This window comes from Oncorhynchus kisutch, linkage group LG13 (genome assembly GCF_002021735.2).
Source record: "Oncorhynchus kisutch isolate 150728-3 linkage group LG13, Okis_V2, whole genome shotgun sequence".
NCBI classification, from domain to species: Eukaryota; Metazoa; Chordata; class Actinopteri; order Salmoniformes; family Salmonidae; genus Oncorhynchus; species Oncorhynchus kisutch.
Genome location: NC_034186.2, coordinates 42,518,875 through 42,638,373, shown reverse-complemented (window position 1 = coordinate 42,638,373; position 119,499 = coordinate 42,518,875). Strand labels below are relative to the sequence as shown.

The window sequence follows — 119,499 nt, the reverse complement described above, 5'->3', positions numbered from 1 at the left end:
TGACAACGGGTGCTGTAGATGTCCTGGTGACGTAGATGCGCCCCTGGTGATGCATTGAGCTGACCGCACCACCCTCTGTTGTGAGAAGTTTGTGAGACTTCCGTCAGCCTCCTGAGGTTGAAGAGGCTTTTTTGCATCTTCACCACGGTGTCGATGTGGAGGGACCATTTCAGGTCTTCAGTGATGTGCACGCAGAGGAACTTGAAGCTTTTGTGTAGGTCGCGATTATGAGAATACATCTACAGTGCCTTCAGAAAGTATTTACACCTTTTGACTTTTTCCACATTTTGTTGTGTTACAAAGTGGGATTACAATTTATTTTATTGTCATTTTTGTCAGCGATCTACATAAAATACTCTGGAATGTGGAAGAAAAATTCCAACATTTGTAAAAAAAAAAATATATATATATATATATATTGATATTGATATTGATATTGATATCTTGACTAGATTAGTATAACCCCATGAGTATGCATTAAGGTGTCCTCTAGAATACACATTTCAAACACGAATGTAGACAATGTATGCATTTCTATAGCTTTGAAAATATTTTTTACAATCGTGAGGGAGGGCCAAGATGGAGGCATGGTGGCTTCAACACAGCGCCCCCTATTAGGCACCTAGTGTATGTATAAATCATTAGTCAATACATGTTATAATCACCTTTGGCAGCGATTACAGCTGCCTAAGAGCTTTCCACACCTGAATTGGGCAACATATGATATTCTAAATTCTTCAAGCTCTGTCAAATTGGTTGTTGATCATTGCAAGACAACCATTTTCAGGTCTTGCCATAGACTTTCAAGTAGATTTAAGTAAAAATGTAACTCGGACACTGTCTTCTTGGTAAGAAACTCCAGTGTAGATTTGGCCTTGTGTTAAAGGTTGTCTGCTGAAAGGTAATTCCTCTCCCAGCGTCTGGTAGAAAGCAGACTAAACCTGCTTTTCCTCCAGGATTTTGCCTGTGCTTAGCTCCGTTCCATCTATTTTTTTATCCTGAAAAACTGCCCAGTCCTTAACAATTACAAGCATACCCATAACATAATGCAGCCACCACTATGCTTGAAAATATGGAGAGTGGTATTCAGTAATGTGTTATGTTGGATTTGCCCCAAACAACACACTTTGTGTTCAGGACAAAAAGTTAATTGCTTTGCCACATTTTTTAAAATATTGCTTTAGTGCTTTGTTGCAAACCGGATGCATGTTTTCTGTACAGGCTTGCTTCTTTTCACTCTGTCAATTAGGTTAGTATTGTAGAGTAACTACAATGTTGTTGATCGATCGTCCATTTTCTCCTATCACAACCATTAAACTCTGTCATTATTTTAATGTCACCATTGACCTCATGGTGAAATCCCTGCACGGTTTCCTTCCTCTCCAGCATCTGAGTTAGGAAGGACACCTGTGTCTTTGTAATGACTGGGTGTATTGATATACCATCCATAGTGTATTTAATAACTTCACCATGCTCAAAGGGATATTGTGTTTGACCAGATACAATACTATTTTACAGTAAATAAATTGACAACAGACTTTCAGCACGCTTATAGGGAAGGATATTCAACAAGCACATCACTTACACAAATGACTGATGATTGACTGAGAGAAATTGATGATAAAAAGATTGTGGGGGCTGTTTTGTTAGACTTCAGACATTATCGATCATAGTCTGCTGCTGGAAAAATGTACAGGGCCAGTCAAAAGTTCTACTCATTGCAGGGTTTTTCTGTATTTTTACTATTTTCTTCATTGTAGAATAATAATGAATACATCAAAACTATGAAATAACACATATGGAATCATGTAGTAACCAAAAAACTGTTAGGAAAAAAAGTATATATATATATATATAGTTGTTGTTTAGACTCTTCAAAGTAGCCACCCTTTGCCTTGATGACAGTTTTGCACACTCTTGGCATTCTCTCAACCAGCCTCATGAGGTAGTCACCTGGAATGCATTTCAATTAACAGGTGTGCCTTGTTAAAAGTTCATTTGTGGAATTTCTTTCCTTATTAATGTGTTTGAGCCAATCAGTTCTGTCGTGACAAGGTAGGGGTGGTATACAGAAGATAGCCTTATTTGGTAAAAGACCAAGTCCATATTATGTCAAGAACAGCTCAAATAAACAAAGAGAAATGACAGCACATCATTACTTTAAAACATGAAGGTCAGTCAATACGGAACATTAAGAACTTTGAAAGTTTCTTCAAGTGTAGTCACAAAAACCATCAAGTGCTGTAATGAAACTGGCTCTCATGAGGACCGCCACAGGAAAGGAAGACCCAGAGTTACCTCTGCTGCAGAAGATAAGTTCATTAGAGTTTCCAGCCTCAGAAATTGCAGCCCAAATAAATGCTTCACAGAGTTCAAGTAACAGACACATCTCAACATCAACTGTTCAGAGGAGACTGAGAATCAGACCTTCATGCTCTAATTGCTGCAAAGACACCACTACTAAAAGACACCAATAATAACAAGAGACTTGCTTGGGCCAAGAAACAAGAGCAATGGACATTAGACTGGTGGAAATCTGTCCTTTGTTCTGATGAGTCCAAATTTGAAATGTTTGATTCCAACATCTGTGTCTTTGTGAGATGCAGAGTAGTTGAACAGATGATCTCCGGTAGTGTGGTTCCCACTCTGAAGCATGAGTTATGATGGTGTGGGGGTGATTTGCTGGTGACAGTCACTGATTTATTTAGAATTCAAGGCACACTTTATCAACATGGCTACCACAGCATTCTGCAACGCTATTTTATTTTTTTTTTACCTTTATTTAACCAGGCAAGTCAGTTAAGAACAAATTCTTATTTTCAATGACGGCCTAGGAACAGTGGGTTAACTGCCTGTTCAGGGGCAGAACGGCAGATTTGTACCTTGTCAGCTCGGGAGTTTGAACTTGCAACCTTCCGGTTACTAGTCCAACGCTCTAACCACTAGGCTACCCTGCTGCCCATCCCATCTCCAGGCTGTGTAAGGGCTATTTGACAAAGAAGAAGAGTGATGGAGTGCTGCATCAGATGACCTGGCTTCCACAATCACCTGACCTCAACCCAATTGAGATGGTTTGGGATGAGTTGTACCGCAGAGTGAAGGAAAAGCAGCCAACAAGTGCTCAGCATATGTGGGAACTTCTTCAAGACTGTTGGAAAAGCATTCCAGGTGAAGCTGGTTTAGAGAATGCCAAGAGTGTGCAAAGCTGTCATCAAGACAAAGGGTGGCTACTTTGAAGAATCAAAAATCTAAAATATATTTTAATTTGTTTAACACTTTTTTATGTACTACATGATTTCCATATGTGTTATTTCATAGTGATTATGTCTTCACTATTATTCTTACAGTATAGAGAATAGTACAAATAAAGAAAAACTCTTGAATGAGTAGGTGTGTCCAAACTTTTGACTGGTACTGTAAGTGTTATGGATTTACACCCTTGCTATATTGTGGATAATGAGTTACCTGTCTAACAGATCACAGAGGGTGTTCTTTAATGGAAGGCTTTCCAACATAATCCAGTGTCCTGACTGTCCTGTGAGGATGACAATGGGTCAGATCAGCACGGCAATAGCTGACAAAAATTTGACCTTCTCTCACCCGCAGAGGGGAGGAGGGAACTGGTGTGAGGGTTTAGACACCGCCACACCCGGTCATAAACTAAGCGGGAGAGGACTCTCTCTACCCTCCAATATTGGCTAAAGGAATGTCCCTTTGTCTTCAGAGACCTTTGCCCATCCAAAACTCTAAAGTCCAAAAAGTGGATAATGGAACAATAATTCTAACATAAAGAATGTGGAGAACGATCAGTGGGGAAATGTAGAAAACTAATGTAATTGTTTTTCATTTTGTGATGTCATTAAAAACTATGGATGAAATACTATAACTTGGAAAGGATGTCCCCTTTATCTGTCAATTTTCCATCCAATACGTTGAGCATATGTGACCACCACCTCACCCACCCATTTCTTTAAATGTTGATCCAACCGTTCTGTACTAACCTGCCAGCTACTTCCAGACATCTAAGAAAGAGAACAGCTGACTGAACATTACTCGCCCTATCGTTCTATCTGTAGTTTCGCGTTCAGAACGCACACTGGACGCTCTGGCCAATAAGTAGGGTTGTTCCGAAAGCTCTGACCTCACAACTACAGTCAAGCACACAAGCGAACTGGCTAGCTACTTCCAGGCAAATAATGAGAGAACCCCCCACTCTGACCATTTTACTCACCCTAGCAGAGCTGGTTAGGCTTTTTTCATGTTATCCAGAGTGTTGGTGACTGTAACTTTGCTGCTGGCAACAATTGAATTACGCTTTGTTTCCGACGTTTACTGACACCAGACATATTCAATGGGTGTTGAGCGTTAAAAAATGCATCAGTTATTCTGGGCTCTGGCACACTAAAACAAAAGTATTCTGTTAAGAAATTAAGCCAGATAGCTACAGTGGGGCAAAAAAAGTATTTAGTCAGCCACCAATTGTGCAAGTTCTCCCACTTAAAAAGATGAGAGAGGCCTGTAATTTTCATCATAGGTACACTTCAACTATGACAGACAAAATGAGAAAAAAAATCCAGAAAATCACATTGTAGGATTTTTTATGAATTTATTTGCAAATTATGGTGGAAAATAAGTATTCTATCTCCCGCATAGCAACTCCACTCCCACTTGTCTCCAATTCCACATCCCAACCCTCAGCATATCTGTTTAACGTACAATTTCAATCTATCTAATCGAATAGAATCCACAGATTGCGAGTTGAAGATAAATAATTTTACTAAGAGTATTAGTATATTAGAAACTGACTGACCCGGTCTCTCCAGATCTCCTAACAGTGCTACTTCTAGGATACATTTGAGATCAATGCTATGCATTTTCAGCCATTCCTGAACCTGAGACCAGAAACAGGCTACCTGAGGACAATACCAAAATAAATGGCCTATTGATTCTGTATCCTCACAACAAAATCTGCAAAGCTTCAGCGATTTCATGCCCCAAATATTCAACATTTTGTGGGTGGCAAGAATTCTATATAATAATTTATCTGAAAAGCACGAAGTCTTGAATCTTGCGTTGTTTTATATATCAACTCATACACCCTGTAACATGGAATCGGTACATCAAAAATCTCTACAATATCATTTAAGAACAAAATATACAGTTTAAAACATCTTTCCCATAAATACAGATTTTTATCAACCAGCACATTTGAGTTTAGCCATAATATTTGTTGAAATATTTGTTCTATCTTTTCAGGGGGATGAAATTGAAATTGTAGCCAGCTCTACAATGCTTGTAAGAAAAAGTGAGATACTTTGAAAAAAGTATAATTTTCAATTAATTCGAAAATGAGACATGGCAATCTGCGCAAAGGCAAAAAGGCATTTTTAAATAATGGATGAGCTTGTCTTAGTAATCTACTTGAGAACCATTTAGGGTTCAAATAAAACCTTTGAATAAGTGAAGCTTTTAGAGAGAGGTTTAGTGATTTTATATTTAATAATCTCAACCCACCCAATTTTATTTTGTCTGGTTTAGCATCCCAGATCAAATATTTTTTGCTCATATGATTTGAAAAATGAATCATCAGCAGTAGGCAGCTCCATAAATAAGTGAGTAACCTGAGATATGACTAAGGAGTTAATCAGGGCAATTTTTCCATAAATAGACAGGTACCTCTGGTTGCAGGATCGTGTCTATTTTTTAGTTTTCTATTGAAATTCATTGTGGAGAAATTATTTATATATTTTGTGATATGAATACTAAGTATGTCTACTTCACCATCAGCCCATTTTATAGGTAAACTGCAGGGTAATGTAAAAGTTGTATTTTTTCAATACTAATATTGTACACTTATCGTAATTAGGTTTAAGTCGAGTGAGTACAGAAAAGTTATCTAGATCTTCAATGAGACATTGCAGTGATCTAGCTTGCGGAATTAATATAAAACTTGAGCAGTTCAGCATACATGGACACCTTTGTTTTTAAGCCTTGGATTTCTAATCCTCTAACGTTTTTATTGGATCTGATTCTAATAGCTAGCATTTCGATGGCCATAACGAATAGATATGGTGACAGCGGACACCTTTGTTTATCTCCTCTTGACAATTCAAAACTCTCTGAGAGGTGGCTGTTATTTACTATTTTACACCTGGGGTTTATATACATTATTTTTACCCATTTTATAAGAGAATTACTGCAATTGAAAAAGTCCAGGCATTTATAGATCAAATAAAGTCTTACTTTATCAAATGCCTTTTCAAAATCCACTATAAATACCAGGCCTGGATTCTTAGACGTTTCATGATGTTCTATTATTTCTAGTAGTTGTCATATATTATCTCCAATGTATCGTCCATGTAAAAAACCTGTCTGATCAGGATGAACAATACCTGGGAAAACACTTTTAATTCTGAGTGCTATGCATTTTGCTAGTATTTTTGCATTACACATTGAAGTGTAAGGGGCCTCCAGTTTTTTAGATAGACTGGGTCTTTATATTTGCCATCTGGGTCTTGTTTTAATGATCGAGTAATCAGACCTTCCTGCTGAGTACCTGACAGACTACTAAAAAAAGAAACGTCCTCTCACTGTCAACTGCATTTATTTTCAAACTTTACATGTGTAAATATTTGTATGAACATAACAAGATTAAACAACTGAGACATAAACTGAACAAGTTCCACAGACATGTGACTAACAGAAATTTAATAATGTGTCCTTGAACAAAGGGGGGGGGGGGGTCAAAATCAAAAGTAACAGTCAGTATCCAACAGGTCCCAGACGGTGCTCAATGGGAGCCATGGCAGAATGCTGACATTCCTGTCTTGCAGGAAATCACGCACAGAACGAGCAGTATGGCTGGTGGCATTGTCATGCTGGAGGGACATGTTAGGATGGGCCTGCAGGAAGGGTACCACATGAGGGAGGAGGATATCTTCCCTGTAACCCACAGCGTTGAGATTGCCTGCAATGACAACAAGCTCAGTCCGACACACTGCCCCAGACCATGACGGACCCTCCACCTCCAAATCGATCCTGCTACAGAGTTCAGGCCTCAGTGTAATGCTCATTCCTTTGATGATAAATGCGAATCCGACCATCACCCCTGGTGAGACAAAACCGTGACTCGTCAGTGAAGAGCACTTTTTGCCAGTCCTGTCTGGTCCAGTGACGGTGGGTTTGTGCCCATAGGCGACGTTGTTGCCGGTGATGTCTGGTGAGGACCTGCCTTACTACAACAGGCCTACAAGCCCTCAGTCCAGGCTTTCACAGCCTATTGCGGACAGTCTGAGCACTGATGGAGGGATTGTGCGTTCCTGGTGTAACCCGGGCAGTTTGTTGTTGCTATCCTGTACCTGTCCCGCAGGTGTGATTTTCGGATGTACCGATCCTGTGCAGGTGTTATTACATGTGGTCTGCCACTGCGAGGATGATCAACTGTCCATCCTGTCTCCCCGTAGCGCTGTTTTAGGCCTCACAGTACGGACATTGCAATTTATTGCCCTGATCACATCTGCAGTCCTCATGCCTCCTTGCAGCATGCCTAAGGCACGTTCACGCAGATGAGCAGGGATCCTGGGCATCTTTCTTTTGGTGTTTTTCAGAGTCAGTAGGAAGGCCTCTTTAGTGTCCTAAGTTTTCATAACTGTGACCTTAATTGCCTACCGTCTGTAAGCTGTTAGTGTCTTAACGACCGTTCCACAGGTGCATGTTCATTAATTGTTTATGGTTCATTGAACAAGCATAGGAAACAGTGTTTTAACCCTTTAGGATGAAGATCTGTGAAGTTATTTGGATTTTTTCGAATTACCTTTGAAAGACAGGGTCCTGAAAAAGGGATGTTTCTTTTTATTCTTTGTTTATTTCTATAGGAGTAGTTAAAACAATCTAACAATGGAGCTTTTAGTATATCAAAAAGGCTTGATATACCTCTACCGGTATGCCATCAAGCTCTGGGGGTTTTCCAGACTGATAGGATTTAATAACCTCAAACAGTTCTTCCACTGTAATTTGGCCTTCGCTCTGATCTTTCTGTACATTTGTTTATTTTACATTTTTTATATTATTTGGAATTAATTCCTTACCGTAATCTTTATTCAGTGAGACATCTGCCTAAAATAAACAGCTTCCTCTTTTAAAATATCATTTGGCGAATCATAGCTGACTCCATCTTCAGTAATCAGTTTCTGCAAATTATCTTTGTTAGCGTTCCTGTATTGAAGTTTCAGGAAGAATTTTGTGCGTTTTTCTCCATATTCCATCCAGTTTGCTTTATTTTTAGAATAGATTACATTAGATCGTTCTTCAATAAGTTCCTCAAGTTCTTTTTGTATTTCCTCTAACTTATTTTGTATCTCTGTAGTATAATTTTTATTGCTATCTACCTGTACTATTAGTTCATGGATTTCCCTTGTTCATCTTTTCTCTTGACCCAGAAACGGCTTTTTTATTATTGATGACTATTGAATTGAACGACCTCTGAAGGTACATTTAAAGGTATCCCAAACAATAAGGGGATTTGCTGAACCTATATTATGCTGGAAAAATTCAGTTCTAAGAGATTTTGTCTTAGTTAAAAATAAGTTGCCCTCCAGTAAACTTTGATCAAATGTCAGACAAAAGTCTGAATTTAGGACCTGCTTGGGTCCTGTGTCGGATCTCAGAAGTTGGGGTCTGTTGAAACCAGTGAAGACCCCCTACCCCTCGGGGACAGACCAGATTTCTTCAGATTGCTGCTGTGCCTTCTTCGCCATGGTGTCTGTGTGGTTTGACCATTTCAGCTCCTCAGAGAGGAACTTGAAGTTTTTGGACCATCTCCACGGCGGCCCCGTTGATGAGGATGGGGGCGTGCCCAACCCAAAGGATGGGGGCGTGCCCTCCTGAAGTCCACCATCGGCTCATTTGTTTTTCTGACGTTGAGGGAAAGGTTGTTTACCTGGCACCACACCCTCAGAGTGCCTACCTCCTTCCTGTAGGCCGTCTCGTCGTCGTTGGTAATCAGGCCTACTAATGTTGTGTCATCAGCGAAATTGATGGCGTAGTCGTGGGTATACAAAGAGTACAGGAGGGGACTGAGTACGCCGTGTTGAGAATCAGTGTTGAGGATGTAATGTTGTCTACCTTCACCACCTGGGTGGCGGCCCGTCAGGAAGTCCAGTGCCCAGTTGCATAGGGAGGTGTACAGACCCAGGGTTCGAGCTTAGTGATGAGCTTGGAGGGCACTATGGTGTTGAAGGCCGAGCTGTAGGCGATGAACAGCATTCTCACATATGCATTCCTTTTGTCCAGGTGGGTGAGGGCAGTGTGTAGTGCAATTGTGTCGTCCATGGATCTTTCAGGGCGGTATGTGAATTGGAGAGGGGAGGGAGGGAGGAGTTGACTAGCCTCTCGGAGCACTTCATGATGACGGAAGTGAGCGCTACAGGTCAGTTACTTTCCATTTCTTGGGCCCGAGGATGATAGTGGACATCTTGAAGCAGTTCGGGATAGCAGCCTGAGCTAGACAGTGATTGAAAATGTCCAAAAACACAACAGCCAGCTGGTCTGCACATGCTCTGAGGGCGCGGCTAGGGATACCGTTTGGGCGGCCAGCCTTGCGAGTGTTAACACATTTGAATGACTTACACACGTCCTCCGTGGAGACCGTAAGCCCTCTTGGTCCTCAGGGCCTCTCCTCGGCCGCTCAGAGTCGTCGATGTGCTCGACGCGAGAGAAAAAGGTGTTTAGCTCCTCCAGTAGGTGCGGCGATGGTGTCCGTGATATGGCTGGCTTTATTTTTGTGATCCGTGATCGTTAGGATCCCCTGCAACATACGCCTCATGTCCGAGCCGTTAAATTGCGCCTCCACTTAGTTCCTATAATGTATTTTGCCATCTTGATCGATCTGTGTAGGCCGTATTTGTACTGTTTAACCATACTATTGTCCCCGGTCACCTTTCCATGGTTATAAGCAGCATCTCGCTCCTTCAGTTGAATGTGGCACGACAACCAGGGGTAGAAGGGTAGATGGTAGATGGTAGATGGTCACACAAGGTTCACTGCAAATAAAAGGTGTGTGTGTGTGTGTGTGTGTGTGTGTGTGTGTGTGTGTGTGTGTGCGTGCGTGCGTGCGTGCGTGCGTGCGTGCGTGCGTGCGTGCGTGCGTGCGTGCGTGCGTGCGTGCGTGCGTGCGTGCGCGCGTGTGGTGATGGTGGGGGGTTGTGTCTATTTACTGTACATGTCTGTGAGTGTGGGGGAAGTGTCGCCACGGATGTCCTAAACGCTGCATCCATCAGTGTCTCTGTGTGTTCTTCAAGAAGCGTGTTATCATCCTAATCACCTCAATTTTGTTTAAATGTTGTCAGCAGAACCCCGAGGTTCACAGGGGAATGTTGTGTCAATGATATGAAGTCAAATCTGTCACTGTTTACTCCTAAGATACAACCGATACACACCTCCCCAACATGAAGCTGAAGAAACGATCACTGGTAAACAATGATACAGTATTATTGTCAAGCTCAGTTCAGTTTTTGAACATGTATTTTGCGATTGTGGGAGGGATTTGATGTGTTATGTCAAGTGCAAAGAGAAACACTTGTGGCCAATACATTTTCTACAACTGTTTATCCGACTCATTACACAGATTGTAAAAATGCCCCTTTAAACAACAAATTGCTAGACAATGTCACACGTCACCCTAAAACCCCAAAGCCTCCACTCAGTGATAAATGGTAGATTATGGACTATCAGTGTTTGTCAAGTGAATATTGTCTTAACACACAAACCTAACTATTCCTAGTGTCAAACTCATCAAGGAGTCAAGTGGTGACCGGTGGTGTGACAAACTGGGAGACAAAGGGGGCCATCTGAAAGGACCCTCCCCCAGATGAGGACCCCTACCCTGGGAACTCTAGTGGGGGTCGGGTGTGAAGGTAGAAGGAGTGGAGGATGGGTGAGATCAACACATTCCTTAGGGAATAGCTTTGGCAACCCCTTGAAGCCCTGTGTGTGACAAACACTCATGCAAGCACAGACATGCAAGTGTACACACACACACACAAGCATGCACGCACACAAACATGAATGCATGCACAGACACACGGACACGCACACACACTGTCACACATCACCTCCCCAAATGTATGGACACTCCTCCCCCTTGTCCTTTCAAGACCTTGAATGGACCCCAACCCCCACACACTACTCTGTTACACACAAACACATGCTAAAGTACACACAACCACACACACACACCAGCCCCCCAGGGCACAGGGGCCAACCTCCTGCCAGCAGGCTGTCTCTATTGTTCAAACGCAGCCACATTAGCAGGGAATGTTAACATACACAAACACAGCATAATAGGGTCTTGCATTTCCATGACAGCTAATATTAGCTTCTCCGTGATAGAATCCTTCCTAAACACATTTTCATCTTTAATCAATATTAAGCTAAAAGGATTTACACAAAATCACTTGGCTAATGACGTTCAAAGCCACAAATGTCCCAGTAAGTGCTATGGGTTTGAAGTGAACGAACATGAAGTCACGCAGTGTGTCTATGCACAAAGTGTGTTTGTTTGTGTCCACTGCATAGCGGCATGGTTCGGTCTGCATTTTCATAACGCCATAAACAGCATGTAATCCCAGTGTGTGTGAGCGAATATTCCCCTGCACAGCTGTTCCTCTACATACTAATGGAGGGAATGATCTGTGACATGGATCACATTAGCATGTCTGACTGCCAGGTACCAACACAGCCTGTCGTTACACATCCCCTGTGAGTGTATGTGGGAGGGGGGTGTGTGTCAGATATGCATGAGTATGTTTGTCAGTGTGTGTCATTAGTGTGTGTTTTAGTCATTAGTGTGTGTGTTTTTTTCTGTGTTTCCGTGTCTGTGGGTTGTGGGGCGCATGTGTGTGTATGTGTGTGTTGTGAGCATGGCGCCGTTGCCTGTGTCTCCATGTTTGTCACAGTGTGGAACACAGATGATGGCACTTCCCCCCGAAAGACTAACTAACTCCACGCCTGTCAAAATACACTCCTTACACATCCATCTCCCCACAGAACCCTCAGTCAGACACACACACCACCCCCCCCCCCCCCCCCCCCCGCTCAGACATACTCCCCTGAGGGCGACGGGACTGAGAGCCAGGAGGGTCATAGTTCCACACCTGAGGTACACACACTCACAGACACAAACACCCCCTGCCTCAAGCCACTGTTTATGTAAACACAATGGCTAAACTCTGGGAATTTCAATTGGCCTTGTGTCTGTGAATGTCTGTCAATCTCTATGTTATAATACCGCTGATCACACACATACACACACACACACACACACACACACACACACACACACACACACACACACACACACACACACACACACACACACACACACACACACACATACACACACATATACACACACACACATACACACACACGAGGTAACAGCGGCTCAGTGGTGAGGACGGCTGCATCCCCGCACCAGATCCAGTGTGGGCTGTAGGATATTTATAGCACAAAAGGAGAGGAGCAGACAGTGCCCTGAGAGAGAAACACAGAGAGAGAGAGAGAAATGGAGAGAGAAGAGAGTAACAGAGAGTGTTATGAGACAGAGAGACAGGGGGAGAGAGACAGGGAGGGGGAGAGAGACAGGGAGGGGGAGAGAAACAGGGAGGGGGAGAGAAACAGGGAGGGGGAGAGAAACAGAGAGAGAGACAGAGATGGGGAGAGAGAGACAGGGAGGAGGGGGAGAAACAGGGAGAGGGAGAGAAACAGAGAGAGAGACAGGGAGGGGGAGAGAAACAGATAGAGAGAGAGGGAGGAGGGGGAGAAACAGGGAGGGGGAGAGAAACAGAGAGAGAGACAGGGAGGGGGAGAGAAACAGAGAGAGAGACAGAGATAGAGAGACAGCGATGGAGAGAGAGAGAGACAGGGAGGAGGGGGAGGGAGGGGGAGAGAAACAGAGAGAGACAGAGATGGGGAGAGAGAGAGTAGGCGATGATGAATCATCCTCCTAGAACAGGAGAGGGAAGGAGGGAGCGCACGTCTACAGACGCCTCCCCTCTTTTCATCCCTCTCTCCTCTCATCCACCCACTCCCCTACGTCCACGCATCACCTCTTCAGAGGAGGAGAGAAAAAACAAGGGTTGACTAAAGCCTGTGCGTCATGTCTATAAAAAGATGCTGATGTAACATTATAATTTAATCATTTAGCAGATGTTCTTCTACAGAGAGAGACACACTCACCACAGTTATGTTAACAAAAGCACAACACCCATGTGAAGTCTCGAGAACAATATTACGATACCTTATGCAACCCTAAATTCAACATTACTAGGTCTGACATATTAAACCCTTACGCAACCGTAATACAACCGTATTGTCCAGGGGATGAATAGAATTGGATTTCCTGCTAAACCCCATTGACTGCTGATGGAAACCCATGATATTAGCATCAGTCAGCATGCAAACCCCACACCTCCGCTCACCTACACCACTAAACCAATAAAGAGGATGTGCGCCCTGAACACATGACACTGACCCCATTTAGCCATGTTTGTTTAGGAAACATATGAGCTCCTTGCTGCACTGTTGCGTCAAACAACCGAGGCTAAACACTCCCAATGGTATTTCTGTGCGACTAAACACAGAATTTCACATCACACTGTTTAAATGATTTACAGTTGAAGTCGGAAGTTTACATACACTTAGGTTGGAGTAATTAAAACTAGTTTTTCAACCACTCCACAAATTTCTTGTCAACAAACTATAGTTTTGGCAAGTCAGCTAGGACATTTCAACAATTGTTTACTGACAGATTATTTTATTTATAATTCACTGTATCACAATTCCAGAGGGTCAGAAGTTTACATACACTAAGTTGACTGTACCTTTAAACAGCTTGGAAAATTCCAGAAAATTATGTCATGGCTTTAGAAGCTTCTGATAGGCGAATTGAAATCATTTGAGTCAATTGGAGGTGTGCGGCTGGCTGGTGCGGCTGGGTTGGATGGGCATTGTGTCAAGAAGCAGTGCGGCTTGGTTGGTTTGTGTTTCGGAGGATGCATGGCTCTCAACCTTCGCCTCTCCCAAGTCCGTACGGGAGTTGCAGCGATGAGACAAGACTGTAACTACTACCAATTGGGGAGAAAAAAGGGGTAAATAATACACTGCTCAAAAAAATAAAGGGAACACTTAAACAACACAATTTAACTCCAAGTCAATCACACTTCTGTGAAATCAAACTGTCCACTTAGGAAGCAACACTGATTGACAATAAATTTCACATGCTGTTGTGCAAATGGAATAGACAACAGGTGGAAATTATAGGCAATTAGCAAGACACCCCCAATAACGGCGTGGTTCTGCAGGTGGTGACCACAGACCACTTCTCAGTTCCTATGCTTCCTGGCTGATGTTTTGGTCACTTTTGAATGCTGGCGGTGCTTTCTCTCTAGTGGTAGCATGAGACGGAGTCTACAACCCACACAAGTGGCTCAGGTAGTGCAGCTCATCCAGGATGGCACATCAATGCGAGCTGTGGCAAGAAGGTTTGCTGTGTCTGTCAGCGTAGTGTCCAGAGCATGGAAGCGCTACCAGGAGACAGGCCAGTACATCAGGAGATGTGGAGGAGGCCGTAGGAGGGCAACAACCCAGCAGCAGGACCGCTACCTCCGCCTTTGTGCAAGGAGGAGCAGGAGGAGCACTGCCAGAGCCCTGCAAAATGACCTCCAGCAGGACAAAAATGTGCATGTGTCTGCTCAAACGGTCAGAAACAGACTCCATGAGGGTGGTATGAGGGCCCAACATCCACAGGTGGGGGTTGTGCTTACAGCCCAACACTGTGCAGGACGTTTGGCATTTGCCAGGGAATACCTGCAACATCCTCCAGCATGACCGGTTTGGTGGTCGGTCAGTCATGGTGTGGGGTGGCATTTCTTTGGGGGGCCGCACAGCCCTCCATGTGCTCGCCAGAGGTAGCCTGACTGCCATTAGGTACCGAGATGAGATCCTCAGACCCCTTGTGAGACCATATGCTGGTGTGGTTGGCCCTGGGTTCCTCCTAATGGAAGACAATGCTAGACCTCATGTGGCTGGAGTGTGTCAGCAGTTCCTGCAAGAGGAAGGCATTGATGCTATGGACTGGCCCGCCAGTTTCCCAGACCTGAATCCAATTGAGCACATCTGGGACATCATGTCTCGCTCCATCCACCAACGCCACCTTGCACCACAGACTGTCCAGGAGTTGGCGGATGCTTTAGTCCAGATCTGGGAGGAGATCCCTCAGGAGACCATCCGCCACCTCATCAGGAGCATGCCCAGGCGTTGTAGGGAGGTCATACAGGCACGTGGAGGCCACACACACTACTGAGCCTCATTTTGACTTGTTTTAAGGATATTACATCAAAGTTGGATCAGCCTGTAGTGTGGTTTTCCACTTTCATTTTGAGTGTGACTCCAAATCCAGAGCTCCATGGGTTGATAAATTTGATTTCCATTGATAATTTTAGTGTGATTTTGTTGCCAGCACATTCAACTATGTAAAGAAAAAAGTATTTAATAAGAATATTTCATTCATTCAGATCTAGGATGTGTTATTTTAGTGTTCCCTTTATTTTTTTGAGCAGTGTATATATAATAATAATGTGATGATCCTATCTGCCCTAAGACAGGGAATTTTTACTAGGATTAAATGTCAGGAATTGTGAAAAACTGAGTGTAAATGTATTTGGCTAAGGTGTATGTAATCTTCCGACTTCATTAACTAATGTGCCAATAATGAGTGCCTCCTACCATAACGTGCTTGTAAGGGGTGCGTAATCGGTGGCAGGGAAGTTAGATGCAGGACAGCAGAACTTGGTAATACCCGGAGCAGTTTAATAGCAAAACCCACGGCATAAAGGGCCAGTAGGAGGCACTCTTTCCTCTGGTCTAAAAAAAATATCCCAATGCCCCAGGGCAGTGATTGTGTAGGGTGCCGTCTTTCGGATGGGACGTTAAACGGGTGTCCTGACTCTCTGAGGTCATTAAAGATCCCATGGCACTTATTGTAAGAGTAGGGGTGTTAACCCCGGTGTCCTGGCTAAATTCCCAATCTGGCCCTCAAACCATCACGGTCACCTAATAATCCCCAGTTTACAATCGGCTCATTCATCCCCCTCCTCTCCCCTGTAACTATTCCCCAGGTTTTTGCTGCAAATGAGAATGTGTTCTCAGTCAACTTACCTGGTAAAATAACGGATAAACAAATAAATAAAAATAACAAGAAGAATTGGGTACAAAAACCCGTTGCGCACCAAACAACACCTGCACAAGCACTTACAATAAACAATCCTACACAAAGACATGGGGGGAACAGAGGGTTAAATACACAACAAATGATTGAGGGAATTGAAAACAGGTGTGAGGAAAAACTAGACAAAACAAATGGAAAATGAAAAGTGGATCGAGCGCCGCCCGAACAAGGAGAGGACCCGACTTTGGCGGAAGTCGTGACAGTGCTCCACCACTGTGATTATAGTCAACTGCCCACGCATTAAGCATGTATTAAGTTCTGTGGTGTGAAGTACAGAGAGACAGAGGAAAATTAGAGATTGATGTGGTGGTGAAGTGAGCCCCTCAGCCCTCATTTTTAGTCAGCTTTGCGAGTGTATAATTATGTTCACTCCGGGCCCTGAAACTCTCCATAATTCAATTCGCGACGATTGTACATCCGCTAAGAAAAGTCTGCAAAAACATTTAAACAACATCAACCTAGAAGTCAACATACAAGTGTAAGTAAAAACGAATGCAAATAAGTTAGACATTTTGCTACTACGTAAAAAGTAAATATGTTTTTGTTTGGTTAACTTTTGAAAATTGTATAAACAAAACATTTTCCTTCTTCAGAAGTTCCAGCTAGGCAGTTAGTTGGCTAATTAATTTGCTATCTATTATACAGTAGGCATATATTTATAATTATATAGTTAATAATAATTGACTGTAGCGCATTTAAAGCACAGATGAACGAGTGACTAATTTCCGGCCAAGGGTGGTCCATTTAAAAATCATCCATTCCTCCCTCGCCCCTTGCCCTGCAAGTGTATACTTGTCAGACGTCATGATACGTCATCAGAAGTGTCCACTTAATTTGAGGACTGAGGGGATAGGGTGTGCCTTTTAAGTGTTTGGACCGCACATTAGTCTACACCTGTTGTTTAAGAATCATGTGACAAATAACATTTGATTTGCCAGTTCTGCCTAAACAAACCCATAACACAAAGTGTCCCATAGATGACACAGGAGATAGCTGGTTCTGAAGCAGGGTGGGGACACGCTAAAGCTTACTGTATGCTTCCCAGTCAAAACAGTTTTCGCATATATTTTGACAAATAAAAGTTTTTGTTCGTTTTGGTGTTCGGCAGGATTTTTTCGGCTGTTTGAGCACACACCGTCTTTTATTGAGACTTGTCGAAGTTGGGTAGCTGAAGTCTACGCACCTTTATCAGTGTTTGGTCGACAGTAGGGATTCTTCAACAAAGTGTTTGTTGTCATTCAACAACAGATGGCTAGTTTTCATGCACATTTTTTCACTTGAGAAATGCTGCACCAAATATCTTAGTTCGATGTAAAAGTCTGCGACTAAGAGCTCTGCAAAAATGCGAAAATGAATGACAGGTATCTTGATTTATCAGATTGATTCTGACTATTTTGAGGAAGTGTTACCATATGTTGTTGCTACGTGGTCTCAAGATGGACAAACAGTAATATTGCAATTTTTTTAAATAGTTTTTCAAGCTAATGTCTTTTTAAGGGAGCATGCGAGGCACACATTTTTGCTTCTACTAGCTAAGTTCTGCTAGGAGCAAACTGAACCTAGTATAAGGATTCCTTTATGCCGGCGGTCTGTCCTCGTGGCCTGAGTCATGTCACCTTAGTTTGTGTGACAAGACAGTTTAATCATTAGTGTTCCTTATGCATCATAACAGACCAGCCAGCTAAGCCTGTTTGATACCGAAACACACACATACACTTAGACAAAACACACAAACACAAATGTCAATGGATTGTGTCAACATCCTTGGCATTTCCTTGTTCAACAACTCTGTGACAGGTTTTCCCCCTCCAGCTATGTGATAATCATTGTCACCTTTGGTATTGTTCCACAAAGTAAGCAGTTTAAATATCTTCATTCATACCAATCATAAAAAGTAATGACAAGCCGTAACAGTGTCATGATATATTAAAGCAAAACATGCATTAGAGTTAAGGGTTTGATTCCTGCATTGGCCACTTACAAGATACTGATTATTTATGACGATATTAAAGACATTATTACTATTTTTTATTATATAATTATTTCATACGTTATGACTGTTTTGTTATAAATTGTCTATTCATGCCAGCACGAAGTGAGCCGACGCAGCTGCGATTCTCCTGGGTCAGACACAGTCGCATTAGAATCCCCTTGCTAATGCTGCAACTGTCTCCTTGACCCTGCCATGCTGTGTCAAAAGCTCCCTCACTGTGTTTATCATAACAACCATGCTGATATGGGATCAGAGACAGTGCTGCATGTGCAGTTCTCTCTGTTTGTGCATTCAATGGTCCAGACAGGAGTATCTCTTCAGAATAAGGGTCAACGTACAGTACATGGCAATAAATAGTACTACTACTATCATGACGCTGGCCTGATGGGGGGAGGTTTATGATCCCCATGAATACCTTTCCCCTTTTCTCTCTCCCTATTCTACAGAGTGACTCTTGGAAAGTCCTTTGTTAACATAGAGAGAGTCTTATAACATCAAAAGGGTGGGGAAAGGAACTATATTTCGGTAATCCAACCAGCTGAAAATATGCATTGGTACTTAAAGAATATGATGCCAGATCAGTTGTCATCTGAGACATTATTACCAATGACAGGATGACATAAACTGTATCTTGGAAAGTGTACACATTATAGTTATCAGATTCACATGGAATTGTTGTGCAATTTAAATGTTTAAATATGAAACTATTTGTGAAAAGATGAAATGTAATTTAGCTTCTTAATGAGAGAACGGTTTGTCATAGAGTAAACTATGCTCAACTCAGTGGCCCTGCCCATGTGAGCAGACAGTGGTTGTAAATTATGAAACACGGCCCTCTCTCCCAATCCTAAATAAGCCCTGTCACGAAAATGTAACTTTCTGTTCCCAGGGCGTGAGGACTTACCATCCCCACGTTGAAAGGACAAAGAACACCTACAGAACTAAGCCAACCTCAGCAAGAACCTAACGAAATTGGCATCGAATTTCAATGTGAAGGTGACGACCTACACACCGGAAGGATGAATTTCGACTATACCAGCCAGAATATAGCATGAGCTTAAAGTATGGCAACTTGGTATGAACTTTGAACTCTTATTCACCAAAGAAGTGATACCTCCTTGGCCGTCGCGTTAGTGCAGCAACTGTAGACGTGGGCTACCTGTCTACCACACGACCATGGTACTACCAAGTATCCATCCTACCACCAGACATTCTTCAAATGTTAACTCGGCCTCCCATCTATGACCAACCGATCGAAGCGCAGCTCAGAGTAAATATTTACTGAATTTTCCCTTTTCAAATGGGCAGTAATTTAGAATGCATAAGATACTGTATTTACGATAGAGTAGCTTCGTATGGCCCGATAGACATAGCTTCTCCCGTTGTTCCTCAGTCATCCCGCTCTTTCATTCAAAACCCCACCCCCTTTCTTTGTGTAACCAGCTGTCATATCTGTTCCGTCCGCTAGGGACGTTTTCCTGTATGACATAATTTATCAATGTATGATACATTCTGTGCATATGTAATTCTGTGTGATTATTTAGGTATTTAGTAAATAAATAATTAAACCAAATGTTGTATTGCTGATTCAACTTGTTAGCCAGGGTTCGTGAAGATAGAATTTACCATTTTCAGATGTGACTAAACAAGTGACGATGAAATATTGACTGCTATTGATGTAAAAGATTATTAGGTTTTTAAGAGTTTATTCGGAAGACAACAGCTCTATAAACATTCTTTCATGGTGCCCCGACTTTCTAGTTAATTACATTCACCTGATTAGCTTAATCAGGTAATATGAATTACAGAGAAATTATTTTATAGAATAGCATGTCATATCACTTAATCCGGCATAGCCAAAGACACAACGCTACATAGTACTCCTAGCCATTACATGACCGAGCAATCTGAGCCAGCTCAGAAACATTCAGGGATTAAAGGTGCTTTATAAATAACATTTCCCCCGGTTACCGTCATCGTCAAGTGAACAACCCACATCTACATGAGTAATAGCCAGGGAGGAGTCCCATAACATTCTCTCATTCTCGTCATTGTTATGTAACTTCAACGTTGGCCAATATAGGACAGCATGTCCTAGATCTTCATGTCTGACCTACAACTGAGTGAAGGAGGGGGAGAGAGGACAAGAGAGAGACGGAGGAGGAGAGCGGGAGAGGCCTGCCAGGGTGAAGGGGGCCGATATGTTGTGGATGATGAATGGGGAGCAGTGTCCTCAGGAAACAGGGGATTACACACACACACACACACACACACACACACACACACACACACACACACACACACACACACACACACACACACACACACACACACACACACACACACACCAGGCTATCACAGCATGGGAATGGGAGAAATGAATTGCCTTGTTTTGCACCTCTCGTAACAGTTCAACATAGTTAACATACTCTATAACACAATGGTTTGATGTCACTTCTAAATCAATGAGGTGATGTTTGGCAAATGCATCTGCCAAGGATTGCTGGTGAAGTCAACGTACCTTGGCTTTGCTAGCAGCAACATAAACCACATTCATTCACAAAGCGAAGAATTTCTGCCTGGACTAAGATTCAAGTACAATTCCTAAGAAATGGTATAGTACAGTATACTGAGATCAGTTATGCTTATGGATCCTGGAGTGTACAGTCTGGATTTGTTTTATTAATGAACTGAGACTCCCTCTATTCAAACACACACAGACAAACCCCAAAATAACACAGACATACACTCTTCGACAATTCTCCAGATAATTGCTTGGCTCTAAGCTTCTGATGCTTACATGCACACATAAACATAGACTAAATGACCTGGACAAATTCAAGATGACATCTACACCGAAGGAGGAGTGGCCATGCATGTACACTGCTGGAGGTGCTATAATCACGCACACACACACTAAAACAACACAGATAAACACTCCTCCAGCTCGTTCACGTCTGCACTGACTTACACGGATGCTCCAACCCGCTGGCATGATGCATAAACAACAGAATGCACACATGCATCCAGTGCATCCCCCCCCCCCCCCCCCCCCCCGCAGTCTGCCCAGATTCACTGAAGTCATGCTGAGATGGCATCTGTCACCCTACACACGCACAAATACACCCCATCCCCCTTTGTTCTCCCTCATGCTAAGATCCACCTTTTATTATTCACAGTGTGTCCTCTTCTCACAAGATATCCAATTTGCTTATGTCTGCCTGTCTATCCAGAGTTAGTATGTCATCTACAGTACACATAATTTTTCACAGCTCATATTTGATGATTGGTGGTATCTAATCAAAAATATTGATGATTTATTCCCATATAACGTTAATGTGAAAACATTTGTTATGTTACGTACTGAATCAGTTCTTTTGTATTCCCTGGTCTTAATGGTAGTGTAGCACAATATTACACTCTCCCAACATAGCCATGAACCCAGAAAACCCAGGCATTTGTATGTGGGAAGTGAGGTCTCAGGAAAGCAATGTCACGGTGCAATGCTATACGAACCACGACGAGCTAATATCCGAGGGCAACACTACATTGTAAAGGGGTTGCCGTGAATTTGAAAGTAGCTTACAGGCAACTCGTGGCAAGTAAAATGCTGTAGTTCTACTGTAAAATACAGTTGAAGTCAGAAGTTTACATACACAGCCAAATACATTTAAACTCAGTTTTTCACAATTCCTGACATTTAATCCAAGTAAAAATGCCCTGTTTTAGGTCACTTAGGATGACCACTTTATTTTAACAATGTGAAATGTCAGAATTATAGAATTATTTATTTGAGCTTTTATTTCTTTCATCACATTCCCAGTGGGTCAGAAGTTTACATACACTCAATTAGTATTTTGTAGCATTTCCTTTAAATTGTTTAACTTGGGTCAAACGTCACGGGTAGCCTTCCACATAAGTTGGGTGAATTTTGGCTCATTCGTCCTGACAGAGCTGGTGTAACTGAGTCAGGTTTGTAGGCCTCCTTGCTCGCACACAGTTTTTCAGTTCTGCCCACAAATGTTGTATGGGATTGAGGTCAGGGCTTTGTGATGGCCACTCCAATACCTTTACTTTGTTGTCCTTAAGCCATTTTGCCACAAATTTGGAAGTATGCTTGGGGTCATTGTCCATTTGGAAGACCCATTTGCAACCAAGCTGTAACTTCCTCACTGATGTCTTCAGATTTTGCTTCAATTTATCCACATAATTTTCCTTCCTCATGAAGCCATCTATTTTGTGAAGTGCACCAGTCACTCCTGCAGCAAAGCAACCCCACAACATGATGCTGCCACCCCTGTGCTTCACGGCTGGGATTGTGTTCTTCGGCTTGCAAGCCTCCCCCTTTTTCCTCCAAACATAACGATGGTCATTATGGCCAAACAGTTATATTTTTGTTTCATCAGACCAGAGGATATTTCTCCAAAAACTACGATCTTTGTCCCCATGTGCAGTTGCAAACCGTAGTCTGGCTTTTTGGTGGCGGTTTGGGAGCAGCGGCTTCTTCCTTGCTGAGTGGCCTTTCAGGTTATGTTGATATAGGACTTGTTTAACTGTGAATATAGATACCTTTGTACCTGTTTCCTTCAGCATATTCACAAGGTCCTTTGCTGTTGTTCTGGGATTGATTGGCACTTTTCGCACCAAAGTACGTTCATCTCTAGGAGACAGAACGCGTCTCCTTCCTGAGTGGTATGACGGCTGCGTACTATTGTTTGTACAGATGAACGTGGTACCTTCAGGCGTTTGGAAATTGCTCCCAAGGACGAACCAGACTTGTGGAGGTCTACAATCCTTTTTCTGAGGACTTGGCTGATTTCTTTTGATTTTCCCATGATGTCAAGCATAGAGGCACTGAGTTCGAAGACAGGCCTTGAAATACATCCACAGGTACACCTCCAATTGACTCAAATGATGTCAGTTAGCCTATCAGAACCTTCTAAAGCCATGACATAATTTTCTGTAATTTTCCAAGCTGTTTAATTGCACAGTCAACTTAGCGTACGTAAACTTCTCACCCACTGGAATTGTGATACAGTGAATTATAAGTGAAATAATCTGTCTGCCATGCATGAAGTAGATGTCCTAACCAACTTGCCAAAACTATAGTTTGTTAACAAGACATTTGTGGAGTGACTACAGGGAAAAACAGACCAAAGGGACATTTTATTTTATTTTCATCCAACCTTTATTTAACTAGGCAAGTCCGTTAAGAAAAATGTTTTGTTAAGAACAAAGCCTGCCCCAGCAATACTCTAACCCAGACGACGCTGGGCCATTTGTGCACCGCCCTATGGGACTCCCAATCACAGACTGTTATAATACAGCCTGGAATAGAACCAGGGTCTATAGTGATGCCTCTAGAACTGAGATGCAGTGCCTTAGACCGCTACGCCACTCGGGAGCCAACTTGGCTAAGTACTCAACCCATTTAAGGTTAAGACTTGCTGCCACTCCAATCAGGTGAAATAGGGGCACTTATATTTGTCCCCTATACATTTGAAATTGATAGGGCACGATAACCACATACGAGTTAAATAGGTACAGCGTTCTCACTCATGGATGCAACAAATATAGCCTCTTACAAGAAACGCCTCAAAATATGTTAATTGAGCCAGAAACAGCATGCACCCACAAGTGATCAAAAGATTTTGCGCTCCAAAGATAAGGTACAGTACCGTATTTTGTGGGGTGGATTTCAACACACAACCGAGTATTTTAGATATTGATAATAGCCAAAATGACCATATAAATGACAGTTTTCCGTTATAGTGTAGTAATCAGTTGATTGGTCTGTTTTGGATCAGAGAGTTGCATCTCTGATGTAAGCCTTCCTATCTGGGCTCACTTGGTGGTCTGAGATCCCATCACTATGAGCAGCTTTCGGATTTAGCTCCTGCTTGGATTACTCCTCCTTCCTTGTCCCTCCCCCATTCCCTCTCTCTCCCTCTCTCTCTCTCTCTCTCGCTCTCTCTCTCTAGCTCTCTCTGTCTGAGTATTTTTCTTCCCTGCAAAATCCTATAGTCTCCTTAAGCATCTGTTAGCTTGGCATCTTGAGCGGGAGAGAGGCAGAGATTGGAGCACACACACAAACACACCGTGCCATTCCTTATGAGGTCACTGGGGCAGGATGTGTGTGTTTGTGACTGACACGCTGTCTCAACGCAGTCTAGAACAGTGCACTGACCCGGTGGCCCTTCCAAGCTCTGTGGGAATCAGAACAAGATACAGTGCCTTCAGAAACTATTCACAATCCTTGTCTTTTTTTTCTTTTTTTGTGTGTGTTTACAGCCGGAATTTAAAATGCAGATTTTTTTGTGTCACTGGCCTACACACAATACCCGATAATGCAGTGTTTCAATGCAGTGTTTCCCAAACTCGGTCCTGGAGACCCCAAGTGGTGCACGTTTTGGTTTTTGCCCTAGCACTACACAGCTGATTCAAATAATCAAATTAGTTGATTATTTGAATCAGCTATGTAGTGCTAGGGCAACAAAAAAAACATGCACCCCTTGGGGTCCCCAGGACCGAGTTTGGAAAACGCTGCCATAATGTCAAAGTAGAATTATGTTTTTCAACATTTTTACTAATGAATTAAAAATGAAAAGCTGAAATGTATTTTGTCAAGAAGTATTCAACCCCTTTGTTATAGCAAGCCTAAATAAGTTCAGGAGTAAAAATTTGCTTAATTAAAAAGTCACATATGTTGCAGTAATAGTGTTTTACATTATTTTGGAATGACTGTAAGGTACCTCAGTCGAGCAGTGGATTTCAAACACAGATTCAACCACAAAGACCAGGGATGTTTTCCAATGCCTTGCAAAGAAGGGAACCTATTGGTAGATTGGGTAAAAATAAAGCAGACATTGAATATCCCTTTGATCATGGTGACGTTATTAATTACACTTTGGATTGTGTTGTCGGAGAGGAAGGAAAACGCTCAGGGATTTCACCATTAGGCCAATGGTGACTTTAAATCAGTTACCGAGTTTAATGGTTGTGATAGGAAAAAACTGAGGAGGGATCAACAATATTGCAGTTACTCCACAATACTAACCTAATTGACAGAGTGAAAAGGAAGCCTGTACAGAATAAAACATATTCCAAAACATGCATCCTGTTGGCAACAAGGCAATAAAGTAATAATGTAAAACCTTTTGCAAAGCAATTAACTTTTACTTCTGAATACAAAGTGTTTTGTTCGAGGCAAATCCAATACCACACATTACTGAGAACCACTCTCCATATTTTCAAGCATAGTGGTGGCTGCATCATGTTATGGATATGCTTGTCGTCAGCAAGGACTAGGGAGATTTTCAGGATAAAAAAAATGGAATGTAGCTAAGCACAGGCAAAATCCTAGAGGAAAACCTGGTTCAGTCTGCTTTCCACCAGACACTCTGACATTAATTCAACTTTCAGCAGGACAATAACCTAAAACACAAGGCCAAATATACACTGGAGTTGCTTACCAAGAAGACAATGAATGATCCTGAATGGCTGAGTTTAAGTTTTGACTTAAATCTGCTTAAAAATCCATGGCAAGTCCTGAAAATGGTTTTCTAGCAATGATCAACAACCAATTTGACAGCTCTTGAAGAATTTTGAAAAAAAGAAATGGCCAAATATTGTAAAATCCAGGTATGTAAGGCTCTTAGAGACTTACCCAGAAAGACTCACAGCTGTAATTGCTGCCAAATATTATTCTAACATGTATTGGCTCAGGGGTGTGTGTGAATACTTATGTAAATGAGATATTTTCAATACATTTCCAAAAATTGTATTTGTCAATATGGGGTATTGTGGGTAGATGGGTGAGAGAAAAAAATCTATTTAATAAATAATACATTTTGAATTCAGGCAGCAAAATATGGAATAATTCAATGGATATGAATACTTTCTGAAACTAAGGACTCAGACACAATGGTTCAAACACACAAACACGCACACACGCACTCACACACACACACACACACACACACACACACACACACACACACACACACACACGCACACACACACACACATACACACACACACACACACACACACACGTGAACAAGTAAATAAGGCAGTTATATACCTTCTAGGAAAGGAGTGGAAGAGAGAGGGTGGAAAAGCTTGCACATACTGTATATACACACACATACACACACTCACACCCGTGTATAGAGCTCACGTATCACAGTGTGGTGTTCATGACAGTTTGGACACGACGGTTAACAGGGTGGTGCAGTTTAGAGTTACTTGTTGTCAACGTCTCCAGCAGGTGCCCCTTGAGATAAGTGCGTGTGCATATGTGGTTCGTTTATCCTTGTGGGGTCCTAAAATTCCCCAAAGTCCCCACAAGGATAGTAAAACAAGGAAAAGGCTTGTAGGATTCTGGTTGGGGTTAGAATTAGGGTTAGGGGTTAGTGGTTAGGTTTAAGAATTAGGTTTAGGTTTAGGGTTAGGATTACATGTTAAGGTTAGGTTTAGGGTTAAGGTTAGGGAGTTAGGGAAAATAGGATTTTGAATGGAAATACATTTTAGGTCACCATGAGGGTAGACTAAGTGTGTGTATATGTGTGTGTGTGTGTGTGCGTGCATGCGTGCATGCGTGCGTGTGTTTATATTTAACTGTAGGAGCCAGCAGTCGAGAAATGCTGCTTCATAGTTCTTTAACCTTGACAATAGATTATCGACATACATCATACTGAATGAATGTCATGACTATCCCTCTCTCTCTCTCTCTCTCTCTCTCATCTAATCTGTTTTGACAAATACCACAGTAGATAGGGACAACAATAGCAGTAGTTCACTAGAGCAAATAGTTAGAGATTTGGAGGTACAGATAGTACTGTATCTTAGGAAGTGTTGTTGTAAATTATTTAACAGCTGTATTCCAGTCATATTCACTAATCTCCATATGGCATTGATAGGCAACTAGATTCAGCTGCGGGACGATTTTTTACGGACGGATGGTCGGGGGTCCAGAACATATTGATAATAATTTGTACACTGCAAATAGACCACAACTAAGCCCAGATAGAGGTTGTATTTTTTTTAAATAACAATAATTTCATACCTTAATTACATATGTCTCTTTTATTATTTGTGGGAGTTGTTAAGAACAGATTTTCAACATTTGTTTTTTGTTGTAGCTGATTTCCTGATGATTTGAGTTTTTTTATAACAAATCTTTGGAAGGGGCTAAAGAGATCGCATGCGGGATGGTTTTGGCCCAAGGGTTGCATATTACACATACACAAGTGCATGCAAGCAAACACACTGGACCAGAGGCATAGGACCAGAGGCATAGGACCAGAGGCATAGGACCAGAGGCATAGGACCAGAGGCATAGGACCAGAGGCATAGGACCAGAGGCATAGGACCAGAGGCATAGGACCAGAGGCATAGGACCAGAGGCATAGGACCAGAGGCAGGGCAGGACAAGCATTACCTCACTGTTGCTAAGTGCCATAGCACTGTTTTGGTTTTGTGTTTTGGCAAAGAGAGACAAAGCTCGAGGATCTCAAGCTGAGAAACAATGTGGGCTGCTCTAGCAAACTGGACGTTCACTTAATGTTAGATATTGAGCTAATATGTATATGTCAACATTATTTGGGAAAAACAAATCATTTTTAACCACAGATGGAGAGTGTGTGTTTGCAATTGGAAGATGAATGAAAGGAATATAACTGTAACAGTAGAATATTCTACTGTATATGTTAGGGATGTCAAACTCCATGTGATTTGTGTAGACAGAAAAACACTTCTGAATGTGTGAGAGATCGAGAGGTACGCAAAGCATTTGAAAGGGACCGACTGTGTTTGTTGTCAGGGCAGCTGCTGCCGTTCGTTACTAGGCCACGCCGTACTCCCTCCCTCCCGCTCGCGGCTTGTTATGTCTCCTTAGCAACACTCCGGCTCTTAAACACTTCATTGACCACGTTAGAAACAGCCGGGCCAACCTTGACTCCTTCCCCCTCTGTTTTAACACAGCGGACTGGATCCTCTCGCGGGAAACCGGTCGCTATTGTTCCTCGTTAGCAACGATGGTAGCAAGACACGAGACAGTAACACTGTGTCCCATTTGACCCCTGTTGGCAGCTTGTGTCTTGGGTAGCAGTACTACCCAAATAAAAACACTACATGTACTTTAGTTGTGGGAATAGGGGTCTAGTTGTGGGAATAGGTGTCTGCCCTTTTTTTTTACCAGAATGACCCTCACTCTCTGGCCTCTGCCTCTCAAAATTATATTTAGAATTGATTTATTTCCTATATAAAGAAAACCATATTTAGGGTTAAAAATCAATCCGGGGGATTGGAGTTTCACAGAGAGGGATTTCCCCAGTCTTAGACAGTCCTCTACAGCCACATCAAACACAAGAGGTTTAACCAAGTAATTACTAAATACCAATTAAGGAGCTTTTCTCCGAAAACATCCAAAGCCAGTTCCAACATAGTATAGCCACAGGGGAAACATTCTCATCTCATCTTTTAACCACCCAAGTCTTGTAATATGTGTGTGTGTGTGTGTGTGTGTGTGTGTGTGTGTGTGTGTGTGTGTGTGTGTGTGTGTGTGCGTGCGTGCGTGCGTGCGTGCGTGCGTGCGTGCGTGTGCGTGTGTGTGTGTGTGTGTGTGTGTGTGTGTGTGTGTGTGTGTGTGTGTGTCTGTCTGTCTGTCTGAGTGTTTACATTGCTGCACTTGCATTAGCTAAATGTATTCATACACAAGGTTGTTCTCAGTTTTTTTTCAGTGGTCAAGTTAATTAGGGAGCAAATTGTGTGTAAATGAGTCAGAACAAAGACAAACAGTTGTCGTTTCTATTTGAGGGACAAACCCTGTAAACCCAGTCTGAGAATGCAGAGAGCCGTGTCTGTCTGGCCTGCCAGTTTTTGCTATGTGGACATATATGCTTAACCTGATTACACACATATCCATACACCCCCCCCCCCCCCCCCCAAAGAAAAAAAAGAAAATGTGAAACAGGTGCATCTCCTTGTCTTTCATTTGTAACCATCTGTCATGTCCTCCATTTTATTATTTCCCTCTCTTTCCCCTCTCTCTTCCTTTCCCTCTCTGAACAAGTCCGAGCTTGTGGAGAGAGCGGGGCCAGACACAAACTGGAGGAGTTTCTCTTTAACAGGAAACTTGAGACCACTGTAGACAGAGAACAGAACATGCAGCCAATACACTGCACTTAGGGCTGGCCATGAATGAGTGTGTCTCATAAGGGTTTAGACACATTTAGACTGTGTGTGTGTGTGTGTGTGTGTTCGTTCATGAGGAACTCTTTGTCTTTCCTTTTATGCACCATATTGGTGTTTCCAGCATACATTTCTGTGTGAATAAATAGTGTATGTATTTACATATAAACAACACTCACATATTTGGTTGTATCTATTCGTGAGATGGTTCTATCTTGTTAGAAGCTATCAGATTTCACCCTGCCGCCAGCCAGCCAACCAACACCCCCTCCCCCTACTCCTCTCTCTTTCCCTCTTCCTCCCTCTCAGGAAGCCCAACCCTGGAATTGATCCCACACTGGCATTTTTCCCAGGATACCCCTCCCCCGATCCCCTTTTTACCCCACCCCCACTCTGACACCCCCCTTCCACTGCCCTCCCCCACCCCACCCTGTCCTCCTGTCCTCCACCAGTTCCCAAGATAAACAAAGACCTCAGTTTGTCTGGGCTCCAACGGGGGTCACATAACCATGAATGGAGGGGCCAAATTGAGGGGGCTCCTTCTCTCTTTTTATAAGAAAAGGAGGAATGGCAGAGTTGTTTTTGTGATGGCCCAAAGGGGGTTGGACATGGTTGTATTGTATACCTGCAAACTTTAGCTTTAAGTTGTGTCTGTTTACTATTTGGCTGTTAATGCCAAGTAAAACATGTAAAAAATAATCGAATCTCTATTTTATTTGTTTCAGCATTTTAAGGATATGTGGTGCTAAGTATGAAATGTCAATTACCTTCCGAGATTGTGTCGGTAAGAAATGTGAGATGATAGACACATTCAGTAGGCTGTCACAGATCTATCCGAATGAACCAGGAGATAAGGGCATGATTGTATGTGGTGTAACTGGTTTATCGCTGGTATTTCAATAACTCGACAGCTTGTGGGAGAGCATTCTCAGAATAGGGCTTTGACAATTCCAGCGCACAGTGCTGATTCAATTGAACAAGGAGCTTTGAAAATGAGAGGGATTTCTCCTTCTCTCTGTGTGTGTGTGTGTGTGTGTGTGTGTGTGTGTGTGTGTGTGTGTGTGTGTGTGTGTGTGTGTGTGTGTGTGTGTGTGTGTGTGTGTGTGTGTGTGTGTGTGTGTGTGTGTGTGTGTGTGTGTGTGTGTGTGTGTGTGTGTGTGTGTGTGAGAGAGAGATCTAGTAGTCAACCCCTCAGGCTAAGTAGTCACATGCTTTCATTCTCAAGGGTGTTTGTTAGAACAAGCTGCACAAGTGTCAGCTGAACTTTTTGTCTGTCAAACAAAGTTAAAGCAGAAAACATAGTGAACGAGTAAAGAGATTTGCAAATATTCATCAAAGCTGAAATAGTCAGATGGATAGCTTGATAAATAGATTATTGGCCTATTGTGTTTTGGCTTCATTAAGAAGATACAGTGGGGCAAAAAAGTATTTAGTCAGCCACCAATTGTGCAAGATCTCCCACTTAAAAAGATGAGAGAGGCCTGTAATTTTCATCATAGGTACACTTCAACTATGACAGACAAAATGAGAAAGAAAATCCAGAAAATCACATTGTAGGATTTTTTATGAATTTATTTGCAAATTATGGTGGAAAATAAATATTTGGTCAATAACAAAAGTTTATCCTTTGTTGGCAATGACAGAGGTCAAACGTTTTCTGTAAGTCTTCACAAGGTTTTCACACACTGTTGCTGGTATTTTGGCCCATTCCTCCATGCAGATCTCCTCTAGAGCAGTGATGTTTTGGGGCTGTTGCTGGGCAACACGGACTTTCAACTCCCTCCAAAGATTTTCTATGGGGTTGAGATCTGGAGACTAGCTAGGCCACTCCAGGACCTTGAAATGCTTCTTACGAAGCCACTCCTTCGTTGCCCGGGCGGTGTGTTTGGGATCATTGTCATGCTGAAAGACCCAGCCACGTTTCATCTTCAATGCCCTTGCTGATGGAAGGAGGTTTTCACTCAAAATCTCACGATACATGGCCCCATTCATTCTTTCCTTTACACGGATCAGTCGTCCTGGTCCCTTTGCAGAAAAACAGCCCCAAAGCATGATGTTTCCACCCCCATGCTTCACAGTAGGTATGGTGTTCTTTGGATGCAACTCAGCATTCTTTGTCCTCCAAACACGACGAGTTGAGTTTTTACCAAAAAGTTATATTTTGGTTTCATCTGACCATATGACATTCTCCCAATCTTCTTCTGGATCATCCAAATGCTCTCTAGCAAACTTCAGACGGGCCTGGACATGTACTGGCTTAAGCAGGGGGACACGTCTGGCACTGCAGGATTTGAGTCCCTGGCGGCATAGTGTGTTACTGATGGTAGGCTTTGTTACTTTGGTCCCAGCTTTCTGTAGGTCATTCACTGGGATTTTTGCTCACCGTTCTTGTGATCATTTTGACCCCACGGGTGGGATCTTGTGTGGAGCCCCAGATCGAGGGAGATTATCAGTGGTCTTGTATGTCTTAAATTTCCTAATAATTGCACCCATAGTTGATTTCTTCAAACCAAGCTGCTTACCTATTGCAGATTCAGTCTTCCCAGCCTGGTGCAGGTCTACAATTTTGTTTCTGGTGTCCTTTGACAGCTCTTTGGTCTTGGCCATAGTAGAGTTTGGAGTGTGACTGTTTGAGGTTGTGGACAGGTGACTTTTATACTGATAACAAGTTCAAACAGGTGCCATTAATACAGGTAACGAGTGGAGGACAGAGGAGCCTCTTAAAGAAGAAGTTACAGGTCTGTGAGAGCCAGAAATATTGCTTGTTTGTAGGTGACCAAATACTTATTTTCCACCATAATTTGCAAATAAATTCATTAAAAATCCTACAATGTAATTTTCTGGATTTATTTTCTCGTTTTGTCTGTCATAGTTGAAGTGTACCTATGATGAAAATTACAGGCCTCTCTCATCTTTTTAAGTGGGAGAACTTGCACAATTGGTGGCTGACTAAATACTTTTTTGCCCCACTGTATATTCATCTTGTTGAGAGAATCTAGACGAGAGTTTGTTGGCTTTCCTCACTTCTTGGTGACAAAGGGGTTATTGTAGCATAACTTGTCTGGACATGTTTCAGGAGTGGTGATTGAGCTGTTTGGCTGCTGCTCTGGAGAGCTTTCAGATGAACTAGAGAGAAGTAGGCCACAGAGGGACAGTGACCTCTAACCTTACATGTCAGGGGTCAAAACACCTTGGTCAAAACCCATCTATCTTCTTATGGCATGGCTTATCTACAGGTAAGTGTGAACATCAAGGAAACATGGGTAAATGAGGGATACAAAATACATAGAAGCAGGCGCTTACACACAGGTGTGGTTCCTGAATTAATTAAGCAATTGACATCCCATCATTCTTAGGGTTATGTATGAAAAAGCCTAGTTGCCCATTATTTTGATTACCCTGGCTAGAGGGGGTCTCAAAGGAGCGAAGGTGGTTTGAAGTGTGTGTGTTTGTCTCAGCCACTAGATCTCAACCCTAATGAACACTTACGGGAGATTCAGGAGCGGTGCCTGAGACAGTGTTTTTCACCACCATGAACAAAACACCAAATTATGGAACTTTTCGTGGAAGAATGGTGTCACATCCCTCCAATAGAGTTCCAGACACTCATATAAGATATGCCAAGGCACACTGAAGCTGTTCTGTCGGCTTGTGGTGCTCCAACACCCTATTAAGACACTATGTTGGTGTTTCCTTTATGTTGGCAGTTACCTGTATGTTGTAGCCTGTAAATATTTGGTTACTTTGCAGTCAATATCGAAAGTGAAGTTAAAATACTTTGTTTGTTCAGTTACAGTATGTGTATATTTCTAGTACAAAGCCTTTGTAAAAGGAGGTATTAGAGTACCATATATTTTCATAAATAATATGTTGGCTATTCTCATTGTAAGAATGTAGAGGGTACACTTTGTGCAGTCCTTTTTCACTGGCCCTCACAGACTAAAAGCTTGGTCACAGAGCCTGCGTGTTGGCATTGGGCCAACTGTGGCTTCAGCTTAGTATCTCAACGAGTACATTTAATCAAACCAATATTTCCCTTAAATTCCTCATGTTTAGCCTATACATTCCATTCTCTCTTTCTTTCTCACACCCACACACAGTGGCTCAGCAGGAAATGGTTTCGCAACTCACTTCTCTCCTCTCTCCTCTCTCTCTCTCGCTCTGTCTTTTTTTCCGGAAATCTGGAATTCTGGAAGAGGGGCCAACAGTTTCGGAGGGTGATGGGATGGACAGCTGCATGCGTTTAGCTCGGAAGGAGCCAGGCATCTACAGGGCCTTCAGAAAGTATTCACATCCCTTGATTTATTTCTGCATTTTGTTGTGTTACAGCCTGAATTGAACATTTATTAAATGTAGATTTTTGTTGTTTGTCACTGACCGACACACAATACCCCATGATGTCAATGTGGAATTATGTTTTTCAACATTTTTACAAATTAATTCAAAATGAAAAGCTGAAACGTCTTGAGTCAATGAGTATTCAACCCTTTTGTTATGGCGAGCCAAAAATAAGTTCAGGAGTACAAATGTGCTTAACAAGTCACATAATAAGTTGCATGGATTCCCTCTGTGTGCAATAATAGTGATAACGTGATTTTTGAATGACTACCTCATCTCTGTACCCCACACATACAATTATCTGTAAGGGCCCTCAGTCAAGCACTGAATTTCAAACATAGATTCAACCACAAAGACCAGGGAGGTTTTCCATTGCAGCGCAAAGAAAGGTACCTATTTGTAGATAGAAGCAAAAAAACAAAAAGCCATTGAATATCCCTTTGAGCATGGTGAAGTTATTAATGAACCTTTGGATGGTGTATCAATACACCCAGTCACTACAAAGATACAGCTGTCCTCCCTTACTCAGTTGCCAGAGAGGAAGGAAACTGGGCAGTGATTTCGCCATGAGGCCAATGGAGACTTTAAAACAGTTACAGAGTTTAATGGCTGTGATAGGAGAAAACTGAGGAGGGATGAACAACATTGTAGTTACTCCACAATACTAATCTAAATGACAGAGTGAAAAGAAGGAAGCATGTACAGAATAAAACATATTCCAAAACATGCATCCTGTTGGCAACAAAGCACTAAAGTAATACTGCAACAAATGTGGCAAAGCAATACATTTTTTGTCCTGAATATAAAGTGTAGGAGATTAATTCACCTTTCAGCAGGACAATAATGTAAAACACAAAAGGCCTAAATAATACACTGGACTTGCTTCCCAAGAAGTCAGTCCTGAGTGGCCCGAGTCACAGTTTTGACTTAAATCTACTTGAAAATCTATGGCAAGACCTGAAAATGGTTGTTTAGCAATGATCAACAACCAACTCGAGCTTGAAGAATTTAGAAAATAATAATGGGAAAATGTTGCACTATCTAGGTGTGGAAAGCTCTTAGAGACGTACCCAGAAAGACGAACAGCTGAAATTGCTGCCAAAGGTGCTTCTACAAAGTACTGCCTCAGGGGTGTGAATACTTATGTAAATTAGATATTTCTGTATTTCATTTTCAATAAATGTACACACATTTCTGAAAGCATGTTTTCACCAAACAATATATTTTTATCAATTTTGATATCAGGCTGTAACACAACCAAATGTGGAATAAGTCAAGGGGTATGAATACTTTCTGAAGGCACTGTACTCTCATGTGTGCAGCCTTCCGTCTGTCCCAATACTGGGAGTGGAGAGAGGATGGGCGCTTAGTAATTGCATCACATGCAGATTAGTCATGCAACATAAAACATGATCAGACAATAAAACCATTCCCACACCTGTAGAGATCCTTTAAACCCAGTCACTCTCCCCGTCCCTCTCTCTGTCTCTCTCATGCATGCAAGCATGCATACACTTGCACTACTTTTCATGAGAATAACGGTGATACGTATAATACCTAACCCTGTCCATAAATTCCTACCATCTTATTAAGCAAATATAACCAAGCCAATGTATGCCTTTAGAAAAAGGACCACACATTATAAAACAAGCTCCCCTCCAGTGTTCTTCAAACCTAGCCATTGGGATCTACAGGGTGGGCAAGGTTTCGTTCCAACCCTGCAATAAGACCCGATTCAACTGATCAAGGGCATGATGATAAGTTGAGTCCGGTGGGGTACAGTAGCAACTGGCTCTAATCAAATCCTGTACATCCTGTGCATCCCGAGGAACCAGGATTCAAGTACACTGCTCTCCTCCTCCATTTTCTCTCTCAGTTTGTGTTCTGCTGGTGAGAGCGCTTGTCCTGGGACCGTCGTGACCCACATTCTATGTGTCAGCCTGCCTAGCCGGGATCCAGCCGGCTTTAGCCGCGCCTTCTGCTGCATCTCCAGGGAGCGCCGGCTATTAATACCCAGCTGTGACCGTGTGAAGACATGTGGCCATGCAGGACACAGCAGGCTAAATCCCATTTAAGCCCACGCTGCATTGCCTGCATAGCCGCATTGGACCAATTTGGTGTTGGAAATATGTTCGGATGGTGCAAAGACATCCAAGGAATTACATTAGGGTTGTATACACTGAGTATACTTAACATTAGGAACGCCTTCCTAACATTGAGTTGCACTAACAGCCTCAATTTGTAGGTCATGGACTCTACGAGTCGAAAGCGTTCTGTCAAGTTGGCGGGATGTCCTTTGGGAGGTGGACCATTCTTTATACACACGGAATACTGTTGTGAGTGAAAAACCCAGCAGCGTTGCAGTTTTTGGCATGAACCGGTGCGCCTGGCACTTACTACCATACCCCGTTCAAAGGCACTTAAATCTTTTGTCTTGCCTATTCGCCCTCTGAAAGGCACATGACACAATCCATATCTCAATTGTCTCAAGACTTAAACATCCTTCTTTTAACCTGTCTACTCCCCTTCGTCTACACTGACAGAAGTGGATTTAACAAGTGACATCAATAACGGATCATAGCTTTCACCTGGATTCACCTGTTCAGTCTATGTCATGGAAAGAGCAGGTGTCCTTAATGTTTTGTATACATAGCATATGTATGTAGTATCAATTGCACGCCTACACCCTGTTTTTTTAAAATGTAGTACCATTTAGTAACAGTACTAATTGAGATGTTACATGGATATAAGGATTTTCTCCTTTAATACCCACAATGTTGCACATTTTTAGACGGAGTCTATGTTTACTTCCCCAAGTGTACAGTACTATAGTGGGCCTATGGAAACCGTTTTCCTGTAGATTGGTTTCTTGACTTGGGCTTCCCTATGAAAAGAATGAGGTTGTTACCTCACTGACAGACGTGTAAATATGTGTTAAGGTTGAACAAGCAATGGTATGGTTTAGATAGTTCAAGTTGGTGGAGAATGGTTCAGGTGACACTAGAATTACCAAATGTATAATTAGCCCGTAAGTCCATTAGGTTAAAAGCACCAGGTTATTGGAGCACAGCTCGTAGTTTACCCATTAGCCGACATGTTGCAACAGTACAAACCAGGGTTAGCTTCAACATAGCAGAGGCTAGAGTAGAAACCTGAGGCTGCATGGTGGACATGCCTGTAAGCACAATGAAAATGGTTGAGAGTAGGAAGAAGAAACTGGTTCAAGGCCTGACAAGTTTCCCGACAATCTGGAATGGTGAATGGGCTAGAAATAATTCCTGTAAACATTTCCTTATCTTGATAAATAGGTTGTCTTTCCTCGTTGAGCAATAAAAAAAGTGGTGGATGTTGCAAAATGATTGGACCAGAGAAACATGCTGGTTGTCACTGGCATGGCGTCTTCTGTACACAGCCACATGACGCAAAGCAACAGCTGCTCTATCAAGGTCACACAAAAAAAGTACTGGTCTTTAGAAACATTAGGCCAAGATTAGCATTTAGCGATAACACTAGAATTGATGTAAGAATAGGCACAATGGAACAAGCCTGAATTGACTGAGGATTAGTAGGGGCGACAAGTTGCAACATATTGTATTTACTTGAAGAAAAAAATATCCCTTTAACGGAGAACATAAGATGTGATGATTAGAACTACTGAGTGTCATACCATACACCTATATTTTAATTTAGCATTGCATTTATGCTGTGAAGTTAGCTACTGTGCAAATGGTGTCCTACCTACCACATCTGCCAACCACCACTACCAGGTGACACCGTCGCAGCACTTAGTGCATTATGTACAAACCAACCCAATGAAAAAAAAGGAGAGCAAAGAAAAGTGAATTGTTAAACAAAATGTTTTAATACGTGACCATCACGCAATCATAATCCATGGCAGATACCAAAATACATAGATTCAGAATAGGACATGGGAAAACAGTATTTACAGGCACAATATTACAAATGTACAAGTCTTTATAAAACAAAGACGTTAGAAAACAGTGACTGACAGATAGACGTCAGATGACGTCAGCATTGAGCGGTCACATTCAGTCCTGTAATATTACCCTTGTTAAGGATACATTTTTATAAATGATACTCAGCTTTTGGAAAACTGTAGCTGACTTGTGTCGGAGCAGGTTACAGCGTTAACTGTCATAAGCCACTGGTTACATTAGTATTACTCGTCTAAATGCCACCTTGCTCACATCCTTTCAACATAAATTCCATGTAAATAGCTACAACAGTAGGCCTACTTTCATTGTGATCTTTTGGGGAATTCCAATTTACTACTGTCTTCCACGTTCCACCACGTGGGGTTAGAACTGCAAAGGTCGATGAAACCTCCCGTTCTATCCCTATTAAAATCCCCCCAAGTAGGATATCAATATCAGTTTCAAAGTTTAAAAAGCAACAATTGCAGTACTCCAAGGGTTGAGGTTTTTGAGCATTTGATCACAACAGATTTGCCCAGAGTCACTGTCCTCTGCCTCGGAGTCAGACTGCTCTCCCTCTTTGTTACTCAGGAGTCCAGAAAAACTGGAACCGAATATTGTTATCAAACTCGATACATTGCTAGTGTCCATTTCTTCAGTTTCCCCTTTATTCTCGTCGTTTGTAGAAGGTAGAGATGTGGAAGTTAGTTTCGTTCTTTTCGTTGGTGAGTCTGTGAGTTCAGAGTCATCGGCAGTCCGTTTCCTGTTAGTGTAAGCCTGGGGAGCTTTGGGCTCGTACGAATGTTTCTCCGCTGATTCACTGTTGTCCGTCTGGCAGTCTGTCGGCGTCTCAGTTTCCTCTTTTGGGTCACTCGGAGAGTGAGCACTGATACAGTTGGATGAGATGGCAGTAACAACACTGGCGACCTCACAGGTCTGAGTAGCCTCCGGACTCTCTTCCGGGTTTTTGATGTCGCTACATCCTGAATCCGAAACTCCATTTTCAGCGCTGTCTTGCTCACCACTCGCTTGAGTTTCTACGTGGAGTCCCGCCGGGGATTCAACCACATCTCTGGTCTCCTGCTTGTCCACCGCCACTTCGCTTTGCTCGTCCGATTCAGACAGGCTCTCTGTCGAACCGGGGACCAATTTGCCTTGTTTTGAAGCCATGTACTCCCCCTCACACCACTCTCTTGCTTGCTGGGCGCTCAGGCATATGCCGCCGTAGTAGTCACTCAGGTATACTTGCCGGGCACTCCGTAGAACGAGGGAGACCAGTAGATTTTTGTGTAGTTTGATACCACCACGTTGCACTCGGGAATTATAAATCTTCCCAAGTGAAATACTCATAATCCGATGCGCCTCAACTTTAAACTCCATGATTAAAAACTATTAGCTTGGTAAGCAAAAGCACCCACGGTCTTAATTGTGCTTCAGTCCACGTCGAAACAACTGGTTAGAAAGGTAATCCTAAAATCCCGGGTGTAAATGTAGGCTATTCGAGTTTGTTTGTCCAGCTAACGACTGCACGCGATTCGCTTACAAATCGCACTGAATTCAACAGTGACGTAAATGTATATATATATATTTTTTTTAGAAACTGGCATTTGATGAATGCAAGATGTGTTTCATCGTTCTCCTGAGCAGAATCAAATTGGTGCATGGGTGAAGATATTAAAGGCTTTCATTAAATTCTTACACCTTTCGCTTCAATCAACAGCTGAGCATTAAGAGGAATGGGGCTGTATCTATTTTTAACACAGCTTTATACCCTAACGTAACAACCAGGCCAGCCAATGAAAATACGTGTCGTCTTTACAATCACTACGAATACTGCCCCGCCAAATCCATATGGACCAATGGGCGTGCGCTAAAAAGATAAATCAGATTTAAATACAAACCTGAGAGCGTGTTTTAAAGGGATAAACGCATTTTTAAGCAGTTGGGAATAGCCTTGTAAAAATATATATAAAAGTGCACATAATAAAGTATAACACCCAAGACATAGGCTATAGCTTGTTATATTGTAGGTTCTAATGGGATTTCACATTATGAATGAGCTTATTTGATCATTTTAGATTTTGAAAAAATACATTTTATCAATTTATTTGTGCTATTTTACATTAGTCCAAAATGTTTCTGATAATCGTACTTTTAATATCAGAAATGTGTTTAGATTTCCCCTTACTGTTATCTCCCGAACCAAAATGTTAGTCTAGTCTTTTCGGTAGAATAACACTAATACAGCTCTTTTCTGCTGCCATGCTGTGTCCCCTTTTAGAGTACGGTATATTTTCTATTTGATTGCTGTCTTCCTGAGCTGATGTAATGCCTTGACTGTAAAGTATAACACCCAAGACATAGGCTATAGCTTATTATATTGTAGGTTCTAATGTGATTTCACATTATGAATGAGCTTATTTGATTATTTTAGATTTTTTTTTAATCAATTTTATCCATTCATTTGTGCTATTTTACATTAGTCCAAAATGTTTCTGATAATCGTACTTTTAATATCAGAAATGTGTTTAGATTTCCCCTTACTGTTATCTACCGAACCAAAATGTTAGTCTAGTCTTTTCGGTAGAACAACACTAATACATAAATACAGCTCTTTTCTGCTGCCATGCTGTGTCCCCTTTTAGAGTACGGTATATTTTCTATTTGATTGCTGACTTCCTGAGCTGATGTAATGCCTTGACTGTTTTCAGCCAGGTCACATGATGCTTTTGTGCTGTGTCCTGGCAAAGGCAAATTCTAGTGAATGAACAGTTAGGAGGGGGAGGGGTAGTGGTGTTTCGTTTCAGGAGACTGTTATGCTGCATTCATAACCAAGTGGGAAGGTGCTATTACCATATACGACTGAGAATAATCCACTTGAACGCCCCTACAACTGGTGGGAAATTCGTCTATCATCTCTGAGCTCCAACTTCTCCCACGTGCAAACCCTTGGAAAATACCTCAATACTACCTTTTTCGGCAACAACAAAACATTATTTATAACAATAAATATATATATATATATATATATATTTTAAGACTAATTTGTTTACAAGCGTGATTAGGTGTACTTTTAGTTAGATCGACGCAGCCATTAGCCAATCAACATTTCTCAACAAGTTAAAAGCACATGAATGCATCCAACTGAAATTTACAACTTCAGAATGGGTAATTACCTTCTTCCCACTTGGCTATGAACGCAGCATTAGGTATGCATTAGTTATGTGGGGGGAGGGTGTGTTGAAATGTACTCTAATCTTAATGGAAAATAAGTGTCTCTTGAGCCTATAGCTCAGTATAAAATGTGGTGATTTGTCAAATCATTGTCTGGACATGTGTGGGTCATAATTTGCATGATTTTTGTGATTTAAAAAAAACATGCCTATAACACTTACCCCAATTGTTGGTAACAAGATAAACCGTTTTTGGGTCCATATATCACATATTTAAATACCCTATTATAGGCATATGGTATTATGCTCATAGGGTTCAATTCAATCCAAAAATATATTGATAATATCGTAGAAACCCAATCCAATTCTTAACCTGAAGGTAGTCCTTGGATTACACTAAAATCCAACCCATGTATGCGATAAAAAAGGGATGTGACCTGGCTGACCATCAAACGCTCGCAGGTTGAATAATTATCTAATTGATTGAGGATTGTTTATTTGCATTGATGCTTTTTAATTTATCACAAATATTGAACATAAAGGACCCTGTTAAGACCGTGTAGATCGGCTACTGCAGTGGGCAAATTGACTGATCCATAAATTATAATGAGTAGTGATTAGGATGCAAGGTCAATAATGGCACCGGAGGAGATGGCTGCCATTGTACAGGTGTTACGCCCCTGAAAAATAAATAATCACGAGAGTGATACGGTGTTGTATTCTCAATTTAACGTTTTAGTTGAATGAGAAAAAGACCGCGATTTTCCCCAGGAATATGGGTGGAGACCAGAGCAATCGATCTCCGGCTCATAGATTAAGAGCATTTCGTAGATCACAGATTAACACTTTTAGGCACGACAAAATCAAGTAATCAATATAACATTTACACATTACTCTCACAATTCGTACCCTTTGACAGATTTGAACTTTAACACAATTATATGAATGTTATCAATCTTTATCAACTGATACTGAATGCATCTTTTTAACCTTAGATGTTTTAAGATCCTCACATACTATGAACTTACTAATACTTTTTAATGTATAACAGGCTATGACTATTTCCTTTAACCTGTCACACAGGCTCCTAACCAATAGTGTTATTTTGTGTGGTTTTTCTGCATTATTTGTGACTTATTTTGTACATAATGCTTCTGCCACTGTCTCTTATGACCGAAAAGAGCTTCTGGATATCAGAACAGCGATTACTCACCTCGAACTGGACGAAAACATTTTCTTTAATGAGTTAGTCGCAAAGGATTTACTCCAGATACCCGACAAGGCACAAATCGCCATCATTCGCGTGAAGAGAAGATGCAGATACAGGGGACACAGGTCCGGGTTCCTTGTAAGAACTTGTTGGCAAGGTAAGAATAACCCGTCTCTGCCATCCGTCCTATTGGCCAATGTGCAATCATTGGAGAATAAACTGGATGAGTTTCGTTCAAGACCATACTAACAACGGGACATTAAAAACTGTAATATCTTATGTTTCACCGAGTCGTGGCTGAACATGACATTTACTCATGTTGTTGACTTTCTGCATATAAGTCATAATGCTGAGTCTACCTTCAAACTGTGGAGTAATGACTAGGAATAATTTAAAGGAGAGAGCTGAGTGAGGCAAAAAATATATATAAATATTTTGTCATAAAACAATTTTAAAAATGACAGACGTGACTGAGGCGAGGGAGACGAATTAATTAATAAAGTATTTGGCAATGGAAAACATATACAAAATAAAACACAATTCAATAAAAACAAAATATAATTAGCATGATTCAGTGTTTTCACATGTAAAGGTGATTGCTTTTGATAAAAACGCTTTATCTGTCTTCCAAAAGAAAATTCGAAAACGTATTTTATGGAAAAGCGATGTATGTTTCTGTATGATGCACTATACTGCACTGTTGACAACATGTGAACGTGGCGCAGATTTCGTCAAATCGACTTTCAAAGTGTATTGCATTATGGGGATAAAAGTTGTCCGATTTGCGCCTACATGTCGACTGCATGAACTTTACAACAACCATGTGATTAAAGGTCATGAAGTTTCAACTGCAATTTTCTGTAGTTGTTCCTCACCAACTGCAACCTGCGGCCATCGCATGCATTGTGGAAAAATGAAGCAATATTGCCACAACTCAAATGTACAAATTAATGTAATATGAGTCTCTCTCTCGCCAATTGCTAGTACACACATATTGTATATTTACAGTTTGTGGGTGTGTGATATGGGGTTTGGATAAACAAAATATTTCGACATTTCAAACTATGGAAACACTGCCATGTTGCACTGAGTCTTGCTGTTGGAAAACCACATCAGTGTCTGACTTTCGGCTGTAGCTGATGCAACTCCCCCGACTTCACTCCTCCACTTTCGTCTGCAGTTGGTTGGTTGCTTTGCTTTATTTAGCCTTACCACTAAAGCCATAGCTAGGATTGTTCGATTTGAGAATGGCGCTCCTCCCTCGCCGCTTTTACCCGTCACGGGCCATAGACCGGTGCACCATGGCTCAGGTTAATAGAACTCCCTCACTTGCAGTCGGATTGCCCGCATGTAAACATGGCTTTAACGCCTATGTAAACAGAGCACAGGGCTCCTCGTTTTGGACAGTCAACAAGTCAGGCATGTCTCTCGAAGGTGTATAGGAGTTTTAGACATTAGTAGTGCAGTAAATTATTTAGCAATATGTCTATGGAAGATCCGTTCTTCGTCGTCAAAGGGTAAGTAGCCAAGGCTTCACCAGATAACGTCAGCTTGTTACTAGTATCAAGTTTGCCATCAAGTCTGGCTTTAGCAAGGATGGCTAACGTTAGCTTGGAACAAAGGGGAATTGTTGTAGTTAGCTTTCTCGCTAGCAAGTTTAGCTATCTGTTTAGTCAGTTAGCAAATTACGTTCGTGTTTCACAACCCAGCTGTCACAATGGCGAGAGGCATGGATAGCAATTTGCATTTTTGTGGCGCTTGTTGTTTATTATCATGTTTAACTTGCCCGACTCACTGAGGTAACGTTAACGTTAGCTAGTTAACGTTACCATGTTAGATGATTAATATAAGATCGACAGCTATGGCAAATATTATAATTTACTTAAAAAAAATATATATATATGGGTTGATGTAAAAGTGCATGTGTGGTTATATTAATATGCCTTTGTGACTAACGTTATGTCAACTTCAATGTCTTGCCAGCTACTGCTTAGCTATCCCGCCTTGATCATGAATCTCAGTTCCAATACATTACACATACAGTAGCCAAATTAGCTAACTTAAGTCATTGGACGAAAACGTTTAGTTCTGAAAGTCCTGTATTTTGTTAAGAGCCATGACGCGTGGTCTTAACATTAAAACAGATCGATTGCGCTACAGGTTTGGAAGCATAAGGACCTTATCTTTCATATCGGTGATAATAAAATAAAACGGTTAAATTGATACACACCTTCCTAAGGTTAGTGTTTCCCACATGGCCATATCGCCAAGTGTTTACGGAAAACAGACGGAAGACATATTACTACCTGTGCTAAATAGCTATCTGCGTCTCCTGTGTGTAAACGGAACACCTGTGTGTAAACGGGAGATGGACGCCACTAACGTTGTCAATGAAAAATACTGTCGGCTGCAACTGTGTTAAAACAGTGTATAGTAACTGTATATTTTGCATTTGTTACATTAAAGTAAAGGCCTTTATATTTCTAGAACCTTACCGCAATTCTGAATAGGCCGTCATTGTAAATAAGAATTTGTTCTTAAATAAAGGTTAAATAAAAAATAAAGATGGGTGTATTTGGCTATTTTGTCTGCCCAAGCAAATTTGCTTCTAAACAGACCATGTCAGGTCCTTGGACTATAAGGAATAACGTTAGGCTCCTTTAGTCCAATATTGGGCTACCTCTTAGTATTGCATTTCTATGTGCTTTAGGTAGCTCAATACTGTAGATGTACTTTTTATTATAGACTTTTTCTATTCAACAAATCTCCAGTGAGGTCCAGAAGGCGGTGAACACTGCTCAAGAGCTGTACCATAGATGGAGCGAGCTGCTGCTGGATCCCAGTGGTGCTTCCAAGGAGGAGGTGGATTGGACCACCAATGAGTTGAGAAACAGTCTGCGGTCCATCGACTGGGACCTGGAAGATCTCGATGAGACCATCAATATCCTTTCAACATAAAATAACTCTTAGTTTAACTTGCATATATACTGGTTTATCAAAACATGTGAACCGTGCTTCATCTGTGAATAGAATACAGTACTTTAAAGAGTACAGCATGCTGCAAGTGAAGTAGTTTAATCTTCATAGAGAGTAAAACGATTTGATTATTTATCATGTCTTTGTTGAATAGGCTATTCCTTAATAGTAAATGCAAGTATTGTTGAATCGAACCCTAAGAAGTTCAATCTGGACACAGTGGAGCTGTCTAAACGGAAAGGCTTCATCACAAGCACCAGACAAACTGTTAAGGTGAGTCAGGCCTAAGGCACACAGGCCCGGAAGGAATCTAGTTTAACTTGCAGTAGCCATCACACATATATAGTTTGAAGCAGCAGTAACCCTATCAAAAAGAATAGGGTTCCTGAACCTTCAGTGCTAGGACCCCTAATAATTAGAGATCAGCCAATCTGGATATGATGGCTGGTGCATGCCTTTATTATTACATCCTGTTATTGAACATACTGTGTTTAATCTCAATGCTGTGTTCCATTTCAGGAAATGAAAGACCACATGTCCAGTCCGACAGCCTTAGCCATGTCCGACAAGAAAAACAGACAGGTGTGTAGCTCTATGTAACTATTGGGCTAAGATCTTACTGAAGCTATATATTTGTTTTACTGTTTGTTACTCTGCATGTAATGATGCAGTATGACGGAATGCACTTCTCAAACGTGTAGCACGTTTTAGATCAGCAGGTTGCGTACTGCTTTATCTGATCATTGACACTGCAAACAGCCTCCGTTAGCGTTTGTCAGAGAATAAGTGCAATTGGTATTGGCAGGATCCTCCTCACCATTTCAGTTGAGTGACCATGTCCACATACTTCAGCAGATCTCCTATGTAATCATTGCTGTGCCACTTCTCCCTCAGGCTCTGTTAGGGGACAGTGGGTCTCAAGGCCCAATCTGGCAACCGGGACTCGACAAATACACCCGCCTGGACCAAGAGCTACAGACGGCCAACTCCCAGTTCATCGAGGAGCAGCAAACCCAGCAGCAGGTATAGCTAATAAAAATGTTAAATGCCTATGTACACACCCCTGTTGATTGCTGTACTAGGTGCCGTATTTTACATTATTTTGAGAAGGAATAATTGTATTTATATTTTTACAGTTGTATCAGTTGCAACATACTTTGTGAAATGAATAATGTGACATAAGTCAGCGACGTTGATGTGTGTGTGTGTCAGCTCATGGCAGAGCAGCAGGATGACCAGCTGGAGCTGGTGTCTGGGTCCATCGGGGTGCTGAAGAACATGTCTGAGAGGATTGGCATGGAGTTGGACGAACAGACAGTGTATGTAAATATCCACTGATACACAACCACAGCAACATTAATCAATGACATGAGTATTACAGTTTCAGGTCTACACAGATCATCAGGTGCCATATGTATCAAGCGTCTCAGACTAGGAGTGCTGATTTAGGCTCAGTTTAGACTTGTGGATGATAATGAATAAGATTATATGGACAGGGGTACCTGATCCTAGATCAGCATTCCTACTCTGAGACACTTTGTCAATACGGGTTTATATCTTTCCTGGTATCTACAAAGCACCATGTCTTCTCTCTTGTAGTATGCTGGATGACTTCTCCCATGAGATGGAAAGTACCCACTCCAGACTGGACAACGTCATGAAGAAGCTGGCCAAGGTCTCCAACATGACCACTGGTAAGTAACGCAGCGTAGCCTAGTGGTTAGAGCGTTGGACTAGTAACCGGAAGGTTGCGAGTTCAAACCCCCGAGCTGACAAGGTACAAATCTGTCGTTCTCCCCCTGAACAGGCAGTTAACCCATTGTTCCCAGGCCGTCATTGAAAATAGGAATATGTTCTTAACTGACTTGCCTGGTTAAATAAAGGTAAAATAAAAAAAATAGCCTCTTTATTCACCGCCTTTCTACCTTGGTTACACTTCAAAATTCAGGAACCATCTCCACTAATGCAAGTTATCAAAGTCTGCAACTTTTGGAGATGTGAGTTACAGAGGTTACTTAAGTGTAGTATTGTTGTGGATGTCTTTTGATGTTCCCTAATATGCCAGGCCACTTATGTATGGGTGGTCATTAAAGATGATATATGCTTGAATTGAGAGAGAAGGCCCAGTCATTAGCTTCCTGTTTAAGGGAATGTCTGTGCAAGACAACTTGGAGTCAGCCAGGATCAGCAGCTGAAGAGGAAGGATAGGACCCCACCCCACCCACCTCCAAAAAATGGTGGCACCTCTTTATAAGGAAACCCTTTCAGGAAGCTTCCAACAGGAAGAACTCAGGAGACAAGGAGTCAAATGAAATCGGGTCATTTTTTTAAATGTCAGGATATCCAGTCTGTACTTTTCCCTGGCCCCTAGACTCCGGTCCTCAAGTACCCCCAACAGCACACATTCATGTTGTGGCCCCGGACAAAAACACCTGATTCAACTTGTCAAGGGCTTGATGATTAGTTGACAAGTAGAATTAGGTGTGCTTGTCCGGGCCACAACAAAAATATGTACTGTTGGGGGTCCTCGAGGGCATGGAGTTGGGAAACACTGCCCTAGACAATGTAATACATTTTTTATTTAACCTTTAACTAGGCAAGTCGGTTAAGAACAAATTCTTATTTACAATGACAGCCTAGGAACAGTGGGTTAACTGCCTTGTTCAAGGGCAGAACCACAGATTTTTCCCTTGTTAGCTCAGGGATTTGATCTAGCAACCTTTCGGTTACTGGCCCAACGCACTAACCACTAGGCTACCTTCCGCCCCACTAGCGCTACCTGTGCTTAGGGCTTTATATTTGTACTTTATTGTATTATTTTTTTCCTGCTGCTTTTTGCTAGTTTTCTTTGCAATCTTCAAGTTGCAACTTTGAAGTTGAATATTTCAGGTCGAAAGACATGGTATTCTCCATAGAACATGAATTCCTAGTAGTTGGACCTCTCATGTCTGAACATGTCTGAAAGCAAGAAAAAGGTCAATTGCTCCTCTCATTGTTTGATACAGTTCACCCGCATTCTTTTCTGCTCGCTCTGTTTTTCTCTCTTTCTCTTGCAGACCGGCGACAGTGGTGTGCTATTGGTATTCTACTGGCCATTCTGTTTGTGGTCGTCATTCTCTTCTTCATCCTGTGATGACCAGACCGTCCACCACGACACACTCCCACTGACCCCCCCCACCCCCCCCACCCCTGTCTCCGTTTGACCATAGGGATGGACTTTACATGGTGTTGGGGAAACATCCAAGGTTTCCATTGACATAGGGAGATGGCTACCTAACTCCGACCCCCTTTTTACTTCATACGCTGTATATACAGTGATGCTTCTGTGGCTGCTGCAGTTTCCTCTCAAGCAACGTTCTCAATCGTCGTTTCAGATACCTGCATTCAACTTAAACCTCCCTTGGCGTGAAAGATTTAGTTTCTGTGCATGCGCAATTTTAGGTAGGATGTGAATACTAATCCTGAAAATGTTTTACAGAAACCTGTTTGAGGTAAACCAGGGTAGTTCAAACTCCTTGTGGCATTTTAGTGTTAATATTCCGAATATTATGTATGAAGAAGACTAATCATTAGTGTATTTAGAGGGCCTTGTCTGTCGTTTCTCACTGAAAACCCCTACGGCTACCATGGTCATAGTTTTTAAAAATATATTTTGTTTTGTCGTGCACTGACTGTGTAACAGGTTTATACAAGTATATTAAACTTTATATATATATAATCGTAGTTGGTCATAGTTAAAACAAAACACTGACGTAACAAGGAAAATGATATATATTGCTAAGCGGGTAGACGTATCACTAACCACACTAAAATGGATGAACTTAATGTTATTGTTTTTAATTCATTTATGTTCTTTTATTTTGTACTTAATGTATTTTTGGTATTTGCTTATACACTATCAACAGGTGTTTAACACCCGCCTGTGAAATCAAGTCACTTCCTGCAATACAGAATGGAAAGGAGCAAAACCATATACTTTTGTATCTTGAACCGGGCTCAAGCTTGATTTTAATGTCTCAATGTGAGCACTCTAATTTTGTGCGAAAAAGTTTTCCTCAAGATGTCCTTTGCGTGCATGTCTTCATATGTCTGGTGTCTTTCAGCCAGTGTTTCAGCCCTTCTAAAGACTTCATAACATGCTTATAATCAGTATATGATACGCCCCCAGGCACTTCATAAATACGTGGTACAATTCAATTGGCAAGCTAGTGTCAACAGACATTAAGTTGTTTATCTAAGCTACTAAGCATCATGCATTTGTTTTTGAATGTGTTATGCAGTTTTTACAAGACCCTTATACCAAAGCGTTAAGTGTTCAAATGAAATGCTAATTGAGAAGCCTGACCTGTTTTCCCCCTGCCAGGAATTAGTGTTAAGGTTTATCAGTGTTACAGGAACATGATGTTGGAATAAGGGGAAGGGACTGACTGAGTCACACCTGGGCTATATTCATTAGGGCACACCGTAGCAAAACATTTAGCACAAAAAAAAGTGTTTCTTATTGGAGATGTTCAAGGTAGTCCCTGTTTAAGTCAGTTTTCTGTTTGTTGCGTAATGAATATGGCCCTGGTAGTTGCTGTGCTCTGCATAGCTAGTGCCTTAGGCTGATACTGTATGTATGTTATGCTGGGTCTAGAATGGTTCATTTTGGTCTCGCTTCCCAGTTCCTGCCCCCTACCTTGAAATTACATTTCAAAACGGTAACCAGAGTTCCAGGATGAGTCATATGTCAAGGGTTGACTGAATATGCAGGCATGTTTTTTTTCTTCTGTTTTCAGTGTGTTCCTATACAGTTCAAGGAGAATGATACTGTTGTGTTAGCCTGGTTACCAGTCTGTTTAGCTAATGTTCCACTCCTTGTACTCTGTGTCATATCGCAAAGATGTATGTTTAGCATGACAGGAGTGGAAAAATGGCCAAACAGACTGGTGTTATGTTAATTATTGTAGAAACCTGGTTACAGACTTTGATTCAATAGGTCTCCACTCGTTTGAGGACTTAATGTGAACATAATACATTAATTCACTATTTTAGGGTGAATGTCATATCAATCCACAGACCCTGAAGTCTTTATGGGAAATCAAGACAGTAAAACCATACATAAGAGGAATAAGGGTATTGTGATTGTACTACTGTATGAAATATAATGGACACTAGTGATCAAGGTTTTCTCTATGGCATTCTAATTCTGATCGTTTTTCACGAATCGGTCAGATTATTTTTGGAAAAGGATCTAATGTGAGTGGTCAAAGACCAATTGGTAGAGCAAAACATCTTAACTGGACTGCCTGTGTAAACGCAACCTGTGAGTCTCAAAAGTTCAGAAAACACTCCTTTCAAAGGTCTTATAAAGTTAGAAAAATATATTGTATGTGTATGGTTTGTCTTTTATGAGTTAACACTACATGTTCACTGTACGAGAAATACAGTATTTCATTAGAGTGTGTCATTAGAGGTAGAAAACATTTTAACAATTTGTTTTTCAGTTTACTTAAATGTTTTCATTTTTTCACTTATCGGAAGTATTTTGTCTGGTAGGAAGAGTTTGACTTGGAGTTTACAATATTTGCATTTATTTCAGATTATGGACAATTTGAAGCATGATGGTGACCTAGACCATTATGTACCATCTCCAAATCAATTGTTTGTGTCACAAAAACAAAGTGTGTGTAAACTTTGCGAATCCTTTTGCAATGCTGTATTACGATACAAAGTACCTTTAGCATTAAATACTGTACTTATTGCGCAACCAAGTCACTGGTGACAGTGATGGGTGACAGGTGGACAAGTTGTTTGTGGAGAATGGGTACAGTCCATGGCATTGTAAGTCATGGTGTGTTTTTGTTTGTGTGAAACTGTGTTCATGCTCCTGGAGTGTGTGAAAATACTTTTTACCCTTGAACTGTTCCCCTTGACCTCCATGTCATCATGGCTGAGCATATGTAGCTGAAGAGTCCTGAAAATAAAAGGATGCTGCAAAGATTCACTCTGTTTCAGCTCATTCCAATAAAATGTGATCAATTTGCTTGATTTGACTTTTTTTTAAGGGTATATAGGCCTAGCTCAAGATAGAAATTGGTACTAGTCATAAATCTAGAATCAGAATAACCTTACCTGATCTTAACCATTTAGCAGGATAATAAATGATCTGACCTTGTTCCTACTCAGGAATGTGATTCTTCCTGATGAATCAAATCCTGATTTCTAGATATACGATGGTGTCCCGATCACAACCCTTCTACTCCAAGTGGCTCCATATTTTCATGGGATATCTTGGTTGAATAGGAGGTATGTTACGGTTCTAAGAGGAAAATGAGAGCTGGCGTTAATGTCAGTGGGGCCAGCTGTCGGCCGGCAGTGGCAGTTTGAGACGTTGTCTATTGATTCAGACAGCCAACAGAGAGCTTCTCGTTGAACACCACTGAGCAGTGGTTGAACTCAGGTCAAATGACAGATGGCCCTTTCCTCTCATGTTTCCCCTCCCTCCCTGTTTTTCCTTTGTCCGGAGAGGAAATGATTAGTCATCTACACCTGGGTACCCTACACAAACACAGCCCTCAACCCTGAATACAACACTCAGTATCTTTTGGAAAGACAATGGTTTTCATAAAGCCAGACAAGTATAATATAACGCTGACGCCATGTTTTTCCTCCTGACATTGTGATGTTTACACCCCCATGTACCACTAAGGGCAGGAGCTTCATAGGATCCAGGAAGGGATCGAGACTGCTATGAGGGGATGTTTAGAAGTCACTAATATGATGTGCAAATCTCAATATAAAAAGAGGGAAATTGCTGAATGTGTGTGTGTCAATGTGTTTACTCGATAGCTACCTACACAAATAGCTAGCTAGAACAAAGTGTTAATAAGATATTCAGTGTGTGCATTCATATGTGCCTGGCTATGTGAACATGTGTTGTGTTTGTACAGTAGGAGACAGAGGTGTGGACCAGAGTCACAAATTTGATGACTTGATAGAAAATAAAACAACTTGAGATTTGCCTTGGACTTGGAGCCTCAAGACTCGATTTAGACTTGAGACTGATGACTTCAATTATCTGGCCAGATATTGTAACATTTTGCCACTGGACAACAGATTAGCTAGTAAAACACACTCTCGGCCTTTGATTGGACCAGCAAACTGTCAATCAAAACTGGTCAGTTTACCTACAGTAGTGCAGTGAGAAAGTTTTGGGTGGATCATGAGTGTCAAACTGAATGGGAAAAAAATACATTTAAAAAAACTCTTCTTAATTAGCGAAAAAAAAAGTTATGCATATTTTAATTGGCTAGATATAGCCTACCATCTGTATTTTATATTTAGACTTTTGTTTATTCGATCAGGTTACTGACATAGGCCTATTGTCATCAGCATTGGCGCGCAAAGGCGTGCGCACGTGTCCAGATTCGTGATCAAAAAGCACTTGTTTAATTTTCTCCTGTTTTGCCTGGCAAAAACAGAGTAGCATACCTACGTTAATATTATCAATATAACATTCAGTGTGGCACTCTGCTACGGACTCATCTTGTCTCGGCGTTCTACGGACAATTCCTTCGACCTCACGGCTTGGTTTTTGCTCTGCACTACAGCGTCCACTGTGGGACCTTATATAGACAGGTGTATGCCTTTCCAAATCATGTCCAATCAATTGAATTTACCACAGGTGGACTCCAATCAAGTTGTCGAAACATCACGGATGCACCTGAGCTCAATTTCGAGTCTGAATAATTAGGTAAATAAGGTATTTCTATTATTTATTTATTTTTTAAATGGGCAAAAAATGTCCAAAAACCTATTTTTCTTTTTCATCATGGGGAATGGTGTGTAGATTGATTAAGGAAAAAAAAGATGTAATCTATTTTAAAATAAGACTAACGTAACAAAATGTGGAAAAGGTCAAAGGGTCTGAATACTTTCTGAATGCACTGTATGCAAAAATAGTTTGGTGATCAAGAATAAGAAACTGTTTATTTTGCATGCTCACCAGCAATGGGGCATCACGCAACAATTACTAGCATAGGCTTACTGGTCTTTTGGAAGTTGATAATGGAGTTATGAAGCTTGCATTTGGAATTTGTTGTCAAAATAAATGATTACATAATCAACATGTGTTGATTATGAAAGGGTCTGTCTGGTAGTCTGGTAGTCTTAATAAATATACACATTTCAGATTTTGGGACCTTGAGACTATAAGGCTCTATCTGCACTAAGCATAGTTCTGAGATATAGAACATCAGTTTTCACATCCCAGATCTCAGAACTGTTTTGTATTGAATTGTTTGTTCATAACCCATTAAGGTCCTCAGCTTAAAGGTACCTGTGCTTCCAATCTTGAGACATTTGTAAATTAGTTTTTTAAGAGGGTGCAATTGCAGATAGAACCGTATGGCTCTGAAATGTCAATCTAGGTTCAGTCATAGGGTTTTATTTGGCTCTTCTCAATTAGACATGTTCAGTTTTTAAGAAGACTGTAGCTATTTGAATACATACATGATAGAATAACACTATTTTACCAAAATAGAGTCAAATACATTAAGAAATGGATGATGGTCATTATGGTCATGTCATCACTGAACAACGATGTGACATCATTTACTTTAAGATTTCTGACAGTGTTTTTTGTTGTTGCTTGCCTGCCATTATTGCTGGCTAGACTAGCCTAGACCATACTTAGAGGGAGATGGCAAAGACGTGTTCTGATTGGGCCGTCTGTATTTGTTCAGGCTTGTGATTGGATTACAGATAGAACCTTATAGTGCCAAGTTCAAATGGGTTTATGCAGATAGAGCTTTATAGTTGTTAAATTTTTTTACTTCAAATGTACTTTTTCAAAAATAGTACTTTACAGACATATGAAGAACCATCTAAAGATACATGTGACTAACTCATTTTTGACTAAAATGTCAGATAGAACCTTCTAGTCCCAAGGTCTCGATTTGTAGTTGAACAAGTCATTTTATGTATAGATATTTTTATTTTTTTTGACTTGACTTGCTCTAAGAATGCACGACTTGGACTTGACTCAAGACTAGACCCGTTCTACTTTGGAGTCGACTTGAACCTTGTGACTTGAGACTCGAACATTGTTACTTGAGACTCGAACATTGTTACTTGAGACTCGAACATTGTGACTTGAGACTTGAACCTTGTGACTTGAGAAGGAGCACACAGGTAGGGGGTGTCCAAAAGACTGGAGGGGGTTGGCGTACTTGGTGGAGCGCAGGTGCATGGTGCAGGATCCCTGCTCCTCTGTCTTGTTCCCCAAAAGATGGAGATAGGGGCCAGCTGAGCACACGCTCCCATAGAGAGGAGAAGGAGGAGGAGTTTCACCCAGCCCCTCTAGACAGCTGGTGTCAGTAGCTTTGCAAAGCAGGCTGGGGGCTCGGACATTGTGAATATTGACATACAAGAGAGAGGCAGTTGAGTTGTTTCCTTTGCTGAATTCTAAATGGACAAATACAATAAGTCAGCATTCTATTTACAATGTATATACAGAAGTATGTGGACACCCTTTCAAATGAGTGGATTCGGCTATTTCAGCCACACCCGTTGCTGATAGATGTATAATTTAGAGCACACAGCCATGCAATCTCCATAGACAAACACTGGCAGTAGAGTGGCTTTACTGAAGAGCTCAGCTACTTTCAACGTGGCACCGTCATAGGATAACACCTTTCCAACAAGTTAGTTAATCAAATTTCTGCCCTGAAATCTCTGGAGTAATGAATCACACTTCACCATCTGGCAGTCCAACGGATGCCAGAAGAACGCTACCTGCCCAAATGCATAGTGCCAACTGTACAGTTTGGTGGAGGAGGACTAATGATCTTGGGCTGTTTTTCATGGTTTGGACTAGGCCCCTTAGTTCCAGTGAAGGGAAATCTTAACACAATAGCATACAACATTCTAGACAATTCTGTGTTTCCAACTTTGTGGCAACAGTTTAGGGAAGGCCCTTTTCTGTTTCAGTATGACAATGCCCGCGTGCACAAAGCAAGGTCCATACAGAAATGGTTTGTCGAGATCGGTGTGGAAGAACTTGAGTGGCCTGCACAGAGCCCTGACCTCAACCCCATCGAACAACTTTGGGATGAATTGGAACGCTGACTGCGAGCCGCGCCTAATCATCCAAAATCAGTACTTTACATCACGAATGCTCTTGTGGCTGAATGGAATCAAGTCCCCGCAGCAATGTCCCATCATCTAGTGGAAAGCTGTCCCAGAAGAGTGGAGGCTGTTAGAGAAGCAAATTATTTTGGAACAAGATGTGTGACAAGCAGGTGTCCACATACTTTAGGTCATATATTGTATATATATATATATTCTATCTACTTGACGGTTAGAGGTCTGACAGGGTGTGAGTGGTGGTGGTGATATACTAACTCCATGTTATCAGAGGGATTTTAGGGGCAAGGTATTGACCACTCTAACACCTTTCTTCAGACCACATGAAGCCCTGGCTACTGTACACACCTGTCTCCTCTTCCTCCATTCATCCCTCTTTCACCTCTCTTTCTAAAAGGCAGAGGCCACTGACTCAAGCGGTGAAAGATGACCCCATTGCGAAACCTATAACGGTCGTGTGATCTAAACAGTCATGAGCTTTGTAGATGCTGTGAAGATGCTCCGAGTGGCACAGCGGTCCAAGGCACTGCATCTCAGCACAAGAGGTGTCACTACAGACACCCTGGTTCAAATCCAGGCTGTTGCACAGCCGGCCGTGATTGGAAGGCCCATAGGTCAGTGCACAATTGGGCCAGCGTCGTCCGGGTTTGGATGGTGTAGGCCGTCATTGTAAATGAGAATTTGTTCTTAACTGACTTGCCTAGTTATTAAATAAAGGTTTTTAAAAAATGCTGCTTGTTCTTGAACTGAAGCTGATGTCATTTACATCGAGGAGGACACTTCATGTCAGACCATGCTGATATATCAAATTGTGTGTAATTTGAATAGGGCAATATTAAATGAGAAGTGATTGTATGTTCTGATTCAAGGCATGAAAGAACGCGGGTAGTTCACATTCTTTTATTTGAACCATAGATATAAATAAATAAGAAAATACATATATTGAATGACAGTGAAAAGTCTCTGTTCTGTGCACACTTTAATACTGATGAAGGATGTGGAATGACTCCTCAAATGTCGATGCTTTCCTATCGTCACGGTCACACGCGTGTAATGACCTCTAGTACCACGTGTTTGCTGTTGAAAGGTCCAAATAATTTACTACACATTTTCCCGAATGGGTCTGTCTGCATTCTCATCTTCAACTTCTCGGATCTACTTTCTCATCGTTTTACAACCCAATGGTTTGACAATGTCTTTCTTTAGACAATCAACCAAATACTTTGGCAGTTATTGCTTTGTGTACAATGCATTCTTGTAATGAAATTAACAAACAAAAAACTATCAGCAGCATTGGAAAGGTCTTTGTCCATGACGGACAAATCCTAAATTCAGAACCCTGACTGACAACATCAGGGTGTCTGAAAACCAACCAGGAATGACCATAAGAGTTGGCAAGACGGTATGAACAGATCTGGGACCAGGCTCCTGATAAAAGTGGATGCTTTTCAGTCACAACCGTGACCTTCTGATTGATAGAACTTAAATCCTATTTGGGTACTGCGCATTTATATGGTAAAATGTAAACAAATATTGATTCTACTTTGTTTGGCAAACGCACACAAGCAGAGAGGAAAGTGGATGATCCTTCGGTACAATCAAGACAGCATGGATAGTGTTGTTGATCCACTAGGACCGAGGAAGACAAACAAAATGTACGTTTGAGGCCATGCGTGTTGGGTTTTGAAACGCTGTCATTTTCAAGTTCGTTATTACTGAGACAATTGACCAAATGTAGATCGTTGTGACACCTTATTCTCATCCCTTCTTTGGAGTAAATCGTACCTTTTTAGCCTGCGTGCCTGACTTTTTCTGCATTCAACAACACAAACATGGTCAAAGACAAGCTGGGTAAAGCACAACTAGACTGGCACCCGGGCTAGTTCCTTGTAGCTATTGCAGTAAACAGGACACACCATTGGAAGAGACTATAGAGAAATGTGACTTATTCTTGACTAGACCTCCTTACTCAAGACATCGACTCCTTCATTTCTTGTCAGACTTCGTCTACTCTGTGCTATCCAGAGTGCTTCATCTCCATAGTGCTTCAGTTCATATCCAAGACGTACGTTTATTATTAGTCCAAGACTGAAAAATTCAAGTCTTCTTTTTCAGTTAGGATTATGTCCCATAGTTCCATTCACTCCACAAGGCTGGCTAGGCAAAAATAGCATCTTGGACTCGAAGAGACTGCAAACTGCTAGGTTTGTTTAAATGGTATCACTTTTGAGATGCTTCTTGTCATCTCTGTTGCTAACCCACACAAATCCAGATCTGGTTTCTGACTAAACCAATAAAAACATGATTTAATTGCATAAAGATGCATGGAACAAATACTGTAGGAGATTGTTATGAGGTATTTAACAGAGGATCTCCTACCAGACTGTATTATTGATGTGTGAGCTGCTGAAACCTTTGTGCATTACCTGTAATGATAAAATAAAAAAAATGTTGTACTGCTGTGTTTAAAAAAAAAAGGTACGGTAAGGACCACCTGACACCAAAGAACTCGAGGGGAAAAAAAACACAACAGGACATGAGGAAACATAACAGGACATGAGACAGCTACTGCTCTTATAGCAACTCCATGTGACCCATATAGGAGAGCAAATCGTGTCAAACATCTTGATGTGTCTTCAGAAGAATAATGCTCTATTTAGAGAGAAGACATTATTACTGCTGTCAAAGCAAGCAGGCATAGAAATAGCCACAGTCATAAAGCCGATCACACACACTGTCCCTCTGTCATACCCCGAACACCCCAGGTTTCCATGGGGTTTGTGGTTTCTGTGGCGTCGATGGTTGCCATGGCGTCTGTGGTTGCCATGACATTGCCGGTTTCCATGGTGTCTCCACTGTAACCGGCGGTCCTCAGGTTGCCTAGCGAGGAGGGGGGAGTCTCCTGTGTCGGAGCACGCGGATAGAGGCTATGTTGTCCTGGGTCATTAGGCAAGTCACCAAGTCCAGACTGAGACCAGCCACCTTCTCACCGTTCACCTCCAGCAGCTCGTCTCCCACTCCCAACAGCCCCGCATACAGCTTCTCTGTGCTGCTGTCGCCCATCTCCTCCACGTACACACCTACAAGACAGACAGGATAAAGTACAGGAGCGTGTTGCTGGTAAGGCCACACACATTTTCACACCTTATTTATAACACACGGACAGGCAATAGTGATACCACAGGAGAGGAGTATCACTACCAACACATACACCTTACTAGTTACACTGGTAGGATCATAGGGGAGGAGCACACACACACACACACCCACACACACACACACACGGCTAATATAAAATACAACCTTAGGACACAGGAGAGGAAAACATGACCTAACACACACACAAAGGAATACAACACTAAAAACACACATTCAACTGCAGGACAGGAGGGAAGTAAGAAGATGAACAACACCTCGAGCACACAGAAGGGGGACATTCTAATAAACAGCACATGATTACAGAACACGACATTAGAAAAGACAACCAAAACAGGGCAAATCCTAGCCTGGTACCAAACGGTTTCTGTTCATGGCCTAGCCTGGTCCAGAACAATGGCGAGACAATGACCATAGGACTTGGTAACAGCACAAACAGATCTGAGGTCAGGCCAGGCAGAGCCAAGCTCTCCTGTCCTTATGTACCCGAGTCTGGTCGTCCTTTGCCCCGGGAGATGAGGAAGCCGAATGGGCCGTCGGGGGGTCTGCTAAGCTCCAGCAGAAGGGTCCCATCAGGGAAGGCTTGGGCCACCCTCCCCACAGAGCGCACCCCGCTAGGGCAGCCCACATCCTCCACACTCAGAGCCCTCTGAAATCCCCTACTGGAAAGACAGGACAGCAGAGTTACAGTGACACATATGGGGCACCATTTGTAGCATGCAATAAATATTCATTCATGACCACCATATCCAAACATTGCGGTCTTTGACACAGGCTCAGATGTCACCATGCAGAGTTTGGAGAATGGACATTGCAATCTACGCTCCCAGGTGGTGTCCTGAATAATAGGTCGACCCTTAGATCTTCATTAAGATTTATTTGACCTAATACCACCTCTGAAATACCACTGGATGTGCCCATGTAATCTTGTTGTATAGATTAATCCCGCTCAGTATGGCCATTAGGTTTTCAAACACAAGGTATACTGATGCATTTCCACATTATGTCATCCTATAGAAAATGCTATTTTATTTCAGTAATAAGCAATGAAGGTCAATGGAGAGACAAAGAAAAGTGTGCTGCCTCGTGCCATTTCCCGTTTTATAATGTACATAATGAAGTCATTGCATGGGGGGGGGGGGGGGGGGGGGGTGGTCTGCTCCCTACATTAAGGTCTTTATGGCAGAAGCCCCTCCCCAGCCCACTTCCCAGAGAGCCACGTAGCCACGGTCCGTATATAGCAAGGCTGTCATGTCCCTAGCCGATCAGGTTTCTGACTGCCTCTCGAGGACGGCTATCGAAGCGCGAGGCTGAGGCTGGAATGTCCTCGTCTCTGGTCTCTCGGATCAGCTACCGGTGCACTCACGTAGACATACACATGCACGCACAGGCAGTGTCAACAACATCACCCGAACAGTCCGTGTTCAATTTCACCCCTACTCCCACCTTTCCAAGTCCATAATGATGTGATGTTTCGATAGTCTACTGGGTTCCATGTCTTTTTTGTTGTTGTTGGCAGCACCACCACATTCACTCTATTTTTAGCTCTCCACTCCGGACACCCCCCCAGACCCAGTAAATGGAAACTATTCGGTTACACAACACATACGGCAGCCGTCCATGCATACCAGAGATATGAGATCAACGGAGACTTGAGCACATGCCAGCATTGTAATCTCCTATCAGGAAGGATCGACGTTGACTTCATTCATAATATTAAATCAGTGTGCAAGTTTTAAACCGTGACAGATAGTTGGATGTTAGATGACCTTACATTACTGTAACAGTTGCCTATGTGTATGTTGCTGATGCCATAGCTCTAATGTTGTGTGTGTGCATGTCTGTTTATGTTGTACCTGAGAGCAGGGCTGCTGGGTTGGTCTCCAGGTGTGTACGCACTGGAGCGATCTTTCTTCTTTGACGACTGTAAATTCTGGACTGATGACGATTTCCTCAGCTGCATAAAGGGTGACCCCTGGTGGTGAGAAATTAACATGACAGTAACCCTGTCAGCTTTCACAATATTGGTGCATTTAGATTTCTTCATAAAGCATAATGTTACCAAATATACTCTTTATAGCATAGTTGTGTGAAATCATGTATATTTATACTTCTATGACACACTTTTCTATTCATCATGTTCCAGTCAACTAAACTCTCAATATTCTTATAGATTAAGCAGAGTTTGACAAACAAAGTGGCACTCTAACTACAAGCACGGTTCAAATCCATAGAATTCCCTATAATTCAAAAGATACGTTTGACATGACAAAGGAAGGTATTCTGTCACCATGCGTAGGGATTGGAGCGAAGGTGCTTTCCTCAGCTGGCTGGGGTCTGGGCCCTTGGGGGTGCCGAGGCTGGGACCGGGGTTGGAGGTGGGGCCAGGAGAGGCCGAGGGGAGGCCACGGGGCTGGAAGCTAAGCTGCTCCATGCTACTGGAGCGCCCTTTACCCAGCTTCCCCACTCCATTTAGGCCGATGGCGGAGAAGAAACGACGCAGAGAGAGCTTGGATCTGCCCTCCCGCTGCTCTGTCTCTGCCCTTACCCTCCTGTGAAAAGAAAGAGATGAGCAACGCCACAAAAAAAAAAAAAAGGCAGAGGCTGTGGATCTGAATGCAACAAACCCTGTTCCGGCCCCATCCCTTCCCCTGGAACCATCTTCCCCAGAGCTAAAGGTCCAGATCACATTCTGCACATGTTTCTTTCCCTCTACAGACATATTTTACAGACATGTGGTCACCCTGACTGTCAATCGTGAAAGTAAATTCAGTTCAAGTTTTACCGGTGAAACATCCATGCAGCATCTGCATGTTAACCGTTCTCAATCCGTTTCATGGGAATAGATTTATTTACAGAGTAACCCACAATATCAAAGTGAAGAAGAAAAAGTGTCTGAAAATGAACTACAATTAAAACAGTAAAATACCCTAAGTGAACACCCTGAGTTAATACTCGGTGGAACCACCTTTTGCTTGAATTACAGCCATGAGTCTCTTTGAATACTTCTCTACGAACTTTGCACACCTAGACTGTGCAACATTTGCCCATTCTTCAAGCTCAGTCAAATTGCTTGGTGACCGCTCATGGACTGCACTCTTCAAGTCATTCCACAGATTCTCGATGGGATTTAGGTCGGGGCTCTGACTAGGCCACTCAAAGACATTAACCTTCTTGTCTTTCAGTCACTGTACAGTTGCTTTGGCGGTTTGCTTTGGGCCGTTGTCATGTTGAAACGTGAACCATCTTCCCGTTTTCAACTTCCTGGCGGAGGGCTGCAGGTTCTCCTCAAGAATCAGTCAGTATTTTGCACTGTCCATTTTCCCTTCTATCCTGATAAGTGCTCCAGTCCCTGCTGCAGAGAAACCCCCCCACAACAGAATGCTGCCACTGCCGGGCTTTACTGTGTGCATGATGTCCCCCATGCCACCCTTCCATAGAAGCCAGATTTGTGGACCGCTTGTGATATTGTAGTCGCACACATTGACCAGTCTTTGCCATAAAGGCTTGAAGCTCCTTCAAAGTCATCATTGGCTTCTTGGTAGCCTCTCTGATCAGTCTCTCCCATTCCCGATCATCCAGCTTGGAGGGACGGCCTGATCTATGCAGGGTCTGGGTGGTGCCATACGACTTAACCACTTCTTAATAATGGTATTAACTGTGCGCCGAGGGATAGACAAAGCCTTTGAAATCTTTTTATATCCATCCTCTGCATTGGTGCCTTTCCACATCTTTCCATAGTGGACTATTTGCTTTGAATTGCAGTACTAAATAGTGGAGTCCTTGATGAACGACTGCTTTTATTCTGAACCAATCAAAGTCACGACAATTGATCACAGGTGGAAGCCAATTAGCTTGATTTGTGAACTGGAAGGTGGTTGGTTATATCTCAGAAGGTTTGCAATTCTAAGGCAGGGTGTTCACTTATCCAAATACGGTATTTGACTGTTTTACTTGTAATTCATTTTCAGAGCTTTAAAAAAAAATAATAATAATAATCTCACTAGGATATTGTGGTTTACTCTGTGTAAATAAAGCCGGAATGGTCTAATTCCATGCGTTTTCATTTCAGGCTGTAAAGAAACAAAAAGGTGAACGTTTTGAAAGGGGGCGGTGACTTTCTATACCCACTGTAGATCTTCTAAGTGATGTAGTGTTGTTTTGAATTATGTACAGTGAGTGAATTTTAGAGCAGAGGGTGTTAACAAACTGTAGCCTACCAGTGTTTTGTTGAAAAAATGTGACCATTTGCCCAATCATCCTAAAATCTCATAAGAAATGAGGCGGTGTTTGCCTTACCTTATACCATGCTATTATATTCGGTTCTGTTATGTAGAATACTATCATTATGTGATCTTGCAGACATTGGAATGAGCACCATTCTCCATTCATCACCAAAATACTGTAGCCTGTTCTCTGGGCAGCCGAACGAGTAGAGCAGAGACTGTGCGTAAAGTAGAGAATCTCAGAACATGCGCAGAACCTTCAGCCCTTTAGCTATTGGCAAGAGGGTTCCAGAAAATTCACACCCGTAGTCAGTTCGTAAAAACAAAAGAAAGGTGCAACCTGGACATCATCAAAGCACTCTGGTTAGGTCAAAGCTTGGTTCATTTCCGTGATACTTTTCCATTATAAATACTTAATTTAATTTGATTGGAAAAACCTTTTAGAAATTCTGTCCGAATCAAATCATTCAGGATAATGGAAAGAACTCATTCTTAACGCCTCTGACACAGGAGCCATTTATGAGCAATGTGTATCCATTCACTTACTACTATTTGGTCAGAGGAGGTCAGTGTTGAGTTTTAAAAAAAAGCTTCAACTGAGGAAGTGCTCTATTTATGTCTGCACCACCACTCTAAAACCACCTTGTTTGACCTAGTTTCTATAAAAACAGTATGTGGAAGACTAATAATGGCTATGGGCTAAGGCAGGCAGGCAGGCTGGCTGGCAAGCAGACAGGCTGACAGGCAGGCAGGCAGGCAGGCAGGCTGGCTGGCTGGCAGGCTGGCAGGCAGGCAGAGCTCCAATTAGATGATAGCTTGGTAAAATGGTAAAATGGAACATAATCTGGGGAATCTAAAACTAGCTTTCTTTAACATCTCTCTTGGAAAGGTATTAGGGAGAGGGACAGATGTTCATTTTGGGTCAAACCTTCACCTAGGGCAGGTGTGGGCAACTCTTAAGAGTGTGCTTTGTTCCAGCCTAACACGTCTACAGTAACTCAACGAATCAAGGTACTGTGATGAGCAGGCCTGAAGTGCTTTCATGCCAAATTCTGCCATATACAAACAGTGATATTAGTGACTCAGCTATGAGTTCTAGCCCAGCTCCGACCTCTCGATTTAACCTTGATCTGAAAGAACTTAAGATGGGAGAAATAATGCTCAAAAGAATTCCACCAAGCCTACCAGAGGGCAAGGCAATCCTTTACGATCTACATGAAGAACCTAATCATACAGGCTTCGGGTCAGTTTAGAACTAAGCATAAGAGTGTGGTGGAGAGAGGTACCAATACTCACTGAGTTGGACTGGGGCTGTCCTCCCTTTGATGCTCTGCTCTCATTGGTCCCCTGACCCGTACATCACCCCCAGAGCGGTACGGGGGCGGGGTAATGATGCTGGTTCCTTCAGGACAGAGCTCTTCCATCCCTGGATGATGCTGCTCCACTTCTAGAGCAGCATCAGAGAGAGTGAGAGACTTCAATATTAGGAAGGTGTTCCTAATGCTTGGCATAGTCAGTGTACATTTCTAGTTTTTCCACTCTGTCATTTGCTTAGAGTCAGCGAAAGCTGACAGTCAGGGAGCATCAGAAATTCCAAAAGCGATGGATAGAGCACTATATAATTGACATCGAGAAAATATAATGAATTTCAAGTGCAGCCCTCCAGACCTCAAGGAAGACCGAATGCGGCCTGCGGACCAAAATGAGTTTGACACTCCTGAGTTAGAGCCTTGTTAGGACTGAGACATTTGCATGTGATATGATACATTTTTGTAGAATGTTGTTTGTGAAACATGAATTTCTAGCTACATATATTTTTTTGTGGGGGGAATGTTGAGTATTTCTCATGCAATAGAGACAGAGAGAGAATTAGAGACAGGAGGGGAGGAAGCGTCAGAGAGATACAGAGAAAGACAGAGAGACAAAGAGAGAGACATAGACAGAGACAGGGAGAGTGAGAGAGACAGAGGCCACAGTGGGAACAATCAGATGCTTCACATATCCAATCATCCAGCCTGTGGAAACGGAGCGAACAGGCCTCGGTGGGATTACAGGGCTGGGGCTAGGGGATGTGTGTATGTGCTGACTGCAAAATCCCTGCTGGGACCTGGGTGCAGTACACACAAACACACACACACACACACACACACACACACACACACACACACACACACACACACACACACACACACACACACAGACAGACACAAACACACACACACACGTATGGATGCACGCTGACACATCACTGACACAAGCAGCATGGACTTAATTACCCATGAGGCCGTGCATTTACCAATGGCCACTAGGGAACTAGAGTAAGACTGAAAACATATTCAATTATAGATTATTTTTAAAATGTAATTTTCCTCTGAGATGCCCGTACCTTATACTGTTTAGACTATTTGAGTCAATGGTGACTGTGATCAGAGTCTGTGTCAGTAGTCAGGTACAGTTCAGGTCTAATCTTTATTTTTAAAGGAATACTTTGAGATTTTGGCACAGAGGCCCTTTATATACCTCCCCAGAGTCAGATGAACTCGTGGATACAATTTAATTTATCCCATTTTTATCCCTTTAACAACTGTTCTTAAAGGTTGTCTGACGGTAGTGAATAAATCCACTGCATTGGAATTCGCCTCCTTTGCTCTCAACAAGACATTTAACATCACCGCCCATTGATATGTAGATCATGCAGTCACCTTTGACCTCTGCCATTCGGATGAGCTGTGAATATTAGCAACCCATGTCGTTCTCACCAATCCGCTGTCCCACACACTGAGGTGCAGTATAGAAAGGTACAGTATATTAGGGCTCCCGAGTGGCACAGTGGTCTAAGGCACTGCATCTCAATGCTACAGGCGTCACTACAGACCCTGGTTCGATTCCAGGCTGCATCACAACCTGCCGTGATTTGAAGTCCCATAGGGCGGGGGACAATTGGCCCAGCGTCGTCCAGGTTTGGCCGAGGTAGGCCGTCATTGTAAATAAGAATTTGTTCTTTAACTGACTTTTCTAGTTAAATTACGGTAAAAGAAAAAAGATATGAACTATGCCTGTATGACTCAGTTGGTTGAGCATGGCGCTTGCCCCGCCAGAGTTGTTGGTTCGATTCCCGGCACCATCATCATTCAGGCATGACTGTAAATCGCTTTAGACAAAAGCATCTGCTAAATGCAATAGATATTATTATTTATCATTTAACTAGAGACAGCATCCAAGATGGACGCCCGTTGTTTTCAACGTAATCTACTCAAGTTTGCATACGCTGTTTCGTGGTTGTTGCCATCTTTCTATATCCGGTTTTACTACGCCTGCACTCTAGCACTCACACACCGGAGAGACAGCAGTATCGCGCGAGGCCACCCGGGAGGAGAGCTCTCTACTTTATAGTGTGTGTGTGTGTGTTTGTACATTGCAATGGACGTGTTTAACTATACTTGTGGGGACTTCAAGTAAACCAAAAATGTTGACCAACTGGGGACATTTTGTTATAGTCTCCACAAGGATAAACGTTATTTCTAGGGGATTTAGGGTGAAGGGTAGAATTAGTGTTAGGTGTGTCTGTGTGCGTGTGTATTTGAAGCTGACCTGGTGACGCAGGGTCCCCCATCTTCTCTACTGCTGTCCTAGCTGGCGATGGGGAGGTCTTCAGCAGGGAGGCAGGCCTGATACAGGGCATCATTGTGTCGGTGCTTGAAGTCAGCCCCAAAGAGGAACCATACTCCACGAAGTTCGCGCCGACAGAGTGCTTGTTCTGAGGGCTAGGTGCTGCCCCTCTCCCTTGGTCCCCCAAGGAGTTCTGGGGCAAAAGGCGGTACTGTGGTGAAGGCACGTGTTTGACCACTCGCTGGCCATTGGGTCGGCTCTTGGGTCCCGATTTCAGAGCTGATTTGATGGGCGTTGGGGAAGGGGGAAAGGGGGTGCCCTTGAGGCACGGGGGACTGTTTGTGGGTTCATCTGGGAGCGCAGGGGAGTGAGTGGGAAAACCCACCACCTTTGACTCTGGTTGCTCAATGGGGTACGGGTTGGGTGGCACCACCACAATACCATTGGTTGAGCTCATCGGTGCCAAGCTGTGATTGGGCCTGGGTGCTGGTGGCGTTGGTGTCATCGTGATGGGTGCTCCTTGCCCATTGATGCCCAAAAGCTCACCTCTCCTACTCCTCCTCTTCACCTTCATTGTCGACACTCGAACACTCCCACCACCTCCACCACCACCACTGCTGCTGTCCGTCTCTCCCGCCGAGCCGAGGCCCATCCCTTCGCTATCTGCCACATCGCCAGGGGTTACCTTCCCAATGTATGTCTCCTTGATCAGCTCGGTACGAACTGTCCGGCTGGGCTCGCTGGGAGCCACCCAGCAAGGCATCAGCACCTTCTCCTCCCCCTCTCTGTTCACCGGATAGTTCTGCCCTATTGGGGGTGAAGGGTTCTGATGGAGGTTCAGGTTCAGGGGTGAAAGGTTCGGATGGAGGCCTGGGTTCAGGACCCCTCCTTCAAGGAACGTCCCGCACGAGTTGCACTGCCTGTTAAGCGCCTCCTCTTGTGCCACCACAGATTTGAAATGGCTGCCACTGTTTAATTGGCCTTCCTGTGCCCTGTGGGCCTTCTTGTGCCCTCGCTCGATCACTGTTACAGTTCCTGGATCAGTGTCCCTCCGCCCATTGACATAGGAAGAGAGATTGGGCTTGGATATAAGAAGACCCTGGGCCCTCTCACCCGCCCTCCTTCTCTGGCGGAGCCTCTCCAAGTAGCGCACCTCCGCGTCTTTCTCCGACTCGTCCTCGAAGCGGACCCGCGTCGGTGATTGGCCGGAACGTCGGCGGGGGCCACAGGCCGAGTCGCTGCTGGAGGAGTCACTGAGGTTTCCCGAGAACGAGGTAACTGCAGGAACCGTCGCCGACGACACCGACTGGCTGTCCTTCCCCGCCAGCAGAGCCCGGTGCAAGGAAGCTCCAGCCGTCGACAGCTGCTCCCTGTGGATGGATGCACACACACACACATCCAGAAGGACACACAAACACACACTGGCACCACTGTGGTAAGGTAACACACAAACACAAACCCTAACCCGAAAAAAACTGAAACCCCATGAAGAAGCATTCAGCATTTTTCCTCCTAACACAGAGGATTGGTTGGATGCCTGTGGGATTCTTATCTATGTTCTGGCCCCTGTCTGTCCCAGCTGCTACATTCCCAACTCTCGCTAAGGGGAAGGTCATCCCCAGTATGGACGTCCTCTCTGTCTGTATCCAATCACATAGCCTCTGTTACCACAATAATGGACAGCTATCTTGAGTCGTATCCAAGAGATAGTGTATTTATTTACGCTATTGTTCATATACAACTTCATCTATAAACGTAAATGAGAAATGCATTTGGAAAAATGACCATGGAAATAAAGTGATTGACAGTTGTGAGCCCACACTGTTGGATGGTGGGGAACAAGATACTGCATGGCTGGCTAAGATTCCTCTGGGGAGCTGATGGGAGTATTGTACTGTGCTTTCCTTGTATGGACTCCTCACACACTGGGTATCTACCCCTGGGATTGTAGGAGGGTAACAGCTGGAAGTTGTGTAGCGAAGCATTAGAGGGAATCAGTCTTACCAAGCGTCAAATCACAACTAGGAAGCTCCCTCCAAACCAGAGATATTTCCAAATTAAATCAGACCCAACACAGAAACACCAAATGAATTGTTCTTATCCAATGAATAAACAAGACAACTTATGGCACCGCAATCACTTCAATCCAAATCACTTCCAATTGGAAGGATTTTGATAATAGTTGGCTGTCATTGAAGGGGGGGGGGGACGGGACGGGGGACAGGGGGGGGGGGCATTATTACATCATTTCTGTCATATCACCTAGTGGTTGGTCGGTATCCAAAAAGTCCCCTCCAATCATTGTAATCTGGAGCGAATGTTGATGCTGTCTGGTGATTGACAGCTGTATGAGGGAACATCCTGCCTTGGTCAGAGTGAATGTGCTGAGGTAATCAGTAATCACTGCTCTCGGACCATGATATTAGGATTGAGATTGGGGAGGTGTATAATTCCAGCTGGATTGCGTAATGCGTGTTGTGAAAATAGACGTATGAGAGAGAGAGAGAGAGAGAGAGAGAGAGAGAGAGAGAGAGAGAGAGAGAGAGAGAGAGAGAGAGAGAGAGAGAGAGAGAGAGAGAGAGAGAGAGAGAGAGAGAGAGAGAGAGAGAGAGAGAGAGAGAGAGAGAGAGAGAGAGAGAGAGAGAGAGAGAGAGAGAGAGAGAGAGAGAGAGAGAGAGAGAGAGAGAGAGAGAGAGAGAAGAGAGAGAGAGAGAGAGAGAGAGAGAGAGAGAGAGAGAGAGAGAGAGAGAGGATAGAAGAGAGGATAGAAGAGAGGAGAGAGAGAGAACCTGACATAGCAACCTAGATAACCCAATGCCCTAAACCAATTCCCCAATAGGTGGCCCGTGGGCCAAATTCTGCTCGTGGTTAAATTTATGTGCACCCCCTCATTTTCCATTTAGAATTGATTTATATCATTTGCTTTGTTGGACATAAGACTGTAAAATCACCAGCAAATCAGCTGTAAGTGATTTTAATTTAGGAAATCTGTTACCAATCTGTTCCCACGCATAAATAGATGTACTCAAGGCTTGAAATTATTCTGTTTTTGTCAAATACTATATATATGTTTGGGCTTCTTGCAGTCAATTTGCAGTGTACAAATGATTTATAACTACAGTACCAGTCAAAAGTTTGGACACGCCATCTCATTCAAGGGATTTCTTTGTTTTTTACTATTTTCTACATTGTATAATAATAGTGAGGATATCAAAACGATCAAATAACACATATGGAATCATGTATTATTCTAAAATGTAGAAAATAGTCAAAATAAAGAGGTGTGTCCAAACTTTTGACTGGTACTGTATGTTCCGGCTCCCCGACCATCTGCTTAACAACAACAACAACAACAACAACAACAAATCAGCTCCCAGCTGAATCCGCCAGCGCCTGCCCTAAACCATTATTATACACTTAATTAAAAAGCCTTGAAATTAGAGCAATATAAAAGTGTCTATTTACATATTGACGTTTATTACTATTTGAACTGTATCACCACCATAATTACTACTATAGTTTTCCAAAAACTACTATTTGAGGTATAGGCCAATGCTTTACGTTAGCTAATGACATACACATTCTCTATAGCTACTTATTCTAGAAGTATTTACCCAGCTGTACATGGAAACGGCAACTACATATCGTATAGGTATTGTGTAGTTACTAGTTAGATAAATGTAAATATTACATACATAGTACTACATAATGTAGCATCTATGTAACTAAAGTGTGACCCATAATAGATGTGTGACATATCGGCATTTAAAAATGAATAGAGGCCACTGCAAATAGAACATGCTACATTTAAAGCAGTAAATCCAATATGTGTCATATCACTACCACCTGTCGCAGCTTGCTACGCTGAACACGGTCAGTAGACAGACCGCGAGCGAGCCGCAGCACACTTTAACCGGCCAAACACAAGACAGCTGCCCCGGTTGCTCCGGCACAAAAGCCCACAGAGATTCACAGGCCCTGCTGGGCCCCACCGAACAGAAGGGAAGAAAAGGAGAGAGAAAATAACAAAAAAAAACGCTTTCTTCTTTGGCCTCGTTTTGGTTGGCTATGATGCTACAGGTGTCTGCTACAGCTAAGCTCTGCTGGTAAACAGACACGCACACACACCGACGACCCTCAAACCCACACACATAAACACACCCACTTGCGGAGCAGCAGACTTACGGGTTGTCCCTCTGGACGGGTAGGATGGTGTGGTCGGCCTTGAGTGGGAAGGAACGGGCCTTCATACGGGCTCTCTCCAGGAGCCGCTTGGCCTGCTCATGGCGCGGACTCAGCGGCAGGTCCTCGCTGGACACAAAGGCCCTGTCGGGCCGCACACACACACACACACACACACACAGGCAGGTTAGGGGGAGGAGGAGAGATGGTAGAGAGGCACACGTCAGCGCCTGTGCGGGAGAGACGCTCATAGAGAAGGGGATTAGGCCGAGCAGGCAGTCACTACTAATTAGGCTGACGAGGGGTGTGTGTGAATCAATGAGCTTTTGTGTGTGTGTGTGTGTGTGTGTGTATGTGCGTGAGAGAGTGTTTCTTTTCATAAGCTATTATCTTGTTTGCCTTTGCTTGTGTTTATGTGTGTATATTTGTGAATGCGGGAACGAGGGACTGTGAAACATTTTCCCAACCACCAAAATCACAATTACCCACAGTGCTCAGAGCTTTAACCACACAGCTGCCCATTCAATTTCAACACGACACCTGCTTAACAGGCACTCAATGGGAAAACAAATGAGTGCGTTTCAAATACTAGGTGCCTCACCGGAAAGCCTTTCTCCTGTGTTGAGTCTGTGACTGGGTACAGAGAAGAGAGATATGATCATAATCCTCTTTGGTGAGGAGGGTGGAGCTTTTAGTAACAGCTGTTATAAACACTGTGTCCCTGTCACTAATTGCAGCTTGGGGCTCTAACGCGGAGAGATACAAGAGCAAAGCGGTAGAGTCATTGGTGTTTGCTGGTGTCGTGAAAGCATCTGCGGTATCTTCTAGATGTATTAGAGCGGCAGTATTTAGGTTGGTGGTTTGGGTACCCAAATGGCATTTGTTTGTGATACATTCATATTTAAGCTATAGTGTAGAGGCGTAGCTGGTAAACCCAGATCCAGCTTTACTCTAACACAATAATCAGGTGTTTTAAAGCAGGGCTGGAGCAAACGGCTGCATACCCAGTAGCTCTCCAGGAGGTTCTACTATACCTTTGGCTGTGCTCGCTGTCTTGGAGGGAGATTCCTGAATCCCAGTCACTGTCATTCAGCGCAATGGAACCTATAGGGACATAAATAGACACTGTAACCAGGCAGACATAAGTATAATTTCCCTCCAGTATTGAAATGGCGTTGATTTCCTTATTTCTCTGGAAACTACAATAAAAAGTCATTAGCAAGAACCGTATTAAGTTGAACTATTTGTTTACTTTCCCTTTGTTTATATAAAGCATGATTCATTTAGCATTGTGGATGTTTGAGGCCATGAGAGTGAGGGACAGAGCAACCCACAGGCGGAAGACAACTTCTGTTTGTGAGACAGTTGCAATTAGACAGGCATTACATTCATTAAACATCTGGCCAGCAGTCAGAAATAGCCTATTACCTCCCTACCCTCTTTTTCCTCTCAAGATTTTCTCTCTACTTTCCGCTGTCATTTTGTTTTTAACGTCCTCACATTATGTTGACGTTTTTTTCCCCAACTCGTCACACACCTTGACCATGAGCTATGTGTTGAATGTGAACTGAGTGTTGGGGAAATGTACTCTACTCTAATAGAACAGGTCCTTCTCGGGTAAACCCCTTTACATCATTGAGGATTTAAGGGGTCTACACGCTGTGATTTTACTACGGTTATCACCCTAACCCCGAGCTGCACCACCGCTCACACATTCGCTAAAATAATCCATGGTTTTAGGTCTAGTGGGTGGCGTAGGCAAGTCAGTTTAAGAACAAATTCTTACATACAATGAAGCCTACCAAAAGGCAAAAAGGCCTCCTGCTGGGAGAGCTTCCTACTGCCTGAGTTATGTTGTTGATGTAAATTGATAAGAGCGTGGGGCCTAGGATTGAGCCTTGGGGGTACTCCCTTGGTGACAGGCAGTGGCTGAGACAGCAGATGTTCTGACTTTATACACTGAACTCTTTGAGAGAGGTAGTTAGCAAACCAGGCCAAAGACCCCTCAGAGACACCAATACTCCTTAGCCGGCCCACGAGGATGGAATGGTCTACCGTATCAAAAGCTTTGGACAAGTCAATAAAAATAGCAGAACAACATTGCTTAGAATCAAGGGCAATGGTGACATCATTTAGGACCTTTAAGGTTGCAGTGACACATCCATAACCTGAGTGGAAACCAGATTGCATACCAGAGAGAATACTATAGACATCAAGAAAGCCAGTCAGTTGATTATTGACAAGTTTTTCCTCACACTTTTAGTTCTTTACTGTACCTCTCCCATTGCACTGGGTCACCTCCTCGGCCCTCTGCTCCCTCTCCAGAGAGCAGAGGGCCGAGGCTTCAGAGAGCAGAGGGCTGAGGCTCACTGGCTCTGATCCCTGGCTCTTGTTCAGCATCTGCTTGAGGACGCCCCGATTCATCTCCACTCTCTCTGCTAGAGACATGGCACTCCCACTGCTGCACAGACTCTCCAGGCTGTCAGCCCTCCACAGGCCCCCCATTGGCCCCTGGGGACCCAGTTCGCCCATACACCGCCTCAGACCCTCCAGGCTGTCACGGCGTAGCAGCTCCCTGCCCACCCCGCCGTGGGCCCTGGCTTTCCTCTGCTGGCCCCCAGGGGCCCCGGCCAAAGACCTGTCTGGGACCGGAGGCGCGTCTCCGTTCAGCAGTAGCGTTTCAGGCCTGGTGGCCTTCCAGAACCCCTTGGGAGAGACGCAGGGTTTAGCCGCATTAGAAGCGCTAACATTATCCGCCAGGGGACTAGAGTTGGCGTTAACATCAGACAGGTTCTCCAGGCTGGAGCCCTCACCCTGTTCATGTGGGAGCACAAGCAGGCTGAAGTCCAACCCACCCGTCCCCACCCCCTCCATCAGGCTGTCTGGCACCACTGGGTGGAGCGTGGAACCCTGGGACTCTGCATCTTCGTCGCTACTACTTGAGCCCCAGCTCACCAGGACAGGACCGAATAGGGAAGAGGACACAGGAAAGGCCTTCTTATCCATGCCTGCCTTGAAAGCCTCCCTCCCTGCAGCCTTGTTGCGTTCAGACAGGGCCTTGACCTTGGACTGCAGGGCCGACACAGCTGAGCCCGGGGGCCCGGGCTGCTGCTGGAACAGGAGCTGGCTAAGGGGGCAAGGGGAGGGCGAGGTGGGGGTAGGGGTTGAGGTGGCAGGCTCCGGGCTGGGGCTGGAGGAGGGTTGGTCTTCCATGCCAGGTTGCAGGGTCTGGGGCTTGGCTCTCTGTGGCACACAGGGCATGGGGAGAAAGGAGTCTGCCATGGCTACTTTCTCCATGACCACATCACACCATCAGGGGAGCGTCAGAGCTGTGAAGGAGACAAGAGAAGAGATACAAGGGATTTTGGTGTCATTTTTTTTGCTGACTTAAAAGAGGGACTAAGAATATAGCGGTTGCTTTAGCGAGCAAATAAATAGTTCATGAACAATAATTGTCATTTTAAGGATGCATGAAATGGCAGTTTTTCTGAATGCCTTTCAAAATCATATCTGTACTTTCATATGACAAATAAATGTTAAATCAAGTTAGAATCCAAAAAGGCATACACCCTGAGAGGAAACTTACTTGTCCCTCAATAAAAAGGAGATCGCCACAAAGGACTTGTCTTTTTCCTGTATTTGTACAAGGTTTGTTAGAGGTTTTAAGACAGACCGGGCCTTTCTGTTAAGTAACATGGTGGGCAGACGTACAACATTGCCTGGCAGCTAATTACTTTGGCAACCCTCTCTGATATTCACGTTGAGGACCCCACTTTTGTCGCAAAGGGGTAAAAACAATTGCGGCACAAAGGCTAGCTAGCATCTTTAAAGAGGTCCCCCAGCAACCAATAAAGGATGTCACAAAACAGACCGAGAGCAAAGGATAACTACCACCTAGACAACATGAACAGTGTGAATTGTGACCGCCATCCTAGAAACTGTGGAAAGGTTTTTGGGAAAAGAGAAATCAAATAGGGTAATGTGTCGTATTGAGATAAATAATGTGGCATTCAAAGCTATAGAGAACTGCGGGAAAAAAATGTTTTACAGTACCCCTTTCCAAAAGAGATTGACAAATGTTCTCTCAACTCGAGGAGAGTTCTCTATTGGCATTCACAGCTTGTTTTTCCTCACTTACTATGCAGCCTCAAATCCACAGGAGACCTCTAACTCTAACTCAAAGCCAAACAGAATTAGACACACATCAACAAACATCTCAATCCTATTATTACTGGGTAGAGGTCAACGGTGTTGCAACCACTACATTTTTATAATTTTCTGCAGTAATATTTGATAAAACACTAGGCAGGATTTCTCAACAGTATGAGGGCCTCAATGGCTGGGGCCACTTGTACAGAACATTTCATCCTTGTGTTCTGACATCATCCTCATGGGTTCTGATAAATACAGTGTCCGTTGCTGTGTTAGCTTTTCATAACAACTCGGGTTAGTTTACCCAATGAGAAAAGGGACTGATAGGCATGTCATATTTTCCGGGCCCATAAATTACTTGCTACTCACCATACCCATATTCAGCTACCTTTCTCTGTAACCATACACTGAGTGTACCTTCCTAATATTGAGTTATTGAGTAGTGGATCATTCTTGATACACAGGGGAAGCTGTTGAGTGTGACAAACACAGCAGCGTTGCAGTTCTTGGCACAAACCGGTGTGCCTGGCACCTACTACCAATACCCCGTTCAAAGGCACTTAAATCTATTGTCTTGCCCATTTACCCTCTGAATCGCACACATACACAATCCATGTATTAATTGTCTCAGGGCTTAATAATCCTTCTTTAACCCGTTTCCTCCCCTTCATCCTCACTGATTTAACAAGTGACATCAATAAAGGATCATAGCGTTCACGTGGATTCACCTGGTCAGTCTATGTCAGGGGTGTCAAACACATTCCGTGGATGGGTCTTGTCACGCGCTGACCTTAGAGAGCCTTTTCATTTCTCTATTTGGTTAGGTCGGGGTGTGATTTGGGTGGGCATTCTAGTTTTTCTATTTCTTTGTTGTCCGGGTATGGTTCCCAATCTGTCTATCGTTGTCTCCGATTGGGGATCATACTTAGGCAGCCCTTTTTTCCACCTATGATTGTGGGATAATGTTTTTGCATAGTTGCTGTCTCCCCGCATTTGCCGTGCTAGAGTGAGGACGGATTGTGCCTGTTCAGCCAGGAAGGATTGTGCCGGTTCAGCGCTCCTGGTCTCCGGTGCGTCTCTTCAGCCCAGGATATCCTGCGCTGGCTCTGTGCACTGTGTCTCCGGTGCACCTTCACAGCCCAGTGCGTCCTGTGCCAGCGCCCCGCAGTTGCCGGGCTAGGGTGAGCATCCAGCCAGGGCGGGTCTCCATGGCCCAGTATATCCTGTGCCAGCTCCATGCACCTGGTCTCCTGTGCGTCTTCCCAGCTTGGTAAGCCCTGTTCCAGCTCCACGCACCAGGCCTCCAGTGCGTTTCTCCAGCCCGGTGCGTCCTGTGCCAGCTCTATGCACGTGGTCTCCAGTGATGATCCATGGCCCGAAGCCTCCAGTGATGATCCATGGCCCGAAGCCTCCAGTGGTGATCCATGGCCCGAAGCCTCCAGTGGCAATCCATGGCCCGGAGCCTCCAGTGGCGATCCTTGGCCCGGAGCCTCCAGTGACGATCCAAGGTCCGGAGCCTCCAGAGACGATTCAAGGCCCGGAGCCTCCAGCGACGGTCTGCAGCCTAGAGCCTTCAGCGGGGGTCCCCAGTCCAGAGGCTCCTGCAAGGGTCCCCAGTCCGGAGCCTCCTGTGAGGGTCCCCAGTCCAGAGCCTCCAGCGACGGTCTCCAGTCCGGCACCTCCAGCGACGGTCCCCAGTCTGGAGCATCCAGCGACGGTCCCCAGTCCGGAGCCTCCAGCGATGGTCCGGAGCCTCCTGCGAGGGTCCCCAGTCCAGAGCATCCAGCGACGGTCCCCAGTCCGGTGCCTCCAGCGACGGTCCCCAGTCCGGAGCCTCCAGCGACGGTCCGGAGCCTGCAGCGACGACGATCTACGGTCCGGAGTCCACAACGATCCACGGTCTGGTTCCTCCGGTGATGATCCACGTTCCGGTTCCACGGAAGCGGAGGGATCAGCGAGCTGAGCGGGGTGTACGTCCAAACCGGAGCCGCTACCGAGGCTAGATGTCCACCCGGACCCTCCCCAATGGAGTCAGGTTTTGCGGCCGGAGTCCGCACCAAATATTTCTCTATTTGGTTAGGTGGAGGTGTGATTTGGGTGGGCATTCTAGTTTTTCTATTTCTTTGTTGTCCGGGTATGGTTCCCAATCTGTCTATCGTTGTCTCTGATTGGGGATCATACTTAGGCAGCCCTTTTTCCCACCTTTGATTGTGGGATGTTGTATTTGCATAGTTGCTGTCTAGCCCTGCAGAACTTTACGTTTGGTTTTGTATTTTGTTGTTTTGTCGGAGTTCAGTATTAAAAATCATGATCACTTTCCACGCTCGCTGCGCTTTGGTCTCATTCATCTTAAAACGAACGTAACAGGTCTAGTGTCTGCTGGTTTTAGTTTTTTCCTTTCAATTCAGCCTCAGACAAGTAGGTCAGGGGAGTTCCTTACTAATTAGTGTCCTTAATTAATCAATCAAGAACAAGGTAAGAACGAAAACTCGCAGACACTCAGCCCTTCGTGGAATGAGTTGGACACGTGGTCTATGTGATGGAAAGAGCAGGGGTTCATAATGTTTTGTGCACTCAGTGTACAGTTTTTAGGCATTCAGTCCACAGGAGTGTTTATTACTGGTAGCAAGGTGACATCATGAAATTCAATCCAGGTTCATCAAACAAACCCTAACAGTACCATGCTTCTCAAGACGCAGGTAGCCTGCAAACACTGACAGCTCACGAGACAGTGTACTCACATTAGAGAAAAACACACTTCTGTTACCTGACAAGATATACAGTGAGCTCCAAAAGTACTGGCACAGTGACACTTTTTTTTTTGTTTTTGCTCTGTACTCCAGCACTTTGGTTGTGAAATGATACAATTACTCCTCCTGTCTCACCCTCCAGTATTTATGCTGCAATAATTTGTGTCGGGGGGCTAGTCTGTTATATCTGGAGTATTTCTCCTGTCTTATCCGGTGTCCTGTGTGAATTTACGTATGCTATCTCTAACTCTCTCTCCCTTTTTCGCTCTTTCTTTCTTTCTCTCAGAGGACCTGAGCCCTAGGACCATGCCTCAGGACTACCTGGCCTGATGACTCCTTGCTGTCCCCAGTCCACCTGGTTGTGCTGCTGTTCCAGTTTCAACTGTTCTGCCTGCGGCTATGGAACCCTGAACTGTTCACCGGACGTGCTACCTGTCCCAGACTTGCTGTTTTCAACTCTCTAGAGACAGCAGGAGTGGTAGAGATACTCTGAATGATCGGCTATGAAAGGCCAACTGACATTTACTCCTGAGGTGCTGACCTGTTGCACCCTCTAAAACCACTGTGATTATTATTATTTGACCCTGCTGGTCATCTATAAACATTTGAACATCTTGGCCATGTACTATTATAATCGCCACCCGACACAGCCAGAAGAAGACTGGCTACCCCTCATAGCCTGGTTCCTCTCTAGGTTTCTTCCTAGGTTCTGGCCTTTCTAGGGAGTTTTTCTTAGCCACCGTGCTTCTACACTTGCATTGCTTGCTGTTTGGGGTTTTAAGCTGGGTTTCTGTACAGCACTTTGTGACGTATAAATACATTTGATTGATTTGATTGAATTACTACGAGGTTAATGTGCAGACTGTCAGTTTTAATTTGAGGGTATTTTCATCCAACTATTTAGAAATTACATCACTTTTTGTACATAGTCTGCCCATTTTAGGGGACCATATGTACTGGGACAAATTCACTTATACAGTATGTGTATTGAAGTAGTCAACAGTTTATATTCCTAGCACACAATGATTACATCAAGCTTTTGACTACAAACTTGCATTTTCTGTCTGTTTGTGCATCTGTAACTTTCTCACTCATCATTATTCACGATGTATTCAGGACTATCCGTAATCGTGGTAGCATCCACATCCACATATTATTTTCTTATTTACAATAAAAGTGACTCCAAAACGACACAATAGATTACTTACCATTAATTACTATTGGGCACAACATAATCTGAAACAACCAAAGCAAACAGCAAAATGCATCCAACAAGTTTGCAGTCACAAGCTTTAATACTACTTTCATACACATAAGTGAATTTGTCCCAATACTTTTCTATCATTTCAAATCCAAAACACTGGAGAACAGAGCCAAAACAACGTTTGGAGTTCACTGTGTTGCCCCTATGACTGAGAAACCAGGTGAAGGAGGTTGACACAGATGTAAAAGGTTTCCTCGTGAGGGGCTTTGCAGAGAAAGTCATTTGATTTAAATTAGTGTGTGCTTAGTAAGGAAGGCTCCCTGCCAAGTTAACACCACCCACAAGCCTCAACTGTCAAGTACTCACAAACATCCCCATTCTTAACCACACTCACTATTATTTACCCATTGAATTTAATTTAATATAGTGTAGAGAGAGAGCGAGAGAGAGACAGCAAGAGAGTCATCAAGGGAAAGGGAAGAATTAGGGAAGCTTGACAGAAGGACCCTACACAATGCCACAAGGCTATAATGTAGGATACCACATAGCACAGTACAACACCACCAGGAAAATATTTGTTATAGGCAATTCCACGGTAACAGATCGATGCTGACTCTGATTTTTCACAAAAGTATGCCAAACAAAAACCATTGATTGCAAAGTTATACAAACCATACAACTCTGTACAGTACAGCACAGTACAATAGAGTAGAGTACAGTACAATACAGTACAGTACAGTACAATTATACTATACTCTACTCTAGTGTGCTCCACTGTACTTAACTCTAATGTACCATGCTCTACTATACGGTGCTGTCCAAACTTGTGAAACAGCCGTCTATGATTGGTTCAGATTTGGACTGACCAAATTTCAACATCCATGGATATCCGGTGTCGGTTGGTGCTCAGTGGGTGAGAGGGCTGGTTACAGGAAATGGAAAGAGAGGGGGCTCATGGGTAGGTGTCAGTAAGAGCCGGGAGAGGTGATATTAACTGGAGAGCGAGAGAAGAGAGACAGGGAGAGAGAGGGAGGGGTTGTCCAGACTGTTTAAACACTCTTGCTTTAACCACCAGACGACAGAAAGAGAAAGAAAACAGTTATGAGTTGAACGTAACATTATGCCAGTGGAAGGGAGGGAGGACAGTAGCGGGAGACCCAACTGTGGTTTGTGAATACTATAAATTCCCATTGTAGCGAATTGAGTTTCAGTCATTCTGTTACAGATTTTTTTTTTTTTGGTCCTTCTGTTACCGATTTAACAGAATGACACATTTGAATCACTTAATAAATCATAAACCAAATTGTTATTAATAACAATATAACAACTTGGTTGGTCTACCTTTACTTGTTACTTCTGTGAACTTTGATTATCCTCCCTCCTCATGATGGAGAGAAATTCAAAAATATGTTCAAGGTGCTACACATTGAATTTTTGTATTGTAATTTCAGAAAATGTCCATAATATATCTCCAGTAATATTGGAATGATAGTGTTTCACAATATTACTTACCCACCAGTGTTGTGTTTGGCTGTGATATTAACCTCTTGATTTCTCCCGCCAGAGTGGCATCTGTGTTCAAAATGTGAAACGCTGTTTTGACTTTGTGGCTGGGTTATCTACTGGAAATTGGGTCAAGCAGCCAATGTAGAAGTTGCTCTGTCATTTCATGGCTGCTGAAATTCTACACTGTTGGCTCAATTTCAGTTTATGTGAGAAAACAAACACTGAAAAGTGTAGGATATCATTGTACCATCTAAATCGATGTGAAATATATTTTCAACAACAAAAAATATAGTTTTTTTCAAGCGGTTTGAAGCTGGTCGACCTCAACCGAAAGTAAAAGGCTCAAGCGCGAGTCTTCGTCATGTTACGAGGAAAAAGGATGCAGGGGAACGGGAAATTTGTTTTGAATGCAGCCTAGTGCTGTTGCAATTCATCTAGCTTCCACGTAGGGGAGAAATTCTAGGTGTAGTGCCTTTAAAGATATGTCGTTTTTTGGTAACAGAATAACAAGACACTAGATATTATTTATTAAAGCTGCAATTGACTGTAAAAGGTGATACACGTATATATATCTTAAAGGTGCTAGACAGGATTTTTATCATTTCTGTATATCTGCAGTAATATTTCTTAAAGCGGCAATCAGCAGTAGAAACAATTACAAAGCGTTGTACCAGCCTCTGTTTCTGAACAAAGCTGAGGGATGGGACTGGAGAAATGCAACCACTCTCAAATTCAAAAACAGAGCCATTAATGTAAGGACGGACCACCCATGATATCAAAATGATAGTTTTAACCATGTTTAGAGGGTATAGTGTTTGCTTACATGTATTGGAGTAAAACAAGCTTATATTTGGGGTTCTGCTGAGGTACGAATGTTGAACTAAGCTCACGAGGCATTTATAAGTTATATTCGTCAAGAATCAATGGGTACAAAGAAAGACGTAGCAACAGCTGATTGCCCCTTTAAAACTATACAGAAGGCCAATCATTTCTGCAAAACTAAATATAAGTGTTGATATCAGTTGGCAGGGGTCTTTGCTTCAACATGATTGTGTTTTTATGTATTTATAATACCTTTTAAGACGTTTTATGCTTGATGATTAAGACCCCTTTTCCATCTGTTTGACCAGAAATCAAGGCCTCTGCTTATTCCTATTTTTTTGGATGGAAAATGGTTGGGAAATATATATACAGTAAGCCTTAAAACCTCTTAAGGATCCCGCCCTTTTTTTCAATTTTCGCATAAAATGACATAGCCCAATCTATCTGCCTGTAGCTCAGGCCCTGAAGCAAGGACATGCATATTCTTGGTACCATTTGAATGGAAACCCTTTGAAGTTTGTGGAAATGTGAAAGGAATGTAGGAGAATATAACACAATAGATCTGGTAAAAGATAATACAAAGAAAAAACAACCATTCGTTTGCATTTTTTTGTACCATCATCTTTGAAATGCAAGAGAAAGGCCATAACATATAATTCCAGCCCAGGTGCAATTTAGATTGTATCCACCAGATGGCAGGAGTGTATGTGCAACGTTTTAGACTGATCCAATGAACCATTGCATTTATGTTCAAAATGTTGTATCAAGACTGCCCAAATGTGCCTAATTTGTTCAAAATGGTGCACTCTCCTCAAACAATGGCATGGTATTCATTCACTGTAATCACTACTGTACATTTGACAGTGCGGTTAGAATGACAAAAATTTAAGCTTTCTGACAATATCAGATATGTCCATGTCCTGGCAAACATTCTTGTTACATACAACCTCATGCTAATCGTATTAGCCTACGTTAGCTCAACTGTCCTGTTGAGCTAGGACACCAACCCCGAAGAAGTGAAAAAAAATAAATATTATATACTATATTTGACACCAAATTTGTTGTGCCCCACAAACTTCAAATGTAAATGCACATGGGGCTTTTTACATGGAAATGCCCTCATGCACTTGATTAACTGGAACCTGACATAAAAAGTCACACACAGCTTTGATTGGGATTGTGTTGAAAGTCTTTAAAAATAGTAACTTATTAAAGGTGTCTTGTCAGACCGGTCTTAAACCCCTTCAACTCTCTACTGCCTCTCAAGAAAGACCAGAGCCCATATTCACATATTGCCTCAGAGTACGAGTGCTGATCTAGAATCAGTTTTCACCTTTTGATCATAATTAATAATATTTCACGGACGGACGGACGGACGGGGCTTGATCCTAGATCAGCACTCAGAGACACTTCATGAAATGGATACTACGCCGTAGGGTTTTAATCATCACAGATTCAGTCAGGAATGCAGCTGCTGTCTCCAAATTCCAGGGAGTGACTAAGGGACGCAGAGAGCATGTTAGAGGTTATAAGGCTACACTTCCACACCAACTTTGTACTTCACAACCACTGAGCTTGTGTTGAAATGCCTGCAGTCACTGAACCGCAATGCAACAAGGTCAACATGTGAGACTAAGGGGAGAAGGAAACCAATTGCTTCTGCGAGACTGGGTTTGTTCTATAAGGAGCTGTTTTAGAATACGGTAATTTATCTGAATTTCCTCTGCCGACCTCACCTCTACTGAAATGCTACTAGGTTTCTAATTCACATGCAAATATGGTGGCCACAAAGGATGTAATAGATTTTGGCCTCTCCTGCCTGTATTTGAATTCGGACAATAGATGACACCCCAGATGCCATGATCAATAAATTACATTGAATGCTTAAGTTCCAATTGTCATTGAAATAATTATAGTTGGTTTCTTCCTTTGTTTAGGTAAGAGAGAGAATAGTCCCTGAGAGTGTGAAGAGGAAAAAGTTCTTACCTCTCTCCCTCCATTGGTGTTCAGAGACTGAGGTATCTCTGCCTGCTCTGGCCTCCTCTCCCAAATGCCATCCTAAAATCTGTGAAAGCTCAGCCCAAAATTTTCTCACTGTTATTTCAGCGACGCCTTCTATTTTGAAACAACCTTCCCCTTCCCTCCCTCCCTCCCTCTCTGTCTTTCTCCAGCTGTGTTGGGGCAGTTCAAGTGTGGGTCTCGTCTCTACTGAGCACTCACTCTCCCTTTAAGTACACAAATCTGGGAGTTTCACCAACCTTCTCCTCCCCTCAACAGTCCCTGCTGCCAAGTATCCAGTTCCTCTCCCCTCCTTCCTCTGATAAAACATCTACAGCAGGCAGTGGGCAGCAACTGACTGTAAAAGGTGATCCACATGTGTGGAAACCTCAGGGTTGCTTCAGGAGACAGTCTTGAGCAGCTGGTAGAGGATTGGACACAGAAATTCTTAAACGCAACACAAGGGTAGCTCTATTGGTGGAGGGGCTGAAACTCCGCCCACTGTGGGCAGAGTCTAGTAACTTTACCCTTGAATTTGAGAGAGAGAGAGCGAGAGAGAGAGAGAGAGAAAAAGAAAAAGAAAGGTAGCAAAGGAATCTTAAATGCAGAGAGCAGAGGAAATGCACGAGTCTCCAGGCTCATATTCCAGCTGGCTCAGGAATTTTCTTTGTTGATTCTCGATTTGGACTCGGTTGATTCGTCACTCTCTGCCCTCCACCTCATATGTTACTGATTGTCAGATAAAAAAAATAACAAAGGAATACTTTGACATTTAAAGATATCTTTTAACGTGCAAAAAGGTTCACTAGATAATAATTGTGTTCTCATGTTTATTTTTCTTTCAGGGGGAATTTTTGAATCCCCAAGGTCTCCCAGGCCTGTTTTGAAACAGGGCCATAATAATCGAAAACATTGGGGAAGATATTTAACTTCATACACTGCTAGATCCAAGTTAGTCTAACTGGAAGTCCTCCTGACTTCAGAGTCTGGAAAGACTGTTTTTATGTTGTCTTTACGATGCGTTGGTTGATACCATTCCATTCATTACACTCCATTTCAGCCATTATTATGAGCTGTCCTCCCCTCAGCAGCCTCCACTGCTCAAACACTCACAGGCACATCCACACACATCCATATTTCTAATTGAATATTGTATTAACAAACAACCTCCTGTCCAGATCAGTGAGTCACAGCTCTGCCCTCGCTGAGCGGTCAAGTGGGTCGCGTCAGCCAAGCTAGATCCAAGTACCCAGACCTGAGAAAGTCAAGCTCGGAAACTGAGGAATGTAATCACAATCTCACAGCCGTATGAAAAATGTCTCTCCTTCCCCCCCAAATAAGTTACCCTATTTTCAGAGCTGAAATGTGATTTGCTCAATCCACCCCTTCCTCCTTTTGAACAAGACCTCTATTGTGCTGTAACTCCCATTTGTAACATACACATCTAGGACCACCATGAATTGGCCCAGGACTATGTCTATGCCTCATAAGTACTGTAAGTATGGCCCAAAGACGAATCTCCACCTTGGGATAAAGCCAACATATGTGTCTGGTGTTTGTTTACACACTGTCAGTCTGAGTACCGGACTGGTAGTGTAATGGCGACTATCTCAGTATTTTTTTAAAGCAACAGTTTATGCCTGTGTTTCCTGAGTTGACAGGGTTCTCTGAGTAATGCAAGACTATGAGCTCATTTCTGCCAGTGGGCTGGAGAAATAGTCCAGTTTAGCCAGAGAAAAAGTAGTCGACAGTGTCTGAAGCTTTCATGTTGAAACACTGCTTTTCAGATTGTTGGGGGTTTCAAGGAAAAGCAGAATTGCAGTGTCTTGCAGAGATGATATTAAAAGCCTTGCTAGCCAGACATAACTGTATGCATCTGACAGCCTTAAAATGCCTATGGGAGTAGACAGTCGAGGATGCTCTGATATCGGAGTTTTTCATCAAGACTGAAGAAGTGATTGACCCTGAGCACAGATCTAGGATCCCCTTACATTGTTACAAACCTGACCTCTCAAATCCTTACTTTTTCATTACACATTGATGACAACAGGTGTTCTGGATCCCAACAATCATCAACTATACTCTTTACACTCACTGAGCAATTTAGGCCAAATTCGAGACAAAAATATAAAAGTGAAATATAAAATAGTTTTAAAAAAGGATGAGGCAATACATACTGTACATCCAGTTAATAATGTGAAAAAGTGAGAAGTTACCTATTTATGCATTTCTTCAGTGTGCTGATTTCCCTGATGAGATGCAGGTTCAAATCCTCAGGCTCCATGACTGTCTAAATTCCCCAAATATCTCACTAAACAGAATGGGGTACCTCAATCATCTTCACATGTGAAATTCCTCACAGTACTCCTTCCTGTCCCCCGCTCTCTGTCACACAGTCTCTCTCTGCATATCAACAATTGGTTTGGATTGTTAATCTCCTCTGAACTGAAATGGATTAGGGCAAAATGAATCCATGACGGCCAGCCATTGGCTAGACGCTGTTGCAATCACTTCAACCTGGAACCCATTGGTCTCAGCCAGCATGAGTGAATGAGGCATGGACGGACTAGAGATTATTTCTATCAGGGTCAAAATGAGTTCTACTGAGTCAAATGTGTGATGATGTCATGTCAAACCCCTTGCTGATCCCAGCTGATGTTTGGGTGTACAGGGGAGCAGGATTACTTACGGCCAATTCTGTAATAGCCTAAATTCTGTCAGACCAAGCTCTTGTGCAAAGTCAATATTACATTGCTCTTTCCTGAATACCATCATGACAACCCTTCAAGCAGGATGGAGCATCACTGTGCATCTGTGAATGGTGGTCATGTTGGGAAAAGCCCTTCTGTGACTGGTACTATCTACAAATTAAAAGCATCGTGTGAAAGATTAGGTTTGAAAATGATACTGATGTTTGTGGTTGATTTGATGTGGCATAGTAATTTTGTTTGCCTGCCGTGCTTCTGTCAATAAAGATGGGATGTCTGTGGCATAGCAAAATGCCTGGGTGTATTACTGTATAACCTGGTATAATTGCGCCCCCTTGTGTTTTTGTTTTTGTTTCATTCAAATGGCTGTCAGTATCAAAAACGTAGCTCATCGTTGCAAGACTTGATGTACGGTGTAGCATATAGCATTATCGCCATTTCATATTCTTTGCAACCTCAACAAGACTCGTGTACTGCATCGCCATTACGATAAAAGGACTGGGTGGGCTGAGCGGGTGATATTGTCAGCTCCTCTGATTGGAGCCATGGCAGCCATGAAACGGAGCTTTCTATTGGCTGGATTTCATGCCCCGCCATTGGAACCTGGAAACAGCGCCATAATCAATTACGTTTGATTTATCGCAAAGGACGTTTGTGTTCTGCGTTTAGCTAGCAATGCGGAAAGGGATTCATTCGATGCGACGATAGGTCGCTGCCAAGTGAAGTAAAAACATATATATAACGAAACAAGACCGAGAAAGTGTGGATTTACCGCGGATATGACTACTTTGATGTTGTCGCGGAGGAAGTCTTAGTTGAGGGACAGCAGCTTGAAGACCGTTCTCCGAACATTTCAGACAGCCATCACGACTCGGTGGCACGCCAACCCATAAGATCGCTAGTTCGTTAACTGGCTACGTTTGGTGAAGAATATTACTGTATGTGCTATGGTCACAAATTGGACTGACATAGGTAACGGGGTTTTTGAGCTAACGTTAGCTAGGTAGTTACAGCAACGTTAGCTAGCTGTCCCATTTTCTAAACTTGCCAGGTGGCTAAAGTCCTTTTAACTAGCTAACTGCAGTAGCTAGCTAATGTTACGTTGCCAGCTAGTATTTTGGTGTCAGTGAATTGCTTGAAAATGTGCATGGTGTCATGCACACACATTTAGATTTTACCCGGTGTTTGGCCTTGACATAACGATGTCAAAGTGTTGGTCTCAGAGTCATAGCCAGTTCTTGTTGACAGAACAACGCCTTTCCTGTCCACAGACGAGTGTTCAGGTGAATTTGAAAGGCTTGCCATCTCACGTCTTGGACAATGTTTACAAACCAGATAATCTGAAGATGGCAACAAGGTATGTACATGTTTCCTTTGCATATATCAAACCTGTTACATTTCTCATTTATTTCCTAATAATTCCAATACAATTACATGTCCCACTGGAAAGTTTGTCTGACAGTATTTGACATTGTTAACCATACCACAGGTCACCAGAGAATGCGCTTGCTGCCCTCACCTTCCCCAAATCCAAAGTAGCCCTATGGGACCCCACACCTAATGGGGATGTGGTTAGCCTCCACCTCTCCTATTACAGGTAGACTACTGGGTTCTCTTTGACAGTGACTGCTTAGGATGCAGCACAGTAGTACACAGTGGCTTTCTCATCTCCAGCCCATCATCTGTACTGATTTGAGAAATCTTGGCCGGATGTAAGCAATATGTCAGGCTTGCTTTCATCTGCTTAATTCTCTCCAATCAGTTCAGTTGAAAGAAAGGATACGAGGGAGACTATTGAAACACAACCTGTGATTTGTTATTTGGTCATGTTCTGCCTTCACTACTTGAAAACCTGTTTACTATTGAACAGAAATCCCCGGCTACTTCTTGTGGAGAAAACTCTTCGCTTGGCCCACCGCCATGCTCGACAGAGTAACAAGCCTGAGTTCAGCTGTTACTTGCTGGGGACTATTGCTGTGGATTCTGGTGAGAAGTATTATTTTTTTCATGACAAATATTGAGAAAGAAAAGAGCAAACATGTTTTTAGATGGAAAATAATTATTTTATACTCATGATAATGATTGCTTGGATATGCTTGCTAAGTAAGTACTCTTTAAGTTTGACAATTTTTTAAAATTTAAACTGCCCCTGTGTTCTCTCTCCACACTTTCTCCAAGATGAAGAGGGTGTGACTTTGACACTGGACCGGTTCGACCCAGGCCGAGGGCAGCCTGGCTCCTCTGGAAAGGTGCCCACTGCCCTGATGCCCGGGGACGTCCTGGTGCCCTGTGTGCTGGAAACACAGGGGGTCTCTGCTACAGACACCATGGTTCACTCGGCAGAAGTCTTCCACATCTCTTTTAAGGTAACATGAATATGTTAATGTCTGCACTGAAAGTAAATGTCCTCTTATTACTCATATAACACTGTGCAACTATGTATTGTGTGAATAGTATGATGAAGAAGTTGGTTTTATGAGGATGTTATGAAATGAAGGTTAGGCTTACCAGAATACGAGCAATAACCATACCATTTTTAAAAACTTTAACCTTTATTTAACTAGGTAAGGCAGTTAAGAACAAAATTCTTATTTACAATGACAGCCTAGTGAGTTAACTGCCTTGTTCAGGGGCAGAACGACAGATTTTTACCTTGTCAGCTCGGGGATTCAATCTAGCAACCTTTCGGTTACTGGCCCAACGCTCTAACCACTAGTTACCGTATTTTCTTACAATGCTGTGTTTTCTAACTGGAATTTACATTGGTCCCAACTGTAGGTTAAGTTCAACCCACCCTCTTAACTGCCTAACGAGATGGCCCACCTCTTCTGTTGCCTGGATAACAGAAGGAGCATACTCCCTCTACTCCTAAGTTGGCAGTTATTGCAACCTGTCAGCAACAGGTGTTGCTTATTACTGAACCCAGGGCTCCAGACTGTGACCATTTAGTCATGTTTAGCTTTTAATTGGTCAAATTGGTGCAAGCTGCACTTTCTACCTGGTCACCTCAATCAAAACAACCTATTTTTGGGGGCAGATAAAGCCATGTTTTGGTCCAACCGTGAAGTGCGTTATTCCACAGATGATCCATTCTATTGAAAAGATACTCCAGTGCAGGGGTATTCAACTTACCCTACGATGAATAGATGGACAATTTCTGGGATCTTTTATTTCAGCTCATGAAACATGGGCCCAACCCTTTACATGTTGCGTTTTTATATTTTTGTTCAGTGTATTTAAGTTGGTTTCCTCTCTCCTTGCTATTCTTAGACAATTAAAACAAGAGCTGTTTTCTCATCTCCTAACTCCACTGCTGCCTCTGCCACATTGTTCTCAACACCAATATGCTGGGTAACTTTGCTATTATGCACATAGCAACATGGTCTAGGAAAAAGCGGCAATTCAACAATGCGCTGATGTTTCGGAACTGTGGACAGAGGCCACTATCCAACGTGGGAGAAAATGCATTTGTTATAAAATATAATTTTGATTAGTGTTCTTATGTAGTATAACCATGTACATGTTTTAGTGATGGACTGTGCCATCCCCATGTGCGAATCAGACTGGTGTCTTGTACACATGATTCTATTTTTTAGCTAAATGCTCGGCTAAAGAAATCTTTGTCGAAAAACAGCCTATCGACCAAACAATCGACCAGTCGACTAAATGGGGTCAGCCCTAGTAATTAGAACAAGTAGTTTTGCGTCATACCATACAATATAACTGAAAAGGTTAGTGGCACCAGTGCCACCAGGGGAAACCTTTGATCCAGTGCCCAGGAACTGCGACCGTGGAATGTGCTCAATTTAAACAGCCCTAAACTATGTCGCCATCCTCCCTCCCACCCTACCTGTTCAGATGCTCCAGCACTGCTGCAGCAGCCGGGAGTCCCTGGACCTGTCTAAGCTGCTGGCCCTACGAGCCCACCTCAGCTGCTTCCAACAAGGTGACAGTCTGGGCTTCTGCCTGCGCTGGGCCGCCACCGCCCCCGGCAACACGCTGGACGCTGTGCCCGTCCGGCCTGTGCCCATCATCCCCACCGCCTTGGCCAGGAACCTGAGCAGCACGGCCAGCCTCACCCAGCCGCTACACAGCAGCGCCAGCCGCAAACAAGGGTAAGGATTAAAGCCATAACATGGAATAACATATTAAACAAGTCATGCCAATCATTTATTTTTATCGCTGTGTTATTAATTAATGCCTCTGGTCTACATTTTGTTCAGCTTTCTGACCATGGATCAAACCCGGAAACTGCTGCTACTACTAGAGTCTGACCCGAAGGCCTACACTCTTCCACTGGTCGGAGTGTGAGAAAGCCCTCCATTGACATTATATTTTTCGGCCAACATATGTTATTATTTTGGATGTGCGGGCTTGGGGGGACTCCATTCATTGGAGATAATCTGATCCACAAAAGGATTTATCCTTCCTTATAGTACTCAAGCTGTTGTTGGGTGTGTGTGCCACCTCATTAGCAGTAGTGTACAGTTTGGTTGACGTGCTTGTGGTGTTGTCTGTGGCAGATGGTTGAGTGGGGTCACCCACATCTACAACCCCCAGGTGTGGGCGTGGTGTCTGAGGTACCTGTTCAGCTCCTCCCTCCATGACAAGTGAGTGGGATGCCCATCTGTTCACATATTCCAAATAGCACTCTGATTGTCATTTCTCACTTGGCTGAAGGTAGTCTGGCTCCATACTCTGTGCTGTAGCCAACTGTTTTGTGGTTGTTATCCCAAACATACAGTAACGAACACAGACGTTGGTTGAAGCACAACTGAAGTGGGCCTGCAGGCTAGGCACTTTGTAATAACGTTCATGAATAAGCATGAATCAATTATGCTTCTAAATTATTATAAATGTTTATGAATTATGGTTTCTATGCTTAAGATGTTTATTTTTTTTTACCAAATCATGAAATATTTTTAGTCCATCGGTGCTTATTCATGAAGGTTAGCTTTAGCTGTACAGTGCAGTCAAAGTTTTCAGACCCTTTGACATTTTCCACGTTTTGTTACATTACAGCCTTATTCTAAAATGGATTATATATTTTTCTTTACTCATCAATCTACACACAATTCCCCATAATGACAAATTTATTACAAATAAATAATGGATACCTTATCCAAGGAATTGTCTGTAGAGCTCCGAGACAGGATTGTGTTGAGGCACAAGACTCTTCCTAGAGCTGGCTGCCCGGCAAAATTGAGCAATCGGGAGAGAAGGGCCTTGGTCAGGGAGGTGACCAAGAACCCTATAGTCACTCTGAAAGAGCTCCACAGTTCCTCTGTGGAGATGGGAGAACCTTCCAGAAGGACAACCATTTCTGCAGCACTCTACCAATCAGGCCTTTATGGTAGTGTCCAGACGGAAGCCACTCCTCAGTAAAAGGCACATGACCGCCTGCTTGGAGTTTGTCAAAAGGCACCTAAATGACTCTGACTGAGAGAAACCAGATTCTCTGGTCTGATGAAACCAAGATTGATCTCTTTGGCCTGAATGCCAAGTGTCACAGCTGGAGGAAACCTGACCCCATCCCTATGGTAAAGCATGGTGGCAACATCATGCTGTGGAGATGTTTTTCAGCGGCAGGGATTGGGAGACTAGTCAGGATGAGGGGAAAGATGAACAGAGCAAACTACAGAAAGATCCTGGATGAAAAACTGCTCCAGAGCGCTCAGGTCCTCCGACTCGGGTGAAGGTTCACTTTCCAACAGGACAACGACCCTAAGCACACAGCCAAGATCACTCAGGAGTGGCTTTGGGACAAGTCTCAATGTCCGTCAATGGTCCAACCAGAGTCCGGACTTGAACCCGATCAAACACCTCTGGAGAGACCTGAAAACAGCTGTGCAGCAATGCTCCCCATCCAACCGAACAGCTTGAGAGGATCTACAGAGAAGAATGGGAGAAACTCCCCAAATACAAGTGTGCCAAGCTTGTAGTGTCATACATCTCTGCCAAAGGGGCTTCAGGAAGGTACTATGTAAAGGGTCTGAATACTTATATAAATGTGATATCTGTGTTTTTATACATTTGCAAACAATTCTAAACTTGCTTTTGCTTTGTCGTTATTGGGTATTGTGTGTGTGTATATTGTCCCCCCCCCCATCAATGTAATCCATTTTAGAATAAGGCTGTAACGTAACAAAATTTGGAAAAAGTCAAGGGGTCTGAATACTTTCCGAATGCACTGTACATGTGTAGAATAGGGATTTGTCAGACAGCTCTATTCATGAGATTTCTATCTGCAACGTTACACAACATTTTCACACCGTTGCACTTCAATGGAATACATCAATCAGTGTTCTTATTGGTTCAGTTGGGCAACCTTCTCGCTTCAAAATGTTTTAATGAACTTACCCCTGATTTATTGGTGTGTTCCAGGGTGATGTCTGAGGGCGGTGCGTTCCTTGTGGTGCTGTACTCACTGACCCACAGGGAGCCAGAGTTCTACCAGGTTCAGCCTTGCAGTGGGCAGCAGCAGGACATGACCTTTCAACTGCTCACCAGCACTGAGTCACTCACTCTCTACCAGGTAGGCACACTTATGCCTGACTCACTCTATCGCTCCAACCTGAACCATGCTCGGACATTTCCCTTTCACATTGAGCTTACCAACATGGTTCCAACAACTATTGTCGATGCATAAGGTCGGTGCAGTTCAGCTTGTTTTGGCTCAGCTTAGTAGTATGAAAAGCCCTCTAGTGGCCTTTACCCACTATTACAACAATAGTAATTTATGGGCCTCCTGAGTGGCGCAGCGGTCTAAAGGCAATGCTAGAAGCATTACCACAGACCCGGGTTCATTCCCGGGCCATGCCACAACCGGCCGTGGCAGGAACTCCCATAGGACACCGCACAATTGGCCCACCATCGTACGTACGGGTTAGGGGAGGGTTTGGACAGGGGGGCTTTATTTGTCTCATCGCGCCCTATTGACTCCTTGTGGCGGGCCGGGTGCCTGCAGGCTGTCGCCATTTGAACTATGTTTCCTCTGACACGTTGGTGCAGCTGGCTTCCGGGTTAAGCTGGCAGGTGTTAAGGATGGCGATTACATAATTTATACAAGGTGGATAATCCACGTCAAAATGAGACTTGATTTTCTTTTGTTCCTTGTCTGTGCAGAATGTAGATATCTCCGAGGGCTGTACTCTGAAGTTTGAGCTCAGTGCCGAGACCCAGAACCGTGAGGCTGAGTTCTTCAGGGAACTGGTGTCCCGTGTCTCCTTAACAAGGTATACAAGCTCTTCTCTCAAGCATCTGCTGTAACAATATTACCCCGACTGGAGCAGTGGATTGAGATTAGATGCCGTCTCAGTGTGTGGTGGCTTTTTGTCTGTGTGTTGGGTGACAAGAATCAATCAGTCTTTTGTTATTAACTACTAACTAAACTCATGAGAACGATCCTCTAACTGGATTTTATGACTTCACAGGAATTGCTGTGTGTTAGATTAGACAATGGGCTCACCAGTGTTTGACAGTGTCTGTCCTCTTCTCTCCCTCAGCCCTGCGTCAGTGGCAGCCTCTCCGCAGGACAGGCTGTCAATCAGCGACCATGACTCTGGAGTGGAGGATGAGGACCTCTCCCCCAGGCCCTCCCCAAACCCACACCCTCTCACCCAGCAGGTCAGTGCTCTCTCTCTCTCGGTGTCTGTCTCCTTATTTTTCTTCCTTTCCCTCTCTTTGGAATGCTGTATCTATGCTGTAACCAGAGGAGGTTGCTCTATTTTTTCATTTGAAGCATAGTCTATTTATACTTTAGGGTCTGTTGTAAATGTTATACCTTTTTGTTTCAGACCAAGCAGGTCCACCCCTCTGTGCCGGAGCTCTCTCTAGTGATGGACGGCAGTTTCCTGGATGGAAAGACCATGGGTCGCTCTCATCCTCCACTCCCAGCTCTGCAGCACAGAGGAAGTGCCCCTCCCTCCCACCAGCTCCACCCCTGGGCTGCCAGACCCCCAGACCAGGGTCCCACCATCCTCGGGGGCCCCCCTCCCATTAGAAAGCCCCTGACCCCTGCCATGGCCTCCCAGGGCAAAGGCAGCAGAAGAGCTTCCCTCACCCCCGGGCAGCAGCCACCACCTCTCTGGCCCCCCTCCTCCAGCAGGAAATCAGCCCCTCCGCAGTTTGGGAAGAGGTCGTCTGCCTCTACTTCATCCTCCTCCTCTCCAAAGACTGGCTCCTCTCCTAACGGATCAGTCCATCAGGCCAGGCAGTTCCATCAAACCCAAGGCCGCCCCTCTCACAGAGGGGCCTCCCCTGTCGGAAACTCGCCACAACCCATCCCCAGGCACAGCCCCGGTCCCCCCCCAACCCCAGCCCTCATGCCCACTCACCAACAGCCCCCAGTCCATCCCAAGCACTTCCACAGCACCCCCAATCCCAACTTGAACCAGCCTTGCGGGTGCTGCTCCTTCCAACAACATGACCATACCCCCTTGTACCACCCCAACCACTGGCAGGGGGCCTCAGGGACCCCGGGTGGGCACTTCTGCTCCAACGCTGAAAGTAACCCCCCCACCTCTCGCCAAACAAACCTTCACTACAGCCCAGCATGCCTCACCGGGGGCCCACCCACCACACACCACTTCCCCTCTCAGGGGCCCTGCTCTCCCAGGGGCCGCTTGGAGCTTCAAGCCCCCGCCTGTCAGAACCAGTGTTGCCAGGCCCAGGCAACCCCCCCTCTCTCTCCCCTGGACGGGCCTATGAACCTCCTAGCCTCTGACGCCTATAGAATCCTGGTGGACCAAGACCGGCAGCTCAAGTTACTGCAGGCCCAGGTCAGCTTCTCCACGGTGTCATTGTGGATATCAGACACTGTATCAAATGACACAATCTTAAAGCTTTAGAACAGGGGTTCTCAATCTTTCTTAACCTGTTGATTTCAGATCCAGAAGCTACTTGAGGCCCAAGGGAAAAGGGGGAGCTCATCCACTGAGCAGGCAGTCATCCAGACACAGACCTCCCCTGGACAACAGACCAAGAGAAGTGTTAGCATCGCTGTAGGCACAGGTACTAGAGTCATTCATCACTGCTTATACATGGTGGATAGTCATAGTTTGTCTATCCACTGCATCTTGATCCAATACTACGTCTGTCACTCGTTTTTGCGAGACTGTGTGACGCTCTAGTCTCCAGAAACACTGTGAAAATCGTATTTCTCACTTATGGTTCATTTGAGATCTGCTGAGAACATGGCCTTTTCTTTTCTCTCCAAGTCTCCTGAATAGAAAAGGTGAATTTGGACTACCCAGTATCAATACACCTATGATTACTATTTTGTTGTGTAACTGTTTTGGAGTTTTTTTTTGTTTTGTTTACTATACCATATAGGGTGTGTTTGTAAATTCACTTTGGTGTGCGTTCTGGGCGTTCGTAAATTCAGTGTTTCGCGTTCGGTGCGCCCACTGGACGCTCTGGCCGAGGAGTAGGGTTGATCCGAGCGTTCTTCACAACGGCACCCAAGCTAACAGGCTAATGTTGGCTAGCTACTTCCAGACACAAATGAGAGAAACTCACTCTAACCATTTTACTTGCCCTAGCAGAGCTGGTTATCTAGAGCGTTAGTGACTAACTGCTGCTGGCAACAATTGAAGAACTTAATTTTTTATTTTTTTTTACCAACCCCGGTTTATTGACCCCGGTAATATTCAGCCGGTGTTGCGCGTTCGTAAATTCATTATTCTGCCCTCTGGCACACTCCGACGTGAGTGCTCTGAAATTGGACGAGATAGCCAGAGTGAATTTACGGACACACCCTTAGTCAACTAACTTCATCTCTTCCCTCCTCTTCAGGTGCCAGTCTGTTCTGGGGCGTCCCAGTCGATGCCCCCACTCGCGATGACAAGGAGTGCCCACGGCCAGAGTGGCACAGAGGGCCTGGCGCTCCTGATGGCAGCAGGGCCTCCTCTAGTCGGAGCTCTGGCAGTGCCAACCTTACCCACAGCAGGCACATATGTGGCTCGGAAGAAGAGAGCGGGGTCCGGGAGGGACGGGTGCCAGGCTCACCAGCCAATCAGTCAACGCACCTGAGGTAAGCAAACGGTTGGCTGCATTTCAAACCGAGCGCTTGTTTTTTTTATTTTTTTATTTTTTTACATTGGCCCAGCCCTCAATTTGAATTGACTGGAAGAATGCAAGAAAGTAATGGTCGTAGTTCACCACCAAGAACTCAAAGAGGAGTGGACACCATTTTACTCCCTTCATTTCACAAGAATGAGGCTTTAATGATTGAAAGGAATAGAGAGAGTTTCAATCTGAAACCCAGCCACGAAGAACATGGGCGATGTGAAAATATCCACGATAGGGTGGGCCCTCACAACTGGCATCAGACGTGTGATCCCACCAACTGTGACGGCTCACCATCTGAACACTGGTGCCACCTCGTGGCCATTTCAGTGAATTTATTTTTACCGGAGTATGAACCGCCTTGTGTTTATTGTGCATTTCCTGCAGGACTCAGTCAGCATTTGGAGACTGTTCTTTCCAGAGTCCAGTGTTGGGGGAGAGTGCCAGCATGTACTACCAGTCCCAGTCTCCACAGAGAGACGACACCAAGAGTGAGGAGTCCAAGGCCATGGACGATCAGCGGTTTTATCAGGATCTACTGGTAGAGTACTCTTTATAGGCTCTTTCTCCATGAAACACTTATGAGCACGGCCCCAAGTGATTAGTCTGTTTGTATTTGCACCGTCTTTCATTCTGGTATGCTTTATTTTGGAGCAATGTTTCAACAGAATCTAGTATTGCAGTGAAACGCTTAATCCAACATGTTATGTGGCCAGCCTCCGTCCTGTGAGATCCCTTTTTTGACTATCTGTCGCTTGGAACTAAACGTACGAGAAGCACTTTTACCAATAAAGATCTGACATTCTTCATCCTTCCACAGGGCCAAGTGAACAGCCGCCTCCAGGGATCAGTGAACGAGGAGGTCGACGAGGAAGAAGACCAAAGGACCTCGTACCCACGGCAGGAGAGCCACAGCTTGTCCCCTAGACAAGTATTCCACTGTCAGTCCCAGCAGTCGTCCCCTAGCCCGGTTCCTGTCAGCTCCCGGAGGCCGGAGCCCAAAGGAGGGGAGCAGCCAAAAGGAAGGGACCAGGTGCTCCACGCCACGCTGCGCCAGCTGCAGCAGCTAGGGGTCAACGTGGACCTGAACTCTGCTGACCCCGGGGGCAAGACCAGGCGCAGCTCTGTCGAGAGTGCCAGGTATGTTTGCCTTGATGTTTCAGCTTTACTTGACTATCTTTGCACATAGGTCATAGATGTAGTAGTCTTATGGTGTAACAATAGTGCCACCTAGCAGTAGGACTGGGAAGGAAGTTTCAGACACTGAACATGTACCTTATTATCAGTGGTGTAAAAATACTTTCAAATACTACTTAAGTTGTTTTTTGGTGTATATATTTTTTGGCAACTTTAACTTCACTAATTATTTATTTAATTAGGCCAGGTAAGAATATTCTTATTTACAATGACGACCTGCCAAAAGGCCTCCTGCGGGGACGGGAGCTGGGATTAGAAATGAATAAAGTATAGGACACGACAGACTCCACAACAATACATAGAGACAGACTTAAGACGACAACATGGCAAGTCAGCAGAATATGACAACACAGCATGGTAGCAACGCATGGCTGCAGCACAACATGGTAGAAACATTATTGGGCACAGACAACAGCACAAAGGGCAAGACGGTAGAGAAAACAATACACCACACAAAGTAGCCACAACTGTCAGTGAGAGTGTCCATTATTGAGTCTTTGAATGAAGATTGAGATAAAACTGTCCAGTTTGCATTCCTAAAGAAAATAATTTATTTTTTACGTTACATTTTGAATGCTTGGCAGGACAGGAAAATGGTCCAATTATCGAGAGAAAATCCCTGGCGGCTCACTAAACACCTGCTTCATTTGTAAATGATGTCTGAGTGTTGGAGTGTGCTCCTGGCTTTCTGTAAAGAAAAAAATGTTAAACAAGAAAATGGCACCATCTGGTTTGCCTAATGTAAGGAATTTGAAATAATGTTTTACTTTTGATAATTATATTTTAGTAATTACATTTACTTTTGATACTTAAGTATATTTACAACTAAGTACTTCAACTTTTACTCAAGTAGTATTATACTGGGTGACTTTTACTTGTCTTTTTCTATTAAGGTATCTTTTACTCAAGTATGACAATTGGGTACTTTTTCCATCCTTGATTATGGTTACAGCCATTTTAACATTACAATAGGGGCTATTACAATGGCCAATTCTCCTACTTTCTGGCTCATTCTCATGTAAGTTCGACATCATTCCCTTATGCAGAAGGTGTTCCTGTAGCTTTGATTGTAAATGCAGCTCCCGTTTCCTTCTCCCCAGTACCCTGGCCGGCATCAACCCGGAGGCGGTCATCAGCAGACTGACCCTCCCAGAGTCGACGGCGACCAGCATGTGGGGCGGCAGCGTGGATCTCAGCCTGGAGGCCAACGCCATCGCCCTCCGATACCTGAGCGACCAGCAGCTCTCCAGGCTCTCTGTAGGGGGAGGGCAACAGCCCCCCAAGGCCCTTCCCAGGCTCAGCCCCTGCACACTGCTCTCAGAGAACCCCCCAACGGAGAAGAGCGCCATGGGACTGAGCAGTATTCTGTCTCCGAACAACATGTCCTTTGCCACCCGCAAGTACATGAAGAGGTACGGGCTGATAGAGGAGGGGAGCGGGAGTGAGGAGGAGCAATCGGAGATGGGATACACTGTACAGTTCCATGTTCAACAGGAACAAGAAGGGCAAAGAGTGAGGGTTCTGAAGAACATCACCAACGAGTTGCCCCACTCCGACCCTGTCAACCCCCAGGCGCTGCATGCAGACTCTCAAAGTCAGCTACTCAGAGACTTGCGTCCTAAAATGCAGCTTTTGGCCCGCGGCGCCAAACACAGTCTGGAGAAAGAGAATGGCGCCAAATGGCAGCCATCTTTAGGAGAAATGCAGAGGGAGTGTCCTCAACCAGAAGGGTCGATGGGAAATTTCTTGGACCTAAGTAGACTTCGACAGCTCCCGAAACTCTTCTAAAGGACCACGGCAACTAATGTAAAGGGAACTCGAAATGTATTGTCGAACCCCATTGGGATTTGTCAGTTTGCTTGTTTCCTTAGAGGTTTTTTAATGCTTCCATACATTTTTGTTTACACATTTCGTTTTTATAATGCCTCTATTTTAATCTTCATGGTGCTCATTGTAATGGATACATTTGTTTGTGACCACTGATGTACAGAGACTGTTAGCGAATCACGACAGTGCTCTTGGTCTTATGAGCAAAATTCTTGTCTTTCTTCTACTACCACTTGGGTGTAGTGTTATGATTTAGCTCTTCAATGGTGGCAGCCAGGTCATTTTCTCTATTTGAATTTAAAGGGCTTTTGATTTTCAACATGCAATGGATGCCAATTGTTTGAACCATTTGTTGAAGCTATTTAATTTACGTTTTGGCCGTTTATTGATAACCACTATACCCAATCCCTTGGTAATTGATGTGTACCTATTTATTTAGTCAATGTTGGGATTTTTTTTAAAGTCTGATTACATGGTGAAATTCATGCCAAATTTGTCCTTTTTTATGTTGTAAATATCTAAGTTTCCTTCATGCTATATTGTTTTTCTTGTGTTTGTACATGAAATGCCTTGAGCATTATTTCAAGTGTCTCAACTTGAACTTTCTATTTAAAATTGCCTCAATAAATATGTACCTGATTCATAAGTTTTGTACTTTTTCCACAGATGGTTTTCTTTCTTTTGTGAATTTACATTTTAGTGTTCTAATTAGTTAGCCCTCTACTGTCCCTCCCCAACCCAGACTTCTATCCCTGAAGTCATTTCACACCCCTCTGACATAGACTTCCCACTGTTAACCTCGCCTCACCGCTCTTCAAAAAATCTGCCATGTCACACATCAGGCATATCTAGAATAAACAGACAAATACTAGTGATTTCAATTGTGAAATGTTGCTAATCTGTGCTAGAGCTGGGCTCCTGGATAAATATAATGTTGTGGGGGGAATGGACTATCCTGAGCTCAATGGAAAATGTGGTTAATCACATGCAAACAGCATGTCGGCACAGAGTAAGAGTATAGCTCAGATATAGTCATCCTATACCTGCACCTGTCACATTTCTTTCTCCACATCTGCTTACCAGATCTACGTTTTGCTCTTCCTTTTTGTAATGCATGTTGGAGGGATTAAAGAAGAGAAGGAATGCAAGAATAGTCTTTTTAATGTATTCACACACTTGTGAATCGTAAGATGAAGATAATTGTTCACCCAACAGGATAGTCTTTCATGTGTGGTTTCACCAGTTGTCATCGTTCTGCAGCCAGGTGCCCTCGTCTAGCACAATGCCGTTTGTCCCGGTAATTTCCCACTTGGCCTTATAGCGCTGGTCCCCTGCGCCCTCACCGAGGTCCCACACCTCCATAAACAGCATCTCCTCAGGCACCTCCATGAAATCAGAGGTCAGGCCCAGTTTCTGGAGGTCAAAGATCATCGGTGTGGTGGTGGAGTCCAGATACTGGCTCAGGGCGGGGCTGAGGTGATTGGCTGGTGACGTCGGATGAGGCTGGCGTTGCACACTGCTGCCCCACAGGCCTGTCAGGTTTTTCACAACCTCCAGACAACGAGGTTCTTCCGCTCTATAGGATACACACATGACATAACACCCTGTTCCTGGTTTGGTTCCAAACTATGTGCTGTAGCTAACTCTTCTGTCATTGTACAGTATGGGACCTTGCTTCTAGTCATCAAGGGAAATCAGAACTATTGAATTCTGTTGGGTCATTAAATGAAAAGATCGTACAAGTACCATAATGCAGTATTAGCTGTAATGATATTTACCTAATGTCTGAAGTGTTCCAGGCATCTCCCATGGACTGACCAGGCTGGAGCAGAGCGAGATCTCCAAAGCTCTCGGTCATGGTTGTTTTTTGCTCCAGGGGTGGTGGGGGCAGGAGGTTTGGAGGGAAGTATGGCCAATGATCAGCTGTGCAATCTAGCAATGGACCAGACTGGAGAATAAGTGGGTTCTCCTCTTGCGGAGAATGGTTGGTTGGGTAAAAAGGCTGGGCCTTACAGTCCTCAACAGAAAGGTCACCAGGTGACTCTTTGTTCAAGGTATTATTTGAGATCTTGCTGCTTGTTGATGTTGGAGTGTCATTTTTCAATGTTTCAGGTGCTTCCTTCTTTGTTGTGCCAGATCGTTTGCATGATCCATTGATTGAAGTGTTTTTCCCAAGGTCTGTCAATTCAATAAATTCAGTCTCTTTGTTCTTTCGTTGTTTTCTTCCATTTCTTGTCCTGGTTTTAGTCTCGTTGGTGCTACAGCAGCACACAAAGCAAAAAAAACACCAACCTCGAAACCATTTTTTAATTGCCTTCTTCATTTTCAAAAAGGATAATGAGAATTTTACATAAAAAAATGTAGAATTGGAGCTAACAAACAGGTTTACATGGTAACGGTAAACATTCCAAATCATTTAACCTTTGTGACATCGATATGATAAGAATTAGAATTATATGTTGACATTAAGTTCTAATCAAAGAATTCTCCTCTTGCAGTTTTGTTTGAATATTGTACCACTGAATTCAGACCCCAAAGGTGATACCCCACATCTGATGTCGAGGCATAATTGACATCATGACATAAGCACCCCTCGCTTAATGGTGTTAAAGAATTGTAAATTAATCATTTGATTCAATGCAATTCCCCTTCCTGCAAATCAAAAAGGTTATCTGTTCAGCTTTTTGGTCTCTGGATATGCCTCTAATATTCTCAACTGCGGGACACTTTAAAAAAACAATTTGTCAGCATATTGTGGAAATACAGAAAGTACAATTGGATTTTTTTAAATCATCAACCGGTACTGTTTTCATCTCATTTCAACCAGCTTTGTAAAACTTTGAAGTTAGGATAAAACTTCACTTAATTACATTGATTTAACCTGACTAACATGCAGTGGTGTAAAGTGTGTGCCTTTCCAAAACATGTCCAATCAATTGAATTTACCACAGGTGGACTCCAATTCAAGTTGTAGAAGCATCTAAAGGATTATCAATGGAAACAGGCTGCACCTGGACTCAATTTTTTATCTCATAGCAATGGTTCCCGAATACTTATGTAGATAAGGTATTCTTGTTTTTTATTTGTAATACATTTGCAAACATTTCTAAAATCCTGTTTTCGCTTTGTCATTATGGGGTATTGGGTGGCTGTAACGTAACAAAATGTGGAAAAACACTAGGGGTCTGAATACTTTTCTAAGCCACTATATATATATATATATATATATATATATATATATATATATATATGTACTTCAGTCACAACAAGTCTACCATCCAGATGCCTACATCTGGAAACAAGCTGTGCTTCATTCAGCTGAGCTGTCATGTCAACATTTAAACATTAATCAGCTTCCATACTCATTTGGGAAGACTACCGAAACATTGCCTAGTTGAAAGTAACTCCTCTAACTGTTCTTGTAGAGGCTGTATGTGAAAGTAAATTCAAAGTAAGGTTGGGTTTATGTAGGCTACATTGACATCTGATTTGCCCAAAGGACACCATCATTTCAACTATGAATTTACTTTCACATACAGCTTGTGTAAGACTTACTTTCAACTATTCAGCGTATGGGGCGGCAGCGTGGATCTCAGCCTGGAGGCCAACGCCATCGCCCTCCGATACCTGAGTGACCAGCAGCTCTCCAGGCTCTCTGTAGGGGAGGGCAACAGCCCCCCAAGGCCCTTCCCAGGCTCAGCCCCTGCACACTGCTCTCAGAGGACCCCCCAACGGAGAAGAGTGCCATGGGACTGAGCAGTATTCTGTCTCCGAACAACATGTCCTTTGCCACCCGCAAGTACATGAAGAGGTACGGGCTGATAGAGGAGGGGAGCGGGAGTGAGGAGGAGCAATCGGAGATGGGATACACTGTACAGTTCCATGTTCAACAGGAACAAGAAGGGCAAAGAGTGAGGGTTCTGAAGAACATCACCAACGACTTGCCCCACTCCGACCCTGTCAACCCCCAGGCGCTGCATGCAGACTCTCAAAGTCAGCTACTCAGAGACTTGCGTCCTAAAATGCAACTTTTGGCCCGCGGCGCCAAACACAGTCTGGAGAAAGAGAATGGCGCCAAATGGCGGCCATCTTTAGGAGAAATGCAGAGGGAGTGTCCTCAACCAGAAGGGTCGATGGGAAATATCTTGGACCTAAGTAGACTTTGACAGCTGCCGAAACTCTTCTATAGGACCACGGCAACTAATGTAAAGGGAACTCGAAATGTATTGTCGAAACCCCATTGGGATTTGTCAGTTTGCTTGTTTCCTTAGAGGTTTTTTAATGCTTCCATACATTTTTGTTTACACATTTCGTTTTTATAATGCCTCTATTTTAATCTTCATGGTGCTCATTGTAATGGATACATTTGTTTGTGACCACTGATGTACAGAGACTGTTAGCGAATCACGACAGTGCTCTTGGTCTTATGAGCAAAATTCTTGTCTTTCTTCTACTACCACTTGGGTGTAGTGTTATGATTTAGCTCTTCAATGGTGGCAGCCAGGTCATTTTCTCTATTTGAATTTAAAGGGCTTTTGATTTTCAACATGCAATGGATGCCAATTGTTTGAACCATTTGTTGAAGCTATTTAATTTACGTTTTGGCCGTTTATTGATAACCACTATACCCAATCTCCTGGTAATTGATGTGTACCTATTTATTTAGTCAATGTTTTTTTTAAAGTCTGATTACATGGTGAAACAGACTAAATTCATGCCAAATTTTTCCTTTTTTATGTTGTCGATGGGAAATTTCTTGGACCTAAGTAGACTTTGACAGCTGCCGAAACTCTTCTAAAGGACCACGGCAACTAATGTAAAGGGAACTCAAAATGACAAATGAAATGTATTGTCGAAATCCATTGGGATTTGTCAGTTTCCTTAGTAAGAGGTTTTTTAATGATTCCATACATTTTTGTTTACACATTTCGTTTTTTTAATGCCTCTATTTTAATCTTCATGGTGCTCATTGTAACGTAACAAAATGTGGAAAAACACTAGGGGTCTGAATACTTTTCTAAGCCACTGTTACGGCTTTCTAGTGGTGAAGGAGAGTCGGACCAAACTGCAGCGTGTCGATTGCGATCCATGTTTATTTAAACAAACGTAAACACGACTAAACACGAACACTACAAAAACAATAAACGAACCGAAAACAGCCTATACTTGTGTCAACTAACATCAAACAAGGACATCAAGACACTCAGGACAAATAGGACAATCACCCACGACAAACTCAAAGAATATGGCTGATAAATATGGTTCCCAATCAGAGACAACGATAAACACCTGCCTCTAATTGAGAACCACTCCAGACAGCCATAGACTTTGCTAGATAACCCACTACGCTACAATCCCAATACTAACACCAAAACCCCAAGACAAAACACACCCCAATACAAAAACCCCATGCCACACCCTGGCCTGACCAAATACATAAAGATAAACACAAAATACTTTGACCAGGGCGTGACAGAACCCCCCCCCTAAGGTGCGGACTCCCGAACGCACCTCAAAACAATAGGGAGGGTCCGGGTGGGCGTCTGTCCATGGTGGCGGCTCCGGCGCGGGACGAGGACCCCACTCAGTCAATGTCTTAATCCCCTCTCCCTTCGTCCCTGGATAGTCCACCCTCGCCGCCGACCATGGCCTAGTAGTCCTCACCCAGAACCCCACTGGACTGAGGAGCAGATCGGGACTGAAGGACAGCTCGGGACTGAAGGACAGCTCGGGACTGAGGGGAAGCTCAAGAGTGAGAGGAAGCTCAAGAGTGAGAGGAAGCTCAGGAGTGAGAGGAAGCTCAGGAGTGAGAGGAAGCTCAGGAGTGAGAGGAAGCTCAGGAGTGAGAGGAAGCTCAGGAGTGAGAGGAAGCTCAGGCAGGTAGATAGATCTACCAGATCCTGGCTGGCTGGTGGTTTCAGCAGATCCTGGCTGACTGGCAGATCCTGGCTGACTGGCAGATCCAGGCTGACTGGCAGATCCAGGCTGACTGGCAGATCTGGAAGAGTCTTGTTGACTGGCAGATCTGGAAGAGTCTGGTTGACTGGCAGATCTGGAAGAGTCTGGTTGACTGGCAGATCTGGAAGAGTCTGGTTGACTGGCAGATCTGGAAGAGTCTGGTTGACTGGCAGATCTGGAAGAGTCTGGTTGACTGGCAGATCTGGAAGAGTCTGGCAGATCTGGAAGAGTCTGGCTGACTGGCGGATCTGGAAGAGTCTGGCTGACTGGCAGATCTGGAAGAGTCTGGCTGACTGGCGGATCCTGGCAGACTGAAAGATCTGGCTGCTCCATGCTGACTGGCGGCTCTGGCTGCTCCACGCTGACTGGCGGCTCTGGCTGCTCCACGCTGACTGGCGGCTCTGGCTGCTCCACGCTGACTGGCGGCTCTGGCTGCTCCATGTAGACTGACAGCTCTGGCGGCTTCTTACAGACTGGCAGCTCTGGCGGCTCCGTACAGACTGGCAGCTCCTTGCAGACTGGCAGCTCCTTACAGACTGGCAGCTCCTTGCAGACTGACAGCTCCGAGCAGACTGACAGCTCCGAGCAGACTGACAGCTCCTTGCAGACTGACAGCTCCTTGCAGACTGACAGCTCCTTGCAGACTGGCAGCTCCGTGCAGACTGGCAGCTCCTTGCAGACTGGCAGCTCCTTGCAGACTGGCAGCTCCTTGCAGACTGGCAGCTCCTTGCAGACTGACAGCTCCTTGCAGACTGACAGCTCGGGCTGCTTCATGCAGACTGACAGCTCTGGCTGCTCCATGCAGACTGACAGCTCTGGCTGCTCCATGCAGACTGACAGCTCTGGCTGCTCCATGCAGGCTGGCAGATCTGGCTGCGCTGAACAGGCGGGAGACTCCGGCAGCGCAGAAAAGGAGAAAGGCTCTGGCTGCGCTGAACAGGCGGGAGACTCCAGCAGCGCTGTAGAGGAGAAAGGCTCTGGCAGCGCTAAACAGGCGGGAGAATCCAGCAGCGCTGTAGAGGAGAAAGGCTCTGGCAGCGCTGGACAGGCGGGAGACTCCGGCAGCGGAGGAGAGGAGAAAGGCTCTGGCAGCGCTGGAGAGGTGGGAGCTCCCGTAAGGATGGGCCGAAGAGACAGCCTAGTGCGGGGGGCTGCCACCGGAGGACTGGTGCGTGGAGGTGGTGACGGATAGACCGGGCCGTGCAGGCACACTGGAGCTCTTGAGCACCGAGCCTGCTCAACCTTACCTGGTTGAATGCTCTCGGTTGCCCTGCCAGTGCGGCGAGGTGGAATAGCCCGCACTGGGCTATGCAGGCGAACCGGAGACACCGAGCGCAAGGCTGGTGCCATGTAAGCCGGCCCAAGGAGAGGCACTGGGGACCAGATGCGTAGAGCTGACTTCATGGCATTTGGCTCGACGCTCAATCTAGCCCGGCCGATACGCGGAGCTGGAATATACCAAACCGGGCTGTGCACCTGCACTGGAGACACCGTGCGCTCCACAGCATAACACGGTGCCTGCCCGGTCTCTCCAGCCCCCCGGTAAGCACAGGGAGTTTGCGCAGGTCTCCTACCTGGCATAGCCATACTCCCTGTGAGCCCCCCCCCCCAAGAAATTTTTGGGGCTGACTCTCAGGCTTCCATCCGCGTCGCCGTGCTGCCTCATACCAGCGCCAAAGTCTATACCACAGCCATAGACTTTGCTAGATAACCCACTACGCTACAATCCCAATACTAACACCAAAACCCCAAGACAAAACACACCCCAATACAAAAACCCCATGCCACACCCTGGCCTGACCAAATACATAAAGATAAACACAAAATACTTTGACCAGGGCGTGACAGCCACTATATATATATATATATGTACTTCAGTCACAACAAGTCTACCATCCAGATGCCTACATCTGGAAACAAGCTGTGCTTCATTCAGCTGAGCTGTCATGTCAACATTTAAATATTAATCAGCTTCCATACTCATTTGGGAAGACTACCGAAACATTGCCTAGTTGAAAGTAACTCCTCTAACTATTCTTGTAGAGGCTTTATGTGAAAGTAAATTCAAAGTAAGGTTGGGTTTATGTCGGCTACATTTGACATCTGATTTTCCCAAAGGACACCATCATTTCAACATGATGCATGGTTGATTGGATCTTTGGTAGTTTAGAAGTAGTTACCACTAGCTGTATAATTAGGATGCCAAATTCATTTAGTTAATAATAAACTTTAACGTTTGGATATATGTTATTCATAAAATTGAGTATATATACTATCCAAGCAGTTTGTTTACAAATAGATTATTGATAGGTTGGATTCACAGCTCCATCTCAAACAAAAATCCAAGTTAAAGAATAGGACTAAATCAAATCAAACTTTAAATGCACTTTAAATAAAGTTGGATTTGATTTAGTCCTATTCTTCAACTTAGATTTTTGGTTGAGATGCAGATGTGAATCCAACATATTAATAACTTGTAGATTACATTTGAAATCAGCTAACCATCCTTCATATGCAAGACAATATCCAAAGATAAAAGTGTATTATTAATATAATGGATTTAGCATCCTATTTATAAGACTAATGGTAACTATTTCTAACTTCCAACGATCCAGTCAACCATGGATGAACGATAGTATACCTAGCTACACGTTTAAATTATGGTGTCCTTTGTCGGGCAAATCAGATGTTTATATAGCCTTCATCAAACCAACCTCACTATGAATTTACTTTCACATACAGCTTGTGTAAGACTTACTTTCAACTATTCAATGTTATTTAGGTCGTCTATGCAAATGAGTATTGAAGCTGATCAATGTCTAAATGCGTTGTTATGATAGGTCGGCTGAAAAGAACACAGCTTCTTTTCAGTGGTAAGCAGGTTACATCAAAGTAGGCTTTTGGATGGTAGAAGTGTGGTAGCAACACACAGCATGGTAGCAACGCATGGCTGCAGCACAACATGGTACAAACATTATTGGGCACAGACAACAGCACAAAGGGCAAGACGGTAGAGAAAACAATACACCACACAAAGTAGCCACAACTGTCAGTGAGAGTGTCCATTATTGAGTCTTTGAATGAAGATTGAGATAAAACTGTCCAGTTTGCATTCCTAAAGAAAATAATTAATTTTTTACGCTACATCGTTACATTTTGAATGCTTGGCAGGACAGGAAAATGGTCCAATTATCGAGAGAAAATCCCTGGCGGCTCACTAAACACCTGCTTCGTTTGTAAATGATGTCTGAGTGTTGGAGTGTGCTCCTGGCTTTCTGTAAAGAAAAAAATGTCAAACAAGGAAATGGCACCATCTGGTTTGCCTAATGTAAGGAATTTGAAATAATGTTTTACTTTTGATAATTATATTTTAGCAATTACATTTACTTTTGATACTTAAGTATATTTACAACTAAGTACTTCAACTTTTACTCAAGTAGTATTTTACTGGGTGACTTTTACTTGTCATTTTCTATTTAGGTATCTTTTACTCAAGTATGACAATTGGGTACTTTTTCCATCCTTGATTATGGTTACAGCCATTCTAACATTACAATAGGGGCTATTACAATGGCCGAATCTCCTACTTTCTGGCTCATTCTCATGTAAGTTCGACATCATTCCCTTATGCAGAAGGTGTTCCTGTAGCTTTGATTGTAAATGCAGCTCCCGTTTCCTTCGGCAACGGCAACTAATGTAAAGGGAACTCGAAATGTATTGTCGAAACCCATTGGGATTTGTCAGTTTGCTTGTTTCCTTAGAGGTTTTTTAATGCTTCCATACATTTTTGTTTACACATTTCGTTTTTATAATGCCTCTATTTTAATCTTCATGGTGCTCATTGTAATGGATACATTTGTTTGTGACCACTGATGTACAGAGACTGTTAGCGAATCACGACAGTGCTCTTGGTCTTATGAGCAAAATTATTGTCTTTCTTCTACTACCACTTGGGTGTAGTGTTATGATTTAGCTCTTCAATGGTGGCAGCCAGGTCATTTTCTCTATTTGAATTTAAAGGGCTTTTGATTTTCAACATGCAATGGATGCCAATTGTTTGAACCATTTGTTGAAGCTATTTAATTTACGTTTTGGCCGTTTATTGATAACCACTATACCCAATCCCTTGGTAATTGATGTGTACCTATTTATTTAGTCAATGTTGGGATTTTTTTTAAAGTCTGATTACATGGTGAAACAGACTAAATTCATGCCAAATTTTTCCTTTTTTATGTTGTAAATATCTAAGTTTCCTTCATGCTATATTGTTTTTCTTGTGTTTGTACATGAAATGCCTTGAGCATTATTTCAAGTGTCTCAACTTGAACTTTCTATTTAAAATTGCCTCAATAAATATGTACCTGATTCATAAGTTTTTGGTACTTTTTCTACAGATGGTTTTCTTTTGTGAATTTACATTTTAGTGTTCTATTTAGTTAGCCCTCTACTGTCCCTCCCCAACCCAGACTTCTATCCCTGAAGTCATTTCACACCCCTCTGACATAGACTTCCCACTGTTAACCTCGCCTCACACATCAGGCATATCTAGAATAAACAGACAAATACTAGTGATTTCAATTGTGAAATGTTGCTAATCTGTGCTAGAGCTGGGCTCCTGGATAAATATAATGTTGTGGGGGGAATGGACTATCCTGAGCTCAATGGAAAATGTGGTTAATCACATGCAAACAGCATGTCGGCACAGAGTAAGAGTATAGCTCAGATATAGTCATCCTATACCTGCACCTGTCACATTTCTTTCTCCACATCTGCTTACCAGATCTACGTTTTGCTCTTCCTTTTTGTAATGCATGTTGGAGGGATTAAAGAAGAGAAGGAATGCAAGAATAGTCTTTTAATGTATTCACACACTTGTGAATCGTAAGATGAAGATAATTGTTCACCCAACAGGATAGTCTTTCATGTGTGGTTTCACCAGTTGTCATCGTTCTGCAGCCAGGTGCCCTCGTCTAGCACAATGCCGTTTGTCCCGGTAATTTCCCACTTGGCCTTATAGCGCTGGTCCCCTGCGCCCTCACCGAGGTCCCACACCTCCATAAACAGCATCTCTTCAGGCACCTCCATGAAATCAGAGGTCAGGCCCAGTTTCTGGAGGTCAAAGATCATCGGTGTGGTGGTGGAGTCCAGATACTGGCTCAGGGCGGGGCTGAGGTGATTGGCTGGTGACGTCGGATGAGGCTGGCGTTGCACACTGCTGCCCCACAGGCCTGTCAGGTTTTTCACAACCTCCAGAGAACGAGGTTCCTCCGCTCTATAGGATACACACATGACATAACACCCTGTTCCTGGTTTGGTTCCAAACTATGTGCTGTAGCTAACTCTTCTGTCATTGTACAGTATGGGACCTTGCTTCTAGTCATCAAGGGAAATCAGAACTATTGAATTCTGTTGGGTCATTAAATGAAAAGATCATACAAGTACCATAATGCAGTATTAGCTGTAATGATATTCACCTAATGTCAGAAGTGTTCCAGGCATCTCCCATGGACTGACCAGGCTGGAGCAGAGCGAGATCTCCAAAGCTCTCGGTCATGGTTGTTTTTTGCTCCAGGGGTGGTGGGGGCAGGAGGTTTGGAGGGAAGTATGGCCAATGATCAGCTGTGCAATCTAGCAATGGACCAGACTGGAGAATAAGTGGGTTCTCCTCTTGCGGAGAATGGTTGGTTGGGTAAAAAGGCTGGGCCTTACAGTCCTCAACAGAAAGGTGACCAGGTGACTCTTTGTTCAAGGTATTATTTGAGATCTTGCTGCTTGTTGATGTTGGAGTGTCATTTTTCAATGTTTCAGGTGCTTCCTTCTTTGTTGTGCCAGATCGTTTGCATGATCCATTGACTGAAGTGTTTTTCCCAAGGTCTGTCAATTCAATAAATTCAGTCTCTTTGTTCTTTCGTTGTTTTCTTCCATTTCTTGTCCTGGTTTTAGTCTCGTTGGTGCTACAGCAGCACACAAAGCAAAAAAAACACCAACCTCGAAACCATTTTTTAATTGCCTTCTTCATTTTCAAAAAGGATAATGAGAATTTTACATTAAAAAATGTAGAATTGGAGCTAACAAACAGGTTTACATGGTAACGGTAAACATTCCAAATCATTTAACCTTTGTGACATCGATATGATAAGAATTAGAATTATATGTTGACATTAAGTTCTAATCAAAGAATTCTCCTCTTGCAGTTTTGTTTGAATATTGTACCACTGAATTCAGACCCCAAAGGTGATACCCCACATCTGATGTCGAGGCATAATTGACATCATGACATAAGCACCCCTCGCTTAATGGTGTTAAAGAATTGTAAATTAATCATTTGATTCAATGCAATTCCCCTTCCTGCAAATCAAAAAGGTTATCTGTTCAGCTTTTTGGTCTCTGGATATGCCTCTAATATTCTCAACTCCGGGACACTTTAAAAAAACATAATTTGTCAGCATATTGTGGAAATACAGAAAATACATAGGATTTTTTTTAAATCATCAACCGGTACTGTTTTCATCTCATTTCAACCAGCTTTGTAAAACTTTGAAGTTAGGATAAAACTTCACTTAATTACATTGATTTAACCTGACTAACATGCAGTGGTGTAAAGTACTTAAGAAAAATGACTTTAAAGTACTACTTAAATATATTTTTGGGGTATCTGTACTTTACTATTTATATTTTTGACAACTTTTACTTCGCTTACATTCCTAAAAAAAATTATGTACTTTTTACTCCATACATTTTAACTGGCACCCAAAACTGCTCGTTACATTTTGAATGCTTTGCAAGACAGGAAAAGGGTCCAATTCACACACTTATCGAGACAACACATGGTCATCCCTTCTCCCTCTGATCTGGCGGACTCACTGAACACAAATGTATCTTTTGTAAATGATGTCTGAGTGTTGGAGTGCGCCCCTGGCTATTGATACATTTTAAAAACAAGAAAATGGTGCCGCCTGCTTTGCTTAATAGAAGGAATTTGAAATGATTCATACTTTTACTTTGATACTTAAGTATATTTTAGCAATTACATTTACTTTTGATACTTAAGTACATTTTGAACCAAATACTTTTAGACTTTTATTCAAGTAGTATTTTACTGGGTGACTTTACATGAGTAACTTTCTATTAAGGTATCTATACTTTTATTCAAGTATGACAATTAGGTACTTATTCCATCACTGCTCACAGGTTTTTACATCAATCAAATTTCAACATAATCAACTATGTATATGTTGAAATTGCAAATAGAATTGTGGGAAATATCCACACAGCATGATGCTGCCACCACCGTGCTTCACCGTAGGAATGGTGCCAGGTTTCCTTCAGACATGACACTTGACATTCAGGCCAAAGAGTTCAGTCTTGGTTTCATCAGACCAGATCATCTCCATGGCTTGTTTTTTTGCGCTGACATGCACTGTCAACTGTGGGACCTTATATAGAAGTGTGTGCCTTTCCAAAACATGTCCAATCAATTGAATTTACCACAGGTGGACTCCAATTCAAGTTGTAGAAGCATCTAAAGGATTATCAATGGAAACAGGCTGCACCTGGACTCAATTTTGAGTCTCATAGCAATGGTTCCGAATACTTATGTTGATAAGGTATTCTTGTTTTTTATTTGTAATACATTTGCAAACATTTCTAAAATCCTGTTTTCGCTTTGTCATTATGGGGTATTGGGTGGCTGTAACGTAACAAAATGTGGAAAAACACTAGGGGTCTGAATACTTTTCTAAGCCACTATATATATATATATATGTACTTCAGTCACAACAAGTCTACCATCCAGATGCCTACATCTGGAAACAAGCTGTGCTTCATTCAGCTGAGCTGTCATGTCAACATTTAAACATTAATCAGCTTCCATACTCATTTGGGAAGACTACCGAAACATTGCCTAGTTGAAAGTAACTCCTCTAACTGTTCTTGTAGAGGCTGTATGTGAAAGTAAATTCAAAGTAAGGTTGGGTTTATGTCGGCTACATTGACATCTGATTTGCCCAAAGGACACCATCATTTCAACTATGAATTTACTTTCACATACAGCTTGTGTAAGACTTACTTTCAACTATTCAATGTTATTTAGGTCGTCTATGCAAATGAGTATTGAAGCTGATCAATGTCTAAATGCGTTGTTATGATAGGTCGGCTGAAAAGAACACAGCTTCTTTTCAGTGGTAAGCAGGTTACATCAAAGTAGGCTTTTGGATGGTAGAAGTGTGGTAGCAACACACAGCATGGTAGCAACATATGGCTGCAGCACAACATGGTACAAACATTATTGGGCACAGACAACAGCACAAAGGGCAAGACGGTAGAGAAAACAATACACCACACAAAGTAGCCACAACTGTCAGTGAGAGTGTCCATTATTGAGTCTTTGAATGAAGATTGAGATAAAACTGTCCAGTTTGCATTCCTAAAGAAAATAATTAATTTTTTACGCTACATCGTTACATTTTGAATGCTTGGCAGGACAGGAAAATGGTCCAATTATCGAGAGAAAATCCCTGGCGGCTCACTAAACACCTGCTTCGTTTGTAAATGATGTCTGAGTGTTGGAGTGTGCTCCTGGCTTTCTGTAAAGAAAAAATGTTAAACAAGAAAATGGCACCATCTGGTTTGCCTAATGTAAGGAATTTGAAATAATGTTTTACTTTTGATAATTATATTTTAGCAATTACATTTACTTTTGATACTTAAGTATATTTACAACTAAGTACTTCAACTTTTACTCAAGTAGTATTTTACTGGGTGACTTTTACTTGTCATTTTCTATTTAGGTATCTTTTACTCAAGTATGACAATTGGGTACTTTTTCCATCCTTGATTATGGTTACAGCCATTATAACATTACAATATGGACTATTACAATGGCCGAATCTCCTACTTTCTGGCTCATTCTCATGTAAGTTCGACATCATTCCCTTATGCAGAAGGTGTTCCTGTAGCTTTGATTGTAAATGCAGCTCCCGTTTCCTTCTCCCCAGTACCCTGGCCGGCATCAACCCGGAGGCGGTCATCAGCAGACTGACCCTCCCAGAGTCGACGGCGACCAGCATATGGGGCGGCAGCGTGGATCTCAGCCTGGAGGCCAACGCCATCGCCCTCCGATACCTGAGCGACCAGCAGCTCTCCATGCTCTCTGTAGGGGGAGGGCAACAGCCCTCCAAGGCCCTTCCCAGGCTCAGCCCCTGCACACTGCTCTCAGAGAACCCCCCAACGGAGAAGAGCGCCATGGGACTGAGCAGTATTCTGTCTCCGAACAACATGTCCTTTGCCACCCGCAAGTACATGAAGAGGTACGGGCTGATAGAGGAGGGGAGCGGGAGTGAGGAGGAGCAATCGGAGATGGGATACACTGTACAGTTCCATGTTCAACAGGAACAAGAAGGGCAAAGAGTGAGGGTTCTGAAGAACATCACCAACGAGTTGCCCCACTCCGACCCTGTCAACCCCCAGGCGATGCATGCAGACTCTCAAAGTCAGCTACTCAGAGACTTGCGTCCTAAAATGCAACTTTTGGCCCGCGGCGCCAAACACAGTCTGGAGAAAGAGAATGGTGCCAAATGGCAGCCATCTTTAGGAGAAATGCAGAGGGAGTGTCCTCAACCAGAAGGGTCGATGGGAAATTTCTTGGACCTAAGTAGACTTTGACAGCTGCCGAAACTCTTCTAAAGGACCACGGCAACTAATGTAAAGGGAACTCAAAATGACAAATGAAATGTATTGTCGAAATCCATTGGGATTTGTCAGTTTCCTTAGTAAGAGGTTTTTTAATGCTTCCATACATTTTTGTTTACACATTTCGTTTTTTTAATGCCTCTATTTTAATCTTCATGGTGCTCATTGTAATGGATACATTTGTTTGTGACCACTGATGTACAGAGACTGTTAGCAAATCACGACAGTGCTCTTTGTCTTATGAGCAAAATTATTGTCTTTCTTCTACTACCACTTGGGTGTAGTGTTATGATTTAGCTCTTCAATGGTGGCAGCCAGGTCATTTTCTCTATTTGAATTTAAAGGGCTTTTGATTTTCAACATGCAATGGATGCCAATTGTTTGAACCATTTGTTGAAGCTATTTAATTTACGTTTTGGCCGTTTATTGATAACCACTATACCCAATCTCCTGGTAATTGATGTGTACCTATTTATTTAGTCAATGTGGGATTTCTTTTAAAGTCTGATTACATGGTGAAACAGACTAAATTCATGCCAAATTTTTCCTTTTTTATGTTGTAAATATCTAAGTTTCCTTCATGCTATATTGTTTTTCTTGTGTTTGTACATGAAATGCCTTGAGCATTATTTCAAGTGTCTCAACTTGAACTTTCTATTTAAAATTGCCTCAATAAATATGTACCTGATTCATAAGTTTTGTACTTTTTCCACAGATGGTTTTCTTTCTTTTGTGAATTTACATTTTAGTGTTCTATTTAGTTAGCCCTCTACTGTCCCTCCCCAACCCAGACTTCTATCCCTGAAGTCATTTCACACCCCTCTGACATAGACTTCCCACTGTTAACCTCGCCTCACCGCTCTTCAAAAAATCTGCCATGTCACACATCAGGCATATCTAGAATAAACAGACAAATACTAGTGATTTCAATTGTGAAATGTTGCTAATCTGTGCTAGAGCTGGGCTCCTGGATAAATATAATGTTGTGGGGGGAATGGACTATCCTGAGCTCAATGGAAAATGTGGTTAATCACATGCAAACAGCATGTCGGCACAGAGTAAGAGTATAGCTCAGATATAGTCATCCTATACCTGCACCTGTCACATTTCTTTCTCCACATCTGCTTACCAGATCTACGTTTTGCTCTTCCTTTTTGTAATGCATGTTGGAGGGATTAAAGAAGAGAAGGAATGCAAGAATAGTCTTTTAATGTATTCACACACTTGTGAATCGTAAGATGAAGATAATTGTTCACCCAACAGGATAGTCTTTCATGTGTGGTTTCACCAGTTGTCATCGTTCTGCAGCCAGGTGCCCTCGTCTAGCACAATGCCGTTTGTCCCGGTAATTTCCCACTTGGCCTTATAGCGCTGGTCCCCTGCGCCTTCACCGAGGTCCCACACCTCCATAAACAGCATCTCTTCAGGCACCTCCATGAAATCAGAGGTCAGGCCCAGTTTCTGGAGGTCAAAGATCATCGGTGTGGTGGTGGAGTCCAGATACTGGCTCAGGGCGGGGCTGAGGTGATTGGCTGGTGACGTCGGATGAGGCTGGCGTTGCACACTGCTGCCCCACAGGCCTGTCAGGTTTTTCACAACCTCCAGAGAACGAGGTTCTTCCGCTCTATAGGATACACACATGACATAACACCCTGTTCCTGGTTTGGTTCCAAACTATGTGCTGTAGCTAACTCTTCTGTCATTGTACAGTATGGGACCTTGCTTCTAGTCATCAAGGGAAATCAGAACTATTGAATTCTGTTGGGTCATTAAATGAAAAGATCATACAAGTACCATAATGCAGTATTAGCTGTAATGATATTCACCTAATGTCAGAAGTGTTCCAGGCATCTCCCATGGACTGACCAGGCTGGAGCAGAGCGAGATCTCCAAAGCTCTCGGTCATGGTTGTTTTTTGCTCCAGGGGTGGTGGGGGCAGGAGGTTTGGAGGGAAGTATGGCCAATGATCAGCTGTGCAATCTAGCAATGGACCAGACTGGAGAATAAGTGGGTTCTCCTCTTGCGGAGAATGGTTGGTTGGGTAAAAAGGCTGGGCCTTACAGTCCTCAACAGAAAGGTGACCAGGTGACTCTTTGTTCAAGGTATTATTTGATATCTTGCTGCTTGTTGATGTTGGAGTGTCATTTTTCAATGTTTCAGGTGCTTCCTTCTTTGTTGTGCCAGATCGTTTGCATGATCCATTGACTGAAGTGTTTTTCCCAAGGTCTGTCAATTCAATAAATTCAGTCTCTTTGTTCTTTCGTTGTTTTCTTCCATTTCTTGTCCTGGTTTTAGTCTCGTTGGTGCTACAGCAGCACACAAAGCAAAAAAAACACCAACCTCGAAACCATTTTTTAATTGCCTTCTTCATTTTCAAAAAGGATAATGAGAATTTTACATTAAAAAATGTAGAATTGGAGCTAACAAACAGGTTTACATGGTAACGGTAAACATTCCAAATCATTTAACCTTTGTGACATCGATATGATAAGAATTAGAATTATATGTTGACATTAAGTTCTAATCAAAGAATTCTCCTCTTGCAGTTTTGTTTGAATATTGTACCACTGAATTCAGACCCCAAAGGTGATACCCCACATCTGATGTCGAGGCATAATTGACATCATGACATAAGCACCCCTCGCTTAATGGTGTTAAAGAATTGTAAATTAATCATTTGATTCAATGCAATTCCCCTTCCTGCAAATCAAAAAGGTTATCTGTTCAGCTTTTTGGTCTCTGGATATGCCTCTAATATTCTCAACTCCGGGACACTTTAAAAAAACATAATTTGTCAGCATATTGTGGAAATACAGAAAATACACTGGATTTTTTTTAAATCATCAACCGGTACTGTTTTCATCTCATTTCAACCAGCTTTGTAAAACTTTGAAGTTAGGATAAAACTTCACTTAATTACATTGATTTAACCTGACTAACATGCAGTGGTGTAAAGTACTTAAGAAAAATTACTTAAAAGTACTACTTAAATATATTTTTGGGGTATCTGTACTTTACTATTTATATTTTTGACAACTTTTACTTCGCTACATTCCTAAAAAAAATAATGTACTTTTTACTCCATACATTTTAACTGGCACCCAAAACTGCTCGTTACATTTTGAATGCTTTGCAAGACAGGAAAAGGGTCCAATTCACACACTTATCGAGACAACACATGGTCATCCCTTCTCCCTCTGATCTGGCGGACTCAAATGTACACAAATTTATCTTTTGTAAATGATGTCTGAGTGTTGGAGTGCGCCCCTGGCTATTGATACATTTTAAAAACAAGAAAATGGTGCCGCCTGCTTTGCTTAATAGAAGGAATTTGAAATTATTCATACTTTTACTTTGATACTTAAGTATATTTTAGCAATTACATTTACTTTTGATACTTAAGTACATTTTGAACCAAATACTTTTAGACTTTTATTCAAGTAGTATTTTACTGGGTGACTTTACTTGAGTAACTTTCTATTAAGGTATCTATACTTTTACTCAAGTATGACAATTAGGTACTTATTCCATCACTGCTCACAGGTTGTTACATCAATCAAATTTCAACATAATCAACTATGTATATGTTGAAATTCCAAATAGAATTGTGGGAAATATCCACACAGCATGATGCTGCCACCACCGTGCTTCACCGTAGGAATGGTGCCAGGTTTCCTTCAGACATGACACTTGACATTCAGGCCAAAGAGTTCAGTCTTGGTTTCATCAGACCAGATCATCTCTATGGCTTGTTTTTTTGCGCTGACATGCACTGTCAACTGTGGGACCTTATATAGAAGTGTGTGCCTTTCCAAAACATGTCCAATCAATTGAATTTACCACAGGTGGACTCCAATTCAAGTTGTAGAAACATCTCAAGGATTATCAATGGAAACAGGCTGCACCTGGACTCAATTTTGAGTCTCATAGCAATGGTTCCGAATACTTATGTAGATAAGGTATTCTTGTTTTTTATTTGTAATACATTTGCAAACATTTCTAAAATCCTGTTTTCGATTTGTCATTATGGGGTATTGGGTGGCTGTAACGTAACAAAATGTGGAAAAACACTAGGGGTCTGAATACTTTTCTAAGCCACTATATATATATATGTACTTCAGTCACAACAAGTCTACCATCCAGATGCCTACATCTGGAAACAAGCTGTGCTTCATTCAGCTGAGCTGTCATGTCAACATTTAAACATTAATCAGCTTCCATACTCATTTGGGAAGACTACCGAAACATTGCCTAGTTGAAAGTAACTCCTCTAACTGTTCTTGTAGAGGCTTTATGTGAAAGTAAATTCAAAGTAAGGTTGGGTTTATGTAGGCTACATTGACATCTGATTTGCCCAAAGGACACCATCATTTCAACATGATGCATGGTTGATTGGATCTTTGGTAGTTGAGAAGTAGTTACCACTAGCCGTATAATTAGGATGCCAAATTAATTTTGTTAATAATAAACTTTAACGTTTGGATTTATGTTATTCATAAAATTGAGTAGATATACTATCCAAGCAGTTTGTTTACAAATAGATTATTGATAGGTTGGATTCACAGCTCCATCTCAAACAAAAATCCAAGTTAAAGAATAGGACTAAATCAAATCAAACTTTAAATGCACTTTAAATAAAGTTGGATTTGATTTAGTCCTATTCTTCAACTTAGATTTTTGGTTGAGATGCAGATGTGAATCCAACATATTAATAACTTGTAGATTACATTTGAAATCAGCTAACCATCCTTCATATGCAAGACAATATCCAAAGATAAAAGTGTATTATTAATATAATGGATTTAGCATCCTATTTATAAGACTAATGGTAACTATTTCTAACTTCCAACGATCCAGTCAACCATGGATGAACGATAGTATACCTAGCTACACGTTTAAATTATGGTGTCCTTTGTCGGGCAAATCAGATGTTTATATAGCCTTCATCAAACCAACCTCACTATGAATTTACTTTCACATACAGCTTGTGTAAGACTTACTTTCAACTATTCAATGTTATTTAGGTCGTCTATGCAAATGAGTATTGAAGCTGATCAATGTCTAAATGCGTTGTTATGATAGGTCGGCTGAAAAGAACACAGCTTCTTTTCAGTGGTAAGCAGGTTACATCAAAGTAGGCTTTTGGATGGTAGAAGTGTTCTCACTGTAATGCACAACCCCTCATGTACCAGTAGGTGTCACTATTTAGGCAGCT

At 43.0% G+C, this 119,499-nt stretch overlaps 4 protein-coding genes across 7 annotated transcripts; 2 read left to right on the top strand and 2 right to left on the bottom strand.

Annotated features, from left to right (window-relative positions):
- Positions 1-37,648: 37,648 nt before the first annotated feature.
- LOC109902332 (immediate early response gene 5 protein) lies at positions 37,649-39,488 on the bottom strand. The gene has a single exon (XM_020498608.2). The coding sequence runs from the start codon at positions 39,122-39,124 to the stop codon at positions 38,213-38,215; it is 912 nt and encodes a 303-aa protein (XP_020354197.1). The 5' UTR covers positions 39,125-39,488; the 3' UTR covers positions 37,649-38,212.
- A 3,959-nt stretch (positions 39,489-43,447) lies between these two features.
- Positions 43,448-51,128, top strand: stx6 (syntaxin 6). Its single transcript, XM_020498609.2, has 8 exons — positions 43,448-43,644; positions 44,899-45,068; positions 45,282-45,376; positions 45,623-45,685; positions 45,998-46,126; positions 46,316-46,422; positions 46,703-46,797; positions 48,160-51,128. The coding sequence occupies exons 1-8, from the start codon at positions 43,610-43,612 to the stop codon at positions 48,234-48,236; spliced, it is 771 nt and encodes a 256-aa protein (XP_020354198.1). The 5' UTR covers positions 43,448-43,609; the 3' UTR covers positions 48,237-51,128.
- Positions 51,129-56,115: 4,987 nt separating this feature from the next.
- kiaa1614 (KIAA1614 ortholog) lies at positions 56,116-83,221 on the bottom strand. 3 transcript variants are annotated; one of them, XM_020498611.2, is made up of 10 exons: positions 83,097-83,221; positions 72,681-73,733; positions 71,439-71,508; positions 70,408-70,548; positions 66,205-67,592; positions 63,910-64,060; positions 60,678-60,939; positions 60,244-60,362; positions 58,874-59,049; positions 56,116-58,311 (listed from the first exon to the last, which is right to left on the bottom strand). In XM_020498611.2, exons 2-10 carry the CDS (start codon positions 73,699-73,701, stop codon positions 58,112-58,114), a joined length of 3,528 nt encoding a protein of 1,175 aa, XP_020354200.1. In that variant the 5' UTR covers positions 73,702-73,733; positions 83,097-83,221; the 3' UTR covers positions 56,116-58,111. The 3 variants fall into 3 exon arrangements, with proteins under 3 accessions (XP_020354200.1, XP_031642153.1, XP_020354199.1); XM_031786293.1 differs by having other exon boundaries at positions 58,874-59,046; positions 82,825-83,219; XM_020498610.2 differs by having other exon boundaries at positions 82,825-83,218.
- A 2,917-nt stretch (positions 83,222-86,138) lies between these two features.
- On the top strand, positions 86,139-99,282 carry stil (STIL centriolar assembly protein). 2 transcript variants are annotated; one of them, XM_031786292.1, is made up of 17 exons: positions 86,139-86,482; positions 86,816-86,901; positions 87,034-87,141; positions 87,415-87,530; positions 87,723-87,910; positions 89,403-89,659; positions 89,768-89,851; positions 90,068-90,154; positions 91,929-92,079; positions 92,670-92,779; positions 93,050-93,170; positions 93,341-94,324; positions 94,433-94,556; positions 95,340-95,577; positions 96,000-96,153; positions 96,433-96,752; positions 97,910-99,282. In XM_031786292.1, the coding sequence occupies exons 2-17, from the start codon at positions 86,891-86,893 to the stop codon at positions 98,595-98,597; spliced, it is 3,741 nt and encodes a 1,246-aa protein (XP_031642152.1). In that variant the 5' UTR covers positions 86,139-86,482; positions 86,816-86,890; the 3' UTR covers positions 98,598-99,282. The 2 variants fall into 2 exon arrangements, with proteins under 2 accessions (XP_031642152.1, XP_020354201.2); XM_020498612.2 differs by having other exon boundaries at positions 86,139-86,516.
- Positions 99,283-119,499: the final 20,217 nt, after the last annotated feature.

What these genes read in the sequence shown, in the direction of transcription:
- LOC109902332 (XM_020498608.2), bottom strand. Translation starts at nt 39,124, where the DNA reads ATGGAGTTTAAAGTTGAGGCGCATCGGATTATGAGTATTTCACTTGGG.
- stx6 (XM_020498609.2), top strand. Translation starts at nt 43,610, where the DNA reads ATGTCTATGGAAGATCCGTTCTTCGTCGTCAAAGG. An exon ending in GAGTTGGACGAACAGACAGT is followed by an intron (nt 46,423 to 46,702) that starts GTATGTAAATAT and finishes TCTCTCTTGTAG; the next exon opens with TATGCTGGATGACTTCTCCC. An exon ending in GGTCTCCAACATGACCACTG is followed by an intron (nt 46,798 to 48,159) that starts GTAAGTAACGCA and finishes TTTCTCTTGCAG; the next exon opens with ACCGGCGACAGTGGTGTGCT.
- kiaa1614 (XM_020498611.2), bottom strand. Translation starts at nt 73,701, where the DNA reads ATGGAGAAAGTAGCCATGGCAGACTCCTTTCTCCCCATGCCCTGTGTG. An exon ending in GGGGGACCCTGCGTCACCAG is followed by an intron (nt 64,061 to 66,204) that starts GTCAGCTTCAAA and finishes ATGCTGCTCTAG; the next exon opens with AAGTGGAGCAGCATCATCCA. An exon ending in CGCTCCAATCCCTACGCATG is followed by an intron (nt 60,363 to 60,677) that starts GTGACAGAATAC and finishes TCTCACCACCAG; the next exon opens with GGGTCACCCTTTATGCAGCT.
- stil (XM_031786292.1), top strand. An exon ending in AGCTCCTCCCTCCATGACAA is followed by an intron (nt 90,155 to 91,928) that starts GTGAGTGGGATG and finishes GGTGTGTTCCAG; the next exon opens with GGTGATGTCTGAGGGCGGTG. An exon ending in TCCCGTGTCTCCTTAACAAG is followed by an intron (nt 92,780 to 93,049) that starts GTATACAAGCTC and finishes TCTCTCCCTCAG; the next exon opens with CCCTGCGTCAGTGGCAGCCT.